Source organism: Microplitis mediator, chromosome 9, assembly GCF_029852145.1.
Source record: "Microplitis mediator isolate UGA2020A chromosome 9, iyMicMedi2.1, whole genome shotgun sequence".
Classification (NCBI taxonomy): domain Eukaryota; kingdom Metazoa; phylum Arthropoda; class Insecta; order Hymenoptera; family Braconidae; genus Microplitis; species Microplitis mediator.
This window is the reverse complement of record NC_079977.1, coordinates 14462221-14606399: the sequence shown is the minus strand read 5'-3', so window position 1 is coordinate 14606399 and position 144179 is coordinate 14462221. Positions and strand designations below refer to the sequence as shown.

General features: G+C 33.5%; 11 protein-coding genes across 12 annotated transcripts; 5 read left to right on the top strand and 6 right to left on the bottom strand.

Moving 5' to 3' along the window:
* The first annotated feature begins 13837 nt into the window (after positions 1 to 13837).
* Positions 13838 to 14938, top strand: LOC130674183 (uncharacterized). The gene has a single exon (XM_057479453.1). The coding sequence runs from the start codon at positions 13838 to 13840 to the stop codon at positions 14936 to 14938; it is 1101 nt and encodes a 366-aa protein (XP_057335436.1).
* An 11874-nt stretch (positions 14939 to 26812) lies between these two features.
* On the bottom strand, positions 26813 to 32874 carry LOC130674640 (uncharacterized). The gene is made up of 5 exons (XM_057480032.1): positions 32485 to 32874; positions 31814 to 32197; positions 30972 to 31573; positions 30660 to 30861; positions 26813 to 27485 (listed from the first exon to the last, which is right to left on the bottom strand). Exons 1-4 carry the CDS (start codon positions 32627 to 32629, stop codon positions 30730 to 30732), a joined length of 1263 nt encoding a protein of 420 aa, XP_057336015.1. The 5' UTR covers positions 32630 to 32874; the 3' UTR covers positions 26813 to 27485; positions 30660 to 30729.
* Positions 32325 to 39318, top strand: LOC130674638 (uncharacterized). Its single transcript, XM_057480028.1, has 3 exons — positions 32325 to 33061; positions 33119 to 33205; positions 37073 to 39318. The coding sequence occupies exons 1-3, from the start codon at positions 32899 to 32901 to the stop codon at positions 39064 to 39066; spliced, it is 2244 nt and encodes a 747-aa protein (XP_057336011.1). The 5' UTR covers positions 32325 to 32898; the 3' UTR covers positions 39067 to 39318.
* Positions 39101 to 40760, bottom strand: LOC130674182 (tigger transposable element-derived protein 6-like). The gene is made up of 3 exons (XM_057479452.1): positions 40398 to 40760; positions 39324 to 40283; positions 39101 to 39151 (listed from the first exon to the last, which is right to left on the bottom strand). The coding sequence occupies exons 1-3, from the start codon at positions 40758 to 40760 to the stop codon at positions 39101 to 39103; spliced, it is 1374 nt and encodes a 457-aa protein (XP_057335435.1).
* A 19770-nt stretch (positions 40761 to 60530) lies between these two features.
* Positions 60531 to 62246, bottom strand: LOC130674641 (uncharacterized). The gene is made up of 2 exons (XM_057480033.1): positions 61342 to 62246; positions 60531 to 61052 (listed from the first exon to the last, which is right to left on the bottom strand). Exons 1-2 carry the CDS (start codon positions 61673 to 61675, stop codon positions 60616 to 60618), a joined length of 771 nt encoding a protein of 256 aa, XP_057336016.1. The 5' UTR covers positions 61676 to 62246; the 3' UTR covers positions 60531 to 60615.
* Positions 62247 to 67307: 5061 nt separating this feature from the next.
* LOC130674181 (uncharacterized) lies at positions 67308 to 69022 on the bottom strand. Its single transcript, XM_057479451.1, has 3 exons — positions 68734 to 69022; positions 67691 to 68625; positions 67308 to 67337 (listed from the first exon to the last, which is right to left on the bottom strand). The coding sequence occupies exons 1-3, from the start codon at positions 69020 to 69022 to the stop codon at positions 67308 to 67310; spliced, it is 1254 nt and encodes a 417-aa protein (XP_057335434.1).
* Positions 69023 to 69902: 880 nt separating this feature from the next.
* Positions 69903 to 72433, top strand: LOC130674639 (uncharacterized). Of its 2 annotated transcripts, XM_057480029.1 has the most exons (3): positions 69903 to 70298; positions 70388 to 71251; positions 71311 to 72433. In XM_057480029.1, exons 2-3 carry the CDS (start codon positions 70951 to 70953, stop codon positions 72393 to 72395), a joined length of 1386 nt encoding a protein of 461 aa, XP_057336012.1. In that variant the 5' UTR covers positions 69903 to 70298; positions 70388 to 70950; the 3' UTR covers positions 72396 to 72433. The 2 variants fall into 2 exon arrangements, with proteins under 2 accessions (XP_057336012.1, XP_057336013.1); XM_057480030.1 differs by having other exon boundaries at positions 69903 to 71251.
* Positions 72434 to 76781: 4348 nt separating this feature from the next.
* Positions 76782 to 77565, bottom strand: LOC130674180 (uncharacterized). Its single transcript, XM_057479450.1, has 3 exons — positions 77509 to 77565; positions 77233 to 77428; positions 76782 to 77125 (listed from the first exon to the last, which is right to left on the bottom strand). The coding sequence occupies exons 1-3, from the start codon at positions 77563 to 77565 to the stop codon at positions 76782 to 76784; spliced, it is 597 nt and encodes a 198-aa protein (XP_057335433.1).
* A 13671-nt stretch (positions 77566 to 91236) lies between these two features.
* LOC130674580 (uncharacterized) lies at positions 91237 to 102745 on the top strand. The gene is made up of 3 exons (XM_057479944.1): positions 91237 to 91617; positions 92098 to 92327; positions 102597 to 102745. The coding sequence occupies exons 1-3, from the start codon at positions 91414 to 91416 to the stop codon at positions 102616 to 102618; spliced, it is 456 nt and encodes a 151-aa protein (XP_057335927.1). The 5' UTR covers positions 91237 to 91413; the 3' UTR covers positions 102619 to 102745.
* A 3012-nt stretch (positions 102746 to 105757) lies between these two features.
* Positions 105758 to 107954, bottom strand: LOC130674722 (uncharacterized). Its single transcript, XM_057480134.1, has 2 exons — positions 107585 to 107954; positions 105758 to 106515 (listed from the first exon to the last, which is right to left on the bottom strand). Exons 1-2 carry the CDS (start codon positions 107795 to 107797, stop codon positions 106303 to 106305), a joined length of 426 nt encoding a protein of 141 aa, XP_057336117.1. The 5' UTR covers positions 107798 to 107954; the 3' UTR covers positions 105758 to 106302.
* A 29532-nt stretch (positions 107955 to 137486) lies between these two features.
* Positions 137487 to 138107, top strand: LOC130674179 (uncharacterized). The gene has a single exon (XM_057479449.1). It carries the CDS (start codon positions 137487 to 137489, stop codon positions 138105 to 138107), a length of 621 nt encoding a protein of 206 aa, XP_057335432.1.
* The last annotated feature ends 6072 nt before the right edge of the window (positions 138108 to 144179 follow it).

Below are 144179 nucleotides of genomic sequence, written 5' to 3'. Positions count from 1 at the left end.
ATCGGATCCGCCAGGGCATTAAAAAAAAAAAAAAAACATTTTTTAATAGAATAAAAATGAAAAATAATTTTAAAAAATTTACCACTAAGGAAACTAAATTTTTGTTGATCTATGAAGCCCCGTAATTTTTTTCCAGTTCGTTTGACGTACATAATGCCTCAGCTCTTTTTTTGTAGAGAATTTGATTTCCTACAAAATTATATTAAGCGGAATTAAAAAAAAAATTTTTTTCATAGTCTTAATAACGAAAAACTAAAATGAAAAATTTTTGCGTGTATTTCAAATAGGAAAGGGGACCCCCCTTTGCGATAGCTTAATTCTGAAGATATCTGGCTGAAATTTGGTGAGGAATTTTTTTGTAATATAAAGTAACTTTTGAGTCCATAAGACGTTAAAAAAATATGTTATGTCTATATAACTTTTTTTTATTTTTAATAATTATTACTGAGCTCCTCTTTCTAAAAGCGCGCGAAAAATGCAGCGTCAGCTTTTCCACCTTTTTATGCGGCATTGAATAGTGGAAGTGTAACTGCAACAAGATCAACGAATAAATAATAAACTGTCGTCACCTTCCACCAATGACGATAATTACAAATTCCCCATCAATTGTTAAAACAACGTTTATAAAAAGCCTGAGCACCATGGCTCGCGGCCTTTAGTTTATTTTTGACTTCTTGGTCCGTGTAAACGGCGTCGATAGCCCGTAATCTTATTACAGAAATCTTTCGACGTGGCAATAAGTAATTGTCGCTGATATAGTATCTGGCTGATTAATTTCGTGTAGGACATTAATTTATTTATTTACAGAATTTACATCAATTAAACCCATCCTGTAACCGTGGATACGTTTGGTGAACAGATGTCACAGCGAACCTAAGCCTCCCGCAACAAACATAATCTGCTTAAGTTGTAAACAACTAGAACTTAAATTTTAATACTTAATTGTTACTATAAAAAATAGTCTTGACTGTTGAAAATTTCCCGTCGAATTGGAAAAATATCAAAATTAATTTATAATCAGTAGAAAAAAAATCGGGGCGTCGGTTGACCCTGCGGGCCAGCCCCAAAACTTCCCGCTGTTTTCGAGCTCAAGGAGCTTGAAAACATCACTGTGAATCCATTTTCGAGCTCTTCGAGGTCGAAAATACTATTACATGGAATCATTTGTTTATGAGCTTTTCAAATCTAACAAGTTTTATGCTAGAGTTTGAAAAGTTAAGAATCGAAAATCATTGATGAAGAAGCGGCTTTTAAATCTTTATTATCGATTATGTTCTCTGAAATAAATGTGTTGAGGCGGAAATCAATGTCAGTGATCAAAATCAAAACTTGAATGAGATTTGACTTAGGTCAGAGCAGTAATATGTGGAATATCCGAGAAAAACATTAAAGACTGGGTTTTTTCAATTTTTTGCTGACAATATGTTTAAAACTAAGGAACAAGTTATATGACATTATCTGATGATCGGAAGAGACTATAAAGAGAAAGAGTTGGTATGATTTCAGACACATTTTAGCACATTATATTTTGATTTATCTGTAAAAAATAACATAAAATGTTATATTTTTTACTTTTCAGCGCCGATATCTTTTGACCTAATTGACCGATTTTGGCGTTTGAGGTGGCAATCGGCGCGTTTTCTTGGATTCTAGAGCTGATCAAATTTTGAAATTGATCGGATGAGTCACTTCAAAGATAATCGAAAAAAACCGTTTTTTATCATTTCTTTCGCCAACGATATCTCTCAAACAAATTAACCGATTGAGATGGTTGAGGTGGCATTCGACTCGGCTTATAAAGTTCTAGAGCTGATTAGATTTTAAAGTCGATCGTTCAAGTCGTTTTTGAGAAATCACTGAACAACTAAAAAAAAAAATTTTTTTTTTTGTAATTCGCCAATATTGAGTTTGCTTGATGAAATGATCTGAAATTTTCAGGAAAGTTGGAGGCCAACAAGCTCTTTCCATTGCCACCTCAACCATCTAAATCGATTCATTAGTTAAAAAGTTGCAAAGAGTTTACACACACACACACACACACACACACACACACACACACACACACACACACACACACACACACACACACACACACACACACACACACACACACACACACACACACACACATACATACATACACTTGGACATCATTCTGAAAATAGTCAGAATAACTTCCTAGGACTTCAAAACGTCGACATCTGATAAAAACTCGACTTTCGAAAATCGGGGTGAAAACAATAACTTCCTAATTTTTCGAAAATCGTCGATTTTCTTAGCGGGAAGTTAAAAAATGTAGAGTGTGAAAAATCGGTAATGATAATAATTTATGTCCAGAAAAAAAATTTTCCAATGATGACAAAGTGACTAACTTGCCAAGTCTGGTCGCACCTAAGTATCATAGACGAATATTAGGGCGCCACTGGAAGATGGACTTGGCCTTCCTGAACCGGATGTTAATTGTATTTTATTTAGAAACTCAGGGTCGTTGTAAATTTTATATTTTGTGAGAGAGGAGAGGAATAGTGAATAGGCTGAAATAAATTTATTTAAAACTTTAATTTTAATTTTAATAATTTTAAGCACCTTGCTTATTATTTATTTAACCCTTTTTATAATAATTAATAATCTTATGACAAACTAATTTCGTCTCCTAGACGTTTTCCTTATGACAAACTAAATTTTATTACGTCTCCCGGACGTTTCCCACACTCTCACACACACACACGTATTTTAAGCGTCTTCCGGACGTAGCACACTCACACACACTCTAATTAAAAATCCGTCCACCGAACGTTAAACCTTTAACCTTATAAACCTTGATAAGAAACCGTCCACCGGACGTTAAACTTTATTTTCCTCAAATTCTACTTTTAAAAAACCGTCCACAGGACGTTAACCCGCACTTGCTTATTTCTAGTGTTCACCGGACATATCTTAAACTTAACTTAAATTTTTTTCCACTGGACTTACATCACAGACACAGTTTCTTTTAATTAAGATTAATTTGACTCTATTAATTAATTGCCTCTAATTTCAACATTACTCAGTAACTTTTCCCATTTAAATTTTACAATTCAAAATTCTCAATACTCAATATAAAATTTCTCATACTATAATTCACTGTATTTTAAATCAATTAATTTATTTTTTTGTTTAATGTAATTTATAAATTAATTAATTTTACCACTTATAAATTTCCACTAATTAATTTTCTCTGATTAAATTTTTCTAATTAATTTGTCCCAATTACTATTCATTTATTACTTTCAATTTCTAAATTTTTCACTGACAATTTTCACAATCAAATTTATTTCACTTTCAAAATAATCCGTTTTCTCAATGTTACTCAATAATTAATTTATCCAAACTCTAGCGTCTTTTATTTAATTTTTAGATGTTTTAATTAATTAACTTAAAATTAATTTAGTCATCACGTAATGACTAGAATTTGATTTCGGGTTGACTAGAAATTCAGCCGGTGAATTGGCGTCACGCGGATCCCGATTTTTATTGACGTTTTCGAGTAAATTGATTGAATTTCTGACTTATAGAATTAATGCGGTTGACGCAATAAATTCCAGCCTGTAATAACCTCAAGATAAATTAATTTATAAGGGCTGAAGAGCCTGGAATAAATTTATAAATTAATAATTTTCATTACCGGATTATTCACGCGACAACTTTACTTTAGTCCGGCTGTAGAGCCTTGATTCAATACTACAGAGTTCGAACACTTAATGGTGACAAAACGAGACGCGATGGAACTTTCGAGAACACGAGATTGAACGGCTGAGAGCCAGAACTATCCGTTTCTTTACGCGAAATCAACGGAAAGATATTAAGTAATATATTATAATTAATTAGCCAGATTTATGAATTAATCAGAGGCCTTAATTAATTATAATTTACCTCCAAATATAATTTCAGCAACACTTGATGGATTCAGCGGTTATTCTGCCATCGGATGCGGTTCAGTAGCTGATGTTGGTATATCCAAATTTTCCAGGTTTTTCCGTTGCCTCAATAACTTCTCGCTCCTTAATTTATTGCCTCTTTACACCAATGGATATAATTATTAAGTTATGATTGATTGACATCTTGTATTAAAATGTGTCTGATCACTCTAGTCGTTCACTAACTCTTGTCTTCACTTAGGCGTCCATCGCCTTCGGTCGTCCAACTGACTCTCTCTTGATTTTTGACACTGCACTCACTTATAACTCTTCGATTCGGGTCTCTTCCATTCACTCCCGGAAAACTCATCCCTACTAAATTAATTAGTCAAAGAGAGGGACGGATGTTCGGGTCTCACTGATTAGCGACACCCGGCGACATGTTGAATCACTCAATTTAATAAACCGAGTTATAATTAGGACCCGTTATCGACCGTGGACAAATCCAAATTTAGATCTTAATAAATAGTCATTGGAATCTATTTTACCCTGTCACACAATTTTCAAAAATCCAATAAATTCCAATAAATAAATTAATTAACTAGAACTAATCGGTAATCAAATAACATTCGGTAAACTAGAACAATAATTATAAATTCGATACTCTAGAACGTTTTTTTTAACAAAATCGTGAAACTAACGTACATGGGTCTCATTCTGATGTTAATTAGACAATAATTGTCTTAATAAGGCAACATATTTCTGATAATTATTTATAAAAATAATATTGTAGCAAATGTGAAACTGATCTTTAAAATATTTGAATAGCTAGAAAACAAATGCCTTCTTCTCTTGTTTTATAGATGCGCGACAAAAGTCAGTCAGTCTTATATTAACAACTAAACAGCAAACATTGTATCTTAATAAACTATATATGGGTCATTTCACCAAATAAAATTGTTTTTACGGGGCGACCCTCGTCGATTTGGTTCAAACTTTTTGGAGTCGTTCTATATATTAAAAAAAAATTCTCTGAAAATTTGAGCCTTTTATATGCAGCTGTTTCAAAGTTATGATTTTTTGAATTTCTTAAAAATTTGTGTTTTCAACTTTTTTATTAATTTTTTGGAAGGAAAAAATTTTTTAAAAAAAATGAGCACATAACAGTTTATTGTAGAAAAAATTCTCAGCTTTCCAATAACAATAACCATTTTTTATTTTATATTACAGAAGACCTTTTAAAATTTGATTAAAGACGAAAAAACGTTTTTTATGACTGTGCGGCGCTTGATACATCTAATTTGATTTTCTTTTTCTGAAAGCTGAGACTTTTTCCCACAAAATATGTAATTTTTACGATAAGCATATTTTTGGTTTGAACATAATCAATAATTATTTAAATGCAAGTCATTGATTTAATAGTTTTAAGAATCTGTAATAGTTCATTGTGTGGCAAGAGATGAAACAAAACGATGTCAGACGAAAGTAAAGTAGGCTGCCCGAGCCGTAGGCAAAAGCTGACAATACCTGCAATCTGAAAACGTGTTTCATTTAGTGTTACACACTATTTTTTTCATGATTACCTGCATTGAAAATTATTATTAGTGTCAGCAGCCGGTTAGAATCAAGTTAATTTAAGACCAATGGTGGAATCAACCACCCTAGTAGCAATTTTGTCAAAGCCTTGTACCAGCCTGGATCAAGATACTTTAAAAAGATTTTCGATCAAGAATTGTACAAGAATTGGTCCAGATTCTTGACCAAGATTATTGGTCAAGACTTGAGCCAGACTGTAGTCAGAATTTGGCCAGAAATCTGGAGCTGTCTATTTTGCTAAACTTTGGGACTATCCTATATAGAGGTTCTCATTCTACATTAGTTTCATTTATAATACTGTAGTCGAGAAATGAGTTCTCTGTAGAAAATAAATCTAGTTTTTTTAAAAATGCGAGCGACAGCTTATTGAATTCGTCATTAAATTTGACAAGACATTTTTTTTTACAAATGAAAATAGCAATTTTATAAGTCAAAATCAAATAGAAAAAACGAGAGACTCTGATTATTAGCAATAACTCAAAAATTAATAGAGGAAGCGTAAAATTAAAAAACGATTATTAAAGAAGAAGCAATTTTCTATTCGTCACAACTTTCGGAATTCTATTCCCATTTTTTATAATTTTAATTATTCATCTTAATCTATTCAAAAACTTCCGAAATTTTTTAAGTGCTAGAAAATTCTGAAAATCAATTTTTCTAGGCATTACTACAAACTCAATGCGTAATTTAAAAAAATAACATTTTTAAACTTGTTGACTCAACTATAAATGAGAACCACTGCAATACTATACTTTCTACATTCAAGTGGAAAGGAGGGAAAGAGGTGCGCGCTCGTCGTCTTTTGCGTTTCTCGCGCAAGTCTATGTCAAAACTCTGGGTCAAGAATCTGGTCACAGACTGGCCCAAGTCTCCAGCCAGTCTGGATAAAGATTCTTGATCAAGTGTCTTGGTCGAGAATTTTACAGTTCTTTACAAAGTGCTTCTCCAAGTATCTTGCCAAAGAATCTTGCCCAATTCCATTGCTACTAGGGCATTAGTGTACGCGTAACTTATGATTTTATGACAGAGTGATTAGCTTGCCAAGTCTGGTCGCACCTAAGTATTATATACGAATATTAAGGCGCCACTGGAAGATGGAATCGGCCTTCCAGAACCGGATGTTAATTTAATTTTTATTCGAAATCAAGGTCGTTGTTACATTTTGACTTTGTGAGAGAGGAGAGGAATAGTGAACAGGCTGAAATAAATTTATTTAAAACTTTAATTCCACTTCTTATCAATTAGGCACCTTGCTTTTATTTTTATTTTCCCTTTTATTAACAACTGATAACCTTATGACAAACTAAATGCGTCCCCTGGACGTTTAGTTATGACAAACTAATATTTTTATGACAAACTATTTTTTACTACGTCTCCCGGACGTTTTCCACACTCCCACACACACACGTATTTTTAAGCGTCTTCCGGACGTAACACACTCACACACACACTCTCGTTAAAAAACCGTCCACCGGACGTTAAACCTTATTTTCCTTGATTACTAATTTTAAAAAATCGTCCACAGGACGTTAACCCGCATTTTCTTATTTCTCGTGTCCACCGGACATATCCTAAACCTAACTTAAATTTTTGTCCACAGGACCTAAATCACAACCACAATTTTTTTTAATTAACATTAATTGGACTCTATTTAAAACTCTACTTTCAGATTGAACTTTTACTATCATCACAATCTTTTCCATCCAATATTATATTATGACTCTAAGTCCCAAACCAAATTTCAAATATAAAATTTCCACATTAACTCATTCTGATTACAATTTATCACTCCCTTAATTTCCAACTAACTCACTGATTTTACACAAATTAATTAATTAATTTGATTTTTAAATTAAGTAATTATTAATTCATTTTTCCTTATAATTTTCCACTAATAATTTGCCACTATTTTTATACATTTATTTACTTCACAATAAAATAATCCGTTTCTTTCCATTTTACTCAATAACAATTTATCACAATTCTAGCGTCCTTTTTATGACTTCATTTTATTTAGATATTTTAATTAATTAACTCAAAATTAATTTTCTAATCACGTAATGACTAGAATTTAATTTCGGTTTGACTATAAATTCGGCCGGTGAGTTGGCGTCACGCGGATCCTGATTTTTACTGACGTCATTCGAGTAAATTAATTGAATTTCTGACTGAGGAATTAATGCGGCTGACGGAATAAATTCCAGCCTGTATTAATCTTAAGATACAGTAATAAATTAATTTATAACGGCCGAAAAGCCTGGAATAAATTTATAAATTAATAATTTTATTTACCGGATTATTATCGCGACAACTTTATTTTATTCCGGCTGTAGAGCCTTGAATAAATACTACAGAGTTCGAACACTTAACGGCTACAAAGCGAGACGCGATGGAACTTTCGAGAACACGAGATTGAACAGCTGTAAAGCCTGAACTATCCGTTTCTTTACGCGAGATCAACGGGAAGATATTACGTAATATATTATAATTAATTAGCCAGATTAATAGAATTAATCAGAGGCCTTGTTAATTATAATTTACCTTTACTTTTTTCAGCAGTCCTCGAACTTATAATGATGTCCTGCTCCTGGCTGCGACCAATTTCTCGATGTTATTTTGAGTTTTTCAAGTTCCGTTGTCCGGCTTCCCTCGTCCTCTCACTTCCTCTTCCGCCAACAATTTTATAGATAATTTTTTGAGATGTAATTGATAACTTTTCAATGAACAGTGCGTATAAGTAATTTCATATATATAGTTAATTAATAGAATGGCCTCTAAGTACCAGGTAAGAATTGATAATTAACAGAATTAATCGTCTCGTTCCACGTGAAGCGGACGCAGACTTTTATATTTACTTTTATATTACTCAGTCTGATCCCTTTGGGTGTCCGACGAACTCTCTCCCGATCCAATTTTAGATATTGATGAATAGTCATGGGAATCTATTTTACCCTGTTACAATTTGCAATTTATAATTAAACAGAAACCATAAATACTATTTATTGTGTACACAAATTTTTATAAAACTTGATTACAAAGTCAAAACTGTCATTAACGCAGATGACATCAATAGTCTGAAATCACTATTGAACAAAACACAAGAATCAAAGTTCAAATTACTAATTCCTAGACTTAGTGATGCGCAATAGTAGTCTCGGTATTGAAAATTTTCGAGGCCAAGACCGAGACTTATAGTTTTGCAAGACCGGGACCAAGCCCAATACTAAAATTGGTATAACAAGACCAAGACGAATAGTTTTTAATCAATATCAAGATCAACACTTAATAAAGTATAATAATACCGAGGCGAAGTCCAAGACCTAAAATCGAGTAATGAGACTGAGACAAACATTCAAATAAAAAATATATAAGAAATGAGGAAACACAAAATAATGTATTACGCAGTGGTATTATTATTTTTAAAAATGATAAATTGATACTGTTATGAACTTCGACTGAGCGCAGAATAATAACAAAGTAAATGGAGAGGAGAATAATTTTCATTTACGCTCATACACTGCTAGCGCACACAATTACTAAAAATTTTTCGAAACACTAACACACATGATCGTAGGAGAAAACACTCTCAACTAATGCAAGAATCCGCCATTGCATCGACTTTATTCAATAACAGACTCGGAGGGGGGTTATGGCAAGTACAAAAATAAAAATGCTCGCGTTTTTCAACTTTAAGACATAGAGACTTGATCTTGAGTGGAAATATTCTCGACTAATCCGAGAATCCGCCATTGCATAGACTTTATTGAATAACAGACTCCAAGGGGGGTCGTGGCAAGGACAAAGATAGAAAAGCTCACGTTTTTCAACTTTAAGACATAGAGACTTGATCTTGGGTGGAAAAATTCTCGACTAATCTGCGAATCCGCCATTGCATAGACTTTATTGAATAACAGACTCCGAGGGGGATCGTGGCAAGGACAAAGATAGAAAAGCTCACGTTTTTCAACTTTAAGACATAGAGATTTAATCTTGGGTGGAAATATTCTCGACTAATCCGCGAATCCGCCATTGCATAGACTTTATTGAATAACAGACTCCAAAGGGGGTTGTGGCAAGTGCAAAGATAGAAATGCTCGCGTTTTTCAACTTTAAGACATAGAGACTTGACCTTGAGGAGAAATATTCTCGACTAATCCGAGAATCCACCAATGCATAGACTTTATTGACAAACAGACTCCGAGGGGTGTTGTGGCAAGTACAGAGATAGGAATGCTCGCGTTTTTCAACTTTAAGACATAAAGACTTGATCTTGGGTGGAAATATTCTCGACTAATCCGAGAATCCGCCATTGCATAGACTTTATTGAATAACAGACTCCAAGGGGGGTCGTGGCAAGGACAAAGATAGAAAAGCTCACGTTTTTCAACTTTAAGACATAGAGACTTGATCTTGGGTGGAAAAATTCTCGACTAATCTGCGAATCCGCCATTGCATAGACTTTATTGAATAACAGACTCCGAGGGGGATCGTGGCAAGGACAAAGATAGAAAAGCTCACGTTTTTCAACTTTAAGACATAGAGATTTAATCTTGGGTGGAAATATTCTCGACTAATCCGCGAATCCGCCATTGCATAGACTTTATTGAATAACAGACTCCAAAGGGGGTTGTGGCAAGTGCAAAGATAGAAATGCTCGCGTTTTTCAACTTTAAGACATAGAGACTTGACCTTGAGGAGAAATATTCTCGACTAATCCGAGAATCCACCAATGCATAGACTTTATTGACAAACAGACTCCGAGGGGTGTTGTGGCAAGTACAGAGATAGGAATGCTCGCGTTTTTCAACTTTAAGACATAAAGACTTGATCTTGGGTGGAAAAATTCTCGACTAATCTGCGAATCCGCCATTGCATAGACTTTATTGAATAACAGACTCCGAGGGGGATCGTGGCAAGGACAAAGATAGAAAAGCTCACGTTTTTCAACTTTAAGACATAGAGATTTGATCTTGGGTGGAAATATTCTCGACTAATCCGCGAATCCGCCATTGCATAGACTTTATTGAATAACAGACTCCAAAGGGGGTTGTGGCAAGTGCAAAGATAGAAATGCTCGCGTTTTTCAACTTTAAGACATAGAGACTTGACCTTGAGCAGAAATATTCTCGACTAATCCGAGAATCCACCAATGCATAGACTTTATTGACAAACAGACTCCGAGGGGTGTTGTGGCAAGTACAGAGATAGGAATGCTCGCGTTTTTCAACTTTAAGACATAAAGACTTGAACTTGGGCAGAAATATTCTCGACTAATCCGCGAATCCGCCTTCGCATAGACTTTATTGAATAACAGACTCCAAGGGGGGTTGTGGCAAGTACAAAGATAGAAAAGCTCACGTTTTTCAACTTTGAGACATAGAGACTTGACCTTGAGCAGAAATATTCTCGACTAATCCGAGAATCCACCAATGCATAGAGTTTATTGAAAAACAGACTCCGAGGGGGGTTGTGGCAAGTACAAAGATAGGAATGCTCGCGTTTTTCAACTTTAAGACATAGAGACTTGACCTTAGGAGAAAATATTCTCGACTAATCCGAGAATCCGCCATTGTATAGACTTTATTGAATAACAGACTCCGAGTATGGTCGTGGCAAGGACAAAGATAGGAAAACTCACGTTTTTCAACTTTAAGACATAGAGACTTGATCTTGGGTGGAAATATTCTCGACTAATCCGCGAATCCGCCATTGCATAGACTTTATTGAATAACAGACTCCAAGGGGGGTTGCGGCAAGTACAAAGATAGAAAAGCTCACATTTTTCAACTTTAAGACATAGAGACTTGATCTGGGGGAAAATATTCTCGACTTATCCGGAAATCCGCCATTGCATAGACTTTATTAAATAACAGACTCTAAGGGGGGTTGTGGCAAGTGCAAAGATAGAAAAGCTCGCGTTTTTCAACTTTAAGACATAGAGACTTGACCTTGAGGAGAAATATTCTCGACTAATCCGAGAATCCACCAATGCATAGACTTTATTGAAAAACAGACTCCGAGGGGTGTTGTGGCAAGTACAGAGATAGGAATGCTCGCGTTTTTCAACTTTAAGACATAGAGACTTGACCTTGGGGGAAAATATTCTCGACTAATCCGAAAATCCGCCATTGCATAGACTTTATTGAATAACAGACTCCAAGGGGGGTCGTGGCAAGTACAAAGATAGAAAAGCTCACGTTTTTCAACTTCAAGACATAGAGACTTGACCTTGAGGAGAAATATTCTCGACTAATCCGAGAATCCACTAATGCATAGACTTTATTGAAAAACAGACTCCGAGTGTGGTCGTGGCAAGGACAAAGATAGAAAAACTCACGTTTTTCAACTTTAAGACATAGAGACTTGATCTTGGGTGGAAATATTCTCGACTAATCCGCGAATCCGCCATTGCATAGACTTTATTGAATAACAGACTCCGAGTGTGGTCGTGGCAAGGACAAAGATAGAAAAACTCACGTTTTTCAACTTTAAGACATAGAGACTTGATCTTGGGTGGAAATATTCTCGACTAATCCGCGAATCCGCCATTGCATAGACTGTATTGAATAACAGACTCCAAGGGGGGTTGTGGCAAGTGCAAAGATAGAAAAGCTCGCGTTTTTCAACTTTAAGACATAGAGGAAACCTCAAGGTCTGTTATTCAATAAAGTCCATGCAATGGCGGATTCTCGGATTCGTCGAGAATATTTCTGACCAAGATCAAGTCTCTATGTCTTAAAGTTGAAAAACGCGAGCATTTCTATCTTCGACTTGCCACAACCCCCCTCGGAGTCTGTTTTCCAGTAAAGTTTATGCATTGGCGGATTTTTGGATTAGTCGAGAACATATACCACTATTTATTAGAAAAGTGTATCCTAGGCTTATATGTACAATAAGCTATTACCGAGGTATAAAATTTCGAACTCAAAAATTTTTTCTTCCCATGTTATTTAAATGGAAAATAGAAAATCGCATCAGGGAGTATTTATTATTAATATTAATGACTTAACTTCTAACAGGTTCCTTTTTTGATCCTACTGATATTTTTAAGTGTGTGTCCTTGAAAAAAAAATGAAAAAATGGTCGATTTCTTCGAATCGGTCTAATATACACACATATACATATGTGTATATCTCTTCACTTTTTTTTTGTTATTCCTTCCTAAAAGTCGATTATCGTTTGTTAAAAATAATCGTGTTTACGTCAAACTGACATATTTATCATTTGTAATTACTGCATTTATTTAATATCTCTAAACAACGTACTCTTGGCAATATACGACAGATAAAAAGGGATTAGACCAAAAATGGCAACTGATGGAGATGATATAGAGGTTGATAGTGGAGATGATACTAATACTGATAATAATAAACCCAAAAAGAAGAATGAATCCAAAAGTAAATTTACTGAATTTTTTGAAATATCTTATGTCGGTAATGATGCTATTGGTATATGTAAATTGTGTCAAAAATCGAATAACAAAAAAAAACAGTTGAAAGTGAAGCATTGTAACACGTCTGGACTCCGGAAACATCTTTGGTCTGTACATTCTAGTGAATGCAAAGATTTTTTTTCAAAAGAATCATCAGCGTTAAATACGGTAACTATCGTCAATTTATATAATTCGTCTATCAATTGACCAAATGTTGGCATTTGTACACAATTGAAAATTTTGTGTTCTCGTGTATAATAATTTAATGGTTTAATATTTTGTGTCAATTACTTGACACTATTAAGTGTAAATTTAACTAAAACTCAATGTGTTATTTGATCTCAACAAGTTTCAAACCTGTATTATTGTTTGACATTAGTATAATGTGCGAAATTAACACAAAAAATTGTGTAGACCGTTTGGGTCATCTGATTTGTTTTAAATTTAACAAACTAACTATTTAAATTTCATAGTCAACATAGAGTGCCTAAGATTTTTGTAAAATGTAGGTTTTCGTACTATTCATTTTTTGGTTTTGTTGATGCACTCGAATGTATAGGTATACATATACGTAAACATAAGTATATATTTTTTATTTTCATTATTATAGGGAACTGATCGACGTAAAAATTTTGTCTCCGCTACAGTTGATTGAATCTGTAAAAAGTACCTTCCGCTTTCACTCTTTGATGATCAAGATACGCAAGATTATTTTGAACTGATCAATCCAAATATGACATTTCGTCACTAAATAAAGCAACGATTTGATCAACTTCAGACTATTGTTCATAAAATACTTCAGAACTGTAATTCTAACATTTCATTTACCATTGACGGCTGGACGTCTATTGTGCACAGGACGTTTTATGGTATAACCGTTCATTTTATTGACGACGAATAGAATTACAAGTCCATGGTGTGTGATTCTATTCCAACTCATGGTAAACACACGGGCAAAGATATTGCTTCCATCTTTTACAAGTATCTTGTCCAATATGGGTTGGAACATAAAATCCAAGGAATTACCGTCGATAATGCATCGGCTAACACTAGATTCATGATTGAACTGCAAAAACTCCTGTCTAGTTTTGATTCAGAGAATCAATATTTTCAATGTATGGCACATATTTTTAATCTAGGGGTGCAAGACATGCTGAAGAATTTAGGCTTAACATTCAACGACGACGATGAAGACAGGACTGTTGAGTTCGAAGATCCTGACTCTGATACTGATAATGATAATGATAATGATGACACAGTTCAGGCTGCTGATACTATGACAGATGATGGGAATTCTAGTCTGATTGAAGATTCATCAAATACTCTGATGAAGCTTCGGTCGATTATTAGTAAAATAAGAAGGAGCAAAATTGTATACAAAAAATTCAATTCTGCCTGTGAAACTGCTGGTGTTCCAACTAGGATGCGCCCAACGCTAGACTGTCCAACTAGATGGAATTCCACCTATGACATGATCGGAACCGCTTCGAAACTGAAAGGTGGAATCACAATGTTGTGCAGTATAACACCGGAATTAAGTCAATACAAAATTCGCACTCGCGAAAGGTTCATTATGGAAAAATTGTATAAATTTCTAATAAATTTCGAAAATTTATCAGAAAAACTGGTAGGCGATAAATATACAACATTTTCGTTAGTTATTGTCTCATTTAATCTCCTACTGGACAAAATCGAAATGATATCTAAACAGCTTGATGACAAAATTGATCGGGATAATGCAGATGAGCAACTGGTATTAGGATTCGAAGCCGCAAAAAACAAAATGTTAAAGCACTATACCAGAACCAACTGGATCTATTGCTCTGCTTTGATTTTAGATCCCAGGCATAAGCTGAAGACTTTCAACTTGACACCTTGGGGCCGTAAAATAAAAGAAGAGAGTTTTCTTAAGTTTAAAGAGATATATAAAAAATACGAAACTCAAAACCTTCCTCCCAGGCAAGAGGTTGAAGAAGTTAAAAGTGCTGAAGATAATGAAGATACAATAGATTAAAACATATTATATTCAGCTCCTACAACATCAGCAGGGTTACAAGGTTCCAAAAAAAAATTGGATCAATATTTAAACGAACCAAGAGCAACTGCAAGTGAAGATATCTTGCAGTGGTCGAAGAACAATCAGTCACGATACCCAACGATATCAAGAATGGCTCGAGATATATTATCAATATCCGCAACGTCTGTACCGTAAGAAAGGCTATTTTCAAAAGCTTCCTTAGTAATTCGAAAACATCGGAATCGACTGAGTTACGAAGCTGCTCAGTGAATTTTATGCATAAACTCATGGGCAGCGCAATTGTAATATGCTAAATTGTATCTGTATAGTTGTTTAATAATGTTCGTTGATTAAATACGATTTATATCAACAATTGATAAATAATGCGTACAATATTTGAATTACAGCAGTAAAAGTTTTAATTACCAACACGGACCACCAGAATACCTAGAATTCTATTTTTTGCAAGCCTGAGATTATTTTTCACAAGGGGAAGCAGAGTTCTGTCATTCTTATACTCTTATGATAGTAGGAGCACTTGGTACTCCAAGCTAGACCATCAGAAATCCTCGAGTTTTAATTTGCACGAGCCTGAGATTATTTTCCACGGGGAGAAGCAGAGTTCTGTCTATCTTTTGCTCTTTTGACAGTTGGAGCACTTGATACTCCAAGCTAGACCATCAGAAATCCTAGAATTTTATCTTTAACGAGCCTGAGATTATTTTTCACGAGGAGAAGCAGAGTTCTGTCCATCTTTTGCTCTTTTGACAGTTGGAGCACTTGGTACTCCAAGCTAGACCATCAGAAATCCTAGAATTTTATCTTTAACGAGCCTGAGATTATTTTTCACGAGGAGAAGCAGAGTTCTGTCCATCTTTTGCTCTTTTGACAGTTGGAGCACTTGGTACTCCAAGCTAGACCATCAAAAATCCTCGAGTTTTAATTTGCACGAGCTTGAGATTATTTTTCACGAGGAGAAGCAGAGTTCTGTCCATCTGTTCCTCTTTTGACGGTTGGAGCACTTGATACTCCAAGCTAGACCATCAGAAATTTTACAATTTTATTTTTAACAAGCCTTGTAACCGTGCAGCAGCAATTTTAAGACGTGAGAGTGCGGCTCTCTCGCTTCTATTTGTTCTCTCTCTCTCTCTCGTATAATTTTCTCGTTTGCGAGTTCAGCTGAGTCTCGGCGCTAGTCTTAGCGCAGCAGGTGAGCGATTTTCGGTCACTGCGCATAATTGGGAGGGGTCAACACGAGGTGCTGACTCGAGACAATTAATCTGAAGACGACACTTGAGCTCTAGTGCGCCCACCAATCGGTCGTTTTTTTTCTTGCGTTACTGTGCAAAACAAATTCTTTAAGTATATTTCAAAAATTTAATCCAGTGAATTTTGAGTGGTTTCTTTTGCTGTGTGGTTAAGTAAACCAAGTGCTGCAGTGTCTTGGATATCCATCTCCAACCATTCGTTGCGTCGTCGTGCCTGGATTTTGTCAACCTCAAGGACATCACCACTGGAGGCCCGGAGGATGGACCGTCGACCGATACCTGCAGTAAGTCCCGATATTTGGTCGCCACTTATATATATTCTATAATATTTTGCGTATAAATCATCACTCTTCAACGCGATAAATTTCCCGCCAATTTTGCTCATTTGCCACGATATTTATTCCCGCGCATATCACTCAATAAATTTCCTCAAGTTACTTGTCATAACTATACACACATATAGAGTTAAGGGGAAAATTGTACAAGGGATTTGGTTAAATAAAACACATAATTTACATTTATTTGAGTATTAAATATCCATTATCACCAGAGTCCTATAGATTTTAAGTTTAATTTCAGCCGCGTGTCCAGCTCAGGACGAGCCGACTCACCCCCGAGAATATCAAATTTCCCGATTCAGAACCAGTAATAATCCACCTAAATCTACAATTAAATTAATTAATAATTAAATTCGGGAAATGAATATTAACTGTGGTTCGTGGCTACTGGACACGAAGTAGCCAGGGCCCACCGTTATAGCCTGAGATTATTTTTCACGAGGAGAAGCAGAGTTCTGTCCATCTTTTGCTCTTTTGACAGTTGGAGCACTTGGTACTCCAAGCTAGACCATCAGTTTACCTAGAATTTTATTTTTTACAAGCCTAACATTATTTTTCATGAGGGAAAGCAGAGTTTTGTCCATTTTTTGCTCTTTTGACAGTTGGAGCACTTGGTAATCCAAGCTAGACCATCAGATGACCTAGAATTTCTTTTTTTCACAAGGAGAAGCAGAGTTCTGTCCATCTTTTGCTATTTTAACAGTTGGAGCACTTGATACTCCAAGCTAGACCATTGGAAATCCTAGAATTTCTATTTTCACGAGCCTGAGATTATTTTTCTCGAGGAGAAGCAGAGTTCTGTCCATCAATTTTCTTTCATTTTTTCTTCATATTTTCTTTCGTACGAAGCCGAATTATTCTTTTTTTTGTATCACTTCCTCTACAGGAGCTTTGGTTCTTCTTTGACAGGATATTCCATTCCTTTTCCATGTATCTTGCTTGAAAACATTTTTAATCCACGTGTTATTCATGATTTGTATACAAAACATCGTCATTTTCTGTTTGACATTTTTTCTCTATATTCTACGTATATCACCTATACATTAATATGTAATTTATATAATAGCTCATATATTTTTTTACATGTTAAATTCTTTTTCCTATATATTCTCCCTAGATTTATATTACATGTTGATACAAGCGGAATGTTTTGTATGTCTATAATTTTTAATCACCGTGCTGTTCTATTTATTTATGTCTCTATCAAGAAACAATAGGAAAATGTTATACTTTTATTATCTTAAGAATTTCAGTCAATATCAAGACCGATACCAAGACCAATACCAATACTTCTCGTAACAAATCAATGTCAAGAAAATACACTGATCGTCTTTTTTCGAATAAAGCAACAATTACTAAAAATGTAATTGAATTAATCCAATATCAACAGCAAGACTTCTCGATTCTCGGTCTCGGTCTCGATTGAGCATCACTACCTAGACTTGAACCATTGATGCTGGTATCATGAAAAATAGTTTTATAATTTTTGTTTTGAGACTAGTAAAGCTGCAGATACAGTGGACTCTCGATAACTCGAACCTCAAGGGAAGTGATAAAAACTTCGAGTTATAGAGTATAAATATGCCTAATCGATACCGGAAGGGAAACGATACTAAGTTCGAGTTACAGAGTCTAATTAATTCGAGATATCGCGTATTTAAGGGTTCAGCGGAAGGGAATACAAATTTTTTTCGAGTTACCGAGGATTTCGACTTAACGAGGTTCGAGTTATCGAGAGTCTACTGTATATACCCGAAAACATATCCTCACACCGCAAAATTTATACATCCGGGCTATTTAAAATTTTACCAGCGTTGATTTCACTGTTATAACCAACCCTTATTAGAAGCAACGACTTAAAATGATTGGAAAAAAAAATTTTAAATACTTATCAATGCTTTTGAATACTTTTGATACGTTTGAATCACCCTTTTTATGAGCATTTAACATTACAAATCGTTTCGTTTAATCGGGGAATGATGACTTTTTATAGAAAATAAATGGTTTAGACGTACGATACTTGGAGTCAAAAACGGTGAAAGGAACACAAGCAGTAGACCCTATCTCTCCTATTGTTGATAGCTTAGGATATATATGTGTCAAAAATGCATCAACATCCTCAAAGAAATAAGAATTCACGTTTTTCAATCATAGAGAGTTTACATTTTATGTAATTTTGTTCAAACAAAAAATATGCACATCGTTAAAATTACATATTTTGTGGGAAACAGTCTCAGCTTTCAGAAAACAATATCAAATTAGATGTATCAAGCGCCACACAGTCATAAAAATCGTTTTTTCGTCTTTAATCAAATTTTAAAAGATCTTCTGCAACATAAAATAAAAAATGGTTATTTTTATTGGAAAGCTGAGAATTTTTCCTACAATAAACTGTTATGTGCTCATTTTTTTAAAAAAAATTTTTCCTTCCAAAAAATTAATAAAAAAGTTGAAAACATAAATTTTTAAAAAATTCAAAAAATCATAACTTTGAAACAGCTGCATATAAAAGGCTCAAATTTTCAGAGAATTTTTTTTTAATATTTAGTACGACTCCAAAAAGTTTGAACCAAATCAACGAGGGTCACCCCGTAAAAATAATTTTTTCTTTATACCTTAGTCGAAAGTACGCACTTCCCTCCCTAATTTTGAGGCCTAAAGTCTTATTTCCCTCTCCTGGTGGAGTTACACGCGCCTTACTTATATCGCCGGGAGCAAAAAATTTTCTCGTGCCTACAGAAACAGCCGGTTGCCGCCATCTAGTGATCGTCTACCACTTTATAAATAAAATTTTTCACGATAACGTCGTAGATCGTTGCTTTATATATGCGTCAGTATTTTTGTGTCTCGTTGTATGTAATATTTTAATCAAACAGTGTAATTACAATAATAAGATGAATGAAAAAGTTTCATATCGGATGAATCTATGGACGAGAATGAGGTGATAAAAGATTTTGATGCGGAGGCGAAGTTAATTATTGAAAGTTTATGTATTTATTTATATATTATTTATTGGCAGGAAAAAAATCTTGTTTATAGGCATAAATTTATTTCTTTCGAAAAAAAATAATAATTTTTTATTTTTTATAAGTACAATTATGTCTTTTTTTTTGTTTTGTTTTTGATGCCTGCTCCCGCCGACCAGACGCACTCGCTTCGCTCGTACTTTCAAATGTCGCGGGGCAGGCATCGAAAACGCAACAAAAAAAAAAGAGAGACGGAAAAAAATTAAAGTTTTATGTATGTCCGAAAGAGGCGCGTCAATAGGGAGCAAATAAAAAAAACATGGCCGACCTGTCAGCTGAAGGCAGAACGTGGTTGTATTCCCTGATTAAAAAAATGTATTTGACAGGATTAAAAAGGATTAAAATTTGAATACTTTCAAATCCTTCTAAATACTGTAAATCCTTTTTTAAAATTCACGATTAATCAGATTAAATACTTTTTAATACTAAAATAATCGAAAGGAGTAGAAGGATTTGAAAGGATTTAACTAGCATTTAAAATTTCTAATGCTACCGAATACTTTTTAATCCTGAAATAATGTTTTTATTTCGTTATCTTTTTAGGATATGAAAGGATTCAACTAGCATTTAAAATTTTTAATGCTATCGAATACTTTTTAATCCTGAAATAAAGTTTTTATTTTAATATCTTTTTAGGATATAAAAGGATTCAACTAGCATTTGAAATTTCTAATGCTACCGAATACTTTTTAATCCTGAAATAATTTTTATATTTCGTTATCTTTTTAGGATTTAAATGAATTTAACCAGTATTTGAAATTTCTAATGCTATCGAATACTTTTTAATCCTGAAATAATGTTTTTATTTCGTTATCTTTTTAGGATATGAAAGGATTCAACTAGCATTTAAAATTTTTAATGCTATCGAATACTTTTTAATCCTGAAATAAAGTTTTTATTTTAATATCTTTTTAGGATATAAAAGGATTCAACTAGCATTTGAAATTTCTAATGCTACCGAATACTTTTTAATCCTGAAATAATATTTTTATTTCATAACCTTTTTAGGATATAGAAGAATTTCACCAGTATTTAAAATTTTTTATGCTACCGAATACTTTTTAATCCTGAAATAATTTTTATATTTCGTTATCTTTTTAGGATTTAAATGAATTTAACCAGTATTTGAAATTTCTAATGCTATCGAATACTTTTTAATCCTGAAATAATGTTTTTATTTCGTTATCTTTTTAGGATATGAAAGGATTCAACTAGAATTTAAAATTTCTCATGCTACCGATTACTTTTTAATCCTGAAATAATGTTTTCATTCCGTTATCTTTTTAGGATATAAACGAATTTAATCAGTATTTGAAATTTTTAATGCTATTGAATACTTTTTAATCCTGAAATAATTTTTTTATTTCATAACCTTTTTAGGATATAGAAGGATTTCACCAGTATTTAAAATTTCTTATGCTACCGAATACTTTTTAATCCTGAAATAATTTTTATATTTCGTTATCTTTTTAGGATATAAAAGGATTCAACTAGCATTTAAAATTTCTAATACTATTGAATACTTTTTAATCCTGAAATAATATTTTTATTTCATAACCTTTTTAGGATATAGAAGGATTTCACCAGTATTTAAAATTTCTAATACTATTGAATACTTTTTAATCCTGAAATCATATTTTTATTTCGTTATCTTTTTAGGATATAAAAGGATTCAACTAGCATTTGAAATTTCTAATGCTACCGAATACTTTTTAATCCTGAAATAATATTTTTATTTCATAACCTTTTTAGGATATAGAAGGATTTCACCAGTATTTAAAATTTTTTATGCTACCGAATACTTTTTAATCCTGAAATAATTTTTATATTTCTTTATCTTTTTAGGATTTAAATGAATTTAACCAGTATTTGAAATTTCTAATGCTATCGAATACTTTTTAATCCTGAAATAATGTTTTTATTTCGTTATCTTTTTAGGATATGAAAGGATTCAACTAGAATTTAAAATTTCTAATGCTACCGATTACTTTTTAATCCTGAAATAATGTTTTCATTCCGTTATCTTTTTAGGATATAAACGAATTTAATCAGTATTTGAAATTTTTAATACTATTGAATACTTTTTAATCCTGAAATCATATTTTTATTTCGTTATCTTTTTAGGATATAAAAGGATTCAACTAGCATTTAAAATTTCTAATACTATTGAATACTTTTTAATCCTGAAATCATATTTTTATTTCGTTATCTTTTTAGGATATAAAAGGATTCAACTAGCATTTAAAATTTCTAATACTATTGAATACTTTTTAATCCTGAAATCATATTTTTATTTCGTTATCTTTTTAGGATATAAAAGGATTCAACTAGCATTTAAAATTTCTAATACTATTGAATACTTTTTAATCCTGAAATCATATTTTTATTTCGTTATCTTTTTAGGATATAAAAGGATTCAACTAGCATTTGAAATTTTCTAATGCTACCGAATACTTTTTAATCCTGAAATAATGTTTTTATTTCGTTATCTTTTTAGGATTAAAAAGTATTTAAAAGTATTTGACAGTTTAAATCATTTCAAATCCTGTTAAATCATGTTTTCAGGATTAAATAGTATTTAACAGAATTAAAAAATTTGAATCATGTTAAATCCTTCTGAATCATATTTTCAGGATTCGATAGCATTCATAAGGATATAAATTTTTTTAATCCTTTCAAATACTTTTGTTTAATCAGGGTTGTTTATAGTATTCAAAAATGTAATTAATAAACGTACTTTCGACCAAGTATAAAGAAAAATCGTATACATCACACGGGAAGATAGTTGAAAGCCCTGCCCTGTGTGTCATGATGCCCTCGGCTTCGCCTCGGGCATCTTATCACACAGGCCAGGAATTTCAACTTTCTTCTCTTGTAGTGTAATATACTATATTTGGTGGAATGACACATATTGCTGTTGCTTTCTTTTACTGCTGTTAATTGTGGTGTTGTTATTTCTAATATAAGTGTGTTATCATTGTAGTGTATAAGTGACATTAATAAATTAAGATTCCAATCACTAGAATTTGGTGTCAGAAGTGCGTGTAACCATTGTGTCGTGTAAACTTATAAATATAAAAAAAAAAAATAAAATATCTGTCAAAATATCGCGACGCGACGGGAAAGGCAAAGATTAAAAAGAAAACGATCGTGATTCTTTTGATATTACTAAAAACGCAAAAAATAATAAATTAAAAAAAAATAATAAACACATAAATTCAGTGATTAATGAAACGAGTTCGGTGAAAACATTTTTTTTTATTTGTGCTCAAGTGCGCGTGTGAATTTAAATAAATTTAGTGATAAATCAAATAAGTTTTGTGGATATGTGTTATTATATTAAAGTGCGTGTAGTAAAATAAGTAAATTTGGTGATGAATTAAAAAAAGTTCTGTGGACATGTGTTATAGAGTTAAAGCTTTCGTAGTAATATAAATAAATACGGTGATGAATTAATTAAAATTTGTGAATATATTTTATAATATAGATTTCAAGTGCGTGTAATAATTTAAACGAATTCAGTGATTAAATAATTAAGTTTTGTGAAAATATTTTTCTTAATCGGTGTCAAAGTGCGTATTTGAATTTATTTGTGTGATGTACTATATATAAAAAAAAAAAGTTCGGGATTAATAAATTAGCGTTGTGAAAATATTTCTATCAATCTGTGTTAAAGTGCGAGTCTGAGTAATTACGTGTGTGATAAAAATATGAAATAAAAGTGATCGAAACATCAAACGACGGACAATCTTATTTTTTTTTTGTAAAAAGGAAAAAGTAAAGACGGTAAAAATTTTCGCAGAATTGATTGCGGAATTAAAATTGAACTTGTGGACAAATTACAATTAGGAAAGGATAAATTTGGTGATGTATCATTATTTAATAATAATAGTAGTTAGGTAAAATTAAAAATAAAAGAAACATCATTTTATAAACCATAAATTAACTAAAAATATCGTGACATTTAACCGCTCTTTTGTTTTGTAATCGATTGACGTAATTAATAAACTGGTGTTACATTCTGGGGTATTACCCCAGAATAATTAAAAATATAAATAAATTTATATTAATAATTTAAATGTTCAGGTTTGACATCATTAGGGTATCTATCGACCCCAGGCGTGTCCGTCGTCGATTATTAGTGATTAAGAATTTTTATAAATATTTGATTAGGGTTACATAATAAATGGTACACCACATTTACTAAAATTAGGTAACTTTTAATTAAGAAAATATTAGGTTGAGTCAGTCAGTCACCGGACCTCGGTCCGGTGACTTAGATGTTCGTCGGCTGACTGCCTGTTCTGTCTCCGCAGATCCAGTACAGAAAATTATAAAATTATAAATTGTCCAACGTCGCATCTCAGGTTACCCTAGCGAACGTCGTCGAGGCCTGGGTCTCATGCCTCGTCATGAGTTTAGACTACGGGCCACGACGGTGCTTGCGGAAATCGCTTATCTACTGTAGTTACTTTGATGAAGAATTTTTCTTCACCAAAGTTTTATTATATATTATCAAAAGAAAGGGTATAGCCGGATTAATATGGGAATTCTGCCCCCATGGCTTTTTTGACTCAAACTTAGGGGGTCGATTTGGTGTCGAATGAAAATAATTCACCTCAATTTTTAGCTCTTTAACTCAAACGGTATTCGAGAATTTCAAAAAAACCTGTTTTTTCGAAATTATTTTTATTTTTATAGTGAAATTCGGAATTAATCAATGATGATTTTTTTCCTAATTCTTACGAGTCCAAAACATAAAAAAATCATATGATCGTGATTCTCAAACGAAAAGCCGATTTTTAACGGAGAAAAGAAAATTATAATCTTTTTTTTTTAGCCTTTTTGAAATATGTCACTCACCAAAATTCGTCAGAAAAAGTCTTTCATACTCCTCTATACTCAAGAATTTTTTCGAATTTTTTGAATTGGTGGAACAATTAAAAAAAAATTAAAAACTCATTTTTGTCTTAAAATCTTGCGTTTTAACAAACTTATATTTTTTATTAGTACAAATAAATACGTGGAAAATTTTTTTTTACCAAAAATATATCTTTGCAAAAGATAAACATAAAAAATCAGTAGCCTACAGTCATTATAAGGGTTATTAATGATTCAAAAGATACTTAAAGGTAATACTTATTAGGGTGTCCCAAAAAAAAAAACAAATATATTTTTTTTCAACGTCTTATGAGCTCAAAAGTTACTTTATATTATAAAAAAAATCCTCACCGAATTTCAGCCAGATATCTTTACAATTGAGCTGTCAAAAAAGGGGGTCTTTTTTCCCATTTAAAATACAAGCGAAAATTTTTCATTTTAGTTTTTTGTTATTAAGACTATGGAAAAAAATTTTTTTTTCCAATTCCACCTGGTATAATTACATAGGGATTTAAATTCTCTACAAAAAGTGCTTATAAGTTATGTACGTTGAACAAACTGGGAAAAAGTTACGGGGCTTCAAAGATCAAATAAAAATTCAGTTTCATCAGTGTTAAATTAGTTTTTATTATTTTTCATTTTTGTTCTATCAAAAAATATTTTTTTCCAAATTTTGACGGCACGTTCTTGTAGGAAATTTAATCTCCTACAAAAAGTATCTGATATCATATATACGTCAAATGAATGAGTAAAAAGTTACAGGGCTTGAAATGTCAACGAAAAGTTAAGTTTAAAAAATATTAAATTTTTGAACTTAACTGTCAACGAAAAAGTGAACTTCAATTTTCGTTGACATTTGAAGACCTGTAACTTTTTTCTTATCCAGTCGACGTATATAAGATGTTAGATATTTTTTGTAGGAAATTAAATTTCCTACAAGAACGTGCCGTCAAAATTTGAAAAAAAATATAATAGCTTTATTAATTTTTTAGGATCTTAGAGAATATCGTAATTTTTTATCTAGTAACCCACTAATAAATTGTTGAGAAGATTGATGTTCAATCATATCAATATTAACAATATTAACAATATATTGTGAACGTGATTCTAAAATGTAACAATATTCTCATAATTCTCTCAGATCTTAACTTTTTCTTTAATTAAAACAGTAGCATAATACCTCAAGACCCTGACTCGAACTCGATTAATTATTAATAATTATTTCATACCTGATTACTGATGAATAAATATCAAGTAACGTCTTACACTGTTTTAAATAATACTTCTGTAACAATAATCTTAACCTGTAGCTTTTCGCAATGCCATGAACTGTAGTGCCATTACTGCACACGTCCACTTGCTTCGAGCGACTAGAGCCGAATGCTCACGTCCGTACTCCTCGAAGGTCGCCCTTTGACTTCTTCCTCTCAATTCAAAATCCAAAACGCCAAACTAAACGTGATCATAATCTATAACTGACCTCTATACTCTTAATTCAGAAATCAAACTCAATTACTACTTTATCGGTAACTGGGACTCAAGTCCTCGCCAAACGTACTCATTTAACTGATTTTGAGTATAGATATCCTTGGTAGTTGCTCTCCTGGAACAGACTTCAGCTGGGATCATAAAACTTATAAACTAAGTAACCTGTGACTTCCTCAGCGGTACAAGTGGTCATGGCTTGTCCTCTGAGGCCTGTCAAACTAAATAATTAAAAATGACCAAACGGCTTCCACAACAGCAACGGTCACAAAATTACTGTTGAGGCCTGCCAAACCAAAACTCCAAAACTGATCCCATTCTGCCTCCGTCAAATTCCGTATATACTGGAGCACTAGCATCTCAGCTAGACCTTTGCAATCAACCAAGAAATCTCAGAGGGATAGAACTAGGTTCTATCATCAGATGATACCAGCCCGGGTAAAAATAAAGCAATCTACGGTAGATTTATAGAAGATCTACCACAGATCTTTCGCTTGCAGATCTGCAAAAGATCTACCGAAAGTCTGTTTGAGGAGACAAAATTCGAAAAAACAAAAAAAACATCAGAGACTTCTGAGAGATCTCTTGCAGATCGGTGATGGAAATGTGATAAATCTTCGGTTCATTTGCTATTGATATATTTGTGATAGATCTCTGGTGAACTAGAAGAAGACTGATTAGTTAGCTTGGTGTTTCATTCATAATCTTAGGACACTCGTAAATTTTTAATAGATAATTTAATACATAATTTAATAGATAATTTAATATGAACTTTAATTTTCCTAAAGAATTAGATATTTAAAAAAAATTTTAACTTACATGGCTAGGAAAAAATTGAGAGTTGTAATGCCTTATCAATTTTCATAAATTTTTATTTGGGTTGATTAATATATAAAGTCAAAACAGGAAAGAGATAAATGAACTTTAGAGAATAATAAAATTAATGAACACTATTGAAGAGAAATCGTATTTGTTTTAAATGAAAAAAAAGTAGATAAATAGGTAAAATTATGAATTGAGCATTAATAATATTTATCATGGCGGTAAGATTGTTTACTCTGGCTTTGACCACTACGGTGAACAGAGTAATGGGAACGGCTTCGTGATCTTTCGCGTGGACGGTAACGTACGAGACTTCTTGAGCGGGAACGGTGTCGTGAAAGATTTCTTGAGCGGGAACGGTGTCGAGAAAGACTTCTTGAGCAGGAACGATCATCAGTGGAACGATGATCATATAATGAACTTCTTGAATTGCTGTTCGGACGTGAAGTATTACCATGATGTAATTTTCGGTACGAGTAATTGGGAGACAAAAGCGAAGAGTTACATCTGGCTTCCATAGCATTGGAAGCACTGATTGGCTTCGATGATGGAACCACGGAAGAGTGGCGAAACGGTGAGCTTGTTGATAAATTCTTTGAACGATTATTTTTGTTTGCGGCATTTGAATCTTGATTGAACCGCCTGAGTGAAGTAAACATTTGAGTTACAATCCGTTCGAATTTTTCACAGGACAATTTTGGTTTTGCATGCGACCTCACATAATCTAGAAAATAAACGCATTCTTAATAAGGTGTTTAAATCGTGGTAATTCGAATAAATATAGTCAATTCGAGCTTCTAGTAAAATTTGGGATATAGAAGCATTTATTCTACTTTCATCAAAAATTCAACCATCACGTTTTTGGGCAAAAAACTAGCTGCTACAACAATTTTATATAGAATTCACTACCAACACAACAGCAATGATTTTTGTAGAGTATAAAAAAGACCTAAGGAATTTTGAAGATTTCACCACAAATACATATTTGAAGTCGTAATTTTGCAGGCACATAGCTGTTGAAGAGAGATCTAGCTTTCAAGACAACTCAGTATAAATTTCATTGCCTAGACAAGAAAAATAGAATCGGTAGAGCATAAAAAGAGTGTAAGGAATTTTTATAATTCGAAAATTTTGAAGATTTCGAACACAAAAAAATTTTTGAATTCATAATTTAGCAGGAACACAGTCGTTGAACAGAAAACTAGCTTTTGGGACAATATTGTACACAAGTCGCTGGGTGAACAGCGAAATTAAAATCTATAGACGATTAAAATAGTCTAAAACCATTTTTTAGATTTAAAATTTTGAAGATATTATCTAAAATAAATTTTTAAAGTCATAACTTAGCAGAAACACAGTCGTTGGGCAGAAAACTAGCTTTTGGGACAATTTTGTACACAAGTCACTGAGTAAACAACAAAATTAAAATCTCTAGAACATAAAAATAATCTAAAACCACTTTTGAAATTGAAAATTTTTAAGATTTCGCCCAAAATAAATTTTTGAACTTATAATTTAGCAGGAATATAGTCGTTGGGCAGAAAACTAGCTTTTGGGAACATTTTGTATGCAAGTAAATGAGTGAACAGCGAAATTAGATCTATAGAAGATTAAAATAGTATAAAACCATTTTTGAAATTGAAAATTTTGAAGATATTATCTCAAATAAGTTTTTAAAGTCATAATTTAGCAGGAACACAGACGGTGGGCAGAAAACTAGCTTTTGGGACAATTTTGTACTCAAGTCACTGAGTGAACAGCAAAATTAAAATCTTTAGAACATAAAAATAGTCTAAAACCATTTTTAAAATTGAAAATTTTAAAAATTTCAACACAAATAAATTTTTGACGTCATAATTTCGCAGGAACACATTCGTTGGACAGAAAACTAGCTTTTGGGAACATTTGGTATACAAGTAACTGAGTGAACAGCAAAATTGAAATCTATAGAAGATAAAAATAGTCTAAAACCATTTTTGAAATTGAAAATTTTGGAGATTTCAACACAAATAAATTTTTGAATTCACCATTTAGCAGGAACACAGTCGTTGGGCAGAAAACTAGATTTAGGGACAATTTTGAACGCATGTCAGTGAGTGAACAACAAAATTGAAATCTATAGAACATAAGAATAATTTTGAACCATTTTTGAAATTAAAAATTTTGAAGATATTATCCCAAATAAACTTTTGAAGTCATAATTTAGCAGAAATAAAGTCATTGGTCAGAAAACAAGCTCTTGGGACAATATTGTACACAAGTCGGTGGGTGAACAGAAAAAATTAAAATCTATAGAACATGAGAATAATTTTGAACCATTTTTAAAATTGAAAATTTTGAAGATATTATCCCAAGTAAACTTTTGAAGTCATTATTTAGCAGGAACAAAGTCGTTTGACGGAAAACTAGCTTTTGAGAACATTTTGTATACAAGTAACTGAGTAAACAGCGAAATTAAAATCTATAGACAATTAAAATAGTCTAGAACCATTTTGTAAATTAAAAATTTTGAAGATATTATCTAAAATAAATTATTAAAGTCATAACTTAGCAGAAACACAGTCGTTGGGCAGAAAACTAGCTTTTGGGACAATTTTGTCCACTAGTCACTGAGTGAACAGCAAAATTAAAATCTACAGAAGATAAAAATAGTCTCAAACCATTTTTAAAATTGAAAATTTTAACGATTTCAACACAAATAAATTTTTGAATTCATAATTTAGCTGGAACACAATCTTTGGGCAGAAAACTAGCTGTTGGGAACATTTGGTATACAAGTAACTGAGTGAACAGCAAAATTGAAATCTACAGAAGATAAAAATAGTCAAAAACCATTTTTAAAATCAAAAATTTTGAAGATATTATCTCAAATAAGTTTTAAAAGTCATAATTTAGCAAAAACTCAGACGGTGGGCAGAAAACTAGCTTTTGGGACAATTTTGTACACAAGTCACTGAGTGAACAACAAAATTAGAATCTCTAAAACATAAAAATAATCTAAAACTATTTTTGAAATTGATAATTTTGAAGATATTATCTCAAATAAGTTTTTAAAGTCATAACTTTGCAGAAACACAGTCGTTGGGCAGAAAACTAGCTTTTGGGACAATTTTGTACACAAGTCACTGAGTAAACAACAAATTGAAAATTTCTAGAACATATAAATAATTTAAAACCACTTTTGAAATTGAAAATTTTTAAGATTTCACCCAAAATAAATTTTTGAACTTATAATTTAGCAGGAACACAGTTGTTGGGCAGAGAAGTAGCTTTTGGGAACATTTTGTATGCAAGTAACTGAGTGAACAGCAAAATTAGAATCTCTAGAACATAAAAATAATCTAAAACCATTTTTGAAATTGAAAATTTTGAAGTTATTATCTCAAATAAGTTTTTAAAGTCATAAATTAGCAGGAACATAGTCGTTGGGCAGGAAACTAGCTTTTGGGACAATTTTATACACAAGTCACCGACTGAACAACAAAATTAAAATCTCTAGAACATAAAAATAGTTAAAAAACATTTTTAAAATTGAAAATCTTGAAGATTTCACCCTAAATAACCGGGCAGAGAATTAGCTTTTGAGACAATTTTGTACGAAATCCATTGTGTTGACAATAAAAGTGAGTTTTATAGAGCATGAAAATAGTTTAAGAAATTTATAGAATAGAAAATTCTGAAGATTACACTACAAATCAAATTTCGAAGTCAGAATGGTGCAAGCACACAGTCGTTTTGTAGGGAACTTGCTTTTGAGACAGTTTTGTGTAAAATTCACTAAGTGAACAACAAAACTAAAATCTGTAGAGCAAGAAAATCATTAATGAAATCAACAGAATTAAACATTTTCAAAAATTCATTAAAAGTCAATTCTACGATTTTACGATTCCATATTTACCATAGACCGATTGATAAACATCTAAAGGTAATGGTTTCCATCCGTTTCCACCGGTTCTGCTCATTGTCTTTCATAGTTCTTCGCCAATGATGTACTTGAATAAACGTCGTGCTGTTTCAGGAGAATCCTCTTTGAATTTAGTTTTCACGTACTTTAAATTCACACTGTTAATGAAAACGCCAGAATTTTCCCCAAGCTGTTCCTAAGTGAAGAGGTTAGATTCAATTATTTTTCAGATAAAATTGATACACTTTACAGTCTAATAAATTTTAATGATTAAATCATAGGATGAAGTTTAACATTTTGACCAACTTTTTTATCTGATGCAACGTTCCATGGAGGCAGATCGTCCTTGTCATCAGTTTTATTATTAATTATTCTTTTAACAGGATCTTTGTTTGACGATTCTTTAGGTTGTGGATTCAATTTTATTCCAGTACTTGGTGACGGAGAAATAATGACTTGTTCTTGTGTCGGATGAGAACGATACGGAGACAAATTTTCAGGGCTAGGAGAATTGTAAGTAATAAGATGAGAATCAGCAGCTTTCTTGGGTTGTTTCAGAGGTCCTTGGTTGTTCGGTAAAATTTTTCTTGAGTGTTGAGAACTAGATTGTTTACGATATCCACTGGAACAATCTTTAGGCTTGAGCACTAATGTCGGATCTAGACTGCGAGAGTATCGATTAAAATCCAAGTCATGATGTTCAGCTTGGTCTGAGACATCTTTGATCTTAGTCGAATGGAATTCAGAAGGCTGAAAAATACTTCCGGAAGACTTTGCAGTTGAAATCGTAGACTGAAGAGACTGAGACGGTGGCTTCAAATGGTCTGTTTTCTGTGTACCAAATTGGCTTATTTTTTCCCGGAAAAAATCCATTAACTCTATACTTATCTCGTAGCCTCTTGTAAAATCTTTGGACAAAATAAATTTAGTATAAAAAAAAGGTTTGAGACATCGATTAAAAATATTAGTACTTTTCGGTTAATTAAGGAAATTTTGAATTGCATTTAATTATGTCAATATTGTGAGAAAACCAATACGAAAATTAAAATAAAACAATACGTAGTTAAGAATATTTTACAGTAAAAAACGATAGAATAAAAGATAAGAAAACTAATCAGAATATTTTTTTAATCTATTAAAAAATGTACCTTTTTGAGAAGCTTTACAAGTACTGCAAACAAATTTTTTTTCAATCCGTTTATCATACTCAATATTAGCCTTTACGATTGTGACTCTAGATCCAGTGCGAGGATCGACTATTTTCTCCTCCTGAGTTGGTGAATACCCACGATCCGAAAGATCACCGTCAGAACTTGAGGACTCTGCAACCTTTGATGATGGAAAAATATCACCAAGGATATTTTTCACGCCGTCTATAGAGCTTTTTCCCTCAGCATTGTTTACTGGAGTTTTCTTCTTCTTTGCGCCGTTCTCTTTCTCTTTCCCCGCCTTGTTGTTGTCTTGTAGATTTTGTGGTAACTTAACATTACCATTAGTATCAACCTCCAAAGATTCTAGCCATTCTTTATCTTCTAATAATAAGACATACGTAAAAAACGAGTGAAAAGTTATGACAGAGAAAAATTAATAAATAAATTATAGTAAACGGAATTTTGAAAATGAAATCTACGAACGCTATGTGATTTGGAAAGTAAAAAAAAAAGAACACAATAAAAAAACATAAATAGAAAATAAGTCTAAGCAATTATTTTTAAGTATTATTCAAAACAAAAAATTATAAAAAAAAATAATTTTTCAATTATCTGCCTTACATTGGTCGGAAAAAAAATAATCACGCGTTGATAATTAATTAACTTACCGCTTGTGCGTAGGATTTGTAATGCATAAAACTTATTTTTACATTTGGCCGATGCGTCACCAGATTTGTTGAATTTAATGCTATCATATTTTAAAATATCACGTTCGCACGATTGAGACCATAAGACAAGAGCCCAGAGTTGCATTATTTCACGATACGATTAAAGAAAGTTTTGATAAATCAATAAACCAATATTGACAAATATATTTTTAATAAACTCGTTCGAGGTTAGATGTGAATAAACAACGTTACCATGGATAATAGTAATTAACGTTACGGCAACGGTAACCAAATAACAAACAATTGACTAAATAAATAGATAAATAAAATCCCATTAAGCAACGACAAAAAGACAAAAAATAAATAAATAAAAGTAACCAACAAAGTTACGAATTAAAGAAAAAAAAAATTAAGATGCCCAAGAGAGTGAAATCATTCGAGGAATACTCCAGATCATACCAATACAAAATATTGCGGATGATAAGGGAAGAAGAATGCGAAAATAGTAGAAATAGAGAAGATCAGTCAGATGCGGAAACGAGCACAAGAGAGGACTCGGAAAATAGCGAAACAACAGGTACAAACTATGACATAAATAATAAAATACTTTAATAATTGAAATTCGTGAGTACAGGAAACGAATCTTGCGCGTGGAGTTCATCGAGTGACTCGGAATGGGCAGAACCAAGTGATGCAGAGTTCCAGGAGATTGAAAATCGAGGTAAAAAATTAATCCATCCATTTTCGAAAATATTTGAAGAAATATTGAAACTTAGTGGAGCCAAAGCTCTACAGTCGTTTGTGATGAAAAAACAGACGGGTGGTCACGGTACTTGGTAATGTCAGAAGAGTTTTTGGAGGCAAACTATTTTTTTTTAATAGAATAATTTAAAAAGTTTTAAGGGCCTCGGTAGGGGTGGAGCATTAAATACGTTCGTAATGAAAAAATATCTGGCTGGTCGGGGTACTTGGTAATTTTGGGAGAGCTTTTGTAACCAAACTATATTTCTGATAAAATAATTAAAAAAAAATCTAGGGCCTCGGAGGAGGTAAAGCATTAAATTTAAAATCTTAATAAAGAAAAACATGCGGGTGGTCAGGATACTTAAAAATTTTTAGAGAGCATTTATAAATGAACTATTTTTCCGATAAAAATAATTTATTAAATTTTGAGGATCTCGGTGGAGGTGGAACATAAAATTCGTTCGTGATAAAAAAGCAGACAGGTGGTCAGGGTACTTGGTAATTTTGGGAGAGCTTTTGTAACCAAACTATTTTTCTGATAAAATAATTTAAAATATTTTGAGGGCCTCGCCGGAGGTGGAGCATTATTAAATTTAGTCGTGATAAAAAAATCAGACAGGTGGTCAGAGTGCTTGATAATTTTGGGAGAGCTTCTGAAAGCAAACTTTTTCTTTTAACATAATCATTTAAAAAGTTTCAAGAGCATCAGTGAAGGTGGAGCATTAAATTCGGACGTGATAAAATACAGATAAGTGGTCAGGGTACTTAGTAATATTTGGAGAGCTTTTATAACTAAACTATTTTTCTAATAAAATTTTTCGAGAAATTTTGAAAAGTCGGAATATACCAAATTTTTCAAAAGTTCCGTCATGAGGACCAATGCAATAGTTAGATTTCTATGAAATCTAATAAAAAGACAGGTGATCAGAGTACTTGGTGATAGTTGGAGAGCTTTAATAACCAAATCAACGTAATAAAAAAAACAGACAGGTAATCATTGTTAAGTCATTGTAGGAGAGCTTTTGAAAGTAAACTATTTTTTTCAATAGAATCATTTTAAGAGTTTCAAGGGCCCCGGTGGAGGTGAAGCATTAAATTCGGCCGTGATAAAAAAAAACAGACAGATGTTCGAGGTAATTGGTAATTTTTGGAGAGCTTTTGTAACAAAACTATTGCTCTGATAAAATAATTCAAAAAATTCTGAGGGTCTCGGAGAAGCTGAAGCACTAAATCCGGTAGAGGTAAAAAAAAAGACAAGTGCCCGGGAAAAAATGATCAGACCTGACCATGCCTGTTCATGTATGATCAGGCCTGAAATTATACCTGATAATGCCTGTTCATGTATGATCAGGCCTAAAATTAAACATGATCATGCCGGTCCATGCCTGAAGCGTCAAATACGCTCAGGCCTGTTCATGTCTGAAGGGTTCATGCCTAGGCATGGACAGGCATGAACAGGCCTGAGCATATTTAATGCTTCAAACATGAAAATGCATGCACAGGCCTGATCAGACATGAGCGTATTTAACCCTTCAGGCATGGACAGGCCTGATCAGATATGAATAGGTATGGACAGGCCTGATCAGACATAAACAGGCATGAGCGTATTTAACCCTTCAGACACGAACAGACATGGACAGGTATGATCAGGCCTGAGCGTACTTAACGCTTCAGACATGAACAGGGATGAACAGATATGGACAGGCATGGGCAGGTATGATCAGGCCTGAGCGTATTTAACGCTTCAGACATGAACAGACGTGGACAGGCATGACCATGTCTAATTACCGGCCTGATCATACATGAACAGGCATGAGCAGGTCTAATTTCAGGCCTGATAATACATGAACAGGCATGGTCAGGTCTGATGATTTTTTTCCGGGATAGATCTGATCAGACTTGCATATTCAGAGATGTAATAAAAATTTTTTATTTGACAAAAAAAATTTTTTTGGTCATCACAAAATGTGCAAAACTATTTTCATCATTACGTTTAAATAATTTTGAAATAAAAAAATTTATTACATTTCCTAAGGAAAATTTTGGTCTGCTCTGCTCCTGCGTAATATTAAAATCAATACTTATTTTATTATTTAAATAAATGTGATGTTATAATAAGATTAGGTTAAATAAATAAATTAAGACGATCCAAAAATATAAAATCAATTTTTATATTATATCTATGATAAACTTATTTGATACGTTATATGATTCATAAAATTTTTGACACATAAGATAGCAGCACAGCAGGCGAGAACTTCAAGGCGCACGGATATCACCAAAGTTAAGCAGCATTGAGCGTGGTTAGTAGTTGGATGGGTGACTGCTGGTGTTACAGCCGTACAATTATATATAATCATTTTTTTTTTTATTTTAATTCATTATAGAGAATTTCGTATGACTCTATCAAGTACTATATCAATAAAATTAAGCAAAATAATTAATTAAAAGTAACAATGAGCTTTCAGACCTGACCATGTATGATCAGGCCTGATCAGGCCTGAAGACTCATGCCTGTTCATGTCTGATCAGGTCTGATCATTTTTTCCCGGTCGGTCAGGTATTTAGTAATTTTTGGAGAGCTTTTATAACTCAGCTATTTTTTTTCTTATACAATTGATTAAGAAATTTTGAGGACCTTGTCGAAGGAAAATCGTTCAATTCGGCTGTGATAAAAGAACAGACGGTTAGTCGCGGTATTTGGTAATTTCGGAAGAGCTTTCATAACCGAATGATTTTTCTGATAAAGTAATTTGAATAGTTTGAAAGGCTTTGGTGGAGATGGAGCATTGAATACGTTTGTGGCGAAACAACATGCGGGTAGCAGGGTACTTGGTAATTTTCGGAGAGCTTTCATAACCAAACTATTTTTCTGATAAAATTTTTCAAGAAATGTTGAAGGTTTCGGTGACGGTGAAGCATTAAATTCGGTTGTGATAAAAAATAGGCAGGTGTTCTTCGGGGTAATTGGTAATTTCAGGAGAGCTTCTGTAACCAAACTATTTCTCTGATAAAATTTTTCGAGAAATGTTGAAGGTTTCGGTGACTGAAGCATAAAATTCGGTCGCGATAAAAAAACAGACTGGTGGTTACGGTATTTTTTAATTTTAAGAGAGCTTTCGTGACCTAGCTAATGTATCGATAAAGTATTCTATGATCCTTCGAGAAAGGTTGAGGAGATCGAGCTTTAAAAATATTCGGTCAGCACTGATTATTATTTTCGCTAGAAACTTTGGTGGTTAGATTCAGTTGCATTATCAATTCAATGACGTAAATACTGAAACAAATTTTGAGTACTTTAGTAGAGGTTGTACTTCACTTTAGTGGAGTTAAATATCTAAATTTTGTGCCGGTGCGTGTGCTTACGTTATTTGGTGATTTTAGAAGAGCTTTTTTATACAAACCTCCAAGTTTAGTTAATATTATTTCAAATTTCGAGAGCATTGTAGGTGATGGAGCTATCAAATTATTCGTATTTTAAGTACTTACGATTGGTTTTAGTATTTATTATTTTCGGAGAGCAGCTTTATTACATCCTTACAATGCTTAATAAATTCGAGAAGTAACTTTTATTTTCTGATCAATTCCTAATTTCAAAACTTCATTTTGCAACAGTTTTTCGACGAGAAAATAGAATTTATCAGTTCTTGTCTAAAATTTTTAAACATTGCTTGCCTCGTTCTTGTTTCTGTTTCAATTACATCTTGAGTTAGAACACTGTTTTATAGAATTTAGGTCAGTTCATGTTTATACTGCTCATTATCCGGTTTACTCTTACGATCTTTGTAAAATTTTTTTCTTTAATAATCACGACTGATATTTTCTTTTCTATTTTCATTTATAGATTCAACTATTCCTGATCTATTTTCTGACAGTTACAATGCAGAAGACATCTTGGAGCTGTTGAATGGAAGAATATCACCTTCTTTAGAAGAAAATCATTCAAATTCTGAAGACGATGATTGGATTTCTATTTCTAGTCATGAGACACTGTTTTCCTGTTATTCTTCCCAAGCTTCTGATAGTGGACGAAGCATATCTTCTGAGGAAAGCTTATCGTCTGAAGAAAGTGATTCTAATGATAATATTTCTGAAAAACCTCTTTATCCTGGAGCACCTCTTTCTTTTCACGAAAGTTCACTTGCTATTCTTCTTTTTACTTTGCGTCATAAAGTTTCTGATGCTCTTTTGTCAGATTTATTATCACTTATAAGTGCCCATTGCATTGAGCCCAACCATTGTTTAAAAACTAAGTATAAATTCAAAAAATACTTTGATCGTTTGAGAATCAATTATGATCGTCATTTTTTCTGTCCCCAGTGTCACTTTTCGTTGCCATCTGAGTATGGTAGATGCCCTAATTGCGAACACGTTACTACTAAAGATTCTAGTGCTCCTTATTTTATCACTATGTCTATCCTTGCTCAGTTATCAGCAATGTTTTCACGCAGCGGATTTTATGATTTATTGAAATATCGTTTTACTAGAACCAAATTAAACATTAGAAATAAAGAAGATATTTATGATGGCAATGTCTACAGTTCGTTTATGAATATTAATCAACTTCTCTCTAAATGTGCGAATATTTCATTTACATGGAATACAGATGGCGTTTCTCCATTCAAGTCTTCGAAATTCAATATATGGCCTTTCTTTCTGAGGATTAACGAGTTACCATTTTTGGAACGAATAAAACCTGAAAATACTATATTTGCAGGTTTATGGTTCGGTTATGAAAAACCTGATGCTAACAAATTCATGTCTGCATTCTATAATGAGCTCAAAATCTTGTACGAAGGCTTTCATTTTAACGTTCCGGGTTTAAATCTTCCACTGCTTGTACAAGGCTTCATTATGTGCGGTACTCTAGATTTGCCTGCAAAAGCACAATTTCTAAACATGTCTCCACATATGGCTCGTTACGGATGTCAAAAATGTAAAGTTGAAAGTGAAAAGGTCAACCACGTTCAATCGTATCGTTACAAGATACCATTAAAGAACCGAACTACCGAAGAAACTATCAAATACGCGAAAAGTGCGATAAATTCAAATAAACCAGTGAAGGGGGTAAAAGGTCCTACGTTTTTATCCAAAATTTGCTATGACTTTATTAGAACCACTGCAGTTGATTCCATGCATTGTGTTGACTTAGGCGTCTGCAACAAATTGTTTTCATTGTTATTTGACAAACAATTTGCGACCCATGGAGCTTCGATGTATCGATACGTTGACGAGATCAATTCAAGAATTCGATCTATTCGGCCGCCGTGTAATGTACTCAGACTCCCACGATCAATATCTGATATAAAGTATTGGAAAGCACATGAGTTCCGAGCTTTCCTTTTATATTACTCCTTGCCGCTTCTCCATGATTTGATGGATAAAACTTACTTTGATCATTTAAAGTTTTTTGTCTCGGCCGTTTCTCTGTTGCATCAAGAAAGTATTTCTGATCAGATGATTACATTGGCATCGCGATTACTCTCTGAATTCGTAGGAAGATTTGAAGATTTATACGGTCTTAATCATATGACTTGCAATCTTCACCATCTGCTCCATTTACCCAATGTTGTTCGAGATTTAGGACCACTTTGGGTGACATCATGTTATCCATTCGAAGGTTTAAATGGTCTGTTAAAAAAACTTATTCATGGAACCCGGTATGTTCAGCTTCAAATCTCTTCTGCTGTAACAATATTCATTAACATAACTCAAGAAAAATTCAAAACCTTCTTTCCTGGCTCTCAGATAGTTTCATTCTGTGAAAGATTAGAGCTGAGTGGAAAGAATAGGCGTAAATTAAAAAAAATATCTGCTAATACAGTGGACTCTCGATAACTCGAACCTCAAGGGAAGTGATAAAAACTTCGAGTTAACGAGTTTTCGACTTAACAAGATGTTCGAAATTTGCAAGAAGATTAGACTAAAAATTAAGAAAAAAATTGATTTCTGTTATATGAAGCATATTTATTTTAAAAAATTATCAATTATTGAGGAAAAAAATATTACATAAATTCTGTTATTTTTTTCTGAAGTAAAGAATTCTCAGATTTTTTATCAATTAATTTTTCAAGTTTAAAAAGTGAATCGAATACATGATCCTCAATGTCAATACATCTTTCGACATAGGATCGTAGTGTGTCAACTGCTTCTCTAGCTTGTTTAGTTGTAATTGCTGGTTCAGAATTAGATAAATCAGCGTCATCGAGGTCATCTGGATTAACAGTATCATTCTGATTTACAATGTCAATTATTTCAGCATCAGTCAGCGTTCCAGTGGTCGCTAGATCATCATCACAAGTCACGTAATCTTCGAACTGAACTTCTATGTTTTGAAGTTGATTCCAATCTGCTTGTAATTCATCTAAATTAGCATCTTCAAGAACTTCTTTAAGAACATCTTCAGGAGTAGACGTATTAAGTGGCATCGAAAATCCGCAACTGTTAAAGCAATTCGATATTGTTCTTGCAGATACACTCCTCCACGCTTTATCTGCCATCCTCATTGCCTGCAGTACAGTAATAGGTGAATTTGAATGTTGTTCCATATCACCTATAAGTTTTCTTACAACTTCCTTTCTATAATAGGATTTGAAATTTTTAATTATTCCTTGATCTAGGGGCTGTAGTTTAGATGTCGTATTCGGCGGCAGAAATTTAACTTTTATGGCTTTTAATGGTGGAATTACGTTGTGAGCTGTACAGTTATCAATGAAAAGCAATATGTTACGTTTATCCTTAATCATTTTTTTGTCAATTTTCAGTAGCCATTCCTTGAATATTTCAGATGTCATCCAGGCTTTCGTGTTAGCTTCATAGTCCAATGGCAAAGATTTACAGCCAGAAAAACAACGTGGTTTTTTAGATTTCCCAATAACTAACGGTTTCAATTTTTCTGATCCTGTCATATTTGTTGCTAGCAATATTGTCAATCGCTCTTTGCTATGTTTTCCACCATAGCATTTCTCATTCTTAAAAATCAGTGTTTTGTCAGGTAGACACTTGAAGAAAAGGCCGGTCTCATCAGCATTAAATATATCTTTTGGCTCGTAATCCTTTAATAACCGTTTCAATTCAATTAACCATTCGTCACATACCTGATTGTTCACACTCACACTTTCACCGCAAATTTTTTTAAAAACAAGATTGTGACGTTTTTTAAAATTTACCAACCAGCCATTATTAGCACGAAAAGAATTGTGTCCAAGCAGTTTCGAATATTCTTCAGCCTTCTCGCGTAAAACACGACCAGATACACTTATGTTTTTGTCGCGGCACTGCTTAAACCAGGTCAGTAGACCTTCTTCAAAGTCAGGAAATTCAGCCACTCGTCTTCTTTTGTATGATATGTTTCCACTTTTCTCGTACCTTAATAAAATTTCAGCTTCATTTTTAATTATGGTTGATAAAGTACTAGCAGGTATCCCGTATTGAGCTGCTACGTCTTTTTTCTTCATCCCAGTTTTTACCGTGTTAATAACATCGAACTTTTCTTGTAAAGTTAAAGTTGTTAATTTTCGTTTAGCACTCATGATGTCTAGATACGAACTGATTAGCAGTCAACAACTTTGCAAGAAAATAATTTAGAGAGAAAATATACACTACAAACAAGAATGTAAGAAGCATTGAACATTCCTACAGGAATTAAGATTTGATTGCTATAAGCCTGGAAAGTACGGAGAAAAACGTACTTAAATTTTACTAACTTCGACTTATAGAGATTCACTTTTAAAATTCGAGTTATAGAGTATAAATATGCCTAATCGATACCGGAAGGGAAACGATACTAAGTTCGAGTTACAGAGTCTAAATAATTCGAGATATCGCGTATTTAAGGGTTCAGCGGAAGGGAATACAAATTTTTTTCGAGTTACCGAGGATTTCGACTTAACGAGGTTCGAGTTATCGAGAGTCTACTGTACATTTATTATTGGAACTAGCAAACGCATCAATGATTTACCTCATGATTTATTAACTCGTTTATCTATCGTCAATAATATGGATGATGTCACAAAAATGTACGAATTTCAGAAATTATTAAAAAATAGAACTGTTTACGAATCTCAATTATACCAGCGGAAAAGAAAAATTAATTCGATGTATGTAAAATATTTTAATGCTGACCTCAATAGTTGTGAATTCGGTTTAATTTCAAAATTCATTCAATTGTGTTTCTGTGATTGTGTCAGTAGATGTGAAAATTGTGATGCAAATTCAAAATTTTATGCCATTATTAAGAAATTAGAAACAACAACATCTTTCGAAGCATTGACCGATGTAATGATAGATTCCATACACATGAGTAAAATAATTGATAACACAGAATTACTCGTTGTTGACATTGATAATTTAAAATCAGTCTGTTATACTGTTGAGAATTTTAAGGATAACAACTATTTATTTATTATTGATCCCGTATGTACTATTGATTGTCAATGAATTATTTTATCTAATTCAAAACGTTGTCTTTTAAAATTTTTTTATGAGATATTTAAATGTTTAAGTCGTTGATTACAAATAAACAAGTATCTAATGCGGTAAGTTCATCTATTAATTTGATTTCAAGTTATTTCTTCAAAATTCAAGACAAGCAATAAAAATTTTTGTACATCAAAGCCTTAAGATAAAAACAAGCCAATAAATGAACTTCAATTTATTACAAACGTTTTTTACTTTTGAAAATTTTCCATAGCAGTGCTGGTGTTTTTATCTTTGGAAATTTTCTAGGCTGTTGTTGAATGGATTGGTCAGCTGCCCGATTTTAAAACACAGCATTTGACAATTGTCAGATTTTTTTAAATGCGCTCATACAAATAAAGTTTTAACCCTAAATTGACAGAAAATTTGATTTACCAGTAGAAAATATTTCAATGCCAATAAGTGTAAGGAAAAACCCCCAAGTTAAATTTTAAAACTGTTAGTAAATGCAATAATACAACAAAATCAGGCTCAACAATATAGCAATTATCCTGTGTTTTAAAATGGGTCAGTTATAGAGATCCAGTGAGAAATTTTCTTTAACTTATTGAAGACCGTTTGAATTTTTTCTTCTTTGACCGTGACATAACTCTCTGGACCGCGATAATTTATGCTAGCTTAAGATAAAGAAGGTAAGTTAAGTTTTTAAAATTGTAAAAAAAAATTTTCTCAGATCTAAAGTTTATGTCACATTTAATTTTTAGCCCCGTCTAACAGATAATATGACTCACCGAATTTAAATTGATTAGTCTCTGACTCACTTATCAGAGGTCTATTACAAGTTTGTCAATTACAGATTAACCGGAGATCTATCACATATCTATCGCAGATCTGCAAGAGATCTCTCAGGAGTCTCTGATGTATTTTATGTTTTTTCGAATTTTGTCTCCTCAGACAGACTTTCGGTAGATCTTTTGCAGATCTGTAAGCGAAAGATCTGTGGTAGATCTTCTATAAATCTACCGTAGATTGCTTTATTTTTACCCGGGAGGTTACGAATTCAAGTCCCGCTCCACGGTAACATTGACTTGTCCACATATTCAAAATATCAAAAACTGTAATTCCAAAACTCAAACTTAAACATTTTCCAAACTGTAATCTCAAACCATATCCCATAATAAATTTTCATATTTTCTGATTCTAATTCTTTACTCTGATTATTCTTAACAAAAACCCATAACTGTAGCTAAACGTTACTCTATATTAAATTCTTAAATTATAACTTAAATCAAAAGTCTGTATCAAAGTCGTTAATTACTGTAAGCTAAATTCTAAGTCTTGAGTTACCATGCTCGTAAATACGATAAAATTCAGTGGTGCTTGTGACGTTCACTTTGATTTGACCCCCATACTAAAAATAACGTCACAATAGATATATATATCTATATATATATTAGGGTGGTCCTTATTTTGGACATTTTCGAATTTTTATGCTCCCAGAGGCTTATGTGGTTCGAAATAAATAAAAAAAAATATCCTCAAAGTTTCAGGTCTCTATCTCAATTTTAACCCGTGCCGCACAGCGATGTAAGTTTCTCATTTAAATAACACGGGGTTTTTGGCATTGAACGATTAAGTTTTTATTCCGGCTAAAGTAACTGTTCGGAAAATTTGAAACTCTGTAGACTTTATCCTCATATAAGCAGCTACTCCTCAGAATTTTCACAGATTTTCAGCTACTATAATTTTGGGGGTACAGCATGATGAAAAAAAGAAAAAAATTATTTTTTTTATTTTCAGCTAAAAGTTTTTTCAAATAACATATCAAATCAGTCTACATCCTTATCAGAAGTTCTTACTTTTTTTCATTCTCGCACCTAAGTGGGTGAACGGTATATCTTTGTTGCACTAATACAGTAATCAGGAGCATTTTTTTTCAATTACAACAGAAAAAATTCCCTTAAAGTTTAAGCTCTTAATTCTAACGGGAAGAGTTACCGCAAAATTTTTTTTGTGATTTTTTCAAGAAATATTTTGTTTATGTTATTTGACAATGTGTCTTTTTCAAAAATACATAATGCATTCAATTGATATCTGAGATCGGTATATCAATGCCACTAATCATATTATGTCTCAGTTTAACAGTTGATAAATATTATCAATAAATTAAATTTCTTTCAATATTTGCTTAAATAAGTTGGTCACCTTTAAGTTTATTATTTGTTTTAAGCAATAAATAATAAACAAAAGGTTGATAGTTTTGTGCATTATAATATCGAAATAATTATTTTCTTTACTATAATAAATTTATGATTTTCTAACTATAATAAATTATTAATAAAATAGATCTCTTTTATAAATAAATATAATGAATTTAAAAAATCACGGAAACGAAATTTGCGGCACGTGGTCCTGTTGGAATTAAGAGCTCAAACTTTATGACAATTTTTTTTCTGTCGTAATTGAAACCGTTTGTGAGGTAATCGTAATAAATTTAAAAAATCCTTTTAAGGAACGCTTTACTGCAAACTAATGCAAAGTTCCTGATTACTGTATTAGTGCAACAAAGATATACCGTTCACCCACTTAGGTGCGAGAATGAAAAAAAGTAAGAACTTCTGATAAGGATGCAGACTGATTTGATATGTTATTTGAAAAAACTATTAGCTAAAAATAAAAAAAATAATTTTGCACGACTCATAATGCGAAGCATTAGGGAGTGCTTTACGATCGAAAATTTTTATTCGCCTCCTTTCTACAACTATTTCTGTTATTATCGTCTTATTAGTGAACAGAAACATCTCACATGATGCACCAATTTACAGACAATGTAATAAAGATTATTTCTGCGATTTTCAAAAACAAATTCAGTGCAATAGAAACGAGAAAATCATTAAAATAAACTAAAATATTTTCCCGTCAAGCAGTAAAAATATTTTGTAGCTTGAAAACACAATATCTCGAAAAAGAATCCATAATTTAACTCCATTTTTTTTTTAAATGACTCGTTTTGCCCTAGAAGGATTTGCTTTCGAAAATGGCTATCTAACTTTGCGTTATGTAATTGTAATTAATAAAAAATTAAATCGCATTTTCTTTAATTTTAGCCTAAAAAATATGTGTGGACATTCGTCTTAACAAGTGCGCATGCGTGGTATTTTTTTTCTCATACTATCACCCAGTGTGCCTGCGCCATACTTTTAACCGATTCATTTAGCGCGGGTATTTCGAAAATAAAAATATAAAAAATTGAGATTAGACGAATAAATAAATGAATAAAAATAATAAATAAACAAGTGAAAAATAAAAATAGAAAAAAAAAAGTAAAATTTTTCACAGATCGTACGGCGAAAAATTTCGGAATTTTTTACGTTTGAAATTTATTATTTTTTTTTTTTTATTTTAAATAAAATTATTTTTTTTATCATTTTTATATAAATAAATAACATTTGTACTTCAAATTTTATTTATTTTTATTTTGCATGCGACATTACCCTTTCGGAATATTTTAATGTTTACGATCAAATAAGCATTATGAGTCGTGCACTTTTGGATTTTCCAAACTTTTTTTCTTTTTTTTCATCATGCTGTACCCCCAAAATTATAGTAGCTGAAAATCTGTAAAAATTCTGAGGAGTAGCTGCTTATATGAGGATAAAGTCTACAGAGTTTCAAATTTTTCGAACAATTACTTTAGCCGGAATAAAAATTTAATCGTTCAATGCCAAAAACCCCGTGTTATTTAAATGGGAAACTTACATCGCTGTGCGGCACGGGTTAAAATTGAGATAGAGACCTGAAACTTTGAGGATATTTTTTTTTATTTATTTCGAACCACATAAGCCTCTGGGAGCATAAAAATTCGAAAATGTCCAAAATAAGGACCACCCTAATATATATATATATATTAGGGTGCTTTTTATTTTTCGAACATTTTTTTTTTCTTAGCCTATATGAAAATTTTATTGTAGACGTCAAAAAAAAATTTCCTGAAAATTTTAGCCCTTAATTTTAATTTTAATAAGTCAGGATCTATTTTGAAAGTTTTTCCATTTAAAAAGCATGGGAACGAAAGCACATTTTTTTTTTTTAAATTCCTACGAAGGCAGTTTTTGAGCAATCGACTCGTTTTTTGGCTCGTTTCATAGGGCTTGTAGTCCTCTTTAAAATTGCTTTTAGTGACATCGATGCATTCACAATGGTTCAAAAGTTATGAGACTTTAAACTTCCAAAATTTTTGTATTCACCAAAAAATCAGAATTGATGGCTATTATTATTCCAGCTTAGTTTCCTAGAAAAAATGTCATACAACTTTTGTAGTGTGTTAAATACTCTACAAAAAATACCTAAAATTATTCAATATTGTCAACGTCAATGTTTATTATTGTTAACTTTTCTCGTTGAAAGGGTTTTAGAATTATTTAATTTTAATTTTATTCTCGTCCTAAGTTGAACTTTTGTACTGACCCTTTTTTAAAAATTTTTTTTTGGTAGAAAATCAATCGTGCTTCATCAATTTTTATGTAGTTCTATGATTTAACGTATCGATCGAAGCGCCAATAGTTTTTGGCGATCGAAAATCTCAGTCTTTATGACTTGAAACGGAAGTAATTCAATTCAGTCATAAAGACTGAGATTATTGATCGCTAAAAACTATCGGTGCTTCGATCGATACGTTAAATCATAGAACTACATAAAAATTAATGAAGCACGATTGATTTTCTACCAAAAAAAAAATTAAAAAAAAGGATAAGTACAAAAGTTCAATTTGGGACGAGAATAAAATTAAAATTAAATAATTTTAAAACCATTTCAACGAGAAAAAGTAACAAAAATAAACAATGACGTTGACAATATTGAATAGTTTTAGGTATTTCTTGTAGAGTATTTAACACACTACAAAAGTTGTATGATATTTTTTCTAGAAAACTGATAGCTGGAATAATAATAGCCATTAATTATGATTCATTGGTGAAAATAAAAATTTCTGAAGTTTGAAGTCTCATAACTTTTGAACCGTTGTGAATGCATCTATGTCACTGGAAGCAATTTTAAAGAGGACTACAAGCCATATAAAACGAGCAAATAAACGAGTCGATTACTCAAAAACTGCCGGCGTAGAAATTTTTTTTAAAAAATGTGCTATCGTTCTCATGCTTTTTAAATGGGAAAACTTTCAAAATAGATTGCGACCTCTTAAAATTAAAATTGAAGGCTAAAATTTTTAACAAGTTGATTTTTTGTCGTCTACAATAAATTTTTCATATAGGCTAAAAAAAAAAAAATGTTCGAAAAATAAAAAGCACCCTAATATATATAATATATTTTAGGGTGCTTCATTTCGGAGCCAGATTTTTTTTTTAAATGCATGTGGAAAAAACCATAGTTCAACACAAAAAAAAAATTTTGGCGCAAGAAAAAAAATTCTATGTCGATTACAGACCTAGCTCATTGAAAAATTCGATTTTCCCATTTAAATAACATGGGAAAATTTTTTTTTTTAGCTTTAAGTATTTTTAACCTCGTTAACACATCAATAAGTCAAAAAGACTGATACATATTTTTATAGAAAATTGAACGCCCTACAAAAAAGGTTTCTCATCATTTTTCGATAAATCCATCTATTCAAAAGTTTTTAGAGCTCGAAGTAAAGTTGGAGATCTTTTTACATGTCCGGTGAAACTATCAGACTTATCACAAAATTTTGTAAGGTCTTTTTTGTTGACAATTTTATTTTCTACAAATTATTGTCAGTAAAATTTTTTCAAATTCCACATTGTTTTCTAGTTATTTTCATTTCAATGTCGAGCTCTTGAAATCGATCAGAACCACTTTTTTAAGAGATAAGCACAAAAAAATTTTTTTGAATTTATATGAATTATTTTCAGTTTTTCGAATTTATGCATTAATAAATAGTTAAAATTCGAAAAAAAATATTTTGTTTGCATATAAAAATTTTACCGGCAACAAAAAATCGATGTGAGAAAAAAAATTAATTAAAAAATTTTTTTTTTTGCCACAAATTTTGCTTACAGGGTTAAAAAAAATGAGCTCTACGGGGACTTGAATACAAATCCGAGGCAGTGGGTGTGCGCCATTCGCCTCGAACCGTTGTCGGAGAAAAATGGGGGAAATAATAATAATGTGAGGCATATAATGATAATAGTAAGCGGCTGCTCAAATATTCGGAGTAATTTGTTTTTTAATCTTATTTATAATTTATTCGTTTTTTTTTAAAGACTTAATTAACTTTAAAAAAGTCGATTCAACAACATAGGTATCAATCAATTCCACGTTTCGTGAATCGTCCAGATATCCTGTCGATAAAAGATCGATTTTTGAAATGTTAACTAACTTCTTTTATAAACAAATAAGTCAATAAGCTTTTCAAAAATCGATTCCACTATATAGGTATCAATCGATTAAAATTCCGTGCATAGACCAAATAATGTATTGTCAAAAGACCGAATTATGAAAATTTTATTAACTTATTTGTTTATAAAAGAAGTTAGTTGACATTTCAAAAATCGATATTTTATCGATAGGTTATCTGGACGATTCACGAAATTTGGAATTGATTGATACCTATATTGTAGAATCGATTTTTGAAAAGTTTATTAACTTATTTGTTTATAAGAAAAGTTAGTTAACATTTCGAAAATCGATCTTTTATCGATAGTTTTTCTGGACGAATCGTAAAATTTGATATCGATTGATACCTATTGTTATGTCCAAATAATTTTTTTTTATGTTAATAATTATTTAAAATAATCATTTCTGAGCTCCTCTTTGCAAAGCGCGCGAAAACGCAGCGTCAGCTTTTTCACCTTTTATGCGGCAAAGAATAGTGGGAAGACACCTGCAATAAGTTTAACGAATAAGCAATAAACTGTCGTCACTTTCCACCAATGACGATAATTATAAATTCCCCATCAAATCGCCAAACAAAGTTTATAAAAAGCCTGATCACCCATAGCTCAGGGCTAGTCGGTTCTTAAAACTTACGGTCCGCGAATATTCGAACGTCGAAATTTCGTGTACTCTTATTGCAGGAATCCGCCCTAGGCGTTGAAAAGTCAATAAGAGGATTTTTAATAATATTTAACTTAAACCCTACTGCAGGAATCCGCATCTGCGTTGAAAAGTCAATAGGGCACTTCTTAAATAATCTAGACTAATTCTTATTGCAGGAATCCGCATCTGCGTCGAAAAGTCGATAAGAAATAGTCAAAGATTGCTGAATTCTATTAATCTTACTGCAGGAATCCGCCCTAGGCATTGAAAAGTCAGTAAGGGATTTAAATTTTATATTAAAAATCCTCAAATATTGATCTAAAATTCGATCTGACGCAACCGTAGTAATCGTTCGTCTAGTACAATATTTGTCGGATTTTAAAAACCATCCGGTACGATCGAACCAGTGACGCTAATCACGTGAATTTGCGATTCCATCTCGTGCCGAGTTAATTTGCGCATAAAACCACTTTTCGGGTGTGTAAAAGGACGCATTAAATATAAATTAAAATCGTAATGTAATATCTGTTAAGGATAAATAATCCTATAATATAAACTAAACATAAAATTGTGAAAACTAGAGTGAGTAAGTGACGTTTAGTTGAAAACGTTGTAATTTGAAACATCAAAATAAAGACAAAGTTCATCACTCCAACCTTGCGGTTTTCATTCGAGAGTAGTACATAAGGTCTTATCCTATAACCCAGCCGCGCCCACTCAACCCAAATCCTAGTAAGAAGGTCAAGCGAGCTGCAACGTTCTGGAGGGGTGAAATCTGCCGTACTAGGAGAAGTTACATCGAAAAGTAGGTGAAAGAACTATTTTTCTATCATTCATAAAATACTTTTGGCTTTAACAAGAGCACCAGTCTCTTCGGAGACGTTTGGGTTCTTAATTTTTCGAAAAGATCCACTATAAATAATAAATTATAGGAAGATAATTTCTTCCTCGTATTCTTTATTGTTGTCCGCACCCTCCAACCTGCTTGTCCAAAATTACTATCGCTACCAAAGGGAGAAATCCCAGATAAATAATTAAAAATTAAGCGGCGGACATAACATAAAGAACACTAGTGGCAGCGGTGGGATTTTCGAAATTAAAAATCCTTCTTTTTGAGCCACAGGTATCATTTTTTCTACCTATTTTGAGATGAAAGGTAGAATTGTGGTAATTTTGCTATTTTCGAAATTCTAAAAATTCTAAATTTTAAGGTTCTTCACTGGGTGAGAGATTTCGTCACGGCGATCCTGCTCTTATCTGGCATAAGCGTCTAGCTGCAGCGTCGCCGAAAGACGGGGAAACTATCGAAGACTTTTATTTCAGGTTACGCAGAATGATCAAAGGCCTGGAAGCTGCACTGCCAGCAAATAATCGAGGTGCCATCATGTCGCAGCAAGAAAAAGTTGCATTCGATCTTCTTTATTCCGCTTTGCCTGACCTTTCAAAATGTCTTGCGTGTCTAAAAGATCCTAGAACGCTGGAAAAGCTTTATAAAGCGATCAAAGAAGAGCGAACTCGCGAATGTTTGCGGCCTGCTCGGAAACGCGATTCTAACGATTTTTCGCGTCATCCTCATAAAGACCGTCGAGACTATGACCGAGACTATAATAGACGCTACTCTAGAGATGACTATCAGAGACCTCGTCGGGATTATGACGATTATGATGATCGTCGAGAGACTAGAGGACGAACGTTTACTTACTCTAAAAACAACCACAGACGGAGTAAATATGACACAGACGACGAAGACAGTATAGACTCTGACGCCAGTGCAGAGTCCGCAGACTACTTAACTTACGCTTACACCTCAAGTAAAGGGGGACGTAGGCAGAACCGTAACGATGATTCGACTCCACGAACGTACAAGAAAAGCCCGTCACGTCCACGTACAGAAGAGCATTTTCCAGCCAGACAAAAAACTGTGACGTTTGACCCTGCTGACATAGACACTGAAAAACTGAAACATCTGAAATTAGACGCTCCATGTTGCAACTATCCGTTCTGCCCTCACCACGAATCAAATAAATCCGCCCCAAAGAAAAACAACGACGATTATTCAAACTTGACGGGCGCTCGACAGGCTAAGGCGACTGCGAGTATGCCCCGTGAGTCTCGCCGATCCATGAGTGCCCAGCAGAGGCCTCAGACTGTGAAGGAATTCAAAATCCTTTAACGCCCCAAACCCTCACACTAGTAATCGGTAAAGGTCCTAGAGCCCGGATGAAATCTCCAGACCTCTTCCAGGGTAGTTGTAAAGTTTTACTGGATACAGGTTCTGACCTGAACCTCCTTTGTATCGACGCTCTGGGGGATGATACCATCTTTTACCCCGAAAACTGAGGTAAAGTAGGCGGCATAGCGACCAGCAGTATGCCAATCATTGGAACTGTGACGCTCAAGGTCGTTGAAGTAGATGTTTGTTTCCAGGTTGTACCGAGATCGCCAGGAGGTTACCCGGGTATCCTTGGAAACGAATTTTTCACCAAAGAACGAGCTGGCATTTCCTTTTATCGGAATACGCTGGTCCTCAAAGATCGACCTACCCTTCCTATCCCTTTTACGATGGAAGACGACCTTGACGGAGGGTATATCCTGTCCCTGGGGACAGGTCCAAAAATATTCGATTCGTGTAATTCTCTTCATGGAGAACTACAATGTTTTCTCGTGGATGCAGGGGGGGATGTATGTCTGATAAATTCTTCTGCCCTTAAACCCGAAATTAGAGTAGATCGTGGCGACGCCATGCTACTCTGAGGTTTGAATGGGCATCCCATGGAAACGGTCAGCACTGTCGAACTGAAAGTTTTGGGATCTAAAATTCGATTTTATGTTTGTGAGGGTAATTTACCCTTCAATGGCGTTGGCATATTGGGAAACGACTTCTTGAGAAAAGAGCAAGCAGAAATATCATAGCACCATCAATCTCTGAATTTATTTTCGCGACCTTCCCGACCTCTATACTTCAGCCTAGGGGTAAAGCCATCCCGTTCGTATGTCATTCCACCCCGTATGCGAATGTCTGTCTCTGTACCTGTCTTGAATCCAAAATCAGACAAGGCTATCTCCGTAAGATTCCTCTTAAAGAGGGACTCTTAATGGGTGAAGCCGTTGTTTCTGTGGATGATGGCCAGGCGATGTGTATGGCGATCAACACAACATCTGACCCAGCGAAAATCGAGATCGATCCCCAAATGCTTGAAGAATTTGAATTCGATCACCTAGATCCATCTGACGAATACTCTGATACTATCGAGTCTTCATCTGAAACGAACTCTCTCTCTCAGCGAGAACGTATCTACTTAATCTTTGATAAAATACAAACCACTCATCTCACTCGCATGGAAAGGAAACAAATATTCAAACTTATACAGAAAAATCATAACATCTTTCACCTTCCTGGCGATCGTTTGGGTCGCTCCAAAAAGTTCACTTGTAAAATCGAAACCACGAGCGATGCGCCGTATCGTCGTATGCGTCGTATTGAACGCTTCAACAGAGCTCTTGAACAACGTACCGTTAACATCCCAGATAAAGAAGCGGATCGCTCTGTTCGTCCAGACGACTACTATAATCCACTGCCCGTAGTCAGCCCTCAGGTGGCCAAGGAAATCAGAGAATATCTTGAACAGAGTTGCCTTCCGCACGAATACGATGAAAACGAAGACTCAGACGAATCCGAAGAAATGGAAGAAGAAGAAGAATTTCTTCGAGACAATGAAAATACCGAAGAAGATAGTGACTCCAGCTGCTCGGAACCAGAAGTCCAGGTGGAGATAACTCCAGCAACTCCACAAGCGCTGAGTGCCGGTGCAATTCGGGAAAAATATTTAACCGCAGGTAAAAGTCCGTCCACGCCCATGTGGAAGCACACGGTTCTGAAAGCTGCGCAGAAGAATTACAACGGACTGGAATACGATGACCATTCAAAAACTTTCTATTGGAATGACGAGGTAGAAGCAGATAATAGAAATTCCACCATCATAGCAAGACCTTCTACTTGTCAAACCTTAAACACCGAAGATATTCCAGCTGCATCTAAAGGCGGCTAGACCAAAATTGGGTGACGTACTTGTCACAAAATTGGGTCAATGCTTCATCTTTACCGTCCTCGTCAAGAAAAATCATTTTGAAAAAATCGACTTAACTAACTTAATCGAAGGACTACGAAACCTGAGAGCGTCCATGTTCAAACATGAGATTTATACGTTCCGCATAGCGAAACAGGGGGATGACTTCGACGATCTGAACATAAAGCCTTATCTAATACAAGAATTGGGCGATTGTCCTATCAAGTAACTCGTTGCGAAGGAAATGTAGAAGTTCCAGCTGAAGAATTACGCGATAAACCATCAAAGAAATCCACTGCAGCCCTATTGGAGGTCACAAGGGCGTCGTGAAAACTTATTGGCGAATCTGCGAGAGATTCTACTGGCCCGGCATGAAGGAAAAGATCTGTAGATTCATCAAAAAATGCGAAATTTGCCAGAAGAACAAACTCACGCGAATTAAAACTAAACAACAACTGATGATAACCGACACTCCCTTCGAGCCCTTCGAGAAAAATTTCATCGATACCGTAGGACCACTTCCTATGACCAGGAGTGGAAATGTCCATATCCTGACGATCCAGGATAACTTTTCAAAAGCCATAACCGCGATCCCAATACCCGATATCCGATCGAAAACAGTGGCTGAAGCCCTCGTTGATCGATATATGTGTTATTATGTGTGTCCGAGAGTCATCCTCTCAGACAAAGGTACGTCATTTACCTCGAAAATAATACAACAGCTTGCAAAAGCTTTAAAAATACAAATATTAACGACTTCGGGTTATTATCCCCAGTCGAACGGATCCTTGGAAAGGAGCCATCAACCACTAATAGACTTTTTAAGAGTAATTTCAGATAAGTATCCGAACTGGGATCGATATGAGGGTCTTGCTGCGTTGAGTTATAATACAAACGTGCACACTTCTACCAAATTCACTCCATTTGAGTTTATGTTTGGTCGAAGAGCTCGATTGCCAACCCAATTCCCCGATCATTCCAGAATCGAAACTTATTCTGATTATCTCGCTGACCTTATGGGAAGATTGTCAGAAGTTAGAGAAATCGCTGCTGATTGTCTCAATAAGGCAAAACAAGATTCCAAAATTCGTTACGATCGACACATACATGCCAGAACCTTTAAAGTAGGCGATTTCATTTATGTTTTAAAAGAGCCGAGGAAAAATAATCTCGATGTTTATTACACTGGGCCTTATGAAATTGTCGAAATTAACGAATTTGGGAGTCTTATTTACCTAAACGACAGAGGCAACCGGAAATTGGTCAACGCCAACAAAGCCAAACCTGCTGTCGACCATAAAGCTAAACCTTTATAAAGTTTTCTGTTTCAGATCCAAGAAACTCTTGACACCATAAGACCATTGTTGTTATTCCCGATCGTCATCGCGGAGAGCAGCCAGTCCAAGGACGTATTGACCATCCAGCCATTGGCAGACAATCCAGGGTTACTTACGACCCATTAAAGAAGATTTACCTGTAGTAGAAAACTGGTGCATCATTTCTTTCATTAACGTCCAAGGGTTGGTAGATATGTATCCCTTTGGGTGGGACCATCTACACTCAACCATGGTGGGTTGCGCTAAGGTCATCGATGCAGGGTCCTGCATGCATTACTTGAGAATCGACCTGATAACCGAAGTGCGAACCTCAATAAACCAAGCTAAAATTCGCTTAGAACAGCTTCTCGAGGAAACAGAGTTCAAAACTCCGCAACTTGACCGTAGCCAACGAGCTCCATGGTTCGGATTTGTAGGCGCAATCTCTCGAGAACTGTTTGGAACCATGGATTATGAAGATAAAGAACATATCAACAAAGAAATCAACAAATTATACCAAGACAACGCAGAAATGGTGCACCTAGTGCAGAACGCTATACACATTGTCAAGAGCGAAATTAATACTATTCTCCGGAGTGAGGCACAAATGCAATCCAATCTGGAAAAACTCGCAGGCGTCACCCACGCATTCATCAACGCGACTTTGAGCTCTCTGGAAAAACTCGTATATGTGACGAAGGTTCTAATGTTGGGAGATGAGCGCCTGGAGATTACCCACAACCACCTTCGAGTCCTGAGGGAAGCTGAGTACATCATCGAGGAGGCCAAGGCCGGTAGACTCTCTCCACAAGCCATATCACCGAAGATACTTTACAAAGCAACCGTCGATATCATGAGGAAACATCCTGATTTGAATCCACCTCAGCCAATCGACAGGATCGACATCTCAACGTTGTCAGCAGTGTCAACAGTAAGAGTGGCAAGGGCAAAAGGTTACTTGCTTATTATAGTAACTTTGCCACTGTTCCACAAAGTTCCGCTGCTTTCATACTAACTGAGACCGTTGCCGAAACCAGAAAATCTAAACGGGAAAATTCAAACCCTGATCATTTTACCATCCAAAAAGTTCCTGATTACAGATCCAGACCTGCAAAGATTTTATTTAGCAGACTCTGAATATATCAACACCTGTAAATATATCGGAAACGACCTGTCTTGTCGGCCCGACATTCCATTCCAATCTACTGAAGTCCCAGAAGAGGTTGATTGCGAAATGGAACTGCTCTTGAAATCAACAGAAAACATCTCAAGATCCTGCCACATCCGGATCATCCCCGAGTGTAAAACCACGTGGATAAAACTCAACCAACCAAATTTCTGGGCTTACTCGACTTGCAAAGAAGAGAAATTAAGTCTCAAATGCTTAGACTTAGTTGAAAAAGATTATTACATTAACGGTGCAGGGATATTCCACATCCGGGGTAGATGTGAAATCAAAACTGGGAAGTATACGATCAAAAGCATAGATGAAGAGATCACTCATTTGAATATCACTCTCCCAAGACTAAATCTGACCTTGGAAGCGTTATCGTCAAATTTAACGGCTGAGCCTAAGGTCCCGGGATTTCTCTTCAAGAAGAACATCGACCCATTAAACACAGTCGGCAAGTTTCAACCCTGGGGAGCAGGGCTGGAAGAAACAGAAAACCAGATGTCCGAAATCTCACTCCATCATCAAGAAGACGATATACACCGAACGATGACGGCGGGAAATATGTCCACCCTCGTCATCTTGTGTTTCATTCTCATCGTTCCAGTCGTCTTCGAATGTTGTATTTGCTCAAGTAAAAGGCGCTGCTTCGCCTACAAGAAAAACAAGCAGCCAGTCGAGGTACTTTACAAGACAGTCATAGAAACCAAACGTACCTCTGACTCCAAGCCAAAGCCCGTCCAAATTAAGGACCAACCAGAGGTCATCGAACTTCAGGAACCTCCGCAAATTCCAACTCGTGTCATCTTCTCTGCAAATAGAGGAACAACTCCAACTCGTACTTCTAGAGGTCTCCGTCTCTCCGACTTCAACGCGCTAATATAATCAACCTAAACAAGATAAGAATAATGTATAATCGAACTAAATTCGCGTGGTAAAAATAGCAATCCTCTTCTAATTATTTAGAAACTGACCCCGAAATAATTTTAGGGGCCATTTTGGAAAACATTTACAAATTTTGGTATTCATTTAACCATATCTATGGTATCTTCGAAGAAGATTCCTATTTTACCACCACTTTATTTTCAAAAGAGAAACAGAAAAGTTAACTAACAAACATATTACTAGACTTAAGTTTACAAGATAAATTTTGGTAAAAGAAAGAAAATTTAATAACAGATTCTTATATTTAAACTATTAAAGGAATTTAAAATCACCTGAACATTCGAGGAAACAGGATAATTGGTAAATTCCTGTTAAAAACCGCGAAATTACTTTTTAAACTAAAGCAAATTATTTAAACGTTTACCTTTCTCAGCGCATGCTTGAATCCAAACGCAGATGGCAGCCGCTGACAAATGCAATCACAGCCTTGACAAATTTCCTCACAGGACGTCATTCTCTGCCAAACTCTCCTTTTAAGAATAAAACTCCATAAAAACCTCCTTAAAATACTCTTTTTTCACCACCTATAACAAGAAAATGGAAGCAGTAAATAGAAAGAAACTTTCTTCCAAAACCAACTCCAAAATGTTACTCTCCTCAGTCTAGTCACATGTTCCACAATAAGTTAAATACACTTACCTGGCGAATTTGAATAATTTAGCCGTAATAATAAAAATAAAATCATTAAATCTAAAGCGGAAGGGGAAACTAAGTTTTCTCTACGTATACACTTGCATATTTAACCTCATCCAAGTAGTATACGTCTGTCTAAAGGGATGGGTGAATTTTCGGGTTAAAAGATGGAACACACGATCTTCGAGCTCATTTTCTCTTTATTAAAAGGAGAAAACTGACAGCTAAACTTGATTTGCAAGTGGTAACATCACTTTGGTTACCCAGCGAAAGCTGGTGATGTCCGAACTGCTCCATTTTCCTCCACCTCCTCAATTTCGTCCTCTTCCGGCTCATCCTCTCCATCGTTTCTAAAGAGTTAGGAAATAGATTTCCAATCCTCCATTCAATCATCCAAGTCCTTGTCCTTCTCCCTCCAAAGATGTTCACTCCATGCCAGAAAAAGCTCACGCTTTAGCCGGAAAATCCAAAAAAAAATTAATTTTTTCATTTTGGTAATGATTACACAAATTAAGGAACAAAACTTGTTCCTTTAATTGTTTTGTAAAACTTTGAGCAATCGGACCGGACAAACGATTCAATGGATCAATCTGAAAATTTCCAGGGTTTTTGGGGGTTCATTAAGCTGTAAAATTACCTGGCAACATTATTTTTTTTATCAATATTTGCAGAGTAGCGATGAGTCGACTAAAAAACCAGAAAATGGCCATTTTTTAAAGGTTTTTCAAATGGATATCAAGGATGAAAAAAAATTTTTTTTTTTTAAATAAAAAATGGAGCTTGTAGAGGATTTATTCAAGTTTATTAAACTGCCCTTTAAATTACTGTGTGACCATTTCTTGCTGAGATATCAATAATCAAAGACAAAAGGATCCTTTTTCATTTGAAGGCTGATATCTCAGCAGCACATTGTCGTACAGAGAAACAAAAAAAAGCAAATTGTAGCTGAATAAATTTCCTAAACAAGCCATGAATTCGTTTTTTTGAAAAAATTTTTCCCGGCCCCGTAGACCTAAAAAACGAAACCAAAAAATTTAGAAAAATTTTGTCTCAACCTTTTTCTTCTGATTCCGCAAAAACCGTGGCTCCAAAAAATATTTTGCTGAAAGATCTTGAAACTAGAGATTTTAAGCTTCAATTTGCTTTTTTTATTTTTTCGATACGATCATTTTTCACGAAAATACAGCCTTCCAAAAATCACTAAAAAATTTATAAAATTTTCTTGTTCCTTTAATTTTTTGGATAAGTGTAATATGCATCTTAAAATTCACTCAAAATTTATTCTTTCAAATTCAGAACGTTAACGCCTTTTGAATAGCCAGGCAATAGAAGAATCTTTTAAACTGGAATTTAACAGGCGTAGACCGTTCCTGCATCCTCGAATGTTGTGGATATCCCTCAAAACCTCCATCAAATAACTATCTCCAATGATAGCATCATCCGTAAAGTACCAATGTAAATTGGTGACGACAGACTAAAACTATTAAATATTAACTTAGAAGAATTAAATAATTTCCCTAGAAGAATTTTATATCAATAAGTCTGTAATCCAATTACCTCTAATAAAGTAAGAACACGACCATCCGCGCCCATCGGGGGCAAAGGTGGTGCAATAGAATGTATCCAATCAATCTCATACTGGTTGGAAACGAACAGAAAGATTGGATCCGAATCCCGGTACCAAGGAGCTTGTATCTTGATTAAAATATCTTCCAGTAGAACCGGTAAAAGATCCATCTCCGGATCGGCAATCTCGATATGTTGGTGGTTAAAACACATTTTCAATGATAAATCCTGAAATTACCGAATTTCAGTGCATAAATTAGGGAGTAAATTTCAGATAAGGAGTTATCAAATTCCTCATTTTTAAATTGAAAATGGGTTTTAATAAAGAAAAAGTTTTTTTTTTGACCAACTTACCCCTTCACTGTAACGAACGTCCACTAGCCGTAAGAACAACTTGATAAAACGTAATGTCTGAATATCATCTCTTCCTATTCCATAGAGAAAAAAGGAATTATTAAAATAACCGTGGCCTTGCTAAATCAGCAAAATTGAAAACCAACCACGAATTAGACAAAGCAAAACACGGAAATACACAGTCATTGCTGTTTGATGAAATTTAATGTAAACACTGCAATAACTAACATTGGCAAGCAGACAACAATTTATGACTTTTTTTCGAGTAAAGAAACGAAAAAGGAAGATTAAGCTATCATTATTCCTTCAATCATGTTGTTAATTTCCTACGCTTACGTTCTATGTTTATATTCTATGCTTATACATTGATAACGATTTTTATTTTGACCAGAAACTGATTTAAATGTTTTCAAATAAATAATTCTGTGTTTTAATATGAATGAGTTGTTATTTATTAGTGGAAATTTGGTTACCTTGTTCTAACGAATTGAGTTTAATATAACCTCTATATAACAAACCTTACTATTACGAATAACTCGATATAACGAATAATTTTTATTTCCCTTTAGTTTCGTTATATCAAGGTTGCACTGTAGTAACAAAAGCAAATCTCCAGACTCCAGGCATTGCAAATTAGCCTGAGAAAAATCTTATTGAAAAATCAACGGATTCATTGATAACGACCTGTGAAAATCATACCACATGCATGCTACTCATATAAATGACCTTCATTCTTAAATTTTCAGGGCGAATTCTTCAGAATTATTATTAAAAGCCATCAATTATTCAATTTATTCATGTTATAAATCATATCATTGATTAGTGTTACCAACTCGAATTTTTTCAAATCCGTAGGTTGGCGCTGAAATTTCCGTAGAATTCCGTAGATGATATTTCAAAATTTCCGTAGATCTCCAGACGTTTCTTAAGGGTGAAAATTTTTTGGTTCTGTGATAGAATAGATCAATTTTTCAGAAAAATTATTTTTTTACTCTAAAATTCTTGTTGTAAGTTAAGCGATAGTATAATATCGAACCAAGCTACGTAATGAGATAATTAGTAGCATAAAAATTTTAGTAAAAATTAATTATTTCATATTTTTTTAATTAAATTAGTTTTAGTAAAAACAAATAAAATAATGATAAATATTAGTAAATAATTATACCAAAACAATTTCGTTACAAACTTTATGCTAAAAAATGGTGAAGCAATAGTCAGACGAATACAAAACGGCAGACAATCTCTTCTATATTAAACATCGATAATTTTTTTTTCTGGTATCTGTTAGTTAATTTTTGATATTGAATGAATCAGAAAACTAACAACTTACGAGTAATTCGGAAAAAAGACTAAGAAGAATCGAAGACCTACTCGGCAGAAATTTGTTAATAATCGTAAGAACTAATTGAACATACTAGAATGGAAATTTTTAAAACGTAAAGAGTGATAATTTAATCATCGGTAAAAATTTTTCAAATGTTTATATCAACTGCCTATTTTTCAAGAAGTTTTCAAAATTTGAAACATATGTAATTAGATACATAATCTACAAGCTATTTAAATTTGCAATCGATTAATCTCATGTTGCATTTGTTATTAATAAGCAGAAATGACCTTTAATACAGACAGCATAAGAGAATAATGAACGACACTTTTATATTTTCTTCTTGTATAGAAAGAGTCCACACCTTCATGAAATAATAATCTGTAATAAATTAACAGACATATTATTACCCAAACATTTGGAAATTCCTTAACTCATAGTTTTTTAAAAATGATCGATAATTTAGTTAATTACACAAAAATTACCATGAAAATATTTTATTATAATATTATAAGCTCTTATTTAAACAGTAAGCGATAATATAAATTATTCATTTAACTTAAAAAAGACTAGATACTCTCAGTTATCAGAATCACTACTTTCTACGAGATGACTGGTCTTTTCTTTTTTTTTAAAGTCATACATATTTGTTGTAAATAATTGTTTATAGTCATCAGTCAGTTTCACATCGAAGCAAGGAGTTTCTAAATCATTTTTGGTAAAAAGTAATCCTGTCAAAGTTTTAGTGTTAAATTGATTCCTGACGTGAGTTTTCATCATATTTATAGATGAAAATAAACGTTCTACATTTGCACTACTGCGTGGCAAACATAGAAGAACTTCAGTGAACGTAGCCAGCAAAGGAAACATTTTAGACCCATCACCTTTGGTAATCCGAGAAATGTAACACCAAAACTCGTCAACTCTAACATTATCTTCACAAGTAAATGGTAGTTTTAGATTTCTGAGTAGTCTCCACTCACGATCAAGCTCTGTCAAATCTTGAGGACACAATACTGTAAATAACCAATAAAAAAAACGTTAATTATACGGAGATGATTATATTGGATTTAATCATCATGTGAAAAAGATAAAATTCTTAGCTGAAGAAAAGATATACGAAGACCGAAAATATATTATATTAAATAAAAATTATATAGAGCCAAAGATTTTTTCTTAAATCATGGAAAAGTTTATCAGACCAAGGAAATTTTTACTCTATTCACAACGATTTCAGTCGTCCTAAATGTATTTTCAGGCAATAATTATAACTGTGCAGATATGATATACTTAGAAAATAATTACCTGGAAACAAAGTCCCTAAATTTGCTATCGATGGCTTACGTTGTTTTAATTTCGGGTTCAATATTGTATCTGGGTTTAAAAAAGATAAGCTTTTAATTTGATTTCTTTTATCAAAAGGAAATCTTTCCGTTAATTGCTTGACGCTTTCAGTAAAAAAAGCAAGACATGTCTTGCGAAACTGATCAACAGTTTCTTTTGACAAGGAATTTTTCCGTAATTCAAGTAGAGCCGTAACATTTCCTCCAAGATAAATTTCGTTCAAGTCTAAATAGTTTTGTACATCGAAAAAATCGATAGCTAAAATTTTTTTCTCTGATCTGATAGTTCTAAACATTCTGGCCTCAAAAAACACTCTAAAATCATGTTGTAAGTGATATAAATTTTGTCGTACAACAAATAAAGCTTTGGGGACTCTGACTGCATCTCTTTATTCAAATCATGAAAATAAGATAATACAAACTTCAAAAATTCTAAATACAATTCAGTTGTAGGTTTCATACACTGGTCCAGAATTAACTGAGCTGCAGCTAAATGATCTGTAAGAACAGCGCCTTGAAAATAAAGAATTAAAGCAGGTAATTGTTCTAAAAGTCTTTCCACGACTGGTAGTAAAGACAACCATCTAGTTTGCGATGGATGTAAAAGTTTATGAGGTTTTACCTCCACGAACTTTTGAAAGTCAGTATAGTCCCCAAATCGTTTTGGACTATTTTGTATGTACTTATACACATCTCGTGCAAGATCTTCGATTTCACTAGGTAATTTTTCACAAGCGCATGAGGCACACAAACGGAAAGAATGAGAAATGCACTTCATAGTAAATAAATGCGGTATGTCTTTGGCAAGAAGTGTAGACAAAGAATGTTTGTCACCAAAATTCACATTTGCACCATCAGCAGCAAACCCAATCATATTTTCAAGGTATGGAATTTTTTTAGACTTAAAGAACTCTGATAATTTCGAGTGTAATGTATTAGCAGTTACATCAATAATCGGTAACAAACCCAAAAAATTGTCTTTTATCTTGAAGTCAATAGCCGTTCTCGCCAAAATAGCAAGATGTTTAATTTTAGATTTGTCTGTTCTTTTATCAACTATGATTGAAAACTTATTTTTTTGGAGTAGTGAAATCAAATTATTTTCGGCTGATCTTCCAGTTACATTGGTAACAATGGCTTGTGCCTTTGTTCGCCCACATTTCAGCTCAGGAGATATTTTTGAATTCGGACAAACTGCTTGAATCAATTTCGTCAAATGACTTGATACATTGAATGGTAAATTATGTTCTACCAAAAATGATGCTATTTTTATCTCTCCAGACATGATAATATCCTTGTTTGATTTTTTGGAATCTACTGGTAAAAAAGAACTGATTAGTGGTTGATTTACAGCACCTATAGATGCAGAAAAAATTATAATAAGTAAATTTATTTTTTTAATTATGCCTGTCAACAATCACTAATCTAATAATAATAATAATAATAATAATAATAATAATAATAATAATAATAATAATAATAATAATAATAATAATAATAATAATAATAATATATAATATATAATATATAATATATAATAATATAATAATAATTTGCCCACGGTGCATGTTGTGCGGCCAGCGGGGGTTCTATTCACCCCGTGGCGCATCGTGGGCAAAGTAGGCCGGCCTTCCATCTGCTGGCCTACAAAGCGCACAACAACCTTTGCATTGGGTTAACTCCCCAATGTAAAGTAAACTGAGTTCAAGATAATCCTGAACACAGAAGTGCTCCCCACAACCGGCCCTTCTCGGATGAGGGCTACCCACTAGCTGGGCGGAGCACCGAGATTCCGAATGATGACGACCCTGGCGAACAACGGACTGCATTTAGGTGGACGGAGGAATTACGAGTCGATTTTCTGATGTGCTATAATAACAGTGAACCGGAGCGGAGAGGTTACATGGCTAGGATGCATGCTCTCTGGAGCGATATGCACCCTAACCATAGCCATTTTTCACAACAACATCTGCGTGATTATGCTTCTCATCTCCGGCGAACACGACGATCACTGTTATCTAACAGACGAGTATCTCACCGTCTGTCTTTTCCAGCACAGATACATCAGGAGAGACGCCGTTCTTCCGAAGACGCCGACAATGATTTTGAAAGACGACAAGTATGTATCTCTAAAAAGATACACTACCCAAAACATCTACTTGACACGGAAAACCACGAGCTATCAACTCGGATCCAGGAGGATTCTACTCTACTCACCACCAATCAAGCTGTCTATGATGCTGCTTCCTCACTCTTACCTCCAGCACTGAAGATTGATGATCTCCGGAAACATGTCTCCCGCATTCAGTGTGTGATTGAGTACGTAAATGCTCGTAAAGCGTTTACGCCTAAAGTCCGCCGTATTGCGGCGGGACTACGATATCAACATCACACACTGAATAAGAAGAATCTTCTGAACATCAAAGAAGGTTCCCTTAACAGGTTGCGGGCTCTGGTGACTGCTAAAAAGTCACTAGAGAAAAAGCTGAAGCGGCTTACCGATAACTCTTTGTTTCGGTTGAGTCCTTCACGCTTTCTGACACCTAAGACATCTGTTTCTGGCGATCCCCCATCTATCGAGCGAGTAGAAGCTTTCTGGTCCGAGTTGTATGGTGATCAACCAGACGTGAATCGTGACACTCCAGCTCTCAACGACTTCGAGGCATTTTGTCGCCGCCACCGAAACGACAATGCTGATGAAGAGAGCCCTGAAGTCAGCGTGGAAGAGGTTCGTTTGGCTCTGAATAATGGTAAGAACTGGGCTGCTCCGGGTCCGGATGGCATCAACTTATTTTGGTGGAAGAAACTTACTTCTACCCATAACCATCTGGCCCGGATTTTTACAGCGTTTATCAGAGGCAACGAACCTATTCCGTGTTGGCTTGTAGAAGGGCGAACCGTGCTCATCCCTAAGAAAGGTGACTTGTCCGACCCGAAGAACTACAGGCCTATCACCTGTTTGAATGCAGTTTATAAGATTGTCACAAAAATCTTGAATAATCGCATTCTCCAGGAGATAGATCCTGTATGGCAGCAGATATACGAACAACGTGGCAGTAAAAGAGGCTTGTCAGGCTGCAAAGAAAATCTGTGAGTAGATCGTTGTGTCATTCAAGACGCGGTCTACTATCAGCGCAACCTGTCAATGGCCTGGATTGACTACCGTAAGGCATTCGACTCAACATCTCACGAGCTCATTCTCTTTTTGCTCAAATGCCTTGGGGTCAATCGCGATACAGTGGGATGCATACAGCGTACGATGCAACTTTGGCGAACACGGTTCCACATTTCATGTGGCAACGACAAACGTGTGACCGAAGTTGTACAGTACAAGCGAGGTGTCTTCCAGGGAGATTCCCTGAGCCCGCTGCTGTTTTGCATCTCACTGCTGCCGATATCTTTTGCGCTACGCCGTACTCGTGGATACTCAGTGGGCCCACCAACTGATCGGAAATATTCGATCACCCACTTACTCTACATGGATGATCTGAAGGTATATGCTCCTGATGAAGACCACCTTCAGACAGCCTTGAATATCGTAGGGGAGTATACACGGGATGACGGCATGGCTTTTGGGTTGGACAAGTGCGCGGTCGTTAATCTGGTGAGGGGTAAGTGCTCTGATTTGCGCGAAGATATCGAGTTAGTAGATGGGAGCGTCATTGACCATCTTGACGCCGGAGAGTCGTACAAATATCTAGGGATTGACGGGAGTCCTATGCAGGATGTCTCGAAAATCAAAACGACTCTCTGCAGCGAGTATGGGCGGAGACTCCGGAAAATCTGGTCATCAGAACTTTCCGGGAAAAACAAAGTCTCTGCAACTAACATGCTTGCTGTCCCAGTACTACTCTACTCTTTCGGTGTCCTTAAATGGACCCGAAAAGAGCTTAGAGATCTCGATATCAAGACACGCAAAGTCATGAATATTAATCGGAGCATGCACCCTAAATCCTCAGTCACCAGATTATACCTTTCCCGGCACATCGGAGGGAGAGGTCTACAGAGCTTGGAGTGTCTACACGATCGTTTGGTTTTGGGTTTAACATACGAAGTTGTCAATTTCACTGCAGATGAGGACGACTTCCTTATGCAGATTGTTCATAGTCATGAGAATCTGCAGAAGGGAGCGTTCTTATATAAGGCAGCAAAGTACGCGGCAAAATCCCTCGGTCTCGGAAGAGTAAACCCTCTTATTGAACTCCCTAAGGAGGAATTTAAGAGTGTCGTCAGGAATGCTGAGCAGCAAAAACTGCTCAGTACACACATGGACAAGTCCATGCACAGCGTGTTCTTCAAACACGTGCGTGACCATGGCTTGTCCACCCAGCTGACGTTTTCCTTCCTTAAGTCAGCTGGCCTGATGTCCGAGGCCGAAGGATATATTTTTGCCTGCCAAGATGGTGTAATCAATACCCTCGAATACCGTGCGAAAGTACTCCAGATGCAGCTACCCGACACATCGTGTAGGGTGTGTAAGCAACATCCTGAGACGCTCATGCATCTCTTGTCAGCATGTCCTGTGCTGGCAAGAAGTGCATACATCCAGCGTCATAATGCTGCTCTGCGAGTACTTTACTACCACCTTAGACATACGCACGGTATCGATAAAACACCAGTGCTGCCCTATCTGCCAGGAGATATTCCGCAAGTTGTTGAGAATGACCGTTGCCGTATTTATTGGAACGTGGCATTCGCAACAACGCGGAAAATAGATCACAACAAACCTGATATTGTGCTCTTCGATAAAACCACTCGTGACATTTATGTCATTGAGTTCTCAGCACCTGCTGAGTATAACATCACGGTTAAAGAAGAGCACAAACACGAGATATATCAGGATCTCCTGTTCGAAATTGGCAAACTTCACCCAGGTTACCGTGTCAAACTTGTCGTCCTCATTGTTGGCGTCCTTGGAGGGATGAATCAGTCTTTTGTATCTGCATTGGCTAGAATACCAACTTGTTCAGCGCAAGTTGAGCTTCTGGCATCGAGGATGCAAAAGGCTGTTATTCTCGGGTCCCTCCGTCTCCTAAGGCAACGAAACTTGGCCTGCTGCGCATGCTAATCATCTTGTTGATGAAGCATCGCAGCAGTAACGATTTGGCGCTCAGGTGAGGCCCTCGGTAGAGTCGGACTACCGGGGATAACCCCCTGAGCATTTAACTTAAAAAAGAAATAATAATAATAATAATAATAATAATAAATCTTTATTAATTTTTTAAATCTATTTTGTATATTTTCAGTCTTTTTTCGTTTTTTATACTATTGGGAAGACCATTATACCAATCGAACCCACGGTATACCAGACTCCTTTCTGCAGAGTGTGTTCTCATGTGCTGAATTTTCAACATGTCTCTTTGCCGTGTATAATATTGATAATTATCACCTACCAACGCTAATTTGTTTATCAAATAAGGTGGAGAGAGTCCTAAAATAGTTTTGTGAATCAATATGCAGCATTTGTACACAAGCAGTTGAGACACACTCATCCAGCCTGAAGCTTCTAACATCTCATGTATACGTGTATATTTGTTAACGCCTAATATAATTCTCATTGCTCTATTTTGTATTTTTTGCAGTACAGCTAACTGTTGCTTATTATAATTAATCATCAGACTAGCACAATAATTGAAGTGCGGACCTACAACTGCCTTGTAAATAGTATTTTTTGTCCAACAGCTAACTGATTTATTTAATCGATAAATTACATTGAGCTTTTTAGCAATTTTTGTCCCTGTTTCTATTAAGTGCTTATTGAATAACAAGTTGTTATCAATTTTAATGCCTAGATATTTAGTCTCTTTTACTTCTACAATACTTTCACCATTTATTTTAATATTACAACTCCCGATTTTGTACTTTTTTCTCTTATTATGTAACATCATGAATACAGTTTTCTTAACATTTATTTTTAGCTGATGCTCTTTAAGCCATACAGTCAGTGTGTCCAAACATCTATTTAATTTATATTCAATTTTTTTCTTATCTTTATCCGAAAAATATAGTTTCATATCGTCTGCGAAAAGTCTGCAAACGATACCAAATTCTTTCATTACCTTGATTACTTCATTTATGTACAATATAAATAATAATGGACTTAGCTTAGAGCCTTGCGGTACTCCATGTTCAACAGTTAATTGATCCGACATGCTACTATTAAATTTTACAACTTGTTTTCTATTATTTAAATATGATTTAAACCAGTCTAATACTATGCCACTTACTCCTAAATTACTCAAGATACTTATTAGTTTCCTTTTATTTATCGTTTCAAATGCTCTTGCGAAATCGATAAAAACGACACCTACATAGATTCCATCATCAATATTTTTTCTCCAGTCGATCAAAGAGCACTGCATGGCTGTTTCACATGAATGCCCTTTTCTGAAACCAGATTGTTCCACGTTAAGTATTTTATTTTTATCAATGAATTTGTCTAGCTGAGATTTCACAATGCTTTCTAAGACCTGTTCAATAACCGGCAGGGTATTAATTGGTCTAAAATCTGATATTTTTATGCTATCTTTAATTTTTTGTATCGGCACTATAACAGAAACTTTTAAATTTCCTGGAACAACACCAGACTTTAGCGATCCATTCAATATATTTAACAAAATATTCCTATCGACATTCCATAAATATTTCATAATTACTGAATTGACATCATTATTGTATCCTTTTTTATCATCCAAGCTCTTTACAATCTTATCTACATCATTTTCATCCAAACTATCAAATTTATCCCACTTCTGATTATCACTATTATCATTATTCTCATAATGAAGTGAAATACAATCTATACTATTAAGAATTTTTTCAATGCTATCAACAAAGTAATGGTTGAATTCATTGGAGATCACTAAATTATCATTTACAATTCGACCATCAATTTCAATACCATCTATAGAAGTTTGAGCCCTTTCATTTCCTATCAGATCTTTTAACTGTTTCCAAAGAATTTTACCATTACTTTTATTTGCATCTATTTTATCATCATTGTAATGTCTTTTACGTTTTCTTAGTTCATCAACAATATAATTTCTTAGTCTTTTATATTCATCAATATCTTTCTTAATACCAGAGTTTTTCGATAGAAAAAATAAACGATCTCTTTCCTTCATTTTTTCTATTAAATCCTTTGTGATCCATTTTTTATCTTTTATTTTCGGTTTAAGAATTTTCGTTACTTTTGGCGCCACCACATCAAGAGCATATGTAACGCTCATATTAAATTTTTCAATAACTAAATCTATTTCATCATTATTTCCTACATAATATTTTTCAGTAAAACTAGCAAAAAAAAGCTCTTTATCGCATTTATCAAAGTTTCTCCTTTTAATCAACTTCAAACTATTTTCTTGTTCAACAATAACATGAGTATTTATAACAATAATATTGTGATCAGATACTCTTGGTGTGGTTAGTACTTCAATTGACGGATAAAAATTTGAGAACACGAGATCAATTATAGTATCCGATGTTAAAGTTGATCTCGTTGGCACTTTAACCAACTGATTTAGTCCAAACAACGCACATTCCTCTACTAATTTATGAGCATAACGGTCTTTATCACTGCTAACATCTAGATTAAAATCCCCTACTATTATCAGTTTTCCCATATCAACATAATTTTCCAACATTATCACTATATTTTCTTTGAACTGACTCACACGACTGTTAGGTGATCTATATATGGGGCATTCCACGCCAAATCGGACGGTTTCAAAAATTTTCATTTTTGATTTCCGTCATTTTTTTATATCTTTTAGTACCCATCGAAAAACCCCTTCCCCGAAATTGTGGGATTTTTTTGATCACCTGGTCCAAAGATATCGAATTTTCAAAAAAACAGCTTTTTTTGTAGTTTTTTGCCTGTAACTTTCTCAAAACTCATCCAAATGAAAATTACCCCTCAATATAAAAGTTTTATTTCTTCACGTTTTTTCCGAAAAAAAATACAAAAATTTTTTTCAAAAAGTTTTTCCATGTGATTTTTGAGTTTTAAAATTTTAAAGTCGATTTCTGAAAAACATGTATCCTTCGATTTTTTTGAAAATTTTTGACGGCAAACTACTACCTATTCCACAACTTTTCATGTGGTTCTGGTCGTGGGACTACCATGATTACTATTTTTTTTCGATTTTTGAAAATTGAAAAAAAATTTTTTTTTTAAGAATTATCATTTTTGTGATTATATATCTTTTATCAAATTATTTTTTACTTTTTTTTACAACTATACGATACTAAAGGATTTTCTAAACAATGAATCAATTATTTTATCTGGTTATTTCGAAAATTTAAATTTTAATAATACTGTCAATAAATTACTTTTATCATTTTTTTAGTAGCTTTATAATTTTTTCGTAGGATGGCGCTGCTTGCTATTATTATATTCGACAATACTGATTGCTTTATCGATTATTCATTCGTCTACTCTAACCTCAACTATTTCTCTTTTAGTCCTATTTGTTTTGTATTATATATCATTTTTAATTCACTTCGACTTTTTTGTCTGTCGATTTGTTGATTAATAATAATTATTTAGTATGGAAAGAACATATCCATTCAATAGATGTTGTAATCCATTAAACATTGATAAACACTCGAAAAGTAAGGAATTAAGACCAGCTTCTAAAACCTTACAAGACTCATGGAATTTGAATAGTTTTGATTATCTATGTGGAATGTGCAGGAAAAAATTACTTTCCATGAAGTCTGTAGCATCTACGTCATCTAATTTTAATAATGATAGTGGTGCAAGTGATAATGCTAGTGATACTGGAGAAAACGATTTTGTTACTCAAAATTCTGATATGGTTGTAGACGAGAATGTTGAAGATAACAATATAAATGAAATTAGAATTGAGAACAGCCAATCAACTAATCCAACATTATCTAGTACTTCTTTTACTTCAGGTATTTTTATTCTACAGTATTGTTGTCTTATTATATCTTGTTATCTATCATAATTGCAATAACTATCACTAACAATTTTCTATTCGAAGGATCGAAGTCTTTGTCTGGTGAAGAACTTGTACGAACAGTATCGCAGTTAAGTCTTGGCACACAATTGCCTGTAATAAATGATGCTCTACTGTTATTAAATATATCTCCTATTGACAAGTATGAAATACATCAGCCATCATATTTAAAAGAAAAATATACAGAAATTTGCTCTACATTTGCAAGATTACTAGGATTAGATAGTAAAACTGATCATTACGCAAATTCTTCTTATTATCAAGACATTGTAGAAAATCTTAAGGTTAAATTCAACGACGAAAACACTCTTCGAGCGCAAAAGGTTCAAATTTTGACGTTGTTACCTGGTGATTGGAGTATTAATAAGATTTGCGATGTTATGGGTGCTACTAAGCACATGGCTGTCTTATCAAAATCACTTAAGGAAAATGAAGGAATTTTATCAGAGCCGGAAAAAAAAAGGGTAAGGTTTCAAGTTGTTAACGGCTTTCACTAACCAAAAGTATGACTATTTTTATTTTTTTATTTGCGTTGTGAAATCTATTTCATAAATCATGAATTTTTAGGACGATCACTATCCAACGCAATGAAATGCAAGGTCATTGACTTTTATGTAAGTGATGATATAAGTGTTAATTTGCCAGGTAAAAAAGATTTTTTGTCAATACGAAACAATGAAGGGAAAAGAGAACACGTACAAAAGAAACTAATTTTATGTAATCTCAAAGAACTGTACGAAACTTTCAAAGAGCAAAATCCGGAAAATAAAATAGGATTTTCAACCTTTGCATCGTTAAGACCTCCGCAGTGTGTATTGGCAGGATCTGGTGGCACTCACACTGTCTGTGTGTGTGCTGTTCATCAAAACATAAAACTTATGATGTTAGGTAAATACTTTGAAAATTAAATTTCGATAGTGAAAACTAACAATTTTTAATTCTGACAGGTTCTAATTTAGCGTCGCTCACTCGCCATCTTCCGATTCCTTTAGTGCAATATCAGGATTGTTTTAAGCTCATAGTATGTCCCAACCCATCATCCGACTGTTATTTTCAAAAATGTCCAAATTGCCCAGGCATCAAACTTCTAGAAGAATTATTAGAAACTGTTTTTGATGAAAATGAAATAGATGATATCACTTATAAATATTGGATATCAAATCCACGTTGCAGTCTTGAAACATTCATCAAGAGCTCTTCGGATTTCATCGAGATATTTTCTGAACATATTGTCAATCTTTTGCCACATGACTTCATTGCTAAACAGCAATCTAGTTTTTTGAAAAGCAAAAAGGAATCATTAAAAGACAATGAGTCTTTAGTAATTTGTGATTTTGCTGAAAACTATGCTTTTGTGATTCAAGATGCGGTTCCGGGATTCCACTGGAATAATAATCAAGTCACAATTTTTCCCGTAGTGATTTATTTCAAGCAAAATAATGAAATAACTCATCGCAGCTTAATTATTATTTCTGATAATAATCATCATGACACAGTTGCTGTATATGTTTATCTCAAAATTATTACTGATTTTATAAAGGATCTAAATTCTACTGCAGCAAAAGTTTTTTATTTTTCTGATGGTGCTCCACAGCAGTTTAAAAACTTCAAAAATTTTGTAAATATTTACTATCACAAAGAAGATTTTAATTTAGATGCCGAATGGCATTTTTTTGCCACAGCACATGGTAAAGGACCTTGCGATGGTATTGGTGGAGTTGTCAAAAGAAAGGCCGCGAAAGCTAGTCTTCAACGACCTATCGATAATCAGATAACAACACCTGAAGAATTTTATGAGTGGGCAGTTGAGCCAAATTCTTTACCTAGCATTGCTGTAAAATTTTCACCTGAAAGTGACTATGTTAACGCTAGAGAAAAATTGGAACTGCGATACATAACAGCAAAATCAATCACAGGGACTCAGAAATTTCACTGTATTATTCCGGTAACTAATGGCAGCATAAAAGCTAAAGAGTATTCCAATTCAAACCTAGATCGTACTTGTAAATTATTCAAAAATTTGCGTAAATAAATAAATGTTACTGTTTTGATTGTATGTAAACAGATAAAATAATTGATTCATTGTTTAGAAAATCCTTTAGTATCGTATAGTTGTAAAAAAAAGGAAAAATAATCTAATAAAAGATATATAATCACAAAAATGATAATTCTTAAAAAAAAATTTTTTTTTCAATTTTCAAAAATCGAAAAAAAATAGTAATCATGGTAGTCCCACGACCAGAACCACATGAAAAGTTGTGGAATAGGTAGTAGTTTGCTGTCAAAAATTTTCAAAAAAATCGAAGGATACATGTTTTTTAGAAATCGACTTTAAAATTTTAAAACTCAAAAATCACATGGAAAAACTTTTTGAAAAAAATTTTTGTATTTTTTTTCGGAAAAAACGTGAAAAAATAAAACTTTTATATTGAAGGGTAATTTTCATTTGGATGAGTTTTGAGAAAGTTACAGGCAAAAAACTACAAAAAAAGCTGTTTTTTTGAAAATTCGATATCTTTGGACCAGGTGATCAAAAAAATCCCACAATTTCGGGGAAGGGGTTTTTCGATGGGTACTAAAAGATATAAAAAAATGACGGAAATCAAACATGAAAATTTTTGAAACCGTCCGATTTGGCGTGGAATGCCCCATATGTTTGCAATGACAAAGCCATCATTCCCGCCAATCTGTACTACATTGACCCATGTTTTGTCACTAATATTATCACTATTTAAGAGCACTTTAAATTTAAGCTTATTATCAATGTAGGTTATTACACCGCCTGTACGATTATTCACAGTATTCGTACGTACGTGACTGTAATTACTAAAACTAATCTCATGGTCCATGACATCCGATCGAATATGTGTTTCTGTGAGACATATCACATCTGGTTTCTCAGTGAATAACCACTTTTCAAACACATTTTTGTGTCTGATTAAACCATTTATGTTTAGTACAACTATCACGCATGATCTTTTACTATTTTTGATTTTATATTTTTTCTGAATTGATTGTCAGTAATTATAATTTATATTTTTTTGTGCTCTGTTTACTGCTCTTTTATAACACTCACACTCAATGTCATTCGCACAGTGATCAGTTTTTAATCCTTCTAACTTAAAATCTTTTGTCATTTTAACACAATTTACACATTTTTTTATATCCTTTTGGCAGTCTTTTTCCATATGATTTTCTGAACATCTGCGACATTTTACTTCACTTTTACAGACTTTAGCATAATGATGAAAACCCCAGCATTTAAGGGGTCTACCCTCTTTAGACGGGCAAAGATAAGGCTATTTTCACGAATTTTTTTGACCGGTATACTCCATAAATATGGACATAAAAAGTGTTAGGCCTAAAAAATACACTATTTGATTACACAAGAAAATTTTTTTTATATTTATTTTAATCAGTTTTTATACATAAAAATGAGGGAGAAGACTGGTCCAAAAAAAAAAGATGAGTGTGCGCTGTTGATGAAATATCTGGAATGGATGATCTGAAAAAAAAAAAAAAATAGTTTTAGATTCAGTAGGTAAATGGCTATAGCGCATATCATACGATTTTTTTTTTTTCAAAAATGACAAAATGGCAGCCATTTTTCGAAAAAGTACGAAAAATCACGTTTTTTCAGTCGTTCTTTGCCAAAAATAAATAGTTAAACTCAAAATTTCAAAAATCGTATGATATGCGCCATAGCTATAGTCATCAAGAACATGTGGTTAAATTTTGGTAAGGTTCGGTTGAATAGTTTCGGAGATTTTATCAACAAGCCGTCCAAAAACGTCATTCTGAGAAAAACGCGTTTAAAGTTTTCTGTAACGAAAAATCGTGAAAAAATCTTACTTACGTTTAATCAGCGATGCCTGCACCATACATTATGCCTTCATCTTCTTCATAGTGCACATTTTCATCCAATAGTATATTATAATATTATACATTTGTCAGTATACCTGAAAAAGGTTGCAGCTGCTAATGAATACAAAGGCAGGTAGGCCGTACCGCTCCGAAAACGTCGTCCAAAAGTACAGTTAGACTGCTCGGATCTTTATAAATTTTCAGTATGATACTTTTAAATATGTATACTTTCAAAAAATACAAAAAAAAAAAATTCGATTTTTTCAAAATTCTAAAGAGGGTAGACCCCTTAAAGCATCTCAGAACACTTACACAATCGAACACACGGCATAAATTCCAGTCCAGCTTGATTTTAATTTTATCTATTAAAAATTTGTGCGTCACTGGATCTACTTCCATGATTATCATTCCATTATTGTTTTTACCCATTAATTTTTTCTTAATTATCATTTTCGTTTCATTAGTTGCAATTACTCCATTTTGTTTTTTAATCATCTCAATAATTTCATTTTCCTCGCATTTTTCCATAGTTTCAATGTCAACATCGATAATTTTAACTTTTGGTTGTTTCTTGTTTGTTTCTCGAATAATGTAATGTTCCCCCATATTCTTTTTTAATTCACTTGCCAATTTTATTCGATCTTCTTTCCCAACGCATCCAATGACTACCTTTCCTGATTGCGTTTTTTTCAGCTTCTCAACACCTACACCTAATATACCTATCTGAACGTTTTTTTTAAGCTCAGTGAATGTTTCTGTACTATCCTGTTTTTTTTTTTATTCAACCACAACAGTCTCCGTTTTTTAACCTTTCATCAGTTCAGCATAGGTAGGCTGTTTTTTTGACGCCATAACTTGTTCAGTTTTACCATCATGAATTTCATTTAAATGTTTTAATTCTTCCTTCACAGTCTCACGTACCGCTTTCATTAAATCATCTTTGAAATCCAATAGGATCTCCGTTGCTATTTTTTTTAGATCGTATTTAAACTCATCCACAGTTATGCCAATTTCCTCGATTTTATCCACTAAAATGTCCACTTTTTCTGCAATATCTGCAACATCACTTTCTTCATCATATCTTTTTCTCTTCTTCCTGGTTGCCGATGAAACCAACGAAGCCACACTAATGTTATCAGATATTTCATGCCCAACACACTCCACGACGTACTTGTGATTTTTTAGTAAGCAAGCTTTATGAAATAACTGGTGACAACCACTGCACTGGTGGGCTGCTCTTAGATTTGTTTGTTTACAGTGAGCACATGTGTATCTCGTTGGTGTCACTACTTTGGCTCCCTCTGTATCCATTTTGTTTCACTTAATTTAAAAATCAATTGTAAAAATAAATCACTGAAGAGAGCGCCTGAAGCGCCTCTCGCTCCAAAAGTTTACACTAATTTTTCACTAGTAAGTACAGGAAATGTTTTGACAAAACTAACCAACAATTAAAAAACACATTTAATTATTATTTTGAAATTAAATTAATTATTCAGGCAACTGTAACACTTTATATATCAATATCAAGAAAAAATTTCACATCACATCTTGACACAAAACACTCCATCAAGCTCTAACTAAACAATCTTAATTTATTATTCAGACGAAGCGTGAAAAAAACACTCGCATCGTGGCAATAATAATAATAATAATAATAATAATAATAATAATAATAATAATAATAATAATAATAATACTACATCAAACGAAATTAAAAAAAAATTAAAACATAAACAATAATGAAAAATTTTTCAGGGCCAGTTTTTTAATCCAAGATAAAATTTTATCCCAGCTTAAAAAACTGTCCCTCTAAATTAAGTAAAAACTCCAATAGCTTATGTTTAATATTATTTGCTCAATATACATTTTATTTATTTAATATTTAGTACATATGTATGTGTCGATTAAATAATCTTCAACACTAACTATTGGTATTTTCAATTTATTTTAAAGATTTATATTTAAATACATGATCCTGAAGTTAGCAGACTATTGAAAATTTTAGGATTTTATTTTGAACAATTAAATTGGAAGAAAAAAAGAAACTGAAAAAATACACATGTGGAAAATTAACAAGACTATAAGTGCAATTTTTTTTAATATTTTTTTTTTTATAATTTATTGTCTTTTAAAGAATCCAAAAATTATTAGACGTCGGCTAACTTCAGTATCATATAAATACAAGAGCTGGACAAATATAAGATAAACTGTTATAAAGAAACCAGAAAAGAAGTAAACAACAGACACTAACCTTTGGACAGTGATACATATTTAATAGATCTTGCATGCTTATCTATATCTTTTTTACCACTCCCACACGTTCAATCACATTTGCATATTTTACAGTGAAAAAATTCATTACCTTTGCTGCTTTTTATTAGCCATCCTTTATAAGTTGGTTCAATTTCTCAAATCGATGAGTATTTTTGAATGTAACGTAATTTTTTTAATTTTTTTTTTTAGAGGACCGGTTTCAGCAATACATGGAAATAAAATTCCGTAGATTTCAACCAAAATTCCGTAGTTCTGTAAACGATGGAAAAATTCCGTAGATCTACGGAAAAATCCGTAGAATTGGCAACACTGCATGGCAGCCATCGATGGCACCGATAACGTCATTGATATTTCTTCTACGAGAAATACTATGGCTAATGGCAGCTTTATCATTTTCATTCGCTGGCCATATTATGAACTCATCACATAATGAATTGATAAAGTTCAAACTATCATTTATGGCTTTATATGTAGAACTGCGACTTAGATCGAATCGATCGCCAATTTGTCGAAACGTTTCAGTATTGGCCAAGTACCACAATACCATCAAGAAAGCTCGTTCATGAGTAACTGTATTTTCTCGAAGTCCCTTATTGACAAGGAAAATACTTTGCTGGAACCGTTCTGAGAAAAGTTTTTTAACCACATTGATTCAAAATGTATGATTATTTTAATAAATTTTTAACTATCATGTTAATATTACATAAAATAAGATATCTTAATTAAGTTACCAATTAAATTGTAAGTCGTTTGTCGAGACAGTCTAAATTGGCTCTTAAATTCAAAATCGGTATAAAGATTAACAGTATTTTCTACAAAGTTTTTCACACAGGTTCTTTTATGAGGAAGGTTCTGTACGTCTTCATCAGAAGATTCTGTATCACTCGATTCACTTTCATCTGATGGAGTGTCATTAATAATCCAGTCCTAAAGGATTATTGCGAAATAAAAAATTATCAACATCTAAAATTACTTAATTAAAATCAACTATTTATGAATATTCTTACTTCGATTATTTCATCTATATCATTCTCCACTAGATTATCAACGTTAAAATTTTCCATCGTTATATCATTCAGTTTTACTTTTTATAATCGATTATAAAATTTAATATTGACAAAAAAATCGTAATTATCTTTATTGTATTTGAATGGAAAAATTGATAATTCAATAATTATGGCACATTTTTAAACAGAAGAAATTAATTATTCGATTTATTTATCAGAATCATCTCATCATGAAAAAATGACGTCCATTGGTATAAATTTATGATTCCAAAATTTCAGTATCTGTCAAAATTGTCAAACAAATTGATAGCCAGATGGAAAGTTGTTCTACATTGCCATTACTAAGTGTTTTCGGAAGTAACTCATCAACTCTACGACTCGGATCGGACGTCCGCGGATGCTTCTCCATGGCCCGCGCCTTCTCCCACCTCAACAACCGACGTCTCATTGGTCAACTCTTAAGAGTTCCCTTTCTCCTCGAATCCGAGACTTCTCATTGGAGCGCAGATACCGACGTCTCCCACTCCTCGGAGAACTTTCTCGAACCCGGCTCTCGGGTATAAAAGACGGGACAATCAGAGCGGCAGCGCATTAATTCTTGAGCAGTCTGACTGGCAAGAATATCTCAACTGATAGCGTGCAAGGCTATTGCGATCTAAACTTACTAACTAATCAAGTGCGCAAGCTTGGTTAGTCTCCAGCTCTAATCTCAAACCAAATCAGTTCTTTTTAGAACTCTCCACCAGTTGACTAGCACTTTTCAGCGCTAGCCAACCAAACCTCCGGGTTTCGTAAGATACTTCTCGTTGACGAGTTCTCCAGCTAAGTTGACTAGCACTTCTCAGCGCTAGCCAACTCGACCTCCGGGTCAAGTAAGAAAACTTATTATACAAGTTTTTCTCAGGACTTCTCTGCAACTAACGTAATATTCAAATCAACGGTCTTTCTCAAGGCCACCACATCACTCTTACGTAAGAATTTCTCTTCAATATAAACCAATCTACCGGCAGACTACTCGTCTGAACAAAGTGCATAGATGTCTTTTTTTGTTTGCAATGTTAAAAGAAAAAAAATGAAATAGATATTGCCATAGAAATCGTTGATAAATAAATACTTGAAATAAATTTAAAAAGTGCTTCCAAAAATTAGAAAGTGCTTCCAACGTTTTTTGAAACTTTTGGAAGATTATGACCCTGGTGGAAATTTTTCTGACTTTTCTCTGAAAAACTCTGAAAAAGTTTTTATAACTTTAGAACTAAGTTTTTGAGAGAAAATTCAAAAATATTCCCACCAGAAGACGTACAAATCAAGAAATTGGATGTATATTGCAGTAAATTAATATTGATTTCAGCGGTCTCAAAGGATGTTAATCCAGGACAGACTGATGTCTGATTAGCTATTCCGCTTTGTTTTTGGATTTTATTCTTCAACTTGTGAGAACATCGAAAAATAACGTGGTAGAAGAAACAAAAATTAGAAATTTTGTGTTAAATGCTACAATTATTTTTTTAAATTATAGGGTAAGAGCACCAGTACCCAGCTCCAAACCGGTAGCCAGCCACCTCATGTTAAATTATATCTATACATATTTTGAGCCAATGTTAACGTATATAACTGGCTGGCTACTGGTTAGGGGCTGGGTACTGGTGCTCTTACCCTATCATTTAAAATTAATTACGTTAGATAGTTATCATCAGTTTATCGAGTATATGCTGATAGTAAAATAGCTAATGTGATTTACGTAGAAAATTTACTATATTTATAGCAAAAATAAATAAGTTTAAAATTTTTTAAATTTATTATAATAATTTAATGTTATTCATAAAATACAATTGCAAAAAAAAGCTTATTAAATAAATATTTAATTCAAATTTATTAAAATTATGGTAAGTCAATTTTTTATATATAATTTTGCACAATATTTAATTGGGCTCTGGCTGCACGAATGAATGTATATACAATTAACACAAGTATACTCATTATAACTTGACTAAGAGTACAAACTGATGAACTCTGGTTACATATGGTGAATCAACCTGCAATTAATAAGTAAGTTAGTTCTAAAAAAAATATCCAAGACATCTAACCCTGGTTAAAAAAGAGAATTAAAGAGGATTAAAAATGAATTGAATCCTTTTTAATTCTCTTTAGAGAATTAAATAGAATTAAGGAGAATTCATACTTTGAAATTTTTCATACTTTTAAATTCTCTTCAGAGAATTAAATAGAATTAAGGAGAATTCATATTTTGAAGTTTTCAATACTTCTAAATTCTCTTCAGAGAATTGAATAGAATTTAGGAGATTTCATATTTTGAAATTTTTAATACTTTTAAATTCTCTTCAGAGAATTAAATAGAATTAAGGAGAATTCATAGTTTGAAATTTTTCATACTTTTAAATTCTCTTCAGAGAATTAAATAGAATTAAGGAGAATTCATATTTTGAAATTTTCAATACTTATAAATTCTCTTCAGAGAATTAAATAGGATTGAGGAGAATTCATATTTTGAAATTTCCAATACTTTTAAAATCTCTTTAGAGAATCGAATAAAATTAAGAATAATTCATATTTAGAAAATTTTAATACTTTTTAATTCTCTTCAGAGAATAAAATAGAATTAAGAACAATTCATATTTTGGAATTTTTAATACTTTTAAATTCTCTTTAGAGAATTAAATAGAATCAAGAAGAATTGATATTTAGAAATTTTTGATACTTTTCAATTCTTTTCAGAGAAATCGAATAGAATAAAGAACTATTCCCAAGAAAAATATAGAGAGCCCGAACTGGAATGGATATCCCGAATTGTCCATGGGGAAGACCACTGGTTATACCAAATATAATATATTATCTATACCAGATATATATATATATATATATATATATATATATATATATATATATATATATATATATATATAGGGCGTGGTACAGGCTATACTGCGCCACTACCAGTAGGTACTTCCCACTCTGCTACGCGAAGTTCACTTGGTAGCAGTGGAGTGATGACTGACGATAACGTCCGCTGCATTTGCTTTTAACACTTCTACCATAAGTGTCCATATCCAAGAAGCCCGCACGCTCTAGCGGTAAGCGCGGAACTAACTTTTGCTCACTGATTCTCTCCCGCCAGATTGTCGGTCGGCGAGCGTCTCACGATCACTCTTACATTTTTGTCCCGTTGCCTTTTTCTCTTTTAATTACTTTTTTTTTTCCAAAAATTTTTCCATGAAAAAAAATTAAATTTCACGTATAAAATTATTATTTCTTTTCTTTCCCAGAATGAAATTTTAATATATAAATAATTACTAATCATTGTTATTTTGTTTTTTCAAAGTTTAAAAGAAAAATAATTTTTTTTGTTATGGTTGCAATTCTCTCGAATTCTCAGCGGAAACAGGAATTGCAACATGACTTTGAAATTAAAAAAAATAAGATGGAATCAAACTTTTTTGAATCCTGTTTTATTCTCTCGGATTCTCGGGAAGAACAGAAATTGCAACATTATTTTAGAATTAAAAAGAATTAGTTAGAAATAAATTTTTCCGAATCCTCTTTTATTCTCTTGAATCCTCCGCGAGTACAGAAATTGAATATTATTTTAGAATCCCTAGCGAATTTGTTTATACCGAAAATTTAAGTTTCTTTTGGGTTCATTTCCGGTGTAGTGGAAATTGATAAATATTTCGGTATGCTTTACGATTTATACCCAATGAATACCCAGATGATACTCAAATCGTCTTATGTTTTGGGTATGTTTTTGAATTTTTCAAACTTAAATGATACTGAAAAAATATCTATTTCAAGCACGATTCATACTCAAATTTTACCGAAATCAGGAGGTTGAGGACAATATCTATCTATATAAGTCTTTACCTGGTAAAAAAGAAAAATGTTTCTTTGAAGTTTGAAGTAAATAAATTAATTGCCTACATATAAAATTATGAAAATACTATTTCAATAAAGTGTTTAGTATCATAATGCTTTTGAGTAGTAAATACTTATGTACTTTATTTTTTATTTTACCAAAATAAGAAAAAATTTCACTGTTATAGGAAATGTTTCTGTTTGGGTTTGATAGACATACAATGATCATCAATTTATTATTTATTTAATTCTATTACAATAATAGTATAGATAGTTAACATAAATATAATGCATAAAAAAATCAAACCATAAATAAAAATAAAATTGTTTATTTCATGAAGACCTGTGACAGCGCTATGAGGACTTCACGAGACTCTCAAGTGAGAAGTCACAAGTTCGGAACCTCAGTCAATTATCACTTTTTTTTCTTTTTTGATTTGAATTATTTATTAAAAAAACATATAAATAAATTATTCAACTAATATACTCAAGCACATTTAACATATCGATATCGAAGAAATTCATTTTTTTATCTCAATATAACTTCGGTATAAATTGTTAAAAAAAATACCTAAATTATTTTTATGGATAAGTATAATTTGAGTATACTTTTAGAATTCTACTGAAAACATACCAAAATGATACTCAAATACCAGGTATGTTTTAGATATTTTTTCGGTGTAACGGAATTCGCTAGGGATTAAAAAGAATTAGTTAGAATTAAACTTTTTCCAATCCTCTTTTATCCTATTGAATCTTCCGCGAGAACAGAAATTGAGTATTACTTTGGAATTAAAAAGGATAAGTTAGGATTAAACTTTTTCGAATCCTTTTGTATTCTCTCGAATCCTCCGCGAGAACAGAAATTCAAAGTTATTTTAGAATTAAAGAGAATTAGTTCGAATTGAACTTTTTCCAATTCTCTTTTATCCTATTGAATTCTCCACGAGAACAGAAATTCGAAGTTATTTTAGAATTGGAAAGAATTCGTTAGAATGAAACTTTTTTGAATCCTCTATCATTCTCTTGAATCCACCACGGGAACAGAAATTAAATATTATTTGAGAATTAAAAAAGATAAGTTAGGATTAAACTTTTCCGAATCCTCTTTTATTCTCTTGAATCCTCCGCGAGAACAGAAATTGAATATTATTTTAGAATTAAAAAGAATTAGTTAGAATTAAACTTTTTGCAATCCTCTTTTATTCTCTTGAATCCTCCTCGAAAACAGAAATTCAAAGTTATTTTAGAATTAAAAAGAATTAGTTAGAATTAAACTTTTTCGAATCATCTTTAATTCTCTTGAATCCTCCGCGAGAACAGAACTTGAATATTATTTTAGAATTAAAACGGATAAGTTAGGATTAAACTTTTCCGAATCCTCTATTATTCTCTTGAATCCTCCGCGAAAACAGAAATTGAATAGTATTTTAGAATTAAAAAGAATTAGTTAGAATTAAACTTTTTCTAATTCTCTTTTATCCTATTGAATCCTCCGCGAGGACAGAAATTCAAAGTTATTTAAGAATTAAAAGGAATTCGTTAGAATTTAACTTTTTCGAATCATCTTTAATTCTCTTGAATCCTCCGCGAGAACAGAACTTGAATATTATTTTAGAATTGAAAAGGATAAGTTAGGATTCAACTTGTTTAATTCCTTTTTTATTCTCTTGAATCCTCCGCGAGAACAGAAATTGAATATTATTTTAAAATTAAAAAGAATTAGTTCGAATTAAACTTTTTCCAATTCTCTTTTATTCTCTTGAATCCTCCGCGAGAACAGAAATTGAATATTATTTTAGAATTAAAAAGAATTAGTTAGAATTAAACTTTTTGCAATCCTCTATCATTCTCTTGAATCCACCACGGGAACAGAAATTAAATATTATTTGAGAGTTAAAAAAGATAAGTTAGGATTAAACTTTTCCGAATCCTCTTTTATCCTCTTGAATCCTCCGTGAGAACAGAAATTGAATATTATTTTAGAATTAAAAAGAATTTGTTAGAATTAAACTTTTCTCGAATCCTCTTTTATTCTCTTGAATCCTCCACAAGAACAGAAATTCAAGATTATTTTAGAATTGAAAAGAATTAGTTCGAATTAAACTTTTTCCAATTCTCTTTTATCCTATTGAATCCTCCGCGAAAACAGAAATTGAATATTATTTTAGAATTAACAAAAATTAGTTAGAATTAAACTTTTTTGAATCCTCTATCATTCTCTTGAATCCACCACGGGAACAGAAATTAAATATTATTTTAGAATTAAAAAGAATTAGTAAGAATTAAACTTTTTGCAATCCTCTTTTATTCTCTTGAATCCTCCTCGAAAACAGAAATTCAAAGTTATTTTAGAATTAAAAAGAATTAGTTATAAATTAACTTTTTGCAATCCTCTTTTATTCTCTTGAATCCTCCACGGGAACAGAAATTAAATAATTTTTCAGAATTAAAAAGAATTAGTTAGAACTAAACTTTTTCGAATCCTCTTTTATACTTTCGAATCCTTCGCGCGATCAAAAATTGCGATATTATTTTAGAATTAAAAAGGATAAGTTAGGATTAAAAATATTTAATTCTTCTTTATTCTTTTTAATCTTAAAACGATAATAAATTTTCTGCTAGATGAATGAGAATTAAAAAGGATTCATTTTATGTTCGATCTGAATTCTCCGGAGGATTAAGAGTATTGAAGAGTTTCAAGTAGTATTAAATATGTGGGGTTTTTTAATCCTTTTCAATTTACTTTTTTAACCAGGGAACCTTCATATATTTTATTCAAATGATCTTACCCTAAAAACAAACATATATGTGCTGGAATAAGTTTGACATGAATGTGATTTAGCACTTGATAAACTTTTTCCAGGCAGCACTATCATTAACAAGTTGACAACTAATAACGATAATTATGATGAATCTTTTTTTAATTTAAGATATTCTTTTATTAATTGGCACTTTTCCTTTTGTACATGTAACTTTTCTTTTTCTAATTAGCTTGAGTTTTTTATATTCTCTTCTTTCATCATTTTGATCTTCAGTAAACTTTTTTTTTTCTTTTTTTTAAATTACTTTGATTATTATCAGGGTTATTCTCCTTGTTATTTTCTTTCAATTGTTTGGGCATCGAACTTAGAGAGTGTATTGATGAATACGTTGGCCTGCTTTCCAAAATTTCATCCATTTCATCAAAAAGTTAGCAGCTCAGGAGAACGCTCAGTTTTGTCTTTACATTGTTTGTAACTTTGATATAGACTGTTCCACTTCGTCTGACATAATTTTTCATTAACGTTGTATTTTTGGCTTATTAAATTATTCACAATGTTATTCCAAAAAAATTTTTTATGTATTGGATGATTTTTTTCTTCATAATAAAGTCCTTAGCTTCTGATCAACGCTAAGCTATCGTCATATTTTCACTTATATTTATCTTTATTTTGTCTTGTAGAACAACAACAGCCACTTTGTTGAACTACTTCGTTTGAATTTTCAACAGATAAAGAACTTGGATTAAATGAAATTGTTCAGTCAAGAGCAAACTCGCTACCACCTGAGAACGCCGAGCCTCACCAATAGGTCGGCAGCACTTTCGCTATTTGAACCTACGCGCGAGATCTTGGCCAATGAGGAAAATCCATCATTCAAATCAATTAGTTCCAACAATGAATAAAAGAGTTGCGACATAAAACGCACTCATTGGCTCAAGATCTCATCGAGCTACGTGGATTTTTCCTATTGGCTGAAATCTCGTTAGCGTCGCTTTCTAATTTTCTCATTGGTCGACCGCTCTGACGTCACAAGGAAACCGTTGTGGGCTTTCACTTTACGACGTTTTCTCATTAATTCACAACGTGCTCTTCTACAGTTCATCTCGTGCTTAAAACCGCTCATTAATTCAAGTATTTCTTTTTGTGCTAATTAAAACAGTAAATCGCTCAGCTAACTACTCTCAATATTTAGTCAGTGAATTAAGGCTGCTATTTATTGGGAATAGATAAATCGCTCATTCACGCGTAATTAAAAGTAAAGTAATTCCGTGAATTTAACCGCTATCAACCACGTGTTGCTCTTATACGTGCGCTTTACGTTGCATTCGCTCTCGCGTATTAATTAAGTTGAATTCGCTCTTAATAATTATCTCTCACAATAATTGTCTGTAAATAGTGTAAATAAATATCTAATTTATTTTCCATAAAAAAGTGTATAATTTTTAGTTGTTAAAATTACCATCACCTACACCATATCCAATTAGTTTATCCTCTAATTTAACAGAAATAAATTCGTTCATATCAAAGTCATCATCATCATTATTACTATTGTTATTATTTGTATTATTATTGTTATTATTATTATTTCTTCTGTTGTTGAATGCTCAGGGGGTTATCCCCGGTAGTCTAACTCTACCGAGGGCCTCAGCTGAGCGCCAAATCGTTATTGCTGCGATGCATCATCAACAAGATGATCAGTGTGCGCAGCAGGCCAAGTTTCTCTGTCTTAGGAGACGGAGGGACCCGAGAATAACAGCCTTTTGCATCCGCGATGCCAGAAACTCAACTTGCGCGGAACAAGTTGGTATTCTAGCTAATGCAGCGCAAACGCCTGTTTCATCCCTCCTAGGACGCCAACAATGAGGACGACAAGCTTGACACGGTAGCCTGGGTGAAGTTTGCCAATTTCAAACAAGAGATCCTGATATATCTCGTGTTTGTGCTCTTCTTTAACCGTGATGTTATACTCAGCAGGTGCTGAGAACTCGATGACATAAATGTCTTGAGTGGTTTTATCGAAGAGCACAATATCAGGTTTGTTGTGATCTATTTTCCGAGTTGTTGCGAATGGCACATTCCAGTCAATACGGCAACGGTCATTCTCAACAACTTGCGGAATATCTCCTGGCAGATAAGGCAGCACTGGTGTTTTGTCAATACCGTGCGTATGTCGAAGGTGGTAATAAAGTACTCGCAGAGCACCATTATGACGCTGAATGTATGCACTTCTTGCCAGCACAGGACATGCTGACAAGAGATGCATAAGCGTCTCAGGATGTTGCTTACACACCCTACACGATGTGTCGCGTAGCTGCATCTGGAGTACTTTTGCACGGTATTCGAGGATATTAATCACACCATCTTGGCAGGCAAAAATATATCCTTCGGTCTCGGACATCAGGCCAGCTGACTTAAGGAAGGAAAACGTCAGCTGAGTGGACAAGCCATGATCACGCACGTGTTTAAAGAACACGCTGTGCATGGACTTGTCCATGTGTGTGCTGAGCAGTTTTTGCTGCTCAGCATTCCTGACGACACTCTTAAATTCCTCCTTAGGGAGTTCAATAAGAGGGTTTACTCTTCCGAGGCCGAGGGATTTTAACGCGTACCTTCCTGCCTTATATAAGAACGCTCCCTTCTGCAGATTCTCATGACTATGAACAATCTGCATGAGGAAGTCGTTCTCATCTGCTGTAAAATTGACAACTTCGTATGTTTGACCCAAATCCGAACGATCATGTAGACACTCCAAGCTCTGTAGACCTCTCCCTCCGATGTGCCGGGAAAGGTATAATCTGGTGACTGAGGACTTAGGGTGCATGCTCCGATTGATGTTCATGACTTTGCGTGTCTTGATATCGAGATCTCTAAGCTCTTTTCGGGTCCATTTAAGGACACCAAAAGAGTAGAGTAGTACTGGGACAGCAAGCATGTTTGCTGCAGAGACTTTGTTTTTTCCGGAAAGTTCTGATGACCAGATTTTCCGGAGTCTCCACCCATACTCGCTACAGAGAGTCGTTTTGATTTTCGAGACGTCCTGCATAGGACTCCCGTCAATCCCTAGATATTTGTACGACTCTCCGGCGTCAAGATGGTCAATGACGCTCCCATCTACTAACTCGATATCATCGCGCAAATCAGAGCACTTACCCTTCACCAGATTAACGACCGCGCACTTGTCCAACCCAAAAGCCATGCCGACATCCCATGTATACTCCCCTACGATGTTTAAGGCTGTCTGAAGGTGTTCCTCATCAGGAGCATATACCTTCAGATCATCCATGTAGAGTAAGTGGGTGATCGAATATTTCCGATCAGTTGGTGGGCCCACTGAGTATCCACGGGTACGGCGTAGCGCAACAGATATCGGCAGCAGTGAGATGCAAAACAGCAGAGGGCTTAGGGAATCTCCCTGGAAGACACCTCGCTTGTACTGTACAACTTCGGTCACACGTTTGTCGAATCCACATGATATGTGGAACCGTGTTCGCCAAAGTTGCATCGTACGCTGTATGCATCCCACTGTATCTAGATTGACCCCAAGGCATTTGAGCAAAAAGAGAATGAGCTCGTGAGATGTTGAATCAAATGCCTTACGGTAGTCAATCCAGGCCATTGACAGGTTGCGCTGATAGTAGACCGCGTCTTGAATGACGCAACGATCTACTAACAGATTCTCTTTACAACCTGACAGGCCTCTTTTACTGCCACGCTGTTCGTATATCTGCTGCCATACAGGATCTATCTCCTGTAAAATGCGATTGTTCAAGATTTTGGTGAAAATCTTATAAACCGCATTCAAACAGGTGATAGGCCTGTAGTTCTTTGGGTCGGACTAGTCACCTTTCTTAGGGATGAGCACGGTTCGCCCTTCTACAAGCCAGCACGGAATAGGTTCGTTGCCTCTGATAAACGCTGTAAATATCCGGGCCAGATGGCTGTGGGTAGAAGTAAGTTTCTTCCACCAAAACAAGTTAATGCCATCCGGACCCGGAGCAGCCCAGTTCTTACCATTATTCAGAGCCAAACGAACTTCTTCCACGCTGACTTCAGGGCTCTCTTCATCAGCATTGTCGTTTCGGTGGCGGCGACAAAATGCCTCGAAGTCGTTGAGAGCTGGAGTGTCACGATTCACGTCTGGTTGATCACCATACAACTCGGACCAGAAAGCTTCTACTCGCTCTATAGATGGGGGATCGCCAGAAACAGATGTCTTAGGTGTCAGAAAGCGTGAAGGACTTAACCGAAACAAAGAGTTATCGGTAAGCCGCTTCAGCTTTTTCTCTAGTGACTTTTTAGCAGTCACCAGAGCCCGCAACCTATTGAGAGAACCTTCTTTGACGTTAAGAAGATTCTCCTTATTCAGTGTGTGATGTTGATATCGTAGTCCAGCCGCAATACGGCGGACTTTAGGCGTAAACGCTTTACGAGCATTTACGTACTCAATAACACACTGAATGCGGGAGACATGTTTCCGGAGATCATCAATCTTCAGTGAAAGCTGTCCAATGCGACCTCTCATCTTAGCCTCCGGAGAAGAAGTATTATTTCTTGCCGGAGGTAAGAGTGAGGAAGCAGCATCATAGACAGCTTGATTGATGGTGAGTAGAGTAGAATCTTCCTGAATCCGAAGCGGTAGCTCGTGGTTTTCCGTGTCAAGTTGGTCTTTGGGGTAGTGTGTCTTTTTAGAGACACATACTTGTCGTCTTTCAAAATCATTGTCGGCGTCTTCGGAAGAACGGCGTCTCTCCTGATGTAGCTGTGCTGGAAAAGACAGACGGCGAGATAGCCGTCTGTTATTTAACAGTGATCTTCGTGTTCGCCGGAGATGAGAGGCATAATCACGCAGATGTTGTTGTGAAAAATGGCTATGATTAGGGTGCATATCGCTCCAGAGAGTATGCATCCTAGCCATATAGCCTCTCCGCTCCGGTTCACTGTTATTATAGCACATCAGGAGATCGGCTCGTAATTCCTCCGTCCACCTAAATGCGGTCCGTTGTTCGCCAAGGTCGTCATCGTTCGGAATCTCGGTGCTCCGCCCAGCTAGTGGGTAGCCCTCATCCGAGAAGGGCCGGTTGTGGGGAGCACTTCTGTGTTCAGGATTGTCTTGAACTCAGTTTACTTCACATTGGGGAGTTAACCCAATGCGAAGGTTGTTGTGCGCTTAGTAGGTCAGTAGATGGAGGGCTGACCTATCTAGCCCACGGTGCGCCACGGAGTAATTAAAATCTCCGCTGGCCGCACAACATGCACCGTGGGCATCATCATTATTATTATTATTATTATTATTATTATTATTATTATTATTATTATAAGTTTGACTTGATGCCTTGGTTTTATATATTATGTTGAAGCTTTCTTCCCCAAGATAAAAAATTTCTTCATTTCCGGTGTTGTTAATATGCATAGTTTTCGCCCAGTTGAAGACTTTTAACGAAAAGGTTTTATCTATGTTAATAATTGTAATTTATTAAAAATGAATTATTTTATTTATTCAATTTTCGTATAAAGATAAGATTTTAGAGTATTTAGGATCAAGCAATTCAATCATTTGTAAATATTTTGTTATATTTTTATATTAAAAAATTTGTTATGCAATTTACCTGATTGTAATTTTTGTTGCGTTTCTTTAGAAATCCAAATAGGATATTGTTTTCCAGACTCGGGGTCAAAATAAATATGCTTCACGAAATGTGATTCAGCTAACAATTTTTTATTAATATTTTTAAACAATATTATTATAGATTAATTTTGGAGTCAGATCTGACACATTGCGAGCAAACAGAAAAATAAATGAATAATGGTCATTTTTTTTTGAGCATGCGCAGAATAGAAGTTTGTGCACCTGCGCCAAAAAAAAACGCCAGCGAACACGGCCAATGGTAAATTTACCATCATTATTATTAGATTAATCTCGACGCCAGGCATGGTTCGAATTTTACTTTTCAAATAATATTTTATGCTTAATAAAGTAAAATATTGTTGAATACTAATATATCTACAAAAAATTTTTACAATTCATTCATTGTTTAAAATAATATTGTAAATAAAATTTGAAAAATATTTTCTAATTTATATGAGTTCGAGATTGTAGGATCGCGAGGGAAATCCTGTTGTGACCATGCTTCATAACCTACATTAGATGAGCGTCGGTTCTTGTGTGAGTTTCATTAAATGATTTACTGTATATAAATATTGTTTGAATAAAAAAATCGAAAATATTATATTTATATTAAAATGATATTCTTAATTGAATGTTTGGAGGATAACTCATTAACTATTGTAAAAGATTACAAAGTTATTTGTGACTTAAAAACTGTGGCAATTGGTGACGTGGTCAATTTTATTCACGTAAAAAAAAATATGAAGGAGTTGTGATTGATTTTTCAGGTAATAATCCATCTTTTTTAAACATGATTCTCTATGGAATGGAAGTTATTACTAATAATAATTTAATTTGTTAATTCGTTTCATAAAAATTTTGATATCGGTCTATACAATTAAAATTATATAATGCTTGTTATTTTAAATGATGATGAAGCTTTAAGAGTAAAACGATTCAAATTATTGAAAAGAAAACCAAAAATAACTGATATTGATGATTCTTTGACGGACAGTACTAAGAAACTTCATAAAAGACCTTGTAATTCAGAATCTATGTGTGACAAACCACCGACTAAAAAATCTAAAACACCAAAAAATAGTAGCTCTTATGTAAATATTAAATTCGTTTAACCTCTCATTTTTAATGCTAATTTGAATCAATTAATTCTTTTTGTTTCTTATTACATGCATAGAAATCAAAATTATTAAAAGCTAATGATTCAAATACTTCTGTCGAATCCGAACAGTCCGATTATTCAGGGCTTGATATTTCCTCTGGTAAAGAAAGTGAATCTTCACCAAAATCTTTTAAGGTTCGTATTATTTAAATACTCTTTTGTAGATCTTACTCATAGAAAGTTTAACTGTCTTTAATACGTTCGAAAATTCTAGCTTCTTATTTATTTATTAAAATGTTGCTTATTTACGTCACATTTTTTAATTTTAGGTTAACAATAAAATGATTAAAAAAAAAAAATCTGATAACAGTCCACAAAAAATTACAAAAAGTACAACTCCTACATTTGAGATTGATGAAATTAACACTTCTATTTCTAACGACACAACTACTTTAAAATTAAAATCTCGTGAAAATAGTTTATTATACTTGAATTTTGATTCAGATCGTCATTCATCTCCGGCAAAATCTCTTAACAAAATAAAAATGTCTTCGGAAATGGACAAGATCGATTCTAGTGCACAAATGCCTAAACAATCTCTAAATAAATCTGAGGTACATGATGATATAATTACACCAAAAATTCACATAAATGAACCACCCAACGTTGTTACTGGTAATGATAATAATCATTTTGATGGTGACGATGATGATCAGCAATTATTTGGTCCTACTTACAATAATAATAAGGTATTTACTAAATTGGATAGTTGTTAATCTCACATTATTAATACCCTCGCAGATTTGAATCACGGTGGGAACACGGTGGGTTTGTTCCATTTTACCACTGTGATTACGCGGTGCATCCACCGTGATTACACGGTGTTTCCACTGTGATTACGCGGTGGATACACCGTGGAAACACGGTGGTGAAATAGCACAAAGCCACCGTTGAATCACGGTGGATTCACCGCGTAATCACAGTGGGAACACCGTGTATACACAGTGGTCAAGCCACCGCGTAATTACGGTGGATACACCGCGTAATCACAGTGGATACACTGTGTATATCCGGTGGTGAAATGGAACAAACCCACCGTGTAACCACAGTGGATCCACGATGTTTACACTTTCACGGTGTTCCCACCGTGATTCAAATCTGCGAGGGTAGTAACAAAAATGAGATTTTTAGAATATTCGATTTACATTATTGGAAAACTTTTTTTTTAGATGGTAAATATTGGCAATAATGTGTACTGCACGTTTAGGGTTCATTCCATGGCAATTAATGATAAAAAATCAGCACATTTAATTGCCCGTACACTAATTTCTGGGGTTTTTAAAACTGAAGCAATTTTTAAAATTACTTTATCGGGAAGATCTCCTAGAGCTCAAGGTCGAGATAGAATGGAACAAGATACAGAAGTTATGAATATGAGAGCTAAAGAAGCAAATTATTGGTATGTCTGTTTTCCTCGTTTATTTATATATATATTAGGGTGATTCAAAAAACAAACAAATTTTTTTTTTCTTCCAAACAGGTTCACAAGTTTCGTATGGATGAAAAAAGACGCCTGTGAAAATTAGAGCTTTTAATATTAATATTAACATTGTCCGCATTGCATTTTTCTATTTCCCATAAGAATAACATGGAAAAAATTTTTTTTACGTCATTTGATTTTTATAAGTAGCTAACGATTCGTCATAGGAATAATTGGCAGGCATATTTTTGTAGGGAATTAAATGTTCTACAAAAAAAGGTTCTTATCATTTTTTGAGGAATCGCTTTGTTCAAAAGTTATTTGAGGTTGAAGTCGAATTCATATTAAATTTTGAGATTTTCTTACTTTTCCGGCAAAACTATCAGACCTATTACATAATATCATTGATCCTTTTTTGTAGACAATTTTATTCCCTAGAAGTTGTTTTGAATAAAGTTTTTTCGAATTCCGCATTGTTTTCTAGTTATTCTTATTTTAATGTCAAGCTCTTAAAATCGATCAGAAAACTATTTTTTTTATGAGCATGACGATAAAATGGAAATAACTAGAAAACAATGCGGAATTCGAAAAAACTTTATTTCTAGGAACTTCTAGAGAATAAAATTGTCTACAAAAAAAGTCCAATGATATTTTGTAATAGGTCTGATAGTTTTGCCGGAAAAGTTAGAAAATCTTAAAATTTAATATGAATTCGACTTCAACCTCAAATAACTTTTGAACAAAGCGATTCCTCAAAAAATGATAAAAATTTTTTTTTGTAGAGCATTCAATTCCCTACAAAAATATGCCTGATAATTATTCCTATGACGCATCGTTAGCTACTTATAAGGATCAGAAAACATAAAAAAAATTTTTTCCGTGTTATTCTTATGGGAAATAGAAAAGTGCAATGCGGACAATGTTAATATTAATATTAAGAGCTCTAATTTTCACAGGCGTCTTTTTTTATCCGTACGAAACTTTTGATCCTATTTAGAAGAAAAAAAAATATGTTTGTTTTTTGAATCACCCTAATATATATATATATATATATATATATATATATATATATATATATATATATATATATATATATATATATATATATATATATATATATATATATATATATGTCACTTGTACATTTCCATGACTTACTGAAAAGGGTCCTATGTATAAGGGACCACCTCTGGCCGCCATTTTTCACGATCAATATAGATCGTGATCCAAAGTCACGGAAATGTCATATAAACACCATGACATTTCCGTGAAGTCACGGAAATGTACAGAATATATGAAAAAAAGTCACCGAAATGGCTATAATACATACATATATCTATATATATATATATATATATATATATATATATATATATATATATATATATATATACATAAACGTATAGATATATTTGTTTATTTCACAAATATAATTTTTTCTGTTTCTTTTTTCAAGTTTTCTTACAAACTATATTCCAATTAGCATTTTGTTATCAAATTATCTTATTAAATTTGAAATTTCGTATTATAATTATAAAAAATGTAAACTTTACATATTAGAGTCAGTTACGCTACCACATTTTTATTGTTTTATTATGTATATATTATTGTACTTTTAATTATTTAATACACTGGTCACAGAAATTAAGGGATAGAAAAAACATCCGAAATTTTTAGGTGATTTTCAACATGCTGTAACTCGGTGAAAAATGGTCGTAAAAAAAAACTAAAAATAGCAAATTGTAGCCTCAAGTTTCTAGTTTTCAGATCTGGACCTCAAAATTTTTTGTCATGTACGGTTCCGGAATAATCATGAAAAAACCAAAGAAAAAAAAATTTTCAAAATTTTTGCTGGTCTTTCAATACCTCTATGGGCGTCAATAAATTTTTTTGAATAATCCGACTGTCTGACTTTTCTCGGAAATTTTATGCCCTTTAATTTGGTGGCCTTAAAAAGTCTCTACGACGATTTGGCGCCGAGTTATCATTGATCACAGCATAAAAAGTCCATTTTGGCTTTGATAATCAATAACTCCGGATGTATTGGTCGTACAGAGAATGGAAGCAAGGTTTTGAAAACTGGAAAATATTCTCTATAAGGTAAAATTAGTGGCATTTGATAGAAAAATTTTTTTTAAAGCGATATTGTTTGGTAAAAAACAGGTCAAAATTCACAAATTTAAGGATATTCGGAAATCTTGCTATAACTTTGGATATAACGGATGAACAAAGGATATCTTTGACTTTTTTTCAACCTCAAAGTGTCCTGAAAAAAACCCTGAAAATTTCAAATCGCTGCGATTTTTTTTTTTAGTGCCCCGAAGCTTTAAATTTATCGATTTTGTCAAAAATCACCATAATTGGTAGTTTCTCGGTTTTTGTTCATTTTTTCGATTTGAAAATGGTTTTTTCTACCGATAATCTTCATTTCTTTGATCAAAAAGATCGATTATCGAAAAAAATTGAAAAACAAAAAATTTTGAAAACAATTTTTTTTTTTTCAAAATTTTTTTTTTCAAAAATTTTTTTTTTCAAAATTTTTTTTTTTGTTGTATCTGCAATGATTTATCATTGTCCAAAAAAATTCCTAAAATTTTTTTTACCGCCGGCATTAGAGTTACCCAAAGGGTATGTTTGTTAAGTTGACATTTGAAGTGTATGCAGTTACAGCGGTAGAAAAAATTTTAGGAATTTTTTTTGACAATGATAAATCATTGCAGATACAACAAAAAAAAAAGAATTTTGACCGATCAAGCTCCCAATTTTTTTCCGAAGAGCTACTATCGACCCCCAAAATATATCCCGAGTAAGTCAATCGATAAAATAGTCTCTGAGAATATTCATTTTATCTGATTTTCACATATTTGGCTTTTTCTCGAAGACGATTGGTTTCAAAAGCTGAAACTCTCAGGATCTTAATATCTTATTAGTACCTAAAAATCCCCGCAGTATCAAGCCGATACTTTTCGGGGGCAAATTCACCATGCTTATACCCCTAGGGCCTTTTTTTTTTGTTTTTTATTGATTTCTCAGAAACGACTTATACGATCAACTCCAAAATCTAATCAGCTCTAGAACTTGATAAAACGCGTCGATTGCCGCCTTAGCTATCTCAATCGGATAATTCGTTCGAGAGTTATCGCGGGCAAAAGAAATGGTAAAAAACGGTTTTTTGCGAATATCTTCGAAACAACTGAACCGAACAATTTCAAAACGTTATCAGCTCTAGAACTCAATAAAATACGCTGGTTAATTCGAGACTTCAAAAAAAAAATTTCTAAAAATTTTTATTTAAATTCAATTAAAGCCAGAACGTAACAATACATACGTATTTTCTACGTTACAAAATTAGGTTTTAATTTTATTAATATTGTTATAATTATTGTCGCATATGGATACTTCTGTTTATATTAAGATATTAAAATTCAATAAATAAAGTGTTTCATTCAGTTTTTTATGATAATAATTATTTAATAATAAAAAAAAATAATTACTAATTGACCTTATATATTTTATAAATTGAAAACATTAAAATCAAAAACAAAAATTTTATATGATTATATATGAACATATAAAAGTGACTCGTATAAAATTATACAAAGTCTTATAATAGAATTGGTCCTATAAAACTTTATATGGTCCTATAAAACTTTATATAAATATTAGGGTGCTTTTATTTTTGCGACTTTTTTTTTTCGCTCCCATCCCGAAATTTTGTTGGAAATACCCCCCGAAAAATTCCCTGAGAGTTTGGACCCTTAATATTAATATTAAGTACTCGACCACAGCGTGTGAAGATTTCCCATTTAAAATACACGTAAACTTGGGTTTTTATTTTTTAAACTTCTATAACTCTGCGGCATTTTATGATATCATCTCGCCCAAAGTCGCGATTTTCTCAGAATTAAATGCTCTACAGAAGTGCCTACGGTCGCGAAGTCGTAACTCATACAGGTGGGGTAGTACGGACCACTAAACTGAATTTTTTCATAGGATTCTTGTTTTTTCTCTCAACAACAAGACCTACTGAAAAAATGTGAGTGATAATTTTATAGGAAATTTAATTTCCAACAAAAAAGGTCCTCAGCACCAAATCGCTCAGATTGATATTTCCTGAGATATTAGTCAAATAAAAAATCAATTTTTTCTAAGATTTGATTCGACATTTTATGGAAATTCAATGCTACGTAAATTTCAATAATTTATAAAATACGCTGGTTGCCACCTCAACCATCAAAATCGGTCAATTCGTTCCTGAGATATCGTGGGAGAAAGAAATGCTAATATCGGTTTTTTTCGAAAACAATGGCTCACAAAAGTATTTTCGAGCTCGAAGAGCTCAAAAATGTATCCACAAAACTGTTTTCGAGCTCGAGGAGCTCGAAAACAGCGGGAAGTTTTGGAGCTGGCCCGCAGGGTCAACCGATAGACAGATTTTTTTTTATTATTTTTCATTTTTATTGCATCAAAAAAAAATTTTTTTTTTTTTTCAAATTTTAACGAGCACGCTCTTGTAGGAAATTCAATTTCCTACGAAAAGTATTCGATATCATATATACGTCAAATGAATGAGAAAAAAGTTACAGGGCTTTCAATGTCAACGAAAAATAAAGTTCACTTTCCATTGACATTTCAGTTCAAAAAATTTAATGATTAAACGAGCTTACCTGTAAGTGAAGTTCAATCATAATTGTATGGAGCGCCTCTTCCGAAGAGATCAAGTTGTAGTACCTCTACTATGTGCCTTCGTCACCACAATTTTTCAAAGTGTAAAATAGAAAAAGTTGTGTCTGCGCATGACCTGCGCCGCCATGACACTTCATTCTTTTGAAAGTTGTGCCGTAACAAAAAAGGGGTTCTTACTCATCTGGAAAGATATTAAGAAAAGGGAATCTTGTTGGGAGGGAGTTGATCTCTTCGGAAGAGGCGCTCCATACAATTATGATTGAACTTCACTTACAGGTAAGCTCGTTTAATCATTAAATTGTATTTCGCGCCTCTTCCTCGAGATCAAGTTGTAGCTGTTGAAAGTTGTTACGGCTATTAAATTATTGTATATTCAATCAAGTCATTTAGTAAGTAAAATATTTATTAACTCTGAAAGAACAATACAACGATTAATTATTTAAAATACTTAAGGCAAAAGCGTTCTTATCTTTAATTAATTCTCTTTTATAGAATTTCGCAAACGTTTCAGATTTTGATGACCATCCTGCAGTCTTCAAAATACAGTCGATGGAAATTCCACTTCTGTTAGCTGCCGAAGTTGATGCGTGTCTCGTACTATAAGCACTAAATATAGTCGTGTCTACACCACTGTCTCTAAGTACTTCCTTTATCCAACGACTCAAGGTTTGCGAGGACACGGCCCTGTGCGGCTTCCGAAATGAAATGAATAGTTTATTTTCAGTTCCTCTCAATTGTTTGGTATTATTTAGGTATAGTTTTAGTGTGGTAGCAGGACAAATCAAAGTTTGCTTTTGGTAGAACGGAATGGATAACAAGGGTTGATTCCTATTCAGACCAGATGTTTTTATAGGATCTGGAATTTTTATTTCCACAGCGCTTCTCCGTGTGGAAATATTTCTGATGTCAATTAGAGATAGCGTCTGCATTCTGTGTCCTGTCACCAAAGCTAATAAAGACGCGAGTTTCAGAGACAATTTTTCAAGACTGAGTTTGTCATTATTACCCCACTTTTTTAAACAATCTAAAACTAGTCCCGGATCCCACGTACAGTCATATTTTGGTCTAGGTGGTCTTAGTTTCGATACACCTTTAAAAAATCTTTTGATTTCCGGGTTTTCCCCTAGCTCAGGACCATGGATAAGAGCAATAGCAGATCGAAAGCTGTTCAGAGACCCATGCGTAGAGCCATGTTGATATTCCGATGTCAAGAATCCTAGTACATTCTGTGTTGTACTAGCTGAAGGGTCTATTTGGTTGACACTACAAAAATTCCACCATTTTTTTAATCCAGTGTCATACTGCTTCATAGATCCTTTACTCAGCGACGCTAGCATGACCTCCATGGAGTCTTCTGGGACAGCTTTTAATGCGTAGGCTCTCCTGATATAATGCCTGATACCAGGGTAATCTTCCGCCATACTGGGTGGGGTTGTCTGTTAAAAGTAAGAAGTAAATTAATGTCTGGTTTGAAGTAAATAGGCTCTGAATCGAGCATGGATAAAAATACTGGAAACCAAGCTTGAGCGGGCCAATGGGGTACCACTAATACGCCTCGGCTTCATCCACTCGGACTTTCTCCAGCACCCGTAAAATAGTGGAAAAAGGTGGAAAAGCGTAAAAGAATTTTGACTTCCAACTGATGGTAAATGCGTCAATAGCTATCGATCCCGGATCTTTTTTCCAAGACACGTACCGCGTGCATTTAGCGTTAGCTCGGGTGGCAAAAAGATCAATTTTTGGTTCTCCAAACTTATCTATAATAGCATTGAAAGCATAATCCGCAAGACTGTACTCTGTCTCTGGTTCAAGTCTTCTAGACTCAAAGTCAGCGATAGAGTTGTCTTTTGAGCGAATATAGGATGAAAAAATCCACAGCTCTCTTTTTTCACACCATGCCAGATTTCTTTAGCTAACATGCTTAGCTGCGGAACCCTTATACCACCTTTCTTGTTGATGTACGCAATAGCAGTGGTATTATCTACCCTCAATAAGATGTCACAGGATCTTAAGTCCTCACAGAAACACTTCAACCCAAAAAATACTGCTTTTAGTTCTAGAATGTTTATGTGTAGGGAACGTTCATATTCTTTCCAATGACCATGTACTCGGTTGTCTTTACAGACTGCTCCCCAACCTGACGTTGAAGCATCTGAAAAGATTTCTATAACGGGCTTAAATATTTTAATAGAGTTTTTAGCTACTAACACGTTTTTCTTCCACCAATCAAAGTCATCTTTTAAGTTTGATGTAATAGTCATGTCGCGATCATAATTATCTTTATTACTTCGTAGAGCTACGAATCTCTCTCTCTCAAAACTACGCATATGGACTCTACTATACTTGAGTGTTGGACTACACGATTCCAGAGTACCAATAAAAGCAGCAAACTCTCTAATCTTACATTTCTTGATTCGATCAAACTTCCTAACTAACTCAGTTACTCTGTTTTTCTTTTCGATTGGAAGTTCTACTACCATCTCCTTAGAATCATAAACTAATCCTAAAAATTTACATCGTTTGGATGGCATTTACTGGCTTTTTTTAAAATTTATAATAAATCCGAGTTTTCTTAATAATGCAAGAGCGGTCTTTGCATTTTTCGAACACATCTCAAACGACCGGCCTATTACCAAAATGTCGTCTAAATCAATGACCAGTAAGATTTTTAATAATCTCAGATATGAGACGACTGGTTTCATAATCTTTGTAAAAATATAAGGAGCAATATTTAGACCGAAAGGTAGACAGGTAAACTCATAAATTTTTCCATGAAATTGAAATCTCAAATATTTTCTATCTGATTCAGCAACCAAAATTAAATAGTAAGCGTCTTTTAGATCAATAGATATCATAAAACAATCTGAGGTTAGTAATTTTCTGACAACTTTACTGTCTTCAAGCTTGAAATGCTCAGTGTCAATAAACTCATTGAGATTTTTAAGGTTTAAAATTAAACGATAACCTCCATCTGGCTTACTAACAAGAAAAATGTTAGACAAGAATTGGCCGAGGGTAGCATTAGTCTCCGCAATAGCTCCCTTTTTCAACAACTCACCTAATTGCTAATTTATAGCTAACCGTTCTTGCTCAGACCAATGAGGTTCTGAAGGAGGGTGAGGCTGAAATACTTTCCTTGAAAAAGGAATTTTAACCGCACGGACCCAGCTCAAGATGGTCTCGTCGGAGGCGATTTCCGACCAAGACTTAGAAAACGACCTTAAACGTCCTGCTGGACAACTTACACTGTCATCCATGATTATTTCTTGAACTGTGGGTAGCTCTTCTTCGGCTGCTTGTGGCTCCGGTAAGTCTTTTGAGACGGTGTTGATTTCTGCCCGCTCGTCGACGAGTTGTTGTGAGATTTGTATGATAGGCGACGAGACGGGCCCTTCAAGTTTTTTGATTCATTGTTTGAACCTGTTTCAGCTGCTGGTTTGATCTTCTTGGCGGTTGACTCTAAGAGTCGAGCTGCTTTGAATTTTTCATCCAAGCTTCCGCCGAATAACCACTCATTCGATGAAGTAGACTTAAGAATATCACGTTTAGAAGGATCAATATTTTTTCAGATTAAACTCCTTCTAATTTCCGATTCCTCATGTTGCAAGTCTGCTAAAATTCTGGAGACACCACCTAATATCTCCAGCATAGCCAATTTTTGGTCCTGTGGAAGCTGTAAGGTCATTGACATCAGCTTAGTTATACCAGCTAGACTTGCTGATATACGGGCCTGTTTTTCTACAATGCGATCGTCTCTTTTTGCGATGCTATCAGGAATATTAGTTTTAATTTTAAAATTAAGCTTGGGTGGGTCCATAAATAGACCATTTTCTGGAGGTGGAAATTTTTGCAGGAGAGTCTTTTTCTCGGTGGTCGGAAGACCTTTGTGAATGATTTCTTCGACTCTGACGGCAAGAACTCTGTCTGGGTTTAATCGTTCTCCGATTATTTTTAGAACCTCTAGTTCCAAAGGTTGTTCCCCAGAAGTCGAAGATGTAGCCACACCAGTAGCTGTTGGAGCTGGCGCAGTATCTTGAGTTACCAAATCAGCTGTAGGATCTGCCGTATTAACAGGTGGCGACGTTGGACCAGAATCATCCACTGTCTTTTCACGACTGCGAGAACGATCTTCTGACCGACTGTCATAATGATCAGTCCCACTATCATCGTATCTGTCTCTTGATCGCTCATAATAGCGTCTTGGAGATGAGCTTCTACGAGAGTCACGGTGATATCTGTAATCCTGATCGTCTCTCCGAGAAGAATGGCCGCGACGATCATAGTAATTACCTGTAGACAATTTTAAATTAAGTTCTATTTTTTTTTTTTTGCTGTTTTTTTTTTTTTTGACAGTTACAATCATAACCTAGCAGAGGTTAGCCTGTTCGATCAGCTATTGCATTTTTAAACAACCCTTGCAAGGTATTGCTTATGTTGCAACTATAACATAAATTTACGTGTCAATTGGATTGGCACTTAGATTTAAATTCACCAAGTATTTTTCTGGCAACCCTTGCGAGGAATTGTCAACATTACTTTGGTGTCAGGTTACTCCCGCGTCGGTTGTACCGGCGAGGTTAGTAAGTAGCTGTATGTAACTTATTTCGACTCACTAGTTGCAGACTAGAAGCCGAATTTTACAATATCAGCTTAATCATCATTATATAAATACATATAATAATAACTATAATGTAATATTTTATTATTTATTTGATTTTACTTACGATCGTGAAAAAATTCAGTCATCATTTTTTCCATACGATCTAGTCTTTTTTTCAGACTCCTATTACTTTCTTCGTCCGATGAATATTCTCAGCTGCGTTTTCTTGATTTTCCCATGATGATATTTTTTAATAATGATCAATTTTTTATGAAATTATTGAATTTTTTATTTAAGTAACATGTGACGACTCGGGCACAAAGATGAAAAATGAAGTGTCATGGCGGCGCAGGTCATGCGCAGACACAACTTTTTCTATTTTACACTTTGAAAAATTGTGGTAACGAAGGCACATAGTAGAGGTACTACAACTTGATCTCGAGGAAGAGGCGCGAAATACAATTAATATTTTTTAATCTTCACTTTTCGTTGACATTTAAAGCCCTATAACTTTTTTCTCATTCATTTGACGTATATATAATGTCAGATACTTTTTGTAGGAAATTGAATTTCCTACAAGAGCGTGCTCGTTAAAATTTGAAAAAAAAAATGTTTTTGATGCAATAAAAATGAAAAATAATAAAAAAAAATTGAACACTGAGTAAACTAAATTTTTGTTGATTTTTGAAGCCCCGTAACTTTTTCCCAGTTCGTTTGACGTACATAATGCATCAGCACTTTTTTGTAGAGAATTTAATTTCCTACAAAATCATACTAGGTGAAATTAAAAAAATAATTTTTTTCATAGTCATAATAACGAAAAACTAGAATGAAAAATTTTCGCGTGTGTTTTAAATGGGAAAGGGGACCCCCCTTTGTGATAACTTAATTTTAAAGATATCTGGCTGAAATTTTGTGAGGATATATAGGTGTGTGTCGTAATTATACATATTCATTTTTAGGTTATTCATTAAAATTGGCTAACGAGAAGAATACAAAGGAAAGTAGAAAAACAATAATAGCGGCAATGCGACAAAAACTTGTGGAATCGAAGAAACAAATACGTGATAATAATGATAATATGTGATAATAATGATTTGAATAATAAAAAAAAAACCAATGGACATCAGGTAGTTGATCTTAAATATGATGTATCTGATTAAAAATAAGTAAGACATGAAGATACAAGTAAAAAGAGAAAAAATCTCACGGAAATTTCCACTGGTTGTGAGCAGTTGTTATAAGTATTTTTCTCGAATTATTTATTTAAATATTTTTTTTTTTTTTTTTTTTTTTCAATATTATGCAGAGTTCATGTTATATTACTACTGGTCAAAAAATCATTCTCGTTATCCAAACGACTACGTATATATTTTTTTATTTTGCTTAAAGTATTATTTTTATAGCTATTGGCGTAACTAGTAAGGTAAGTGATTCATAATGTGTCAGCGCGATGCTAAATACATCGCGGGTGACGGATTATGACTTACCCTACATGTTACGCCCATAGTTTTATTTAACTCATATGCGCTATTGACGTTTTATTAATCGCCTAAAAAGCGAAGTCTCAATAGCTGTTTAGTGACATGGTTAAAAAAATAACATTCGGCATCATAACCTTGGCTACTCAATGGGTAACAACAGGGAATTGTAATTACCCCATATTCAGTAAGAGCTTGAAAGATAGTTACGTTTATTTTCATTACGTCACAATGGCCGGAATAGTAGACATCTTTATTGCGTTTTGACAAATAATTTTTCACCAGTAGGTAAACGGCCATTTAGGGTTCGCATTTTAGGCATGATAAAACGTGAGTAGCACGCATGAGTTGAATATAATAATTTTTGTGACACGAACAGTAGGAATATATATACAGATATAATTCATGATTATTTAAATTAAAATTTTTGGTTCGTTTTTCATATGACTATGCATAATATATATATATAAAACAAAAATTGTCATTCTTTGTGATAAACTTAAAGACAAGTATAAACAATTTTACTTATAAAAAACTAAATCTTAACTTAGAGTTTTCTAGAAAAAAATTGATAGAAAAAAAATGTGTCTTAAACTTATGTGAATAATTAGTTTTATTCAAGAAGTATTCACGAAAACACCTGTGCAATATACTGTTATATTCTGGCTTATCTATTAATCAGACAGAATATTTTTAATTTTACCAGGTTGACGTCGTTAGGGTGTCAATAGACCCCAGGTGCGTCAGCTGTTGACCTTCTTTTATTTTATGCAAAAAAGTTTATTGACTTACCATGGTGGGGATTATGGGCCCCATAAGTCGGCCCAAACAATCCCTTGATACGTCCTCTGGGTGCAAACGAGACGAGCTTTGAAGACTCGGCTCCTTCGTAGAGGAAAGCAATCCCAATAGGTCGATCAACCACCAGAGCTTGAAGGCTCAACAACACATGAGCTCGAAAGCTCAACAAAAACTTCCTCCAACCCAACTCTCGGATGACCTTCGGTGAGGTCCGCGATAACACCTCGAATCCCGCGACCGAGCCGCACCGCACATCCTGACCTCCTGCGTCATCGGCCTCGAAGCATGAATTTTGGATTCGGAAAGGAAGTGTTCAGGCTGCCGGCATCGGCGCCCGGAACAGGTGAGAGTATTAGGCTGCCGGTAGCGGCGCCCAATACGAGGTATGTGATTTTTGGGCTGCCCGTAGCGGCACCCAAAGTTTAAATAAGGAGTGCGTATTTGAATAAAATACGGATATATATTTTGCTTCAAGTCCGAGTGACAGGATCAAGCCAGCAAGTTTGTGTAGAGTTCTTGGCTCTACTAGATCTTGTGATCGACTCACTTGTTAACGACTGACTTGTAATCCACTGACTTGATTCTGTCGCTCCTTGGTATTATACATTATCAAAATGTTAACGTTGCATCTCAGGTTTCCTATGAGAGAATCGTCGTGGCCCGGGTCTCATGCATCGTCATCTGGTTAGACTATCCGCGAGCCACGGCGACTCTCTTATCGCAAGAGATTTCCGTTACATTATTGGCAGTGAATAAAAATAATATCGCCAACAAAGTAACGATTTATTAATTTATTGTTTAATTATTCATTGGATTGACCGTGATAGAGCTGAAAACATTAAAGAGAAAGTACTTGGCAGTTTTCTCGTTGCATTGTTACTTGTTGACCCCCCGGTAGTTATTGGTCGCCGTGGTAGGAAATTCACGTGCTCACACTACACCCCGGCGAGGATAATTGAATTTATTCATAATCAACTTGAATGGTACATATAATTAATTGTATAAATAATTGAAAGTTTATTGTGAGGATTCCTTTTGTTTAATTGTCAATAATTGCTGGGAATTTTGCATGTATAGATATACGTTCAGTCACGAGCTTAATCATTTTGAAAAGCTTCGTGTACTTTCGCTACGTACGGGAGCAGCCGAACTCGCTACTGACTTGAATGTCAGAATAGTGCCGGGTCACTCGCTATCTGGGCCCGACACCTGCAATTTCTTGCTTATGACCGTAGGAATGCGATTTTACCAGTAAAATATATATTTTACTTAATTTACCAGCAAATTGTTGGTAAATTACCGGACAATTAACCAAATAAGTTTTTAATGCCATCTAGCATATCTACAACGTATTATTGGAGTTATTAAGCAAAATGCGGGATATATAAATAATAAATGACATTTTGAATTCCTTTTTCTAGTTTTATTATTCAGAAAGTGAATTGAATGAATAATTTTAATAATTACTTGTAAGTTAATAAAAAAGTTTACTTTAAAAAAAAAATTTTAAAAATACTCTAAGTTAACAATTATCATCAATTTAATTTATCAAATAAAACGAATAAAAAATAAATTTAATTAGATTTATGACAAGATGGACAATGATTTATTAAAATAAAGAACAAAAATTAAAATAATAAATAAAGATCAAATAGAGAGTGAAATAATATTTATTATCAATTCTTAAATAAGTAAATATTACATTAAAATATTTATTGTTTCATGTGAATACTGAACAAAAAGTTCAAATATGAATGGACACTTTTTAATTTTATATTAATAAAAGTTATTATGAATAACTTTTTTATTTTAATTTTAAAGTATCTTTAATACGAAGCAGACTATTCAAACAAGCATTATAAGTGCCCCAACGCGTATCAACTGGTAGTAATAATTGTAACTGCTTATTAGTTCTCATCTTTTGAGTCTTCATCAAAATAGAATTCAATATAGTACGATCTTTAAAAAATTTTACTATTGTTTTTGACATGTCAATTATTTCTTTTATATCTGGTAATTTAAGAATATCCTTGACTAGTAAATTTAAGCCGTGGGCTACACATCCAAATATAATCAAATGAGAATATTTTACTTTCAAAATTTTCCACGCAGATTTCATATTTGCTGAATTGTCTGAGATTAAGGCATGTACTTTTTTTGGTCCTACTTCTTCAATAGCCTTACTCAGAATTTCAGAAATATATTCACCAGTATGTGATTTATAAAAAACTGGTTCTGGTGTTGTAAAAATAATATTTATAAGAGACACTCGGTTAATGTCTGTCCAGCCATCAGACATCATAGTTGACGAGTTTGCATTCTCCAATTTACTTTTCATTACAGAAGATAACAATTTATACTCCTTATCAAGAAGTATACCTGATACTTAGTCTTGGGATGGTGGGTGGTAACGAGGTAAGGCAATTTTCAAAAATTGTTTAAAATGACTTTTTTTTACCAACGTAAAAGGAGAACAACTGGAATAAATTGCTCGAGCTAAATTTGTGTCCATGTCAATTTTTTTTTCAGACGAAACTTTGTCAACAAAATTATTCAAGTTGCTTTGGTTTTGTTTATATCGAGTCGAAGCTGCAAAACTCTATAAAAAAATAAATTGATTATACGAATGAAATGAAACGTATATTTTATGAATTATTATTATTTGCCATTACTTTTATTTTGTAAAATTATTAAGGATGTATGAGCGAGGGCGTGGGGGAACCGTGAATATTGAAGAGTGGGGATGGGCGGGGATGGTTGCGGGGTGAGGTAACGGAAAGTACCACGTGACGTCTAGTGTACATTTGACAACACAGCTTTATGGTTATTTTCTACCGCTAATATTTGAATGTTTTTAAAAAATGACAGAGCTCTTGAAACGCTATAAAAATGGTCAGTTTCGTAAGAAAAATACTAAAACTTGAGGAAATTCAAAATAAATAAAATAATTTTTTTAACTATAATTATTTATGATTACCACAGTTTTTTTGTATTGCGCAACTTAATAATTAAACAATAATTATTGCCAAGTGTCAATTTTAAAAACTGTCATGCATGTATTTTTTTGTTTAATTTTAATTATTGAAAATTCATTTATTTATTATTTTTAATAATATAAATATTAATATAAACGTCACTGCGTTTGTCAATGTGTGTCATGTTATTTTTATTTTTAAATCTAAAAGTGAGGTTATATTTACATCCGTGTTTAATATTTTCTACACCAGCTTTTTGTGGCGCTCATAATAAAAGTGAAACGTTGCCAAGTCTTATGTCATGGCGAGAAAAAATTAATAAACTTAATTTATTTAAATTTCATTTTAATTTTGCTCTTTAGGATGCACCGTTGCATAGTGTTTTTATGATTTTATTAAATTACTATAAGTATCAACTTTCTTATTTATAGTTTTTATTCACATGAAAAATACTTTAGCATATTTATATTTGATGCTTTAGTGTCAAGACTACCCGTTTCTCCATAAGAGCAATGTATTTTATCTCAATTTTTAATAATTATTTTCTTAAAAATTTGCCCCGTTACCTATGCTGAAATTTTGACAGCAAATTCTTTCGGTATAAATCTATCATTAAAAAAATTTTGAGGGTTTAAATTACATATTGTTGTCACGCTCATACATCCTTAACATTAGAATTTTATTGATTCTTACCTGTGATGGATGCTGAAGATTTTCAGACAAGCATCCCAAGTCATGTTTAACTGTATCTGGACATTTTTTACATTTTTCACGTAAGTGTTTTTCCATACGCTGTGCATTTGTAACATATTGAATCCCACAATAATTACATTTTCCATGTATTACATGCTTGTCATCTAAAACTTCACTGAAATGATGCCAGATCAACGATTTAGGCTTTGGCATATTTTAAATTTCTCACACTCTACCCGAACCGGTAAAAAATAACAGTGTAGATATTATTTATTATTGTCTTCAAAGGTTTTAGAAACAATGCGCCATTTGTATTTTGGTTTGATAAAAACAAAAAAAAAAGTAATCAGCCTGCATTATCGACTGCATGAAAATATGGCTGTTTTGAACTACAACAAAACACTTATTATATTCCGTAGCCGATACACGGCATCCCTATGAGAAAAGCTGTTGTGTACTTGCCTTAAGTCGTCCTACATTCACGCCATCTTCCGGACTTTGTTGTAGCCCCTTACTCCTCTATGCCCCGTGATCACCCTCAAACGCGGGCTCACCCTTTCCCTCATAGCAACTCTCATCCAGTAAGCGCTTCACCGGGATGCCCTGTATCGGCTACGGAATATAATAAGTGTTTTGTTGTAGTTCAAAATACCCATATTATATTCCTTCGGGCCGATACACGGCATCCCTATGAGAGACCTGTTTGTTTTCTGCTGGTGATCACCTCAATGCTATGTGACGCTGAAATTAACTTGGTTAATATTGTTATCTTAGTTAATTAACATGTTTTCAGGTTTTAAAGAAGTATTTAGGAAAATTCTGTTATGTGATAGTTTATTTAAGGTTTGTACTACATTTTCACCTCTCTCCCAACCTCCCAAAAGTATGCAGTAATAGTATTAAGATTAATATAATTATGGATAATAAATTATAGGTAATTTAATAATAATATTAAAAGGTAATAACGATATGCAAAAAGTTATAAATTAAAGAATTAAGAACATTTATGATATAAAATGAGATCAGTTCTGACTTATGCTCCCTACTTGCCTAGATAGGCCTGAAATTATCTGACAGTGAAACCGCTGGTGCTCCGTTTTCCGTAGTAACCTGTCGGTAATAATGCCTTGCAAATGTCTCCTCGGATTTCCAGTTGCCTCTGTCCAGTATTTGCTGCACCGGCATGTTATCGAGCCATCCTCTAGATGCTACTGCTGACCGGATACTACCCGGAGAAGCCTCGATATTCGCATCTCTCAGGACTGTGCGTATCCAGCCCGCTATCATTGTCTGCGAAGCCGCCCTGACGGGACCTGATAGAGATATGAAGAGATTATCCACGTTACTACCTTGTCGCCTTCTCTCTGACAGCTTTATCCAGACTCTGGTCCACGTTACTGGACATATCCGAATATTACTATTCTTCGATAATCTCCAACCAGATTGTCTGAAACTCGCTCTGTCCGTTTTTGACCCGAAGGCAGGCCAAAAAATGATCTCTTCCCCTAGATTGGTCACGTGTTCTTCTGAGATCTTTAATAACGTTAAATCGTGAATGCGACGACCCGACGCCAGCAATAGTATAGTCGCTGCGCTTCGTGCGGCCCCGAACAAGGTAAGTTTTGGCAATTCTGCGGTTAACCACCTGAAGAGGGACCTGGTGTCCCAAATTGGTGACTTTATTTCCTTGAGCTTGGCGATGGAGATGGCCCTCAAGGCTTGACGAACCAAAAAATTTGACGACAGTCCACTAGCCTCTTTTCCCGAGCAAAACGTTGCGACTGCCGATTTGTGTACCAAGATGGTGCTGTATGCCAAACCGTCTTTTGTGTGGAGACCTACCAGAAATCTAGCCAGGTCTGCACCTCTTGGAGAACCTGGATCTATCTTGTTCTCCCGACACCACGCAATCCATCTGTTGATAGGGGCCTTGTATGACCCGATCGTGGAGGCTCTCTAACTCGACTTAATCAGATCTCTTTCCTGGGGTTCCTAGTCTGTGGTCGCTAATCCCCACACCCAATCCTCCACACTTGCCGTGTAAGTTGCTCTATCTGCGGAGGCAGCTTGCCCGCTGTTAGGTCTATCAACACCTTCTCTAGATTCTTTATCGTTAGAGGGGGCTCTATACTCCTGTTGGCTAGATCCGGAAGCCAGAATGTCTTTTCCCATTTGGGAGCTACTAATAGAAACTGGCCCTGGCTCTTGTTCAAGTGAGCCAATACTCTTGGGATCAAGCTGGGAGGAGGAAACAGCCAAGCGAGGATTTTAGCAGATTCACTGTTGTAGCCACCTGGGAAGTCAATACCGTCTTGTCCTGATATGCTACTAGAAAATCGTCCAGGTAGACCAGGACTCTTATGCCCCGTGAACGAAGGATTTCGGCTATCTAGTTCGTCACTGTTGCAAAGGCATGAGAAGCAGCTGAGAGGCCAAAGGGCAAGCTCGTCATCTGCAATATTTCTGCTCTGAAGAGCAGTCGCAAGAAGCACCTGTGCGATCTTGCCACTCGGACGTGGAAGTACGCTTGCGACATGTCTACTCGAATCAACCAATCTCCCGGTTGTATAAAATCTGGAACCTTTGAATGCGAAATTAGATGAAACTCTCTTGATTCCACATACCTGTTCAAGTTTTTTAGATCGAGGATCGGACACCTGCTCCCGTTGCTCTTTTTTACCAAGAACATCCTTGATATGAAACTTGGGCCTGGCTCTGCCACCTTCTCTAAAACACCCTGGTCTAGTAAGATGTTTATCTGTTCTGCCATCTGAATTGAGAATCAAGTCTCGTACTGTGACGTCCACAGGCAACCTGACAGTGGTGGTTTTCCTACAAATGGGATATGAAAGTCTGAGATTATGTCTATGATTACCTGCGGAGCCCCTCGTTTTCTCCATTCTGCTACGAAGTTGGCCAGCTGCCCTCCTGTAAATCTCTGTACCGTCATTTCTTTCGAAATGACCCTGCCTGTTTAGGCCTAACTGAGTTTTTTCTGGGAAATTTGGGCTTGTATGGTGTTCCCTGCTGGTCTGACTTACCCCCTGAAACTTGAAATGGCTTTGACTGTTGAAAGCTCTCGCGCCTGGTGTTCTTGCTTGAACTCGCACTACTGTGTTTTCCACTGCTGTGGGCCGGCTCCTTCAGCCAAGATTGAGCACCGCCTAGAGATGTAATTAACGAAGAGAGATTTTCTTTGTCGAAGAGATGATCAGAGCTAGAAGGAATCCTACGCAGAGCTCCCTGAACCTGCTTGTTCGGGGCTTCTGTCAGTATTCTCTCTCTTCCTACGTCAATGCACGACGCTCTCTTCCCACAGATAACCTGCAACATCTTTTGGGAGTTCTTAAAAATCTCAGACTCCGAGCCAAAATTTAAATTAAACATGCTTAGTAATAATTGCGGACTCACTCCTCCCTCGATCGAGTGAGCCCAGTTAACGATACCTTGCAAAGTTTCCTGCAAAATGCTATTCTGCATTAAGACCGCCCTTGATAGTCCCGCTAGAACCCGCTCCGTGGAAAGGACCTGGTCCCTGCCCTTATCCAGGTAGCAAAGTTCCTCGTTTACCTTTAGCTGAGAAAAACCTGGAGAAGCCAAGAATTCCTTGAGAGTATTAGAGTACCTGATGTCTTTCCAGTCTGGAAGACCAAACCTCTGGAGCTGCTCTAAGGTTTTCAGGCTTCCCGGCTCAGCTTGATGTACCTGTTTCTTTAAATCAACCTCGGTCTTATATTGTCCTAAATCCAAGATGCTCGCCCACTCCTGTGAGTTTAGCTCTTGGTTGACGTCAACTGTTTGCTTCGATGCATTCTGGGTCTGCAATACCAGATCTGTAAGAGATTGAACCTGTTCTCGTGGCAGTCTTAACTCGTCGTTCGCTCCTCTGCTGCAACGATGCTTGCGAGGAGGGGAAGGACTCCGTGAAGCTTCTGAATTTGCGCTAACCCCTCCGTCCCTCTCGACGTGAGCCTCCGCCGATTCTGAGTGGCTGCTCATTATATTTGCTTGAATTTATGCTTTTCTATTTTCCTTAGAGAGTAACGCACTATTTAGCACTTGTTTTTGCTAATTTTTTCTAAAAATCGAACTCAAAATAAATATTATTTTATGAATTTACACGCAATAATAAAATGGACGACCACAATGGCCGAAAGTACTCAACGCTATGAGGGAAAACGCGGGCTAGCCCGCGCTTGAGGGTGATCACGGGGCATAGAGGGGTAAGGGGCTATAACAAATTCCGGAAGATGGCGAGAATGTAGGACGACTTAAGGCAAGTACACAACAGCTTCTCTCATAGGGATGCCGTGTATCGGCCTGAAGGAATATAATGTTTGGTTAATTATCATTTAGAAACTAATTTTACCGGTTAATTAACCAAATAACTTACCGGTAAATAACCAGATAATTGTCCTCTCGAATCACTATATGACCGTGTCAAAATGGCATGAGAACCCGCTACTAGCCGGCCAATCGAATAATTCGTCTTATATCAGCGTGCTCGGCAGCCAGTAAGGAAATTGGCTGTTAACTACTTCCGGTTGGCGCGCTTTTAAGCCAATGGGAAAATTCGTCTTATGCAGCAATGCTGCCACGTCAGCACCTAGTGAAAACGCCGGCTCAACTTCGCTCAAGCCAGGATCGACTTGGTAGTTCGATCAGTATAAAGACAGCTATCCATCCAACTGCTTCACTCAATGTAATATATCTCTAGTGTGATATAATTCTGAACCGCTCCGCTAAATCGCCGCTTAAATATTCTCAATAATTAGCTAGTGTATCAAGGCTACTAATTATTGAGTATATATTAAATTGTTGCTTGCGTGTTATAAATTATAAATTAATTATCGCGTCATTAACCGCTACTGACCACGTGTCGAATTTATACGCGCATTCTTTTACAGTCGCATTCACTATCGCGTATCTTGTAGTTGCATTCACTGTTAAGTATTTTTCTCACAGTTATTCAGTGTACATATTGTTAAATAAAGATCTAATTTATCATCTGTAATTTTTGTGTTAATTGTTAGTTATTGAATTAACCACACCTACACCAGAATCCCACAGTGCATTCGCTCATTTTACAATATATATATATATATATATATATATATATATATATATATATATATATATATATATATATATATATATATATATATATATATATATATATATATATATATATTAGGGTGGCGCAAAAAAACCGACTATTTTTTTTTTTCCATCTCGCATGAAAATTTGTTGGTATACGATGTTTTAAAAAGCCTCTACACAAATCAGCTCGATAAAAAATTTTTAAGAGGTCGCTCACGAATTTTGAAAATATCAAAAATGATCAAAATTCGGATTTTTATTTAAAAATTTTTTTTTTTCTCGTGGCAGCAATAGTTTATATCTATGAAATCATGACTATGCTGAAAATTTCAGCCCGAAATTTAAATATTTAAACGGCGCTCAAGAATTTTGAATGTTTCCGAGCGCAGTCTCTTGGACGTTTTTGAGCGACCCTTAAATATTAATAATAAAGCTTCTCGATTTTTTCACCATCAATTTGCATGACAATGAATGAAAATATAACCCGAGAAATAGAAATAATAAGTTATTTGCATACTTTTTTATTTTTTAATCCAATTTGTAGGTTTTTCCGCTTATTCAAAACTTACCAAATTTTATTGTTTAAGACTGTCCTGTATATTTTTGGTTATGCCAAAGTTATATTTAAGTAGAATGACAATAATTGAGTTATAAAAACTAATTCAAACTATTAGTTACATATTATCCATTAATATTCGAAATTCTTGAGCGCCGTTTAAATATTTAAATTTTGGGCTGAAATTTTCAGCATAGTCATGATTTTACAAATCTAAACTATTGCTGCCACGAAAAAAAAAAATTTTTTAAATAAAAATCCGAATTTCGATCATTTTTGATATTTTCAAAATTCGTGAGCGACCTCTTAAAAATTTTTAATTGAGCTGATTTGTGGAGAGGCTTCTTAAAACATCGTAAACCAACAAATTTTCATGCGAGATGGAAAAAAAAAAATAGTCGGTTTTTTTGCGCCTTCCTAATATATATATATATATATATATATTATCTCAACTGGTAGAGCACTCGGCGCGTTACCGAATTGGTCTGGGTTCGATTCCCAGTTCGGGCTATCTATATTTTTCTCAATTCATCTATAAATTGTCTTATTGAGAGGTTTGCATGTTTAGGTTTCCACTATAAACCGTTTGTCCGGTCCGATTGCTCAAAGTTTTACAAAACAATTAAAGAAACAAGTTTTGTTCCTTGAATTGTGTAATCATTACCAAAATGAAAAAAGTAATTTTTTTTTTTATTTTCTTTCATTTTTGCGTTAGTCATTCAGTAAATGTAAGGTAAAGAAAAAAAAAAAATTTTTTCCGAAAAACGAAAAAAAAAAATAACCCCCCGAATAAAACGTAAAAAAAAAAATTGGAAAAAATTCTTGTTTGGTCTCGTTTTTTGGAAAATTTTTTTTTTTCCTCTTTACTTTACATTTACTGAATAACTAACGCAAAAATGAAAGAAAATCCGAAAAAAAATTAATTTCTTCAGTTTGGTAATGATTACACAAATCAAGGAACAAAACCTGTTCCTTTAATTGTTTTGTAAAACTTTGAGCAATCGGACCGGACAAACGGTTCAATGGATCAATCTGAAAATTTCCAGGGTTTTTGGGGGTACATTAAGCTGTAAAATTACCTGGCAACATTATTTTTTTTATCAATATTTGCAGAGTAGCGATGAGTCGACTAAAAAACCAGAAAATGGCCATTTTTTAAAGGTTTTTCAAATGGATATCAAGGATTAAAAAAAAATTTTTTTTTTTTTAAATCAAAAACGAAGCTTGTAGGGGATTTATTCAAGTTCATTAAACTGCCCTTTAAATTACTGTGTGACCATTTCTTGCTGACATATCAATAATCAAAGACAAAAGGATCCTTTTTCATTTGAAGGCTGAGATATCAGCAGCAAATTGTCGTACAGAGAAACAAAAAAAAAGCAAATTGTAGCTGAATAAATTTCCTAAACAAGCCATGAATTCGTTTTTTTGAAAAAATTTTTCCCGGCCCCGTAGACCTAAAAAACGAAACCAAAAAATTTAGAAAAATTTTGTCTCCACCTTATTCTTATGATTCCGCAAAAACCATGGCTCAAAAAAATATTTTGCTGAAAGATCTTCAAACTAGTGATTTCAAACTTCAATTTGCTTTTTTTATTTTTTCGATACGATCATTTTTCACGAAAATACAGCCTTCCAAAAATCACTAAAAAATTTATAAAATTTTCTTGTTCCTTTAATTTTTTGGATAAGTGTATGAGCTCATTAAATTTTTTTACTGCAGTGATCATTATTATTAAAACTCAATAATAAAATTATTATGTATCTAGTGTTATTTAGAAATAATAATTAACGTTTTTAATAATTAACTTTGCTCGGTAACCTCTGAATTCATGTTACTTTTCATTCTGACATTTTTTCAATCAAATCAGTGTTTAACTAAACTCAAATTAATTACTTAAATTATTTAAATTGATTACTTGAGCTCAATTTAGCAATTTGCATTCATTTTAATTTCGTATTCATGAACTCAGACAATTAACAGTATTAATCAATTTAATCAACGATTTCATTTGTAACCCAGTAATATTTTGTGCTGTGACAAATAAAAATATTGTTATATTTTTAAATATGCGTATTTTTCCAACATCCTATCCACCAACCAGTCCTGGCATGCATTTATTTTATTATTATTACAACAATCCTGAAATTAACTCTGATCAAATAATCTGTTTATTTCGTTTAAATTAAAATTATTATAGTTTATTCAATTATTATTTTTATATATCGAGTTTATATAGTATTTTATTTGGGAATTTCTGTTTATAATTCCACCCCCAGGGATTAAATTATTATAATTTTTGTGAATTGTTGTTTATTATTTCTTTAATTTATTGCCGGTAATTGATGCATATTTAATTTTTATAATTTCGTTCGATTGTTTATCTGCCTTGTTGCAAACTACTCGCTCGGATCTTACCTCACAAATTTTCCCCCTAAATAATAATTATTCGTCCGTTTTGTAAAAACGGGCTGGCGCCCTCGTGCACTTACCCAGCCTGGGGAGCTGGTTCAGGCACACCAATTTATTATTTTTATTATTAAACAGTTAAATATTTATTTACATTGAATCGGTCTATTTTTTTTTGAGAATTACTTTAAATTTTAGAGACACGTGGGTGACCGCATACGGTTTACCGAACTTATTCGCGTCTCTGTCGTAAATAAAAACGGTTCACGTTATATTATAACCTTTATTAACAAAATAACTTGATGCAAAGCAACAATTAATTAATTTAATTAACATATCTTACTGTACTTTCATCAAATGACCAATATCATCCCAATCTCGTCTAATATTATCAATACTAAATTCTGCCTTACATTCATAATCAGAGACACTGTGTCCAACGAAATCAAAATGTACTCAACTGGTAACTTAATCGTTTTGCTGAAATTTACATGCTTAAAAAAATTTTGATCATTAAACTGATACGTATCAATAACTGTAACAAGTAATTCATGTGAAAAACGGGCTAATTTGTAACTCGGTGTATTGATATAACTAACCACTGGACGTTACTTCCAGGTCTGTTTCTGTGTCTTTCTTAAACCGTAAATACTTGGAGCTGCCGTGTATTTAGAAGCAAGAAAGTCAGCTTAGTACTTGTCGATCAACTCTAAATCAATCAGTTCCTTCACTAAATTGTTCGCTAATCCCTGATTAAAAAAATCGATTTAAAGGGATTCAAAAAAAAATTTTTTTAATACTTTTTAATATTTCTAAATACCTTGAATATTTTTGAATCTCTCTTCTTACACTGTAAAAAATTCGCGGAGTGAATGCGGATTAAATCCGGAGTGAATGCGGAGTGAATGAATTTTTAATTATTCACTCCCCTCGGAGTGAAATTCACTCCGCAGAGGAGTTTTCGCGGAGTAGATATTTTTTTATTAATTTAATCCCTCCGGAGTAAAATTCACTCCGGAGCGGAGTTTTGAAAACATTATTAATAAAATATAACTCTACATAATAAAATCGAAGTAAAAATTCGCGTATTACATTATTGATCAGCTGACATGCATACACATACGCACATACATACTTAGGCACACACGTGCACTCGCACACACACGCACGCACACATTTGTACACACACGCCCACATTTGCACACACGCACATATTTGCACACACGCACACATTTTGTGCACACACGCACATATTTGCACACACGCACACATTTGCATACACGCACACAAACACTTGCACACACGCACATATTTGCACACACGCACACATTTTGTGCACACACGCACATATTTGCACACACGCACACATTTGCATACACGCACACAAACACTTGCACACACCCAAACACACACACACACACACATACATACACACACACGCACACACACACACACACACACACACACACACACACACACACACACACACACACACACACACACACACACACACACACATTGTTTAGCAGTTTAATATAAATTAATATAAATTTATTTAAGTATTAAAACTCCGGACCGGAGTGAATTGGGAGTGAAATAAAATCCGCGTCACTCCGAGATCACTCCGCTAAAAAAAACTCCCAATTCACTCCGCATGCGGAGTGATTTTATTTAAAACTCCGGAACTCCGAGTGGCGGAGTGAATGCGGAGTGAACTCGGATTTAATTTCAATCCGAATTCACTCCGGATTTTTTACAGTGTATGGGCATTTAACATTGCAAATCCCTTTAAATCGATTGTTTTAATCAGGGATAGCTGGAACTTACTTGTAAGCTTCTTTGTCAGTTGTTTGTAGGACATTGTATCATTTATTAAATTTAAAATTTCCGTTTCATATTCATCCTTGAACATAACTACTGTTGTATTCCCTTTATCTGAACGTGCAACCATCAAATCGTATCTGTCTTTAAAAAACTGTTTTATACAAGCTAAATTGTTTTTTATTAACCTGTGTCTCCCACCAGAATTATCCTTTCAGCAAAAAATTGGTCATGATGTTCATCACTTTCGACCTTAAGTTGATCTTAATAATATTATTCTCAATATTATCACAATCCTCGAATTTCACTGCTTCGATGCTAAACTCAACATCTTTGATGATTGTAGATATGAGTTTTGTATTATTGCTTATTTCGATCCTAAAATTGGGTTCCAGATTTAAAATGGTAACCACGTCCGACAGTAAGCTTACATATGTATAATTGTAACTATGTTTATTATTTAATATATCTAAATCCGATTTATCCAATTGTTAAAAGATAGTTCAAGAGATGCGAAAGTATACAATTGAAGCAATTTATAGTATTGTTAAAATGTCTTCAACAATTACTTCCAGAGGGTGAGAAAGAAGTTTAGTTTTTGTTGAGCCTGGCTGTTCTCGATAATTCTCTATTCCAGACTGTAGTCTCTTGATCGAGAAAAACTAGAGAGCCCTTATCAATACAAAGCTTTTGGGCATCAGGCCCGCGCACGATTGATTTAGAGGGAGGGATCGAGATAACCAATATTATCGAATGATCCATTCTCTGTTCTCACAGTCTCTTCGTTTTAGTTATTAAATAATGAATCGCTTATCTATGAACAAAAGATAATTTGGAACAAAATAGGTATTTGTGCAACTGCACGTTTCAAGAGAAACTCGAAGAGTCAGCGTTTATTTGTAAATATTGCAATTGTTCTTTTTCTTAAGTGTGATAAAACCGTTTTAGTTTAAAATAAAATAAAAATTACAATTTTAAAATAAAAAATATTAAAGTTGTGAGCGATTTTTGATATTTTTAAGTAATTATCTCTACTTAGGGTTGTAATTATTATGATAAATAAAAATTACAATGTGAGAGTAATAATTGAAATAAAAAATTAATTTTCTACTAGTCATCGTAATTTTTTTTTTTATGGATTGTAATATTTTATTTGAGATAGCAAATTTTTGGTTACGGTTGTAATTACTACGTAATTTTGAGCGGAATTTATCTCTGTTTGCGTGTTGGAGCTCGAAGAACTCATAAGTTCGAATGTCTTAAAAGACATTGTCGAGTTTGTCGACCTCGAATATTTATTTGGAGAAAAGTGTTTTCGAGCTTTTTGAGCACTCACTTTTTACAGAATCTTTGAATTTGAAATATAACATTATGAGACATTAAATCATAAAATATTTCGTAAACTCATATAAATTTATGACTTTCGAGTGCTCGCTCCATTCTTCAGTATTTGAGCATAATTGATTACTTAATTTGCAGTAAAGACAGACGTTCCCACAAAATAAAAAAAAATCTGGGCGTCGGTTGGCCCTGCGGGCCAGCCCCACTACTTCCCGCTGTTTTCAAGCTTCTTGAGCTCACACATTAGGGTGGCCCAAAAAAACCGACTACTTTTTTTTTTCGAGTCTCTTATGAAAATTTGTTGGTTTAAGATCTTTTAAGAGGCCACTCCAAAAATCAGCTCGATTAAAAATTTTCAAGAGGTCGCTCACGAATTTCGAAAATATCAAAAATGATCGAAATTCGGAAGTTTTGGTTCTAAATTTCTTCTTTCTCGTGGCAGCAATAGTTTATATTTATAAAATCATGACTACGCTGAAAATTTCAGCCCAAAATTCAAATATTTAAACGGCGCTCAAGAATTTTGAATATTAACTGATAATATGTAACTAATACTATGAATTAGTTTTTGTATTTTCTTATAACTCAATTATTGTCGTTTTACTTAAATATAACTTTTGCATAACCGAAAATATACAGGACAGTCTTAAACAATGAAGTTGGGTAAGTTTTAAATAAGCAAAAAAACCTAAAAATTGAATTAAAAAATAAAAAAGTATGTAAATAACTTATTATTTATATATCTCGGGTTGTATTTTTATTCATGATGATACAAATTGATCGTGAAAAAATTGAGAAGCATTATTAATAATATTCAAGGGTCGCTCGAAAACATCCAAGAGACAGTACTCGGAAACATTAAAAATTCTTGAGCGCCGTTTAAATATTTGAATTTTGGGCTGAAATTTTCAGCGTAGTCATGATTTCATAAATATAAACTATTGCTGCCACGAGAAAGAAGAAATTTAGAACCAAAACTTCCGAATTTCGATCATTTTTGATATTTTCGAAATTCGTGAGCGACCTCTTGAAAATTTTTTATCGAGCTGATTTTTGGAGAGGCTTCTTAAAAGATTTTGAATCGACAAATTTACATAAGAGACTCGAAAAAAAAAAATAGTCGGTTTTTTTGGGCCACCCTAACATACATACAGACACTCGGACATCATTCTGAAAATAGTCAGAATAGCTTCTTAGGATCTGGTGAAATTTCGATTTTCGTAAATCGGGGTTAAAACAATAACTTCCCAATTTTTCGAGAATCGTCAATTTTCTTAGCGGGAAGTTAAAAAGATAAACTTTTATGAAAAACAACAAAGATGATGTTAGTAAATAATAGATTTGATGATTATATCAAGGGAAAAAATCCATGAAATTTTGAGCCCTTAATCTTACTTCTAAGATATTGTGTTTTGATTTTGGAGTCTTCCCCATTCGTTTAAAATACATAGGAAACGAGGGATTTGTTTTTCAATTTTCTATAGCTTGAGGGCATTGAGCACTACATCAACGACGGTAGGGGTGATTTTTAGATAATTATTCAAACTCCAGAAAGGCTGGTAGTAATTTTACTTTATTCTATATATTTCGACCGAATCACGTAACTTAAGTCATATTTGAAAGAAAAAAAACAAACAAAACAGTACTTTTTGCATTTTACGGCGAAACGGTCAAAGTTACAGAGAACCAGTAAGAAAAACTTCTATAGGAAATTCAATTCCCTACAAAAAAAAGTGTTACGTATAAATGCAATAAAATGCATAGTGTAGAAAATACAAATCATTGTTTATAATAATCTGCCAAATATTAATAAAGTAACGAGTCTTATTTTGTGGGATGGAAGAGGGGAGAAAATTTTGTTCATTTCATTTTTAACATTTGGAAATGCGTTGTACAAGTATGTACAGTATAATAAAAACTACAGTACAGAGACTTTCCGCACACACTGACATCAGTAGGTTAACTGCTAGGTAAAGTGAGTCAAATATATTTGCTTAGGACAAAAATAATTAATAATTATTTCTTCAACTAGTGCGAAGAAAAAGTAATCTTCAGTTAACTCAAGTTAACTAACGAATAACTTTAACCATATGGAAGAAATAACTATGATGGAAGAAATCAGTCATTAATCATCTTGTTTCATACAAAAGTAGTATATCTAGCTTATTTTTATCAGAATAAAGTTTCAATTATTTATCAAATATACACAAAGACATTTTTCCAATCTATTGTATTGAGTAAATGCCTAAATTCATGGATAACGTAATCATGTTGATATTGATTTTTAAATTACGTAATAAATAAAATTAGTATGGAGGGTGACTGTAGAGTAGTGCAAGTGAAATCGAACGAGGGTTCTCGACACTAACTTAATTAGGATAACTTGCCTCGACTTAATAAAGCTGTCTCAATTTTTACCTCATTAACGTATCTTTTAGCCTCAACAAATTTTTCAGTTGATTTCCATCATTTTCAAATGATTTAAAGTACAAGGAATCTGAGTCACTCATAACATTGCAGAATTTATATTCTCTTATCATTTAATCGATTATATAGTTTCTTGTCTTGTCATAAATACATATTCCTTTGCCTAAAAATATTCTCAGTGTATGGAGCGATCAAATTACTTATTGTTAATCTTCAAGCTGTTACAAACAAGACTAGGAAGAATGACCCCGAATTTAATTTCTATAAATATGAAATTTAAATTTTTAATTCCAATTGCAAACTAAAATTGATTTCCAATACAATACAACAATAGTAACAATCTCTCTAAGTGTATAATCAAAATTTTGATGTCTCAGAAAATCGTTTCATTCTTCACTTGATTTAAATAACTTTACGGAACAACTGCCAACATCTCTACACAAAATATAGGATACGTATTTATTTATTTATTTATTAATAATTTTTCGACCCTGGAATCAAAATTCCCTAAGGGCCGCAATGTACAAAAGTATTACAAAGTATAGTATAATAATAATATTTAAATATAAACATTCAAAAATTAAAATAAATTTAGTAAATTAAATAAATTGAATTATTTAAGTTTGTAAGATAGATAGTTAGGTAGGTAAGTCGGTAGACTCCAATTATATAATAGTAGTATATATGTACATATTTAACCATTAATTAACAATCCGTCTTTCTGTTGAAAATAATTATAACACTCTTGACTGAATTCTTTATAAGTTGTAATGGACACAATAGATGAAGGCAGATCATTCCATACTCGGATAGCAGACAGTAAAAATGAATGTTCATAAGTATATGTACGGCAGGTTGGTTGGTACAGGACATCAATTTGACGGTGTGCACATGCACGCACCATTCATATGTAATGCATGCTAAAAAGAACTCACCCCTACTACACAGGTTCAACCAACCTAGTCGTATTCTGTACGGACTAATATGCTCGTATCTGCAAACATGGAAAATATATCTAATACAGGCATTTAACTTCCTTTGTAGCATTGTATTCCATGTACCAGACATATTTGTGTACACTGCAGCACAGTTATCAAATGCCGGAAAGAAAGTGCCCGTACTAGATTTTTACGTATAGTCGTATCAAAAATATTGTCATTAATTTTTAGTCTTGCTAAACAACTCATTCCACGCTTACATACTGATACAGTTTGCTTATCCCAAAATAAAACATTGTCTAATATAATACCTAGATATTGTAACGTATTCTGTAATATCATTATTTACAACTATTCTAGGCGCATCAATACATATTTCATTACTGACATGATGTGGTAATCCAAAAATTAGAGCTCTTGTTTTCCCAGAATTTAGTTTAATGAAGCTTCTCTCACACCAAGCAACAATGTTATAAATAATTCTATTTAGGCTATTATTAATACAAATCTGTAACTGCGACATAGAACACTTTAGGTAGATGACCAAATCATCAGCATAAAATAGATAATTACACGTAATGAGCTGTCCTAAGTCTAAAACAAATAATGCATATAATAAGGGCCCTAACACACTTCCTTGAGGCACACCACTAAACACTTTCCTCCATGTTGACTAAACACCTTCATACGTATGAAGTACGAACATAATCGAAATATCGAATATCAAACTTATTCTCTTGTTCGCATTGGCAGAGAAGGCATATGTAGCAGAATAAAGTTACAGTCCAGGTGGTGGTGGTGTAACTTCTCACAGCGGATCATAAGAACCAATAGAAATAGAGAATTTGTATTTCCCGGTATTTCCCCAAGATTTTATTGGACAAAATAATCGAGCGGGAGAAAAATGTAACTTCTGAAAGTGTTAACTATATTGAGTGCCTACTTTATATTGCATAAACTAAAATAAATTCTCAAATTCGGCATCATGATGGAAATTATCGTACAATCTGGGTACGATAATGATGTGCTATCGTACATCGTACGTAGGTACGAAATTATCATATATGTACGATACAGGTCAGAGCAATAATATATGAAATATCCGAGAAAAATATCAAAAACTGTGTTTGTTCAATTTTTCGCTGATGATTTGATTTAAACTAAAGAACAAGTTAGATGCCATTATATGATAATCGAAAGATACTATAAAGAGAAAGAGTTGGTATGATTTCAGACATATTTTAGTACATTATATTTTGATTCATCCGGTATAAATTACATAAAATGTTATTTTTTTAATTTTTAACTAAAATTTCAAATAATGAGAAAAAAATTTTCCCCTTTATGTTAAAATGACAAATAACAAATTAGGATGCGCAAACTTCTAGCATTGACAGTAACAGCTCAGATTTTAAGTAGAACTGTGTATTTGTATCCTCTACCAAAATATTAAGACTTACATAGTCGTGAAAAAAATAGTTGATTTTTTTGGTCCACCCTGATCGTAAGGGATATCTAGAATATATTCCCTTCTGTTTCTGTTGCTATCTTCAACGATGTACAAATTATTCTAATACAATTTTATTTTTTTATAAATACTCGTTTCGTCGTAGTCTATCCCACGTGTTTTTTTATTATTCTTTCGTAATTTTTTATTACTTTTTTATACTGAAGTTTATTAAAGCAGGACAATGACAAAAGTACGAAATGAAAGAGTGTGGAGTTCAGAAGGTAGGTAGAGAGTTGATAAAGAAATAAAGAATTGTGAAAGTTGGCGTCGAATCTCGCGTGGATCCCCAAGAGGCCTTATGACTTAAAGTCTCCTTACTCCGTTAATTCTGAACATTAACAAAAGTCTCGCTAAAACTCTACTATCAACTTTCGACCGAGGGCTGGTAGTGCCTCCTCATCCTGAGGCTGCACCAGGGAATTGTTAATGAAAAAATACAATAAAAATTCTGTCACGGACCGACAATGAAAGGCTAGAGCTCTGTAGGTCTAGACCTCCCACCAATTTTATCCAAAGTCAAACATTATTTATATAGAAATAATGGGACGAGACAGGCCGCTTGAGAAATTAGTGAGTGTTTATACTACTTGAAAAATATCCTTTAGGCTTTTTGAACTTTCCGTCAAGAAAATCGATGATTTTCGAAAAATTTGGGATGTCATTGTGTTCATCCCGATTTTCGAAAATCGAGTTTTCATGAGATGTCGACGTTATGAGGTCCTAGGAAGCTATTCTGACTATTTTCAGAATTACGTTCAAGTGTCTGTATGTGTGTGTGTGTGTGTGTATGTGTAATTGGAATGGAAATTTCAGATCATTTGATCAAGTAGACTCGAAGATATTTGAAAATTACGAAAGAAAAAAAATTTTTTTTTTTTAGTTTTTTATTTATTTCTCAGAAACGACTTAAACATTCTACTCCAAAATCTAGTCAGCTCTAGAACTTAATAAAAGGCGTCGATTGCTGCCTTACCCATTTCAATCGGTTAATTTGTTCGAGAGATATCGAGCGAGAAAGAAATGGTAAAAAACAGTTATTTGCGAATATCTTTGAAACAACTCAACCAAACAACTCCAAAATCTGATCAGCTCTAGAAGTCGATTAAATGCGTCGATTTACGCCTCAACAATCAAAATCGGTTAGTTCGTTCTCGAGATATCGTGGGTGAAAAAATGCTAAAAAACGATTTTTTTCGAAATCAATGGCATCCCTGGTGAAAATTTTTCGGACTTTCGTCCGAAAAGGTCTTCAGAACTCTGAAAAAGTCTTTAGAACTCTAGAACTGAGTTTTTTGGACAGAAGTCCGAAAAATTTTCACTAGGGATACAAAAGTATTTTCGAGCTCGAAGAGTATAACATTTCCCAGTATAATATAATTCCGTCTGTTATATTTTATTGTGACCTTTAAATTATAAAAGTCCGTATAAGTTTAAAACTAATTATTTTAGGTAATTTTTACCTAATGTATCTTAAAGATGACTTGATAAGCTTCAACTTTCCTCCTTAAACTTGACGTTGTTACTGTTTTATGATACTTGTAAAGCATTGAAAATTTTTTTCAATATAGAAACGCGCATATTTTATAGTTTAAGTCTTAATAACTTATACATTACACATTACAATCTATTTCCGTTAAATTTTTCTTGTTGCCAATAAAATAATTTTTAAATTTGACTACAATGAAAAATAATACTGTTTTAATAGTACGGCTGCCCAATTTCAAAACACAGTAACTGACAAAAAAAATTTTTTGAAATATGCATCGAATCATGTTCACAAGATTCCACTAGAGCTAAAAATACTAAAAAATCGATTTCGAAAAATTTGTCACTTACTGTGTTTTGAAATTGGGCAGCCAAGTAATACCGTTAGGTTATAGTAACCATCTAAGAATTAAATAAACATAGTAGATTATGAATATAGCAATACTTTATTTGAGTAAAGGTTATATTTATATGTTATCTACATAATATTTTGTCAAATTAACTTTCTGAAGTTCTCCGAAAAAATAAGTCGTTGTCCTTTTCACCCTTACTCTTAGAAAATGAGCCTAATTTCATACCATGACTCCACATTAACATGTATCACTAGATATGCATCTACGGAATAAACTTATTAGATCGATTGAGTGAGAAATTCTCCTTTCATTCCAGCTGCCGAAAGGCCCTTTTTTTAATGTGCATTAATCAATAAATATTGATTTTCCTGCATCGATAACTGAATTAGTAGTTATGACTTATTACATCTGTTATGATCAATAATTTATTGACTAACAATTTTACTGATTAGAATAGTAAATTGATTTCCACTAATTGAATCAGTCACACATTTTACTGATTTGCAATGATATACTTGGGACTATTAATTTATTATTTTTTCCTTAACTATACAACTTATTAGTTTTTTACAGAACATATCGTTATAATTTCCCTTGCTTCTTAATTTCCTAAGCTCATTATTCCTTTATACCCAAATTTGTGCGGCTGTGGCCTGACTTGTGCTTATTCTGTACTACATCATTACGGTGATGACCCGCTACCTCCCTTGCAATAGAGGTGCAGTGGCGTAGGGAAACCACAGAGAAAACCTAGCCAGTACGGTTCGGTTTGAGTGAGGCTCCAGTGGTCAAAACAATGCAGAATTTGAAACAACTTTACTGTCAATAATTTGTAGAGAATATAATTGTCAACAAAAAAGACCCTACAAAATTTCATGATAAGTCTGATAGTTTTGCCGAAAAAGTAAAAAGATCTCGAAATTTACTATAACTTGACTTCGAGGTCCAATAACTTTTAAACAGATGGATTTATGAAAAAATGATAAGAGACTTTTTTTGAAGAGCGTTAAATTTTCAACAAAAATAAATGCTGGGCTTATTCGCAGAATAAGCCATTGCAGAGGTAAAAAATTCCAAACTAAAAAAAATTTTTTTTCCCATGTTATTTAAATGGGAAATCGAATTTTTCGATGCGCTAAGCCCCTAATTGACTTTGAATTTTTTTTCAAGCGGGAATAGTTTTTTTGTACCATCAATTGTTAATTTTTCAGGTAGCACAGAAAAAAAATATCACCTAAATATAAAACACCTTAATGATTATATATAACTATATATGATGTCATATATAATCATATACACTCATATATAATCAGATAAAATCAGTTTTTATCGGGAATTCTCGTTGCGTAAAAATATTTATAAGTTATATAAAACAATCTACATTCAAATAAATGCACAGCTTATGTGGCCATACATGCATAAGTATATCTACCAACTTATGCATGGTATAAAATTACATACGTGCATTCATCGATCTGTACATAATAATCACTTTTGTAATAATTTTTTATGCCAAAAAGGAATTATATGTTAAATGTTTTTCTACCTTATCATATTTCCTTTATTTTAAGAGAATTATAAAAAGACGGGGTTGGAAAATAATGATCAAGCGATGATTTTGGTATAAAGTTTATCGATGAATTAAAAAAAATCATTTTAGTTGACTAAGCTGTAAATCGAACTCAAATGAATTTGTGGTCATGCGAAAACACCGCACGTAAACAAATTGAACTGAATTGTAATGATCATTTAATTTATCTAAATTGCTCACAAACTTTAAAGGATATCAAAAAAATTTTAAGAAGTCACTGATGTTTCTTGCCTGGAGAATTTGTTTGATAAAAAAATTTGATTCAAGAAAAGTTTAAAAGTCGAATACTTCAGGATTTTTCTTCATTTTAAAAGAACGTTGAAAATTATGGATACAACAATTATATTTTTCGGTTTTCTTCAACTTCAAAGAATCCTGAACAAACTCTGGAAAATTTTAACTTTGAATTTTTGAATTTTATATATTTTGAATTCTGTTGTTGCATTGGGTTCTGAATGATTGAGTTTATTACTTGAGTTAAAAATCAATGATTAATTTTATTTCACAGCTTCAATCCATTTTATGAAGTTTGAAGGCATCTTTTTGCTATAATTTCAGTTTTTGTCATTGAAAAATTTTAATTATTAAAGAAAAAAAATTTTTTTTTTTAAAAAGTTTTTTTTTTATAAGCTAATTCTGAAAGAAGGAAGCAATAAACAGACAGTATTGTGGAACAAAATGGACTACATTTTTGATAAATTTGTAATATAGTCAATATTGTAAAAAAACAACTTCTCGTTCTCGAGGTTCACGAGTTATCCAACAGAAACAGAAATAAAATTTTTTCAACTTTTATTATTCATTGTCAGGGGTTTGAAGTTTTTTTTCCTAATAATTCAAACTTTTAACACCAAAGATTTTAATCATTAAAAATAAAATTTTATCTGCATATATATAGATATATATATGTAACGAGATCGAGAAGGATTTATCTTGAATGGATGGAGTGAAAACTGCGAGACAAGGAAATTCTGCGTCAACGAGAACTCCACAAGCAAACCGAAAGGGTCGAAACTGCTAGCTTTGCGGAATTACCCGACGGTTCCTCCCACGGGGCTGAACTTGTCCGCGACAATTTCGAACTTATTTTAACATTCATATAAGCCACCCTCACTTATGTCTTCTAGCAGCCCTTCCTTCTGTAACTTCTGTATGTGTGTAATCCGCCTAATGTGTCCATACTCTTATCGAAAAATACTTAAAACATACGTAAATATTGTTACGATGCGAGATCAGGTGACAATTGCTATTTCGGTTGTTAATGTTCTTCATCCGAAGCATAAGGAATGTTCTATGGATAATTTTTTAAATTAACGAAATATCAGATTTATAAAGAGAAGTTTGTTTAATGAAGATCACTCTAATAAGCAAAAAAAAAAACATTGTTTTGCAGGACTTTCTAAATTTGAAGAAAAATTTCTTATTATAAATTAGAAAATAATGTAAAGAGAAATTTATATAATAATTATTGAGACATCGAAAATATAGATTAATAATAAAAATTTATCAATAGTCAATAGAATAGAATGGCAAATTTTTTTTACTAAAAAATGTCAATATTAGTTAATAGGCAAAAGTCGACGCAATATAAAAAATAATTCGAAAACTAAAATTTTAAAAATAAATTCTATAAAAACTTTTGTAATAGCTTATTTCCCATAATTTTGCACGTTTTTCTACTTTTCTCGAAGAAAATTGAGAATTTTCAGAAAAGCGAAGTTATTAACTACATTCACAGTTTGAATAGTCGATTTTTCATCATATGGCAAAATTTTGCGATCCCAAGAAGCTATTCTGACTATTATCGTAAGGTAAAGTACCTAGTAGTTGAACAGGTTTTAATGTAAAAACTGTTTCACCCCAATTTTAGCAAAAACAAAATTGATAAATTTATACAAATAAATTTGTTTATGAAAATATGGAACTTGTGAATCATTGTTTGTGCAAACTCAAATCTTCTAACTTTGTCTGCCGCCAATTTTATGTTGGACAAACGCTTAATAATCATTTATTCAAAAAAAATTCTATCAAAACCAAAAAATTCAGTTGAAACCGAAAAAATAAAGTTTTTCGATAATGATTAAGTAGGAAATCAATATTTTCAATGTACTAAATCTCTAATTGACTCAGACTTTTTTTTCCAGCAGGAATATTGCTAAAATATCGTAAATTATTAACTTTTTTTTACACTTGTCGAACTGTTTGCTATGACCTTGGAATCGTGATAATTGTCTGCAATTGTTACTTTTCGTTAACTTTTAGTAAAAATTGTAAGACATCAAAGCGGCAGAATTGCTGTTTTTACGTGATTTTTCGTCGTTTTGTTTGCACCTTTTATATCTAAGTGACTCTATAGGAACCACTGCTCACACTCATTAGACTACATTTTATGTGCAATAGGTGTGGGAGAATGACTGTTGAAAATATGAAGCTTGCTAAAATAGTGTCAGTTTGCCGGCCACTGGCTCTTTAAATGCCTTTCGACTCACTAAATAATAAAATATTTTAATAAGTATTTTAAAGTTAAAGTAAATTTTCATATAATATTGATGACTTAAGATGTTTTATACCCTAACTATATCCTTGTTTCGTTTTCCGCGTCGTTTTACCCAACAAGACCACTAACTTATTTATTGCGACGAGATGAACTTTACAAAGATTTTGATAACCGTCCAACTGCTGGAGGGAGCAAATACGTGCAGTAAAAATTTTGTCACAATGACGCGCTGAATACACGTTAACTTCCGCTCACTTGTCAACGAATTAAATTAATAACTCCATGCCTAAATTTCGAGTAGACATAAATGAGGCATATGTAAATACTTTACTCGTTAAAGTCATTATAGAAACAAACGACGTTTTCGTGCATTGTCTATGAAGGGAATTAATTAGATATGTCAGTTAATTAGAGTTATTTGTCTCTGTGAATCGTAAATGTGAAATACATGTCACAGCGTACTGAGCTAAAGTTAATTGACAATTCATCTTATCGATAATTAAATTGTATGCCTTATTATGTTTCAGTAAAACTAAATGGGAAACCTCAACCGATGCTTAGTTTATTATAAATTGATTCGAAAATATTCAAAAAAAATGATAAAATTAAAGGCAAAAGCCTTTTGAAAAAGCTCTGTTTTTTTCCACTTTCAGCAGTTACTAAAACTTATTCGGAAGATCATTAAAAATATTTACTGTGTCTTATAAGGCTTATCTACACTGTTAAAAAAATTGTTTAAATTTTCAAAACATTGTATATAACGCAATAAAAAGGTATTTAATACTCAAATACTTTTTTTTGAATTTTCAAATACTTTCTTTTTAATTTTTAAATAGATGTATTTGAAAATCAGAAGCATTTATTTAGAAATTCGAAAGCGTGTATTTCAAATTCTATACGATCGTTACAATGGGATTTTAAACTCAATTGTATGTGTTTATTGCGTTATGTACAATGTTTTGAGAATTCAAACAATTATTTTAACAGTGTATGGTTACATGGAAATTAAAGACTGTTAGGTATATAAAGTAATAAATTAATTATTGATAAAACTTCAACATTTTGTAAACTGTCATCAATTCCTTATAAACAACATTATAAATTTTTTTTTTCTTAAGTATTGTTACAATCTAATATAATATAGTGGGTAAGTTTTGTTTTTTCCTTAAACATTTAAATAAGTAGAAATTAAATAAATATTTTAAAGTTGAATCACACTTTAATATTTAAACCACTATAAAACTATTATGCTTCTTAGCATTATGCTATATCACATTTAATACTGTATCATTTTATCATTTATTATTTATCATTCATCATACTGTCAAAGATGTTTAGTTCAGTCACAAGTTTTCTTTACTTTATATTATTGAGCAAATAAAAACTTACTAATAATAAGTCTGATGTAAACCGCTCACATTATTCACGTATATTATATATTTCACTACACAATCTTTGATTACTGAACGCGTAGCACGTCACGCGCAGAAATTTCATACACAAGCATTTGAATTTTCAAATAAGTATTGTGAAATTTCGAAATGGAATTATTAAAATTCAGTATGCCTTAGAATTTTCAATACTTGCTTTGAAAATATCAAAGAAAAGTATAAATTTCAAGTACGTTCATTAAAATTCATATTTATTTTTTTAACTTTAAATACTAGCTTGATTTTTAGATAACCTATATTAACTTTGAAGCTGTTTTTATTGAAAATACAATTCAAATATCTAATTATGATAATTCAATTACTTTTGTATTGTAATTTTCAATTTATCTTTAACCGTGTAGAAGAAAAAAAAAAATTTTCAGCCAAACCGAAAGTTGGACTCAAAAGTGATCGATTTGACGTGGAATGTCCCTAAATATATGTGTCGGAGATAAAATAATAAAATGGGGTTTTTCCAATGGAACAAGAAATTCCCAATACTCGATTGAGACTATTTTATATACACTGATGGAAAAAATTAAAGGATCAAAAAAAAATTCCAAATTTTTGAGCGATTTTCAATAGGCCCTAACTTTGAGAGAAATGGTCGTACAGGAAATAAAAAAAAAGGAAATTGTAGCTCCAAGTGTCTACTTTTTGGATTGAAATTTCAAAATTTTCAAGCGTCAGTGGTTTTAGAGTAATCTTAGAAAAACCAGCGACAAAAAAATTTTCACATTTTTTTAATTTTTCTTTTTTTTGTCTTCGGGCGTGGAAAAATTTTTTTTTGCTTAGCCACTATGAGGATCCGATACCTTTATTATTCAGCTTTAATGTATTTTTTATGGACCTTGACATGTCCTTTTCTCGCCGAGATATCGGCCTTCAAATGGAAAGGATCTTTTTGTCTTTGATTATCGATATCTCAGAAACCAATGATCGTACAAAAAGTTAATGGTGGATTTTAGAAGCTGGAATAAATTCCCTTCAACGATTAGCCATTGCTTTTTCGAAAAAAAATTTTTTCCTATCGTCACATGAATTTAAAAATGCAACAAAAAAAGGGTATTTTGTGGTTTTTTGGAAATTCAAGCGCTGAATCGAAAATATTGTGAAAATCGATAATGATGTTAACTGTGCATTTTACAGTTCAATATGTCCACAAAAACCCTACGAAGAGCCAGATCAATCCAACCAGCCGTTTATTTGTTTTACTCGATTAAATTTTTGAAAAAATTAAAGAATCACGTTTTTTGCTCTGATAAGCTCATAATCTTTAACAAGATGAAAACAAACATTTTTTCTGAGCTTTGTCCACAATTTTGTTGCAGACAGTGCTTAAATTTCCGAAAAAGAATAAAGTTTTTTTTCAAAACAAGATTTTCAAAAAAAAAAATTTTTCAAAAAAATTTCTTTTTGGAATAACTTTAAGAAATTTACAAAACGAACACCCAATCATTTTTAACACGTTTACGTCGCTGCATTCCGTGATTTTACTGATCTCTCAGTCATTAAATTCAAAAAAAATTTTTTTTTTTTTGAAATTTTTGTTTCGAAAAAAACCTTTTTTCTTTTTCGGAAATTTGAGCATTGTCTGCAATAAAATTGTGGACAAAGCTCAGAAAAAATGTTTGTTTTCATCTTGTTAAAGATTATGAGCTTATCAGAGCAAAAAACGTGATCCTTTAATCTTTTCAAAAATTTGATCGAGTGAAACCAATAAACGGCTGGTTGGATTGATCTGGCTCTCTGTAGAGTTTTTGTGGACATATTGAACTGTAAAATGCACAGTTAACATTATCGATTTCCACAATATTTTCGATTCAGCGCTTGATTTTCCAAAAAACCACAAAATGCCCTTTTTTTGTTGCATTTTTAAATTCATGTGACGATAGGAAAAAATTTTTTTCGAAAAAGCAATGGCTAATCGTTAAAGGGAATTTATTCAAGTTTTTAAAATCCACCATTAACTTTATTTACGATCATTGGTTTCTGAGATATCGATAATCAAAGACAAAAGGATCCTTTTCCATTTGAAGACCGATATCTCGGCGAGAAGTGGTCGTATCAAGGTCCATAAACGAAATTAAAGCTGAAAAATAACGGTATCCGATCCTCATAGTGGTTAAGCAAAAAAAATTTTTTCCACGCCCGAACACCAAAAAAAAAAAATTTTTTTAAATTTGAAAATTATTTTGTCGCTGGTTTTTCTTAGATTACTCTAAAACCGCTGACGCTAAAAAATTTTGAAATTTCGATCCAAAAAGTAGACACTTGGAGCTACAATTTCCTTTTTTTTATTTCCTGTACGACGATTTCTATCAAAGTTCGGGCCTGTTGAAAATTGCCCAAAAATTTGGAATTTTTTTTTTGATCTTGTAATTTTTTCCATTAGTGTAGTAGCATTTAAATAAAAAAATTTAAGTTCTAGTTATTTACAACTTAAGCAAATTATATTTATTGCAGTAGGATTAGGCTTGCTGTGACATTTGCTTACCAAACGTAGCCACGGCCACAGAATGGGTATAGTAAGACTGTTGCGTAATTACAACTACATTTAAATTCAAATGTAGTTGCACTTCCGGCAGATATAGGCAGCACCTACTGGGGCCTAGTGTCTATAAATTTAAATTTAATCATGCGAAGTGCAGCGCATGCGCATTGACTGTTTCCTACCTCGTGTCAAGAAGACTGACGCAATTATCTTTCGCAACGTACATTCTAAGCGCAAAAACGTATTTCTAATAATTTTTTTATTTCGCACTCATCTCGAAAAAATAATTAAAAGTCAAAGGTTAATTAATTCAACCAAGCATCGAGCTCCAAAATTACATAATTCACTAATTAGAACTCAACAAATTAATTAACTTAAAACTCACGAATTCAAGTGATCAACAACCACTTTTCTGAAGAGGTTACTTTGAAGGAAACCATTACAGGTGCTTAATTATTAATTAATTAATTAATTCAAGTCCTCATATAAATAAAAGACTCTGTTTTAGAATCATAGATCAATATTTTAATTAAACTTAAAGTTAATTCTCGCTCGGTAACCTTTGACTTCATGTTACTCATTATTATGACATTTTTGCAATCAACTCAGTCTTCAAATAGACTCAAATAAATTATTTTAATCAATTATTCGAGCTCAATTCTGTAATTTTTATCCAACTAATTACGTATTCATAAGCTGAAACAATCAACAGTATTAATTAAATTAAATCAACGATTCAATTTTGTAACCCAGTGATATTATATGCTGTGATAAATAAAAATATTGTTGTATTTTTAAAGATGCGTATTTTTCAAACATCTCAACCACCAACCAGTCCTGGCATGTATTTATTCAATTGTTATTACACCATTTTATGGTCCTTCAAGCCGGATGGTTAGTCGGTTGTGTCGGTAGCATCATTAGTGGGCAGCTGCATTCATAAACAACCATTACAGGTTACGGAGCTCAACATGGGGGATGATCCTCCAAAGGACGATCTGCACTCAACAGATCCTGAAGACACTATGCCGGATCCATACCGCGTTCCTGCGATCAACGTCGACGACATACATGCACTCAGGGACTCCGGTGTCACCGACAATGGGAAACAACCCGGTGATGGAGAATCCGTCAAAATTACAGCAAAATGCACTCCAAAAAAATCTACGATTTCTCCAGCACTCAAGCTGAAATTAATCAGCCAGCACTCACGGCTCAGAGCCTTCTCAGACTGGGAAGCTCTGGTTGCTACACTCACCGTTGCCAACGGTTTAACTCAGCTCAAGTCTCGGCTTCAGTTACTCGAGGGTAAATGGCACCAGTTCAACCTCACTCATGGTTCACTTGCACTCACCTGCACCAAGGAGTTCTTGGGGAGCTCATATGTCAAGAACAGTGTATACGATCTGGTGTATCGGTCGTATATTGCCGCCAAAGGCAAACTTATCGCACTTATCAACCCAATACCAGTTCCAGCTGCTGCTCCAGCTGTAGTACACTCAACCCGGGCTCCAACTCATCTGCCAGCACTCGCAATTCCCAAGTTCGATGGTAGTTACGAAAACTGGCCTGAATTCAGGGACTCATTCACCTCCATGATGATCAATGCTGAAGAACTCGCTCCAGTTCAGCGTCTTCAGTACTTGAAAAGCTGTCTTCAGGGACAGGCTGCCTTCAGCCTTGCCAGTGAACAAAGGTGCGATGGCCAATTTGTACCTGCTTGGAATCAGCTTAAAGAGAGGTACAACAATCCTCGTCTACTCATCAGTGCTGAACTGGACAAGCTCCTATATATGCATGCGCTCACATCACGCTCATCTGAGCAGCTCAATTACCTCCTGAACACCGTGACTGAGGCAATAACGCACTCAAAGCACTATGTGTGCAAGTAGTCTCAGATATGAATCCGTTGCTTAAGCAATTGATCATTTCCAAGCTGGACTCATGCAACAGGGAGCTCTGGGAGAACAAAATGAGTGTTTCCACTGAATACCCAACACTCAAGATACTTAACGAATTTCTGGCCAGTCGTGCTCGTGCTCAAGAACGAATGGAACAGGCGTCTTCGTCGAAACCACCACACTCATCCGGTAAACCAGCTTCATACGTTGCTGCTGCTGTTCCTCACTCATCACCCAGTACTCAACCTCCAACCACGCAGATAAGTATCTGTCAAAAATTCAATGCCTCCAAAGAACGTATTTCCTCCTGCACAATATCTTTGTGATTTGTGTAAGGGACATCACTTTATTGTAAGGTGCACTGAATTCTTGGGGCTCAATAATGCTCATCGCACTCAAGTCGTTGTTGACAAGCGACTTTACGAGAATTTTCTCGAGCATCATCTACCTGATGCTTGCAACTCACCCTTCAAGCGTAAGATGTGTCAGCAGAAACACCACACAATGATACGCCCGGGACCCAACAGAAAACATCTAGCTCAGCCGCTGAACGCAATTAATAGAACCGTCTGCTTTCACATGATGACTCGAGCAACGCTCAATGGAACTCATTTGCACTCAATACGTCTGGCACTCATCCTACTTGCACTCATCGCCTATCGATCTTACTAGCATCTTGTCTAGTGGACTTGACCACCATGTTAAGTACTCGTTCAGTACGTATCTTGCGGATCCAGGGTCTGAATAATCGTTTGTTTCTGATTCCTTGGTAAACTCACTCAAACTTAAACGCACTCACTCATCTATACAGATCATTGGTATTGATGTAGCTAATGCTGGTAGAACCAAAGGTTAAGTCGCACTAAAGCTCTCGTCTAGGCATTCAAATGACTCAGTCATCATCAGTGCTCACATACTAGGTTTTCTTACTACTCAACTACCATCTGTTGCACTCAACCAACTCAACTGGGCTCAATACAAACAACTACAATTGGCAGATCCAGCGTTTATGAGACCAGGACCATTCGATATCATCATTTGTGCCGACCATTATGGTCTCATCATAAAAGACGCACTCATTAAAGGGTCTGAAGGTCTGCCAATCGCTCAAGATACCATCTTCGGGTGGATATTACTCGGTCCAGTCACTTAACACACTCATCGACCATTTATTACTTATCATGCTGCTTTAAAGCAGTCAATTCAACATCTTCAAGACCTGCTATCACGCTTCTGGACTCGAGAAGAAATTCCAGTCAGCAAACTCAAGGAACTCAACCCAGATGAAGAGGCGTGTTTAGTGAATTTTCAACAAACTCATTGACGAGACATATCAGGGCGGTCCATAGTCCGACTGCTAGTCAAATAGTCGCCTCAACAACTGGGAAACTCGTACTCAGCAGCATATCGCTGTCTTATTCATCTCAAATGTCGTCTAGACCATGACGATCGTCTGAAAGCACTCTGCCTTGATTTTCTGAGGGAATACAAAGAACTCAACTACATAGTGGAATCAACTCAATCAACAACAAGTGAACCAGCCTACTATCTCCCTCATCATGGAGTATTACGGGAGAACAGCATCACAACCAAGTTGCGAGTAGTATTGAACAGTTCAAGACCCACCAGCTCAGGTCTTTTACTCAACGATGTGCTTCACACCGGACCAAAACTGAAACTAGACATATTTGACGTACTCATTGGAGTTCGTACTCATAAGATCATCTTCATAACAGACATCACGAAGATGTATACACAGATTTTGTTCGACGAACGCGATCAAGCACTTCAACAAATACTCTGGTTCAACGAACAAGGCCAAATTACTCCATATAAACTCATCACGGTCACCTATGGGTGCAGACCATTTCTTGCTAAATGGGCAAGCAATTATCTAAAATTACAGCAACTCAATCATGTGGAAGCGATTAAGAATAACAAATTCGAGGATACAGACACCAGCACCAAGATTCAAGGCATGTACTGATCTTCACACTCAGATCTATTTTATTTCACATACTACAAAGTAAGCATCCTGCTATTCTACCATGGAATGCGCACTCACTAAACTCATTATATCTGATGCTCATCAGCTTACCATGCATGATGGTACTCAACTTACTCTTGCATTCATACGACAAAAGTACTGGATCATTGGCGGTAGACAACCGGTTATACTCAAATGTATGAAATGCGCACGACGTCGTGCTGATAGAGCTCAACAACTCATGGGTCAGTTACCAGTATCAAGAGTCACTCCATCACCTGCGTTCACACACACTGGAGTTAACTATGCTGGTCCAATATCACTCAAAAATTGGCGATGCAGAAGAGCAAAAACAAACAAAGTCTGGATTTGTGTTTTTGTCTGTCTTTCTACTTCAGCAGTACACCTAGAAATAGTCAGTGACTACAGCTCTAGTGGGTTCATCGCAGCACTCCGCAGATTCATCAGCAGAAGTGGCATCTGCATAACATTCTACAGCGATTGCGGAACGACGTTCAAAGGCGCTGAACATGATCTCAACCGTCTGTTCACTCGAGGAAATCAAGAGTCAAGAGAAATACTTGATCACATCACTGTTAACAGCATTGCTTGGCATTTCCATCCACTAGCAGTTTCACACATGGGTGGAAAGTGGGAAGTTGCTGTCAAATCACTTAAATGACACCTCACTCGAACAGTAGGAGAATCTTCATTCACGTTTGAAGAATTTACGTCTCTTTTTACGGATTGAAGCTATCCTGAACTCAAGACCATTGGAGCCAATCACGGAAGATCCAGATGACATTAACGCACTCACTCCTGGTCACTTTTTAATTGGACGAGCACTCAACATGATTCCTGAACCTGCACTCATCGATACAAACAGTTCTCGATTGTTTAGATGGCAATTTTTACAACAGCGTGTTCAACAGTTCTAGAATCATTGGTCTACAATTTATCTGCAAAGACAACTGGCAATCACCAAGTGGCAACGTCCAAATCATCAAATTCAAGTTGGCTCACTTGTACTGCTCACCGACGAAAGATTCCCACCAACCACGTGGCCTCTCGCTCGTGTCACCACACTCCACCCTGAAGAAGATGGATTGACTAGGGTTGCTACACTTAAAACAGTGAACTCAACACTCACTCGTCCAATCACAAAACTTTCACTCTCACCAGTGGAACCAGAACTTCAAGAAGAGAACGAATAACTCACCTGGTTTATTGGCATGCTCAACGAAAGATCACGAGCTCAAGAACTCATCAATCATCAACTCTGTTGCTGATGGTGGGTGGGATGTTGCGTAATTACAACTATATTTAAATTCAAATGTAGTTGCACTTCCGGAAGATAGAGGCAGCACCTACTGGGGCCTAGTGTCTATGAATTTAAATTTGATCATGGGCAGTGCGGCGCATGCGCATTGACCGTTTCCTGCCACGTGTCGAGAAGACCGACGCCATTATCTGTCGCAACGTACATTCTAAGTGCAAACACGTGTTTCTAATAATCTTATTATTTCGCACTCATCTCGAAAAAATAATTAAAACTAAAAGTTTAATTAATTCAACCAAGCATTGAGCACCAAAATTATATAATTATTCATAGAATTCACTAATTAGAACTCAACAAATTAATTAACTTAAAACTCAAGAATTCAAGTGATCAACGACCACTTTTCTGAAAAGGTTACTTCGAAAGAAACCATCACAGGTGCTTATTTATTCATTAATTAAATAATTCAAGTGCACATATAAATAAAAAACTTAGTTTTAAAATTATTTTAATCAACATTACGATCAATATTATAATGAAACTTAAAGTTAATATTCGCTCAGTAGCCTCTCCAATCAGGCTACGACGTGTTCAACAATTAAATTTCAATTTAGTGTTATTTATTACAAGCTCATTCAAATCAATTAAATTAAGTGATCATTATAAGTAGAACATTCAGAGCTCAAATATTCAAGCGTCCGGTGCTAATTAAAATAGTTATTGAAGGGTTCAAATATTAACTTCGCTCAGTAACCTCTGATCTCATGTTACTTATTATCATCACATTTTTGCAATCAACTCAGTACTCAAATAGACTCAAAATAACTATCTCAATTATTTCAATTAATTTCTCGAGCTTAATTCTATGATTTTTATTTAACTGATTACGTATGAGCTCAAACAATCAACAGCATTGATTAAATCAAATCAACGATTTAATTCTGTAACCCAGTGATATTATGTGCTGTGACAAATAAAAATATTGTCATATTTTTAAATATGTGTATTCTTCAATCATCCCAACCACCAACCAGTCCTGACATGTATTTATTTAATTATTATTACAACAAAGACATAGAAGACAAAATTGTAAAACAACATAAAACGGATGTCCTATAAATATTTTTACTAAAATGGTTCTCAAGTAAGAGTACAGAGTTTGGTACAAGTTGAAGTAGTTCTGATCGAACATTCGTTGTGCGAGTCCAAGTTTTCCTGACGGCCGTGGATTCGTTCGCGATCAGATTTCATATGGATGTCATCGGACTGTCGTGTATTACAATTATTATAATTTCCTGCGAGACAACTATTGCATTAGTTAGTACTGAAGATATTTTGATATTTTCGCGACACTATTGTTATCATATCACTTGTTTGAGTATGATTATTTGAAAACAATACTTTTAATATTAAATCACTGAGCTGCATAATTATTATTTTTTTAGAACTGAAAAAATAATGAGTAGTATTTGATAATGAGAACCATACTCTGGATAACGCCCAAGCTCGTACTGATGTTCCGACATATATATATATATATATATATATATATATATATATATATATATATATATTAGGGTGGTCCTTATTTTGGACATTTCCGAATTTTTATGCTCCCAGAGGCTTATGTGGTTCGAAATAAATAAAAAAAAAAATCCTCAAAGTTTCAGGTCTCTATCTCAATTTCAACCCGTGCCACACAGCGATGTAAGTTTCCCATTTAAATAACACGGGGTTTTTGGCATTGAACAATTAATTTTTTATTTCGGCTAAAGTAATTGTTCGAAAAATTTGAAACTCCGTAGACTTTATCCTTATATTAGCAGCTACTCCTCAGAATTTATACAAATTTTCAGCTCCCGATGAAAAAAGATTTTGTCTAATCATATATGGTCATGCATAATTGTCTATATATGATCAGATCCAAAAATTGGCCAGGTCTGATCATACATAACTTGATCTGTTTATACATGATCATATATAATTATATATAATCATGCATGAACGAATATAGTCATTTTTAGAATCTCATTTAGAATATCTGTAAATTATTAATTAAGTAGTTTAATTAGGATTTATTGTCTTCATCAATATCAATGTCGGTTAAAATTAAATAAACAAAAAAAAAAAAAAAATTATTAACCATCGACAATTATTTTACTACGAGGTCACCCATCTAATTAATGTCCAACGCCGATGCTGCTTAACTTTGGTTATCGATGGTTTGTAGTCTGATCCTCTAGTCTGTTATACACTTACAATTAAGCAACGTTTATGGCATTACTTAACTCAAATAATCAAATTGATACTTTATACTTTTAAATTGCTGCCGAAACCTTTGAACATTTTTTAAGTATTGGGGATTTAAGTTTGATTGATAGTTAACAGAATAAAAATTTAATAACATTAATATTAAAAAAATGTCATATTATTTAATATATATATATACCCTTTTTAAAAGAAACGATTGAAACGATTAGAAAAAAAAAAATTTTAAATACTTTTTAATGCTTTTGCTTTTGAATACTTTGAATACTTTTACATCGCCCTTCTTTTAAGCATTTAACATTGCAAATCGTTTCGAATCGTTTCTTTTAATCAGGTTATATATATATAGATATATATTCAAATATTTATAGGTTTCATATCAATGAAATCTGATCAGATTTAATCATACATAGACATATATAACTACATATAGGTTAATATCAGTCACGTCTGATCAGATCTAATTATATATAGGCCTATATCTAATTATATATGGGTTTGTATCGATCATGTCTGATCAGATCTAATCATGTATAGACTAATATATGATCATATATGGGGTTATAACACCTAGGTATGATTATATCTAATTATATACAGACTTATAGATGATCAGATCTGATCATATATAGACTCATATATGGTTATATATGGAGTTATAACAGCCAGGTATGATTATATCTAATTATATACAGACTCATATATGATCAGACCTGATCATATATAGACTTGTACATGACTATATATGGGGTCATAAGAGCCAGGAATGATCAGATCTAACTATATATAGACTTATATATAAATCGATCTGATCATATATAGACTTTTGTATGATTATACACTAATGCAAAAAATTAAAGGAGCAGAAAAATTTTATAAATTTTTTAGTGATTTTTGGTAGGCTGTAACTTGGTGAAAAAAAATCGTATCGAAAATTAAAAAAAAAGCATTTTATAGCTTGAAATCTCTAGTTTAGGTAAATTTTTTTCAAAATTTTTTAAAAGCTCCGATTATTGCGCAAACATGAGAAATACCGCGAGCCAAAAAATTTCTAAATTTTTTTTTTTTTCCGAAGAGCCCACGGACCGCGGAAAAATTCTTTCAACTAAACAAATGCATACATCGTTTAGCAAATTTATTCAGCTTTAATTTGTTTTTTTTTAACCTTGTAGGACGATTTGTCGCAGAGATATCAGCCTTCAAACAAAAAATGATCCTTTCGGCTTTGATCTTCGATATTTCAGGTACCAATGATCGCACAGAAAGTTAAAGGGCGGCGTTGAAAACTTGAATAAATTCCCTACAAGACCCTGTCATCATTTTTTGAAAAAAAAAATTTTTTTTATTTTTAACATCCATTAGAAGAAAGTACAAAAAACTGACTTTTTTTGGTTTTTTAGTAAATCAACCGCTACTCTGCAAATATCGATAAAAAAAATAATGTTGCCAGGGACTTTTTTAGCTTAATGTACCCCCAAGACCCCTGTAAATTTTTAAACTGATCTATCGAACCGTTTTCTGGGAATCATCGATCAAAGTTTAGCTAAACAATTAAAGGAGCAAGTTTTGTTCCTTTAATTGTGTAATCATAATCAAAATGAAAAAAATTTTTTTTTTTCGACTTTTCTCAAATTTTTGCGTTGGTAACTCAGCAAATGCAAGGAAATGACAAAAAAAATGAAAAATTTCCAAAAAATGTCAAGAAAAAAATTTAGAACACAAAAAAAAAGTTTCAAATTTTTTTTTTTCTTCGATTTTTTTTGACATTTTTTGGAAATTTTTCATTTTTTTTGTCATTTCCTTGCATTTGCTGAGTTACCAACGCAAAAATTTGAGAAAAGTCAAAAAAAAAAAATTTTTTCATTTTGATTATGATTACACAATTAAAGGAACAAAACTTGCTCCTTTAATTGTTTAGCTAAACTTTGATCGATGATTCCCAGAAAACGGTTCGATAGATCAATTTAAAAATTTACAGGGGTCTTGGGGGTACATTAAGCTAAAAAAGTCCCTGGCAACATTATTTTTTTTTATCGATATTTGCAGAGTAGCGGTTGATTTACTAAAAAACCAAAAAAAGTCAGTTTTTTGTACTTTCTTCTAATGGATGTTAAAAATAAAAAAAATTTTTTTTTTTTCAAAAAATGATGACAGGGTCTTGTAGGGAATTTATTCAAGTTTTTAACGCCGCCCTTTAACTTTCTGTGCGATCATTGGTACCTGAAATATCGAAGATCAAAGCCAAAAGGATCATTTTTTGTTTGAAGGCTGATATCTCTGCGACAAATCGTCCTACAAGGTTAAAAAAAAAATCAAATTAAAGCTGAATAAATTTGCTAAACGATGTATGCATTCGTTTAGTTGAAAGAATTTTTCCGCGGTCCGTGGGCTCTTCGAAAAAAAAAAAAAATTTAGAAATTTTTTGGCTCGCCGTATTTTTCATGTTTGCGCAATAATCGGAGCTTTTAAAAAATTTTGAAAAAAATTTACCTAAACTAGAGATTTCAAGCTATAAAATGCTTTTTTTTTAATTTTCGATACGATTTTTTTTCACCAAGTTACAGCCTTCCAAAAATCACTAAAAAATTTATAAAATTCTTCTGCTCCTTTAATTTTTTGCATTAGTGTATGTAGTGACATTTTTACTTTTACTTAATAATTCGATGCCGACACGTGGTTACTTTATTTATTGAATCCTTATATTATTTTTAAATAACTTAAGGTTATGTTCATTTGTTAGCTGCCGTATTTTGACTTGGCCGATCACAACTGCTTGAGCAATTTTTCCCGCGTATGTTAGTTTCATCGTTTAGTTGGCAACTTGTTACGAGAAGGATCCGAGACTTAAAGTAATACTAATAATAATAATTATAGTAATAAGTCAATTAATAATTAAGGTAGTTTAAGTTGGTATTAGTAGACGTAAGATTTAGGTACTCGTTTTCTGGTGACCAGAGCCTAAGAGGGCATGACCAATCCGACGACAACAGCTGACAATAGCCGAGGGACGTTTTTCTGTCTTATTACCGCCAGCAGAGATTTTCGAATTTGACATCGTTCAGCGCGTTAGCCTGCAGGATGACCAAACATCCGGACAATTGGTCAATGGCCACGAACAGCCGTAGCAAATGTTTAGACGGCATAAAGTATATGTGCATCGACGTGAGAAATACGTGCAGAGAATTTCTCTTACGACACCAATACCGA

Coding starts and splice junctions, on each gene's coding strand:
- LOC130674181 (XM_057479451.1), bottom strand. CDS start 69,022: ATGTTGGAAAATTATGTTGATATGGGAAAACTGATAATAGTAGGGGAT. Junction 68,626..68,733: donor TATTGTTGAACAAGAAAATA/GTTTGAAGTTGA, acceptor AAATAGATTTAG/TTATTGAAAAATTTAATATG. Junction 67,338..67,690: donor ATATTGATGATGGAATCTAT/GTAGGTGTCGTT, acceptor TAAATTAAATAG/ATGTTTGGACACACTGACTG.
- LOC130674722 (XM_057480134.1), bottom strand. CDS start 107,797: ATGCCAAAGCCTAAATCGTTGATCTGGCATCATTTCAGTGAAGTTTTA. Junction 106,516..107,584: donor ATCTTCAGCATCCATCACAG/GTAAGAATCAAT, acceptor ATTTTTTTATAG/AGTTTTGCAGCTTCGACTCG.
- LOC130674179 (XM_057479449.1), top strand. CDS start 137,487: ATGGAATGCGCACTCACTAAACTCATTATATCTGATGCTCATCAGCTT.
- LOC130674182 (XM_057479452.1), bottom strand. CDS start 40,760: ATGAGTGCTAAACGAAAATTAACAACTTTAACTTTACAAGAAAAGTTC. Junction 40,284..40,397: donor GTGCTAATAATGGCTGGTTG/GTAAATTTTAAA, acceptor CGGTTATTAAAG/GATTACGAGCCAAAAGATAT. Junction 39,152..39,323: donor GTATTGACATTGAGGATCAT/GTATTCGATTCA, acceptor CTTAATTTTTAG/TCTAATCTTCTTGCAAATTT.
- LOC130674580 (XM_057479944.1), top strand. CDS start 91,414: ATGTCTTCGGAAATGGACAAGATCGATTCTAGTGCACAAATGCCTAAA. Junction 91,618..92,097: donor CTACTTACAATAATAATAAG/GTATTTACTAAA, acceptor CTTTTTTTTTAG/ATGGTAAATATTGGCAATAA. Junction 92,328..102,596: donor GCTAAAGAAGCAAATTATTG/GTATGTCTGTTT, acceptor ATTCATTTTTAG/GTTATTCATTAAAATTGGCT.
- LOC130674180 (XM_057479450.1), bottom strand. CDS start 77,565: ATGGAAAATTTTAACGTTGATAATCTAGTGGAGAATGATATAGATGAA. Junction 77,429..77,508: donor ATATAGATGAAATAATCGAA/GTAAGAATATTC, acceptor ATAATCCTTTAG/GACTGGATTATTAATGACAC. Junction 77,126..77,232: donor AACGACTTACAATTTAATTG/GTAACTTAATTA, acceptor AACTTTTCTCAG/AACGGTTCCAGCAAAGTATT.
- LOC130674638 (XM_057480028.1), top strand. CDS start 32,899: ATGCCCAAGAGAGTGAAATCATTCGAGGAATACTCCAGATCATACCAA. Junction 33,062..33,118: donor GGAAAATAGCGAAACAACAG/GTACAAACTATG, acceptor TCGTGAGTACAG/GAAACGAATCTTGCGCGTGG. Junction 33,206..37,072: donor CCAGGAGATTGAAAATCGAG/GTAAAAAATTAA, acceptor TTTCATTTATAG/ATTCAACTATTCCTGATCTA.
- LOC130674639 (XM_057480029.1), top strand. CDS start 70,951: ATGAAATGCAAGGTCATTGACTTTTATGTAAGTGATGATATAAGTGTT. Junction 71,252..71,310: donor CATAAAACTTATGATGTTAG/GTAAATACTTTG, acceptor TAATTCTGACAG/GTTCTAATTTAGCGTCGCTC.
- LOC130674183 (XM_057479453.1), top strand. CDS start 13,838: ATGGTGTGTGATTCTATTCCAACTCATGGTAAACACACGGGCAAAGAT.
- LOC130674641 (XM_057480033.1), bottom strand. CDS start 61,675: ATGTTTAGAACTATCAGATCAGAGAAAAAAATTTTAGCTATCGATTTT. Junction 61,053..61,341: donor TTTAGGGACTTTGTTTCCAG/GTAATTATTTTC, acceptor GGTTATTTACAG/TATTGTGTCCTCAAGATTTG.
- LOC130674640 (XM_057480032.1), bottom strand. CDS start 32,629: ATGCAACTCTGGGCTCTTGTCTTATGGTCTCAATCGTGCGAACGTGAT. Junction 32,198..32,484: donor ACAAATCCTACGCACAAGCG/GTAAGTTAATTA, acceptor TCTTATTATTAG/AAGATAAAGAATGGCTAGAA. Junction 30,862..30,971: donor ACGTTGCATCAGATAAAAAA/GTTGGTCAAAAT, acceptor CTCTTCACTTAG/GAACAGCTTGGGGAAAATTC.